This window comes from Colius striatus, chromosome 14, assembly GCF_028858725.1.
Source record: "Colius striatus isolate bColStr4 chromosome 14, bColStr4.1.hap1, whole genome shotgun sequence".
In the NCBI taxonomy this organism is placed as follows: Eukaryota; Metazoa; Chordata; class Aves; order Coliiformes; family Coliidae; genus Colius; species Colius striatus.
In genome coordinates, this window is record NC_084772.1 from 18071215 (window position 1) to 18213838 (window position 142624).

General features: G+C 41.9%; 6 protein-coding genes across 9 annotated transcripts; 5 read left to right on the plus strand and 1 right to left on the minus strand.

Moving 5' to 3' along the window:
- Nucleotides 1-4649: 4649 nt before the first annotated feature.
- Nucleotides 4650-63456, plus strand: PLCG2 (phospholipase C gamma 2). 3 transcript variants are annotated; one of them, XM_062007566.1, is made up of 33 exons: nt 4650-4699; nt 15894-16134; nt 23076-23216; nt 25621-25714; nt 27788-27835; nt 31214-31298; nt 32031-32114; nt 33541-33584; nt 34738-34810; nt 35778-35879; nt 36054-36172; nt 36907-36992; nt 37794-37914; nt 38283-38451; nt 39509-39613; nt 39827-39916; nt 40891-41069; nt 41794-41994; nt 43293-43412; nt 44713-44893; nt 45432-45500; nt 46629-46738; nt 47560-47656; nt 48070-48136; nt 48385-48542; nt 51023-51125; nt 52090-52299; nt 52909-53054; nt 54082-54196; nt 55386-55553; nt 56159-56247; nt 59650-59834; nt 60634-63456. In XM_062007566.1, the coding sequence occupies exons 2-33, from the start codon at nt 15939-15941 to the stop codon at nt 60674-60676; spliced, it is 3798 nt and encodes a 1265-aa protein (XP_061863550.1). In that variant the 5' UTR covers nt 4650-4699; nt 15894-15938; the 3' UTR covers nt 60677-63456. The 3 variants fall into 3 exon arrangements, with proteins under 3 accessions (XP_061863550.1, XP_061863549.1, XP_061863551.1); XM_062007565.1 differs by lacking the exon at nt 4650-4699 and adding an exon at nt 11433-11525; XM_062007567.1 differs by lacking the exon at nt 4650-4699 and adding an exon at nt 11897-11963.
- Nucleotides 63457-67684: 4228 nt separating this feature from the next.
- SDR42E1 (short chain dehydrogenase/reductase family 42E, member 1) lies at nt 67685-70675 on the minus strand. Its single transcript, XM_062007552.1, has 3 exons — nt 70628-70675; nt 70122-70219; nt 67685-69273 (listed from the first exon to the last, which is right to left on the minus strand). The coding sequence occupies exons 2-3, from the start codon at nt 70199-70201 to the stop codon at nt 68166-68168; spliced, it is 1188 nt and encodes a 395-aa protein (XP_061863536.1). The 5' UTR covers nt 70202-70219; nt 70628-70675; the 3' UTR covers nt 67685-68165.
- Nucleotides 70676-86448: 15773 nt separating this feature from the next.
- Nucleotides 86449-95996, plus strand: HSD17B2 (hydroxysteroid 17-beta dehydrogenase 2). Its single transcript, XM_010203807.2, has 5 exons — nt 86449-86725; nt 90951-91163; nt 91471-91656; nt 94036-94173; nt 95677-95996. The coding sequence occupies exons 1-5, from the start codon at nt 86449-86451 to the stop codon at nt 95994-95996; spliced, it is 1134 nt and encodes a 377-aa protein (XP_010202109.2).
- A 30256-nt stretch (nt 95997-126252) lies between these two features.
- Nucleotides 126253-129922, plus strand: LOC104559016 (arylamine N-acetyltransferase, pineal gland isozyme NAT-3). Its single transcript, XM_062007514.1, has 2 exons — nt 126253-126403; nt 127798-129922. The coding sequence occupies exon 2, from the start codon at nt 127805-127807 to the stop codon at nt 128675-128677; it is 873 nt and encodes a 290-aa protein (XP_061863498.1). The 5' UTR covers nt 126253-126403; nt 127798-127804; the 3' UTR covers nt 128678-129922.
- A 2159-nt stretch (nt 129923-132081) lies between these two features.
- LOC104559018 (arylamine N-acetyltransferase, liver isozyme) lies at nt 132082-135974 on the plus strand. 2 transcript variants are annotated; one of them, XM_062007702.1, is made up of 2 exons: nt 132082-132162; nt 134861-135974. In XM_062007702.1, the coding sequence occupies exon 2, from the start codon at nt 135054-135056 to the stop codon at nt 135972-135974; it is 921 nt and encodes a 306-aa protein (XP_061863686.1). In that variant the 5' UTR covers nt 132082-132162; nt 134861-135053. The 2 variants fall into 2 exon arrangements, with proteins under 2 accessions (XP_061863686.1, XP_010202110.2); XM_010203808.2 differs by having other exon boundaries at nt 135049-135974.
- Nucleotides 135975-137771: 1797 nt separating this feature from the next.
- Nucleotides 137772-142304, plus strand: LOC104559015 (arylamine N-acetyltransferase, pineal gland isozyme NAT-10). The gene is made up of 2 exons (XM_010203805.2): nt 137772-137861; nt 140206-142304. Exons 1-2 carry the CDS (start codon nt 137852-137854, stop codon nt 141081-141083), a joined length of 888 nt encoding a protein of 295 aa, XP_010202107.2. The 5' UTR covers nt 137772-137851; the 3' UTR covers nt 141084-142304.
- Nucleotides 142305-142624: the final 320 nt, after the last annotated feature.

Here is a 142624-nt window from a genome sequence, read left to right on the forward strand (position 1 = left end):
CTGGTGAGGTGTCTGGAGGTGACTGTGCTGATGCAGTTAGATACAGCTGCTCAATTACGTTTCCCCTTTGAAAGAGACCAGCCAAAAAGAACCAGTGTGCAGGATGGAGAAAGGTGCTTAGGAACCAAGCCAGGAACCTGTATGCTGTTGCTGAGGTAGTAGCACACTTACTAAACAAATCCTGAGCAGGGAGTCTGCTGATACAGGATGTAGGCAGTGAGTGGCATCATGGTATAACAGAAGCAGCAGCAGAGTAAAAAACAGAGATGATTAGACAGAGCAGAGAGACAGATGAGAGGCTGAGGAGGGGTTGCTCCCAGGATGGGGATCCTGCCTGTGCTTCAGCATCCTGTTCATGTGCCCAAGCATGATGAGCTGTATACACTGCAGCTTATGGAAATAAAGTAATTTGCCAGCAGAACTTGTGTTGCTGCTTCCTCTCTGCCCTGCAGTCCCCAGTGATAAGAAAAGCAGTCATGAGTCTCCCTCTGTGAACCAATGTGCCTTCTCATGACTTGTAGGAGCAGTGGGACCAGAGCTGGAGTAAGTTTTCTGACTGAGGCTTACAGTGCACACACCACAGCCTTCCAGCTTAAGGAAATGCAACAGAAGGGGTGTATAAATGTAATGTAATATGTATCAATAGGAATATTACTTTGGCATTCTCTTCCTGTGTTATATTCTCAGTGGCAGCACCGATAAATCATCTGCTCTGTTATGTTTCATTATCTGTAAGTACACGATAGGGCCAGTTTTGTTTTAAAATTCAATACATCATGCTAATTCCAAAGCTCAGTGCTGTAATATTGACTGTCTTTTTATTACACAATCCTTTGCCTTCAGGAAACCAGTACAGAAGATGTTAAAGTTGCTATAAACTTATGTTTTAAAATACATTTCTGCTTTTGCCAACATGACTCTATCATATGGAAATATGATAGAGAAATATAGATGTGTAGCTGGCATATTGGCCTCAGAACTACAAATTGTTTTTTCAGTGCTATGCTCACACATATTCAGTTTCTAGATACAGCAGCATTGTTTTCCTTAGCATGGAGTCCATTCCAGTAGAAATATAATAGCAATGGTAATTGCCATGTTAATGCTAGCATTAGCAGTGGTGTCTTGCTGATAAATGCTGTATTCACAAATCCTAGCCTCCTGTACTCCTGAAACCAGATGGTCTCAGAAAAGAGATTTGCTTCTCCATTTGGCAGCTGGGGAGACTGAGGCATGGGTCGTTTGCCCAAAGTCACTGAGGAGTGGCTGTAGAGCTGTGGCTGTGACCTCAGAGGGAAAGCTCCCCAATGTACAAAATCCCTACAGGGGCTCTGAGGAAGGGACTGGGAAGACCCACATTGCAGGTAGATGCTCTGAGTGGAAAGCCCTTAAAAAAGGCTCACAAGGCTTTCTGAGCATTGCTGTTGCCTCAGGATGCCTGTGCAGCACTTCCTGCAGAAAGCTGTCCCTGTGCTCTCTGCCATATCGACCTCCATTGTATTTGCTGTTGAAACAACTTGAGGGCAAATAAGCAAAGAAAAGCCAACTGCTTTCCACAGAGTTCACTGTTTTCTTCTGGATGCATTGCAAAGGTTTTGTTTAGCCCTGCTCTGACTTCCCCCCACAGTGGTCTGAACAGGCAAATGAGCCACCACCGCTCTCATGTGAATATAACTGGCCCAACAGCAGTCACACAACAGCAGCAGATCAGATGGTGGAGTTTGAAATGTGACCTGATGCTACAAAACCACAGCTCAGCCCTAGTTATGTCCTTTGCTTTATTAATAGTCTCTTTGTTCTCAAGGGCCTGTAGCCAATGCTACAGAAACAGTGTTTTAATCCCTGTGGTTGGAATTTCAAGGTATTGATTTTTTTAACAAGTTGTTGCAAATCAGCCACTAAAACTGTGTGTGGAATTTCCTCAGACAACCCATTTCCTGTAAAATCAACTGGGATTGTCACCCTTCCCTGGACTTTCCCTCTGCAGTAACCCAGCACTTCTGTACAAGTACAGCCATTTTTTTCTCAACTAAAACATATCCAGGAAGACTGCTGGTCTTCTCCACTTAAAAGGAAGACTCCTAATTAGAAAACATCTTCATTATGCTGTTAGAAGAAACCTATCCCCAAAACACTCCTCTCTGCTTTGCATAGGAAAAATGACAAATCACAAGAATCAGTTGTTTGCTGTCTGGGTGGATTTTTCATTAACAAATTTCAAAACACACAATGCTTTGCTTAATGAGGGAGTTGCTTTTTTCAGCAGCTGTAACTAACCATGTAACAGAGCAAATTCCAGGTATTTCAGCCCACTGTGCTGTTCAAGAACTATTGTTCTGAGCTTTGGAGTGGTTTTGTTGCATTTTCCATGAACATTTACAGCAGTAAAGGTTATTAGCTAGTTTTCTGCTAACAAGTAATGATCATGAAAGGCCAAATTAAAAGCAGTTTTAAAGAGACACACCACCAGACAATCCTTTCTTTTCTATTACTTGCAGTATTTACAAGGTCAGTTCTGGATTTGTGTTTTCAGATGCCTCAGCTCCCCCTCTCTCACTTACATGGGCCCAGTTGGGGTAGAGATGGTGAGAGGCAGACTGGGACAGCATGAGCAGAGATTGCCTTTTGGCATTGCAAGCGCTGGATGAAGATGTTGAAAGCTTCAGCTTTAAACCAATAAACGCCTCAGCTCTTCGCCTATGGGAACAGAATTAATAATCTCTCATTGTTTTTCTCTTTATGGATGACATCCATTGCTCACTGAGCTAACTACAGGTGAACTTTGCATTCTTTAGCTAAAAAAAGTTTTCTTGTATGCTTTTGTTCTCTGAGAGAACATGAAACAAAAATATGTCTTAAAAACCCAGCCTCACACTTCCTGACTGACCCAGGATGAGCCACTGCTGCTGCTCTGCACAAATTATTTCCTCTCTTTAAAAAAAAAAGGTATCTGAAAACCTAGCCACAGCCCAGCATTACCTTGCTTTCCCATTGACCTTATCTCTCATCTTCTAGGGGCAGCGAGTAGCGCTTCACAAGAAGGTGAGCTAAAGACAGAGCAGAGCATATGTGAGATGCAAAATGAGAAGGGTTTGAGACATGCTCTGGCCCTGTTGTTTTCTGAGTCTGTGGACTGGTCTCCTCCCTGACATAAAAGTACCTTGTTGGTGTCCACTGCAGGAGGAGGCTCCAAAACTTTCTGGTTTTCTCCTTCTGTATTAGCAAGGGTTTTCTTTTGCTCCTCCTTGTAAGTGAGGCCTTCCTCCCTGTGAGCAACCGAGGCCTCCTCATCCTGCTGAAGGCTTCTGTCACTGTCAGCAGCGCTGCCTGTCACCCCCATCTGTGCTGCCAGACCAGTGGTAACTGCTGCCTGCCATGTTCAGGGAGCAGGTTTTTCTCCCTTTTCTTTAGAGGTCCTACAAGAAACCACAGCTCCAGATATAACTCTGCATGGTTTGGGGTTTTTAAAGTGTTGTATGTTTTCTTTGTTGTATGTATGTATGTATATGTTGTATGTATGGTGTCATGTTTTGTTTTGTTTTCATTAAGTGCCTCAAAAAATTAACTTTGTTTTGCCATATTTGAACACTCTTTGGATATAAACAGTTTGATTTTCTTTTAATGTTAAAAATGATATTTATTTATAAATAGACTTATCTATATCTCTATTTATACATCATTGTTATTATTTGAATATAAATCAATATAAAACTGGTATTATTCAGCTTCAACATTTTCATTAGCTAAAAAAAGTGTTTAAAAGGTTCAAATTATCAAGTTGTTGACAAAAGAAATCTGCTTTTAATCTATTTCCCTCTGGGGTAATAAACCAGGAGTTGTCTTCTGGTCTTTCAAATCCTCATTTCCACATGTAAGCCAGTTTTGTCCTGTCAGCATGTGGCTCAACACAGGCTACATATATGTATTATAAATGCATATCTTGAAACAGAAATGAGGGCTGTCCATTTTCTTCTTTCTTTCTTTTCTTTTTAAATTTCTTTCTAAGGACATCAGAGGGCTTTTTTTCTAAAGACATCAGAGGTTTTTTCTTAAAGCCCAGCTGCTGGAATTGGCAGAGTCCGTGAGGGTCTTAGCGTTTGTTAAAAGAGTAAATTATGAACTCCCTCAGTTACAGAGAAAACTTAAAAACAGGAAGACAAGGCATCCCAAAGGTTTAGAAACCAGGAAGCAAAGGATTCAAAAATTTGCCTAAGAGAAACCAGAAACTGTTACAATTGTTGTATTGATCTCAGGTGGGGGCGATTATTAATGTGTTAGTGCATTATTAATGTGTGATGCAAATAACACAGCATGAAAAGAGCTGAGCCCATGAAGATGGCAGAAGAGGAGAGTGTCTCGCTGGTTGGAAGTGACATATTTCTGAATTAGTGTTCCACTTTCTTTCTTATGACTTCCTTTTTCTTTTCCCTCCCCCCATTAGCAAAAAGCATAACAAAATCTATCCTTGTGAAGGAGAAGAGAGTGTCATCAAAGGTGACAACTATTAAAAACAATTTTAAGTTCACTAAAAGGCCCAGGCTGCTGAAAACTTGATTAGAGATTTTGTATGCATAAGAGGTCTTAACAGTGTGCTTTTTTACCCAGGTGGAATCAGAGTACAAAGAGGAAGAAACCTCCGTTTGACACTGCCTCGCTAATTTCAGCAGTATATCCTTCGTTATTCTGCACAGGATTAAAGGTAAGCTCTGTATTTCTGCCTCTGAGACTCAGCAGGGCAGCTATCCTTAGCAGAAATAGTGTTAAATAATTCCTGATGTGTGGCAGAGAGGTTCTGGAGAGAAGACAATTTGTTTTAAATTGCCCAGCAGAGCCTTCTGTGTTCTTGCTTTTGTCTTCTCTCCTGGAAAATATTCTGTAGTTTAGCTCCAGAGTTAAAGGACTTTCTTAATCACACAGGAAATCTAAAAAGCATTTTCTTTGAAAGAGGAGATGGTATCTTAAAATTGCTAGTCCAGTCTAAGAAAAAAAAGTGGGGAAAACAATTTGTGTGAGTGTGTGTGTGAAGTGTGTGAAGTTTTTAGTATCATTACAAGCACACACAAATAAATCCTGGATGCTCAGCTGAAGATAATCGAGCCATTTTTAATTCATTGTAATTTGGAGATCAGGCTAAATAAGCACTTCCGATTGCTAGGTTCTTTATTCTAGAGATTGTCTCCTGTTAAATGAGAGACATTATAAATTTTCCACTGAAAGGAGGGTGGTTGCTTTTTCAGGTTTTTCTCTCTGTTGGTAAAGTTCAGATTTACTGTTTGTTTTTAAAACAAGTCATAGGGTGTGTAAGTTCAGATTTTCAGTCAAATGTTACTGACTGAGAATGTGTTCGTAGCTGCTTCAAACATTGTGAAGCTTCTGAGTTTTGTAGCACAAAATAAAACGTCTTGGAAGGTGTGAAAGTCTTTTTATAGATGGTGTTTAATATGATAAGGGAATTAAATTGACCCTACCTATATGTGAACACATATATTGAGAAATAGAGCATGTCATGTGGCAGTTGGTATCTGCCTGAATTTTGGAACAATGATCCTTTGAAGCTGCAAAGTTCAGTTTGCTCCACAGGGTACTCAGGCTGCTCTCACAGACCAGGGGCCTCCTCAGCGGATCCACATAGGTTGCGGTACTGTGTCTTCTCCAAACTCCTGCCCCAGAGCAGAGCACCCAACAGACTCACAGAGCAGAGCACCCAACAGACTCACAGAGCAGCTCTGCTTTGTTCTGCAAGCCACAAGGCACTTTGAGAGACTAGGAAACTTAAGCAGCCTATCCCAAAGATCTAATTTATGCAGGATTTTAGTCATAAGTAGAGATATTGCCTAATTTTTCTCCCCTTTAATATAGTCCTCCTTTTAAATTGTTAACCAATATGTTAAGGTTGGGTCCCTGTGGCAGGGTCTGTCGTAGCTCACTCAATACCAACTCCTACCTCGCTCTGTTGACGCACAGGATCTCTAACACTGTATGTTAAAAAGATGCTTATCGTAAAAAGTAGAACAGAAGGCTCTGACCCTTTAATGTGACTCATTCGGTTATGACTGCAGTGCATAAAGATAACAGCAGTTGCAATAACGATTTGCATTCTATACAAATATGCTGATCCTAGAGGTACACCAGATGGATGATCTTCCAAAGCACAGGCGTCTGCAATATGTATCCCAGAAGAGTTTCTCTCATTCTATTCCTATTCAGAAATTACTGCTCAAGTGCATCATTAGTTTCTCAACCATGTTTTGGTGTTAGTGAGATTTTTAACTTGTATTTGTACGTGATTACATGCTTGTCTGTGTTAAGGCCAGTGTACTCTCTCCATCTCCAGTTAGTTGTTGTACTTTGATTAGCTGGAGGGCTTTTCTAAACTTTTCTGATATAACACGTTGGATTAAAGCTGATCTTTGCATGAGTGAGCACAGATGGAAGGAACTTCTCCTCCCTTCCTGTGCACCCTGAGGGAAGGCCTCAGACAATAATAAATCCCTGCAATCAGCCATGAATAAAGCAGTCCAATGGTCCCACCAGTGGTAGTGAAGTCCATTTTAAGAAGACTGTAGCAGAACAGGAGGATAATGTGAAATGACCCGGGAGAGGAGGTTGCAGCAACACTGAGTGCGTGCTCCTCCTGTCAGTGCAGCACCGTCAGATCCCACATGGCTCCCTGGCACTGGTCGGGAGCAGTGCCTAAAGGCTCTGGTTCAGCCTGACTCCTCACTGTGCCCAGCCTGCCTCATCTTACCCTCCTTTATGCCTCTGAGAGCTCACAGGGATAATATGAGTAAGAGTGGAGGCTAAAGCAGATGACAACAGAGAGCTTTTCTCTCCTAAACTCACCCGTGGTGCTACTCTGTAGTGAGAAAGAAATGAAAAGCTGAAAGGTAACTGTGGGGAAAAGCTGAACCTTTTCTTGCTGAGTTGCAACTCCAGAACTATTGCCAAATGCTGGTTTTTCAGTACTTCCCACTTGCAATCGCATTGTTTTTATGAAAGATTTTCATTTTTACTGGCTTAAAACACACAAGAGAAAAGTTTTCCTAGTTCCCTGCAAAGCCTTCCACAGTTTTCCCCTTCTACTGAGGCCTTGGAAACGCTGAATGGTTGATAGTACCAGTAAGGAGATGCTGGCATTTTATCACTGTGGATTCAGTGGCTGTAGCACTTTACATTTCATCTGAAGATGTGGTTGCAGGCCCTTTCAATATACTGGTGCTCTATGCAGACAGCAAAACTTGTTCAAGGCACTGAGTGGTTAGTTAGTATGTGTATAAAAAAGCACGTTTTGACATGTAGTTCAACTGCTTTTATTGATCATCCAAAATCACACCAGCAGAGTCTGTGCTCAACTGAAACTTTAAAAAGAAATAATCCTGACAAATGAAAAGTTTTCTTCTGGCATAGCTAGCTCTGCTATGAGGAAATATCATTCCTGTCAGGACACTAATACAAAACCTGGAAGCCATGTTCAGCCCAAGGCATGCTACTGCTGTGAGATGTCTGGCAGAAGTCCTCACCCTCTGGGCCTGATGCCTTTGAAAATGTGAAATAATGATTTCCCTTCTTTTTTAAAATTGTTTTGACATCTACAAATGAAAATTGCTACAGAAATGCCACGGGATAGCACTGCATTTTGTGTATGAGGACAGAGGGCAGTAACTCCTCAGAAGTTGCTTTTAATGCAGTACTTGCAAATAACAAGAGACAGGGTGACTGAGCTGAGAAGTAGCTGAAGCTTTCATGTCTCAGACAAACGCTGGAGCAGGCAACAGGCCAGTACAAGCTCCCTTCCTTCTCATCAGCCTTTCTGCTAACGACTTCAGTGGTTTACTTAAGATCAATATTTACTTTAAATATTATGATCACATGACAATAATTTAGCAAGATTAAAATGAAACTCTGATAAGAATGGAGCCAAGTATACACTAGAACACTTTTTGCAAGAAATGGACTTCGCAAAGATCCTGAGCTCTGTTAGGCTGAGATGTGCTGAGGGGGTTGGACCTGACACACGGTATGATTGTGCATCCCTAAGTCTATGACTAGCCTTGCTTAGTGCATCCTTTACATAAGCAAAAAGTCTGACAAAACAAAAAAGCTTTTGAATAAAAGCTGAAAAACAAGCACCATGTCCTCTGCATTCACAGGCACCTAGAATCCCAACAGCCAAACAAGAGTTCATGTGGATGTTTGTGTGAGTGTCCTCTTATAAACTCATACAAGAAGCAGTAAACAGTTCTGCAGAGGTAATACTACTCCTGGGAACTGTCTTCACCTAGTCCTGGATGATCACAGACTTTTCCCTCAAAAATTGGCACTTGCTTTGTGATATGAACCTGGACTGACACCTAATCCTGAGATGGTGGCATGTAGGTTCTCTTGACGAGTGTAAAATCTGCTTCAGAGTCCTGCAGAAGAAAAATTCATAAAAGAAAAGCTTGGAAAATGAAGTTTTTCTGTATGAAACTTCTGCTTATAGACTTTGCAGCTCTAACTAGAAAATGATGGTGCATAAATGATAGTGCATAAATACTTAGGCTAGATAATCTGCCAGTGACAGTCTCTAAACTATTTGTTCCTCCTGCCTTAATGACTCGTTAACATTTCTTAGAACTGATAGGATGAAGCTATCCAACATGTTCCTTTTACAAAACAGCTATCTTTTCTTTGTAGCTCCTGTGAGGAATTGGCACCAGTTTTGTGACCATGATTTATTATATCCATGAATCCTGTGATTCTCTTTCACACTTGGCTTTATTCTTCAGGGGGAGTGATCAACATTTCATTCCCAAATACAACCAAAAGACAGAGCTGACGTTTTCAATGCTGTAATTAAAGAGTCAGTATCAACACCATAAATTCCCTTTTTGAGGGGTTTATGACTGAAGTGTAAAAATGTAATCCCCGCTGAAAAATGCTCTTTTCAGATCTTATAGTATGAATTGTGATTATATTTTTTTAACAATTTCAGGAGCCTTTTATGAGAAGAAAGTTAAACTTAAAAAGAATAAGGAAGATTTTATTCTAGTGGTTAACCTTCTTCTATTTAAACACAAAGTCGTTGCTGAGGCCAGATTCTTCAACTTGGAGAATTAATTTCCCACAGTTTTCCTCAGCACACCTACAGTGGGGTTTTTTTTTGCTGTAAAAAAGAAGGACTGAACGTGTCACCTGTTATCTGTGACTCTGAGGTCTCTACTCTTGATTTTCTCCCACATACATATTTTCTTTGGCTGTATAATGACTCTTCAGCTTTAAGAGAGAGAGCTTTATCAGGTAAGCCTAAGGATGTGCAAGAAATCTTGAGAGTTGGTAGGTTTTGATCTTGCTTTCAGGGCACAAGAGGCACAAACACTGAAGTATGTCTAAACCAAAGTCAGGTGTACTTTGCAGCAGCACTTAACTTCTGCAGCAAAGCCTCTGAATATCATGAAGCTGGTGCCTGTGTGGCTTGCAGGTTGTTCAAGGGTGGTTCCTGTGCAAAGGCTGTTGGTACCTGGCCTAGTGAAGCAGAACCAGGAGGGGCTGCTAAGGCTGGTATTTACTGGAACTTAGATGCACTGTCAACATACCCAGATGAATTCTGGATCTGACAGTTGGCATTTAGAGAATACTGTTATCTCCTGCCTTTAAAATGCCTGGGATCACCTGCACCCTTCAGCTCTCTGTGTTGTACCATGTGTGCCTTGTGGCTTTGTCCACAGGAATGGCTTGGGTTTAGCTTTAGCAGCTGAGGAAGCTGGTTGCTTGGCGCTAGTATTCTGTCACCACTCATAAAATTAAAAAGGCAGCTTCAACATGAAACATGGACTGTTTGAATGATGAAGAGCTAAAAATAAAGTATTGGGGAGAAATTTTGGTGTGACTGATACATGTTCTGCTATTCTCATTGTTTCGGTATCATGTCTCCTGTAGGATGTTGTTCTGTGAATTTGTAACTGCACCACACATGTTATAGAGGGAAACTTTTCCCAGGTTTGGTATTTGGAAACTTGAAACAGTGAACAATGATGAGATTATAATGCTCATATTTTTATTTTGCATTTAAAATGATCCTCACCTTTCACAGGTATTGGGTTTCAGGTTTTTTCCTGCTGCGGTAGTGTACTTTGAATGCACTCTTCAATTCTGTTCCTGATAGAGCGTGCTCATTTGAAACTCACAACTATGGTAAAGGCTTGTTAGTTTGCTTTGGTGAGGAGTTTCCCAAATTGCTCCCATAACTTTTGCTGGATACAATGGGTATTTTTGTCTCTTTCTGACCTAAGCATTCGGGTAGTCTTGCTGTTGGTGTTCGTTGCAGTACTTGTTACTTCTCCATCCCAGTTATCATTTTATTTCGGTAGTTTCTGCATCTGCAAGGTGAAAGTATTAACCAAAAACAATGTTTGACTACTGCAAACATTTATAAAGCTGACTGAAATTATGGACAATGTTTTTTCCTCTCAAAAGATGAGATCAGATTTTAGTCTGTTAAAAAGACACATCCTTTTCACTCTGTGCTAGCTACCAGCATTGGAAAGAGGGGTGATAAAGAATCTCAGTGTTTGAGAAGCAGCATTTAGAATATGTTTATGTTGTTGTAACATGGTGTGGCCCTTACAGAAGTGGCCAAGAGCTCTTTCTGCATGGGGAAATCCGTTCCTTGCACTGTACAATTCCTAGCTTTGGTTTCTAGGCATTCGATTTGTAGCCTTCTGAACTGGCATGACTTTTTCTTTGTGATGATATTGATATTATGGCTATGGATGTAGGGATTTTCCCCAGCTTAATCAAATAGGTCTGGGACGAGACCAAATACCTCAAATTTCATGGCAGTATTTGGGCTTGACCTGAAAGAAGCATGTCATGTCCTATCCAACTTGAATCTCAAAGTAGGAAATAGAGCATCGCCAGTCAAAAGCAGAGGTAGGTGTGATAAAACACACTGTAGCGGATCCCACAGGGCAAGTCAATTTCAACTTGAAAAAGTAACCCCGGTGATAGGAAAGTTTTAAAGGCTAAATTCGCTTCCTCAAGTTACTGTTCAATCAGTTAGCTATTCTGTGCCGAAGTAGTGAAATTTCCCCTCGAGATGAGCAGGAGAACGGCCGCAGAGCAGCCGGGCGGCCCGCCCTGACACGGGGCACACGGCGCCTGTTCTGCCCGCCTCGGGGACGGCTGACGGGGGCGCGGGAAGGCGGCCGCGCCCGGCGCTCTGAGGGAACCGTGGCAGCGGGTAGCTCGCCTCGAGCCAGCTCCGGGGCGGGGTGACGGGACAGGGGCGAGAAGTCCCGCGCGGTCCCGGCCCGACTTTCCCCGCTGAGGGCCCGCGGGCTGAGGGGCAGCCGCGCCGCCAACCCCCGCCCGTCCGGCCCCGCGCGCCACTAGGTGGCCACCGGGGGTCACGTGACACGGCCCTTTCCCGGTCACAGCAGAAGTGGGAACCCCGCGAGGCGCGGCGGGACGCGGAGACCCGGGACGGGCACGGACCGGGCACGGGTACGGCACGGAGCGGCACGGCAGCTCCCGCCGCTGCGCAGGTGAGCGCGGGACCGGGGTGGCGAGACGGTGGGCTCCCCACGGCAGCCCCGTCCCGCCGGCTCTGCTGCGGCTCCAGTGGGCAGCAGGTGCCGCGGTCCTGGGGCGGGGCAGGGCAGTGTGTTCTGCGCGCTGGGGTGGACGCGAGGGACGGGCTGGGGAGAGGAGGTGAGCGCTGTCGGCGTGAGGGTTGGGCAGCGGGTGCAGCATGGGGTACCAAGGCGTACAGGGCGCCAGGCTTGAAGGGGACAGAGGAGTCTGAGGTCTCCCCGAGAGGACCCTGACATCCCGCTCCTGGTGACTGGCCGCGCTCCGCTGCAGGCCAACCTGCCGAAGAAGGAAGGAAGCTCTCACGGTGTCGGTGTGTGCCTGACAGAAGCCCTGTGCTGTGCACAGTTCTGCCTAGGGCCAAGGCTTCAGTCCTGGCCAGACTGTGGCAGGTGGGTAACTGTCTTGCTGCGGTTCTTCTCCCCAGCCTTTTCATTAGACCGCAAGACCCTGAGGACAGCAGCTGCATCGTAAAGCTCTGCGCAAAGAGCTGCGCGTTGGTTGTTGTTAGTTATTAACGCTGGGGTACGGAACTAGCGTTGCTGGTGGATGTCTGTCCTGGCAGTGCCTGCTTGGATGAGGTGGTGTCCTAAAATCATCCAGAGGCAGAGCCAGGGGCAGAGGGTGCAACAACACTTTTGTGGTGCCCAGAGTACATGGGAAAACTTAAAAATTGACTGGACCCAGATTTTACTTTGCACTTCTTGATTGATATTGTGTATCTGGAGAACACCTTGTGTCATTTGGATGAAGTTCTAACAATATGGATTCATCAGCGCTTAGCAGAGATGTTCTTTGCTAGCCTGTACATTTATTGGCTTTACTACAGTTTTTCCTCTCTTTCTTTGTGTTACCACTCTCTGATAACAGAGTTAAGAGTTCTAGACTGATCTTCAGATAAAAAGAGGTTGTTTCTTAGACTCTAAAGTACTGTAATGAAGTAAAACTAACTCTACAGGTTTTTGGATAGTTTAATTAGGGTGGTTAGTTTTATTTTTCCCCAAGTCCATGTTTGCTTGGTTACTTGCAGTGAGTCTTTCTGACTCTTTTGTCCAAACCAGTCAGGCTTTTCAATTAAAAAAAACTCTCAAAAGAGTATAAAAAACTACTCTTAGAAAAACAGCAAAACATGGTCCCAATCCTGCATGTGGTACAGGACACCATCAAAGTTTAGCTTCTATAGTACCTACAATCAAAGTGAGAGAGTCATTTATTGGCGTCTGTGTCTAAACTAGAACTTACGTTTCTGTGATTATTACCTCACTTTTTGAATTGTGTAAGTGATGCTGGACTTTTCTCTTTTAGGCTTCAGTAAATGTCTGGTAGATAAACAGTTATGTTTCTACTTCACATAAGTGTCTTGCAGCTCATGCCCGAATATTTTAGAGTTGTCCAGATAATGGAGCAATGAGAATCATTTCAGAGTTCTGCTGCATGAATGAGTAGAAATATTGTTGACTCAGATAGTTGTGTAGTGGTGGGTGTAAGGAGGCTGAGTGACACCTGTGGGTGAATGTAACAAGAATTAAGGTTTGAAAGGTTAGGTCTAATATTAAGGGCTTCCATTTGTTCTTTCGGAAAGTCTCGTGTTTAACTGTTAGAAGCTGTGACGTTATTCTTAAACTGGAGTAGGTAGCCAGAACAGCATAGAAATGGTCAGTTAGGTTGATCAAAGATTGCAATATTCTTTTCACTTTTTCTGATGAATCCTCAGCTACGGTATTGTTTTGTATTAAGTAGAAAACTTGGCTTATGACTTAGCATTTGTTAGACTAAAACCACCCTTTGCTCTGTTTTTAGTAGAGCGAGCTGCTTCAAAAGGGGAAGTTCAGTATATTATATTCAGCGGAAACTGTTTAAGAAGGCACCTCTGAGAGGCAGTGCCTTTGTACTAAGGGACTAATCTCTCAAAACCCCTGCTGCATTGCCTTTTATTAAGTAGCTATATTTAGAAACTCCTTTTCTTGTTGATCTAAGTCATGTTTCATGCCTACAACTTGTGCTGGATAGGGCAGAGCAGATGTCTATTTTGTTATGCTCTTCTGAAAAACTATACTCATTGAGAAGTTGAGGGGCTCGTTATTGCAGTGAAGTGTTACTAAAATGGTTAAGCCGTGTTCCAAATCTCAGTATATTTGTTATATTACAATTCTTAATGAAATGAGCAAAGTGAGAAGACAAAGGTTCTTATTTTGTCAGAAAAACAGATGCTGTACAAAGATTTTAATTTATTTTTTAATATTTTCCACTCCTTTAATTTCTGTTGTTACAACCCATTGTAGCAGGACAAGATGATTATGGCTGTTGTGTTAGATGCAAGCCTGTGATAATTCAAGTGATTATCTGATTAGTTCCAGGGAGTCAAAATGGATCAGTGTCATTCTGGTTGAAATCCGCTACTGCTTACTACCCTTAAAAGTTGTCTGCTCTGTCTCTGTTGTAGGATTGGGAGATACATTGGTTTTTTTGGGTCATTATTATAAGGAAAGAGTACTCAATTTTTTATTATAATAAAAAACTTAGAGATATTAAACACCAAAACCCCTCTATCATGTTTTGCAAAATATGGAGTGAGATGTGATTCTTTCTGTAAAGTACTTCTGGTTCACTGTGGGCAAAGCAGAAGAGGCCACCTTGCAGGTAAGAGGGGACTGATATTTGCATCTGTGTTAGCTTACAAAAAACTCGAAACTACAACAACAAAAAACACCCAAATCCCCTGTTTATCAAAGTGGTAGCGTTTATAAAGGGGTTGGAAAGACTGCACCAGACAGCTTCAAGGTCAGACATATTGCTCTAAAAGCAGCCAGTGACATGATATTGGAAGACAGTTTTCTGGTATTAACGAGACAGCAGAAAAGAGTGCTCTTTAGTGAAGAACAGGTCAGGAGATAGTGACATGGGGTGAGGGGGAGGAGGATTGGAAGAAGTTACGAAGGGGAAGTAAGAAGTGACATGGCCGAATTAGCTATCAACACTGAAACTGAAACTGCTTGTGATGGAGAGTGGTGGACTGAGGAGAGAGGAAGAGACCCAGAGGAGATGGCTGTGGCTGTTGGCTGCATGTGCAGAGAGATTCTTTAAACCTACCCTGTTTGGGGATGTGGTTAAGGGGAATGGTTGGAAACTGTGTAGCAGCAGCTCCTTGGTACTTGTGTGAAAATTAAACACTTCCTTCTTTGTGCTTGGATGAAGGAGCGGGTTCCAGGGCATCCCAGTTGTAAAGACTCTTGCTGAGGAGTAATCAGGTTTATAATTAGCTATTTGTTTCAATGATGTATGAGACCAAGCCACAAAAAACTGATAATATTTATGAGAGATGTTGCTCTTTTGTGCCCAGATACGTCCCAAGTGTAATCCTGGGAGAGTAAAAGATTTTGAATAAGATTCAAATCTATTGCAAATATCTCTTTCCTTGTGTTCATACCTACATTGTCAATACTTAGGACAAAATGGATTTGCAGATATTTCTTACGGTAGTGGAAATTAAATTATCTTCAGTTTTGAGAATGAAAATTTAGAGAGATTTTTAACATAGTTCTGCTTTGGCTTGAATGCATCGGGTTTTTTTCCTCATTTCTCATGTATTCCTTAGTTTTATTTAGGCTTGAATTCTTTCTTTTTTATGACCTTGGTATTATTTTCTTTGACATTTCAATGGTTTGCATTCTGTGTTTGGCTCTTTTGTTAATATTACTCAGGTATACTTACATTTGGTATTTCTTCCAGGTTTCCTTCTTGGTTTTTTTTGGTCTTCTTTTTTTAATGCTTTTTGTCTGTCTTAATGCTGAGACTTCAGAGATGTAAATCTGTATTTGTAGTAGTGGGAGTGTACATACAGTTGAAGATATGTATGCATAAAGCATATTGGCACTTAATGTGATTTTTATGTCCTTGGGCTAAACAGAGCTTGGCTTACTTTATTTTGATGTGAAACCACCATGCTTCTGTGTTGGAAGTTTGAAGAAGCAGTGAGTGGTGTGGTGCGGGTGGAAAAGAGGCATGGGTCTCGCTGAGAAGTTTAGATCACAATTCATTGCATGCAGTAGCTGCTCCACCCAGCTCTTCATTTTTGATAGATTTTGCAGCAATATGTCTGCCAAACTGTCACTGGTACCACCCTCTATGAACAATGGCCTTACTTTTTCAGGATAAAACAGCAAGGATGCTGTTAATGTTAGCCATGTATTCGAATGGGCATGAGTCTCTATTAGGTAGCTTTAACTTACACCAATTTGATTTTGAAAAGAAATAAAAATACTCTTTGAAAAATATTTAAAAGATTTATTTGTCTCTCTTTTCTTCCTTTTTCTTTCTTTCAGATCACTGAAAACCAGAAAAGTTTGATTTTTAAAAAGGAAAACAAAATGCCAAGAAAGAGTATGGACTATGGAGTGCTACCGGAGTATGAGAAAAGCCAGATCAAAAGGACCTTGGAGTTAGGAACTGTTATGACAATATTCAGTCTTAAGAAGGGCAGTCCAGAAAGGAGGACTATTCAAGTCATAATGGAAACCAGGCAGGTAGCGTGGAGCAAGACAGCCGACAAGATTGAAGGTTTCTGTGAGTATTTGCAAAGTGGATGTAACTGTCAAATATTGATTTAATGAGCCTTTGTTAACATAATGAAGTTTTTGGATGAAAAGAGTCTGGTAAATTGCAAAGAATATTCTGAATTGTTGCAGTGTAGGTGGACAATCTTCTGAAGCTTTTTATTTAGGTATCTGATGTTACTTAAATATGATTAATGTGCTTTTGCCCTAAGCCCCATTATCAAAGTTTAGATGTGATATGTTTAAATATGATGGTGCTTATGTTCTCTGGTTTGAGTTACTGAATGACAACTATTTTCTGTCATTAGGCGTCAAGATGTCTTATAAATTCAAGTGACTGGTAATTCTTTACCCTTTCTCTCTCCAAAAAGGAAAAAAAAGTCTATACACAAAGAAACAGAATTCAAATTTCTATTTCCTTGGGAAATTTGCTGGTTTGGGGTAGAAATCATTGTTTAGGACCATTATTGGAAAGTAACAATGACTTAAAATGCCTTAGAATAAAGCTGTGAGGTTTAAGAAATGGTTTTGAGATGTTTTCAAGGTTGACGCTGTCTCTTTAGTTAATCTCTGAACTGACTAAACCCACTAATTCTGACAAGGTCAGGAAGTAAAAGGGGAATGTAAAGCTACACAAGACTGCAGAAGGTGTGGCAGAAGAATAAAGTGAGACTAATCTTCAGTTCTTGCAGAAGACAGCTGATGATGTCAGCCAAACTCAGCAGAGATGGGGATTTCAGTAGAAACATTTGAATTGGGGCCTGAGAGAAGAAAAAAAGAGTTTGTGAATGCAAGAAAGAGGCTGAGGCATGATTAAGGAGAGCAAAAGAAATTGAAAAAGCCATAGATATGGAAAATAAAGCAGATGTTTTTTCCTGTAACATCTTATTGTTTTGAGGACTTGACTACATGTATAAGAATTCCAATGGGGAAAAAAGGCTACGTGGTGTTTTTTCAGTGCTACCCCGTACGCAGAGTGACTGTGACTGCCAGCAGTTACTCCAGTAATGCAGCAGACAGGACCTGTGCTCCTGATACTCTCCTTGTGAATGTCAGTGAGTACACTAATGTGAGAGAAATTAGAAAAGGGAATGGAGTTTGAGTTGTGGAATTTTGTGAGTGGGGTTTTTTTTGGTAAATAAGTAAGTTAAAAAGCATGAGTCTGTAAGGTTGCAAAGGCAGGCACTGAGAAGTTGCAGGACTCTTGGATCATCTTTGTGCAGCTTCTCTTCTTGCTCCTTACTTGCAAGTGTTAAATCTCTATTTGCCACTGTTTCCATTGGTTGCTGCCTCACTCCTTGTATGGACTGGACCTCCAGGTACTCTGGATCATAATCTTGCAGTGCTCCAGTTTCTCATGTGGAAAATGAGGGTAATTATCCCTTCCTGTACTGAGACGTGTGAATGCAAGTACATTACTGGTTCTGAAATGCTCAAATCCCCAAGTGAAGTGTGCCAAAAAAACTCCAGTCCTGAGATGAGATGAATAATTCAGTTATGAGAGCATGGCTTGAATATGCTTAGCAAATAAAGCCTGGGGTTATGCACAGAGCAATGAGTAAAACAAAATAGAAAATGACTGCTTAGTGGTTGAAGGAGCATTAGAGTCTACTGGCAAAAACTGTGTGATTGCATGTAGCTGAAGACTTATTGTAGCCATTTGCACAGAGAGGTTGAATTTGAAGCTCTAGAGGGTCCAGATTTTGGGATGAACTTTTCCAGTGCTTGACTACTTATTTTACCAAAGCTTCCTGGACATGGTGTGTGTTTGTGGCATCCATTAAATAGATTGCTTTATGCATAGATTTCTAATACTTTTAAAAGCAGGTGGATATTGTAGTTTGGCTCTTGAATCTGGATAATCCAGCAGGGTTGTCCTGGGTTTGGCCAGGATAGGTTAACTCTCCACGGTGGCACTTCGGCTCCGCCATGGGGCTGTGCGTTGGGCAGCCGGCAGGGAGCGGTTACACTGGACATTGCTCGTTTTTCTGTGTCCTTTGGCCATCATTGTAACTGCCTGCTCTTTGTGGTGTTCTATTACATTGTCCTTATCTCAACCTACAAAGTTCTAGAACTCTCTCTTGATTTTCCTCCCCATCCAGCTGAGTTGGGGAGCAGTGAGTAACTGGGTGGTTTGGTTATTGTTCAGCTAGGGCTAAATCACCACAGTCTTTTTGGTGCCCAATGTGAGGCTCGAAGGGTTGAGATAAGGACAGAGCTGACAAAGAGTGGGTTGAGATTTGATATACAGTTTTCTTATATTGACCATACAACTGATCACAATGCTCACTTGGCTGTTTACATGGTGGTTTTAGGTGAACTCTTACCTTCTCCATGTGTTCCCTGCGGTGCTGTTTATCACCTCAGGGAAAGTAAAGAAGATCAGAATTTTGCTGTACTGGGTTCTTTTGGTTTATGATATATTATCGGTTATGGGGCTTAGCTGGTATTTATATACAGCATTGTGGCCACTCCCATACCTTGGGCTTTTCCTTTCAGAATGTATCAGGGGAAAGTGGGTGATGGGGGAATGTGTTTTTCATCAAGTGATGCCCTAGTGCAAGTGGAACCTGGCATGACTTGGCTGTGGATTATATTTGGCTATTGACCATTGTATGTTCCTGGGTTTGCAGTTTAAGAACTACAGATCTTGATAACTATAGTGGAGCTAAACTAACTTTTACTTTACCAACACATGAGAGAAGGAAGCTTCAATTTCCTTGTACAGATGGAATAGATTTGCTTGTTTAATTTGTAATAGGCCTTTTTTTTTCAGAAGCTAATTTATGCATGCTAGCTACATGACTGTGAAGCTGTGACTTGCTAGCATGAGTTATTGCAATGTGTGACTCGGTGTGTTCCTTCGTTTTGTTTCTGCTGTGGATTTTTATTGTATGTTTGCCCTTTACAGCTATGTGTGAGTCTGCATGGTGGCCCTTAGCTTACACACACCCTGTGTGCTTCTCCCTACTTCAGATTGTCACAGACTATCCACACAAGGGATGTCCACACAAGGGTCACTTCTGCCTCCATGACAACTACTCTACTGCGCTGTTACTTTGCTAGGATATCAAATAGCCCAAGAGCAAGTGTACTGTCATAGCTGAGTGGTGAAGGGAACTACTGGACAGCACTGAAAGGCAGAGGGAAAGGAAGGAGTGGCCAAGAGTGAGACATGCTTGTAAGCACTCTGCTGAGACATGTCTGTTTGACTGTCACCTGGGATTTGCTGAGTGAGAGTACATTTTGGTACTGTCTAGTAAGACCTCACAAATTTCCTCCCATTGTGCTACATTAATTTATATGCATGTGAATAGATTAGGCCCCAAAGTCATTATAGTGTTCAAGCTTGTAGAGCAAGTAGGTGGCAAGGTGTAAATCTCCAGGAAGCTGATCCATAAGGGATATTTAATTCTTTATCATATGCAAAGTGCTTTAAGGACAATCATTAAGGGAAAGTTTGTAGTGACTGGGGTTTGGTTAGTCACTGGAAAATACATAAGTTTCTGCAGACTCTGCTATGAGTCCTTATGTTAAGTGATGATTCACAGCAAGGAGAATTTATACTCCAAGAAATCTGTGGTGCCTTCCTTGAACTAGCAAGTGGGTGTTTCCTTGTAATACAAGAACACATGTTTCAGCAATGATTCTGTTGAAAACATAAGACAATTTCTCTTTCTCTTTATTACCTAGGAATTATTTTTTTCATATGAAGAAGTAACCTCTGTAAAATGATTTAAACTATATTTTAATCCCTTAATCTTTGGTATGGAAAGATCACCTGTCTGTTTTGATGTTGCAAAATAACCAAGGAAAAAAAAATCTGATGACCATTTAGTTGTGCAAGCACACAACAAGAAGTAAGTTTAAATTGCTGGAGAGCCATGTTTAGGAAAAGGTCATATAGTACATCAGCTGTTAAAATGCTCTTTCTGTATATGGGCCAAGAGGTTAGGATATAGGTAAGGCTGAGTGAGGATAAATGTCAGATACATTGGAAAACGTAGAGTAACACCTAGGAGGCTATTTATGCATCATGTGGAGAGTGCTGGGTGACTGCAGGCCACCTGGGGAGACAGCAGAGTTTAGTGAGAGACTAGAGTTCATGCTCGCCACGTGTATGTCTCTTTTGCCCCACTAATTTTCTAGCTTGGCTTTTCTTTCAGTACTATAGAATAATACATCCTAGACACTGAAAAATGCCATTACAATCTATGCAGGTAGTTTCTAGTAATTTTCAGAAACTATAACATGCATTATATCTTTCTGTAAAAATCTAAAGTATAGTAATTTCTTTTTCAAAGACCAGTCAGAGAATCAATGATGTGCTTACCTATGTGCAACCTGTGCATACAGAAATCCTTCTGCCTGTATGTATATGCACATATATTTGCGCAGGAGAATGAGGTGGTAGGGTTGAAAGGTTGTAAAGAGCTGTACTGAGTGCATGTAACTGAGAGGAGACCTTGAGTAAGTTTGTGTTTGCTTCAGAGGTCAGTATGAGGTAAGAGCCACTTGAAATGACAACAGCAATGCAGGTTGTGAAATCTGTCCTGTTGCTGCTTATAGTTTATGCTTTAGGGAGTCTTTGTTGTATTGTGTTCATGTGTGTGGATTTCTAGGAGTCTGAAGTGAAAGATGTGCTTCACTTTGAAGTTGAAACTATTTTTCATCCAGGATTTGTTGGATGAAGAGGAAGCAGAAGAGGTGCCTGGGGTTGCCCTTGCCCATGATTAGAATGAGCGGTGCAGTGTGCAGTTCCACGCTGTTTATTGCAGCCAAGCCATCTGCTTCCCTCTCTATTTGGGTGCTTTCTGTCTCTGCGTCCTGATTCTTCTCTGCTGGTATTAATGTGAGTTGATGGGTTTAGACCACCTTTTTCAGATGGTGGTGTTTTGGGACGGATATTTGAATGCAACGCCTGGGATCTAGCGTTACGGCATCCTGGCGTGTATTAGAAGAGCTGTGGGCAATAGGTCAAGAGAGATCTTCTCCCCCTCTGCTGTGCCCTCATGAGACTGCATCTGAAATATTGTGTCCAGTTCTGGGCCCCTCAGTTCCAGAAGGACAGGGAGCTGCTGGAGAGAGTTCAGTGCAGGGACACAAAGATGATGGAGTGGAGCATCTCCTTTCTGATGAAAGGCTGAGGAAGCTGGGGCTCTTCAGCTTGCAGAAGAGGAGACTGAGAGATGACTTCATTAATGTTTACAAATACATGAAGGGTGGGTGTCAGGAGGATGGAGCCAGGCTGATCTCAATGATGTCCAGTGATAGGACAAGGGGCAACAGGTACAAGCTGAAACATAAGAGGTTCCAAAGAAAGATAAGGAAAAACTTCAGTGTGAGGTTGAGGGAGCACTGGAAGGGGCTGCCCAGATGGGTTGTGGAGTTGCCTTCTCTGGAGACATTCAAACCCACCTAAACAAGTTCCCGTGTGACCTACTCTAGGTTGTCCTGCTCTGGCAGAGGGTTTAGACTGGATGATTTTTCAAGGTCCCTTCCAACCCTTCAGATTCTGTGATCTACGTGGATGATCATTTGTGGTCATGTCATGAATTTAATTTAGAAGTGTGCATCTAAGTTTCAGGGCCTTGGCCATTCAGATCTGCATATCTTAGGAGATGTCTTCTTGGCTTGAGAAGGTGACTGAGATACAGAGGTTGAGATGTTAGAGGCTCTGTCTTGAAGATAATTGGGAAAAAATGTAATTAAGATTTTATTATCAGGATTTTATTGATGATCATCCTTCCTTGTCTCTCCCTCCTTTCCATGTTGGCATCATAGAAACCCAGCATTACACATGCCAAAGCTTTAACCAGTGTTTAGCTTCCCCTCTGTTAGTGGGAGAGTTGCTTTTTAATTATGTTACTAATTGCTTTCTGTTACTGATGAGATGCTCATTTAAAACAGGGAGTTTATATCACAGCATTCTTACAGGCGTGGACAGAAACCTTCAGCTGTTTTCCTTGGATCTTGCTAGGTCTGATAAACACATTTCAAGAGCAACGATGAAATGTTTTTCTTCACTCTTCCTGTAGCTTGTAAGTCAAGACTGTCCAGAAGTGGGAAGAGCTGTCTGGTCCACAGGCAGAACAAAACCACTTCCTCAGTTTTCTAATAAGTATCTTATCTTGAGAGTGCACATATTTCTATTTCAGTGCTGCCTCACTACTCTTACACAGGCCATGTAGCAAGGGTTTGATAAAAATGGAGTTGACTTGAGAAAATGTGTGCTGGTGCAGTGTTCCCATTCTGCTATGCACTAATACGTACCTGTGTTCTGTAGAAAGCAGCAAGTTGAAGGTGATACAACAGATTATGTTAAATGACAGAAATCTCTTTGGAGGTGACCATGAAAAAACTCATAACCATTTTAGTTATACTGGATTTCCTCTTTATGTTCCTACTTGAAATAGTATTCTTACATGTAGCAGTGACTAGACAAACCAACAAGGTTAGCTGACTGTCTAAGAATGCATAATTTTTGGGTATAAGTTAGAAGCTGTATCTTTTCTTTGTCTCTGAACAGTTGTCATGGCAATTGGAAATTTCTTACTTAGAGTAAATGCCATTTATGAAACCATGTCTTCATGTAAGCCGAAGGGCCTATGTATGTACACTTTGTCCACAGAGAATCGGTGACAGTGGAATGATAAAAATATGACAAGTTATTTTTCTTTTGATCCTTCTGTACTGTTGTCTGTTAGTCAATTATATATGGATTTGTGGACTGCAAGTTGCATTTCTTTCCCAATAAAGATAAGTTCATTTATATACATATTTTATATATATCCATATATTTAATATAATATATATATTTTTTTTATATAGCTCTTTTATCAAAGGACAAAGCTTTCTATAATATATAAGCTTTGAGTTGTTCATCTTATTGTTTCAGGCTCTGCTGGAACCTAAGTGCAGTTGTACTGACTGAATGTTGTTTCCTTTCAGTGGATCTGATGGAAATAAAAGAAATTCGCCCAGGAAAGAATTCGAAGGACTTTGAGCGTTGCAAAGCAAAGCAAAGAGAAGAACACTGCTTTACTATTTTCTATGGTACACAGTTTGTTCTCAACACCTTAAGTTTAGCAGGTGCGTTCTTCATTTCTTCTTTAAACTTACCAATTGAACAAATCAAATATGTTAATGGAACAATAGTGCAAAGAGCTGTGGTTTTGACTTCTGCAGTTTAGGAGTGCACCAGATATTTAAAACTTGGAAATAAACCTTTTATTTGGTCCTTCATGTCTGGGAACTGCTGCATTTGTGATTTTTTTGCCTTCAAATAGTGTATCGTGTGAGTGTAGTTTCTGATTTGCTCAGTCGTCTCTAGCAAGGTAGATTTTTCTGGTTAAATACCTACAATAAGGTTTTCAACACTGAAGAGCAGAGTTGACCTTGTCCTCTTTTAAAGTCAGCAAAGGATTTTTCTTCAATGTGGCCACAATGTTGCCCTGGCATTTTTTGTCTAGCCAAAAATAATTTGGAAACAATAGCCATAAAGAGTTAAGCTACAGCTGTGCCACAGAGACTTTCCTATCACTTATGAGCAATTTCATTGGGAAAGTGAAGTTCTAGTTTGGGTTATGTGTGTGCCTGCCACCTGATACCTCTTGTAAAGAAGTGTTAGGTGACCATAAATAAAATTGGAAGGTGATAAAGTAAAAATGGAGAGGTCCGTGTGAAACGGAGGGAAGTTGTATCCTGCATCTCTGGAAAGGGCTGGGACACTTGTTATTTCTGGTGAGTTTATCCACTTCACAAACTCAAAGATTTTGAAATGAAAAGGGATATAGAGTCTTACAGTGCAGGCTGAGTAGTTTCTAACAAGTGGATTTTACGAAGAGTTTTTCCTTCTGAAGAGTTGGTGATGGATCCTTGGTTTAGAATCATCTAGATGATATATTTAGAGTGATAGTTCTCTCTGTGCTGTGCAGGAACACATATGTCCATTTAAATCACTACATTCATTGCAAAGTCTTAATGGGAGGAAAAAAAGGAGTGCTTTAAGCATTTTAGTGATAACAGTAGCTTTTTAAAAATGGAATTAATTGCTTGTAGATTGCAGTACTAGAAGATTTTTTTTTGCAGTGTGCATTAGAAGTTAAGGGCTGCTTGTGACTAATCCTGTTACAGGCTTTTAACTTTGGATAAGTTTTACCGTTGTTGGCTAAAGTCTATGAAAATTCTGAATAAGTTGTTCTTAAGCTCAGCTGTGCCAGATACTTCAAATTAATTTCCTCCAACAACTCCCCCAACCCTCTTCTATGGCAGTTCTCAAAACCAGGCCTCTACCAGTACTTTGAAAACACTCAGTACCATGAGATATGTTGCCATAATGCTGAACTGCAAAACAATATAACTTTCAATAAAAGGGGAAATCCTTTTCCTTGTTCCAGTGCTTTGTGGAGGTTTCTTAGAAAAATATAAAATAATTGTTACTTAAAGGGAACAGTAACTGTTATAAAGGGCAGAATTGTCTTGGGAGAAGAATTGGTTTGGCAGTGGTGGTGGGTGTTCTTTCTGAAATTGTAAGTGATTGAAAAACATTTCCAAGGGGAGCTGAGGCTGGGCTGTAGCTTCATCCTTGGGGGATAAAGCATTGTTTGAATAAAATGTAATCTTCATCTTTTTGAAAACTTCTTTTACTTTGAAGGCAGTTAAAAGAACTTGCACAGATTACAGCTCCTGTGTGAAAATAATTTTTCTGAACTGGTTTAATTGAAGAATGCCTTCATGAAATTTCAGAAGCAGCCTGTTAAAGCAAATGGACTTTGCACAACTGAAGGCTCTAATGGTCACATCTCATCCAAAGCCCCCCAAACTGGTTTCAGCATAACTGGTTTACCTAGGGAAGGCTGTGTTCAGCACACAGTTCAACATCTTGCTTCTGTTGAGTTGAGTTTTGTGTATTACTCTCTTCCTGTTCCCCTTGCTTAAGTCTAGTCTGGAACAATTTTGTGTTTAGAGGTATGGTTAGGACAGACAGGAGATGGTTATGTCCATCAAAAGCCAGTACTTTACAGTTTTCATGTCAGTTGCTTGTGAATACAATGAATTAGTTTTGTGCTGTAACACTGAGTTCTGTTGTTCATGCACTTTTAAGTTGCTCTAGTTGTAGGCTCCTGGGATTTTGCCACTTTAGAGACAGTAGGTAAGAAAATGAATTTTGATTGTGTTACTACAAGAGTTCATCAGTAGCTTCATAGTTTTTCTGCTGAGATACTGAAACTTGCTTACCCTGATAAACAGACTTTTAGAGGATGTATTTTTTGACAGAGCTTCCAGAGTGAACCCTCCCACTCCCAAATTTATGCTGTTTTACATTAGTTTTATTATTAGCAACGTGAAGCTGTACAGGGAGATTCATCAAAGGGAAAGGTTAGTCAGCAGCTTTATATGCTAGGGTTTATCTAGGGTTTTTCATCACAAATTATATCTTGTTTTTTTGATGATTTTGGTTTGATGTTTCTCATAGCATATTATTTTTTTCCAGCTGACTCTAAAGATGATGCTGATAAATGGTTGTGTGGCTTGAATATCTTGTATCAAGAGGTCATGAGTGCTCCCACACCTGCAATCACAGAGAGGTATGTGGACACAACTTTCACTTTGTGAGGCTCGATGTTTCTTTGGAATCTAAAGTATAAAATCTGAAAGAAATCTTTAAGGTGCAACAAGTGGTACCTGCCAGTTACCTTAAGAACAACTACTCTCTTCTTAGTATGTGATACAGAAAGCTCATGTGGTAATTCTCCTTGTCTGTTTTGCTTTATATATGTTCTGGAATTGCGATCTGCTGCATCCACCAAAGTGGACTTGCAATTTACCTTGTTCTGTATACCAAAATCAAAATAAGGCAAAATAAACCAAAAATCCCTTAGGGAGATAACTAGAACATCTAGTTAAGTGTAAGTGTGAGCTGACATCTGGGAAAATGCAAACGTCTTATGCAATCACAGTAGGTTTACTTGAGAGAAGTCCATGTGCCCTGTGGCTCAATGATTGAGGTGAGCTGCTGCAGTTTCTCTTTTTATTGGACCCATTGCATTGTGTGGCAATATGATCAGCTGACTCTGAGAGCCAGGCTGGAAAGGAACATTTTTAACGATGGCTTTTTAGCAGCTAGCAATATTGTCGTGGTTTAACTCCAGGCAGCAGCTAAGCACCACACAGCTGCTCGCTCACTTCTCCCTCTCTAAGTGGAAACTGGAAAAATACACCTCAAAACTTGTGGGTTAAGGTGAGAACAGTTTACTAACAAAACTAAAATATAACAACAACAGCAATAATAATAGTAGTAGTATTGAAAAGGAATGTATGAAAAAGAGAGAATAAAACTCAAGGGAAAAACTAACAACCCAATCAAATGATACCCAATGCAATTGCTCACCCCCTGCTGACCCACACTGGAGCAGTGATTCCTGCCTCCTTGCCAACTCCCCCCAGCTTCAATACTGGGCATGACATCCTATGGCACAGAATAGCTGTTTGGCTAGTTTGAGTCAGCTGTCCTGGCCATACTCCCTCCCAGCTTCTTGCGCACCTCCTCGCTGGCAAAACGTGGGAAACTGAAAAGTCTTTTCCTTAGGATAAGCACTACTTAGCAACAGCTAAAACATCAGTGTGTGGTCAACGTTATTCTCACACTAAATCCAAAACAGCACTGTATCACCTACTAGGGAGAATATTAACTCTATCCCAGCTGAAATCAGGACATGTGATGGTGAAATTGCTACCTTAGTGCTTCTGTGTATGTTGCACGTGAAACTGTTCATGCTCAGAGTGCCAGTTTTGCTGACAAGCTTTTAACACCATCTCTGCACTTGATTGCTGTGATTCTGTGATTGCTTTTTGTTGCTGCTGACATTTTTGTCTATGTTCACTGCTCTTACCTGTTGTGAGGATATACTCTGTCCTCACTATCTGCCTGGTCAATTGTGGCTTTGACGTTCATTTTGTCTTTACCTACTTACTGTTCCAACTGAGGGGAAAGTACTCTTATCTATTCTTAGCTGTTGTATGGTGTTGCATTGAGCTGCTATACAAAGTGCTACTGTTTGTGCAGCAGAGTGATTTCTGGAGAGACTGAGGATAAGCTTAATAATGATATGTGATGTTTGTCTTTTAGATCAAAAATGTGTGTATTTACTATTAATGTGGCTGATAGTCTCTTACTGTGCACCTAAAAGTGACCTGTATTCTAATAAGGATTTTCTTTAAAATTCTTCTAAACCCTTCTCTCTCCCCTCTATTTTTTTATGCATCTAACAAGTCTTTGAGCCAGCAGCCTCAGCAGGCATAAATTATTCACTTAATGGAGTTACTCTAGTTTAGATTAACTGAAGTTTTATCTCTCTTTATCCACTTACATTATTACAGCTTCTTTTCTGTTCTACCCACCCTTCCCCTTCCTGTGTTGTTTATGTGGCTTTAATATGCAATGCTGAGAAACAAAAAAGTGTATATCTACAAATACAAATATAAAACTGCCTGAATCCTTAGATGCTGCAGGGAATATTTTTGGTTTATTGAAAGAGAAGTATCTTAGGACTTTCTAAAGTATTTCTATTGAGTTTTGTCTATGGATTTTGATATTTGATTGGCTGTATTTTCTTTGTAGCTCTCAGATTAAATCTTTTTTTCCCCCTCTTTTCCACAAGCTGGCTGAGAAAGCAGATCTATTCTGTTGATCAGACTAGAAGAAATAGGTAAGAAGCTCTCTCTTTGTTCAGTTTTGGTTTAGTGAACTTCTCTTGCAGATTCTAATATGGAATGAAAAGAAATAAAGATTTCTTTGTCAAGATGGTAAATATGAGACCCATGAGAATAGCATTTGTTCCTGCTTTGACAACTTGACTTTTACCTTTAGCTAAGCACAATGTGTTCGTAAACCTCGCTTGTGTTCATGTACATGGTATAACGAGGAAAGTAAATGATGAAAAAGATGGTTTTAGTCTGGCATTACTCAGAATCAGGGAGTCTTCCAGTCTTACTGTAGAGATCCAGCTCAGCTGTGCAGGTATGTTAGCTTGCTTGCTTTAGAGAGGTCTTTGCCCTTTCACAGCCAAGTTGGAGCTCAGCAGCTTGGACTACATAACTCCCTGTGAGCTTTCCTGTGCAGCTGTGTCATCAGTTCTTCTTTCATTGCTGAAGCATGTTTGCATTGGAGTGACTACATTAATGCAGACAGATCAGAACCAGCTTTTAAAAGCTTGTTTGGGCATTCATAACAATGAAGCTGTGTAAGCAGAGGTCAACATGGGCTACTAAAGATCCAGGGCAGATGTTTAAGTGATTAGCCTTCCCTTGTTCCAGTCCTGATGGTGGCTGAACGTGGCTAGTATGTGTGGTAGCTAGTTTGAAACTAGTCACAGCAGCAGTGTCAGATATATCCAGAGATAGACTTGTCCCAGCAATAACATGGATTCTTTACTGCAGGAGTCAGAGCTCTGAGGAGAACAGAATATTAGGAGGAACAGGAGGTAACAGAGATATCTGAGATTATTAGGAGAGAGGAGAAAGAGTGATACTAGGACTGAGTTGTAATGTGAAAGAGTTTTTTTAGCAGTGGCAAATAGAAGGTGCCCTTGAGGATAGGTATAGAAGGAAGCCAAGTTAATGATTTGGAATAAGGGCAAAATCCGTTTTTCTAGGTTTTTTTAGGTGGGTTTTCTTTGTTTTTTTCATTTGTTTTTTCCTTTAGCAATTGGCCTGACTTGTCCCTTTGCCACATATTCGAATACATCAAAGGCAAAGAGCTACCTCTGGCCTGGTGCCTCTTGTGTGAAATAAGTCCCGTGGTTGTAGCTCCCAGTGTGCTGTGTAGCTTCAGTTCGTTTTGAGTTTCAGTAGTTTGTTTCAGGTCTATGTGTGATGTGGGTTTGTAGCTTTTACACAGCAAAGGAGGCCTCTTTTTTTTTTTTTCAATAATGAATTCAGCAGCACAACTCTCCTTTAGAGTTGCCAGAAACCATGTAACACTAAGAATGTTAACCCTTCCTCCCTCATGTCTATTACTTGACTATGATTTTGCTCTTTGTCTGGAGCATGCATTTTATTCTAAGGAATAATTCAGTGTAGAAAAGTACATGTGTTTCCTCTCATTTAGGCCTTTTCCTAAAAGAAAAATAAAGTGTGATGTTTCATTGTGTGAAATTTCATTGCAGGAAATAACACCGTCCTGAAGACAGCCTGTAGCATTCTGCAGCTGCCTTCAGTGTGAGCTGAAATGCCATTCTAAACAGTGTTAAGCTGACCAAAGTGATGAAGGGAAAAGTAGCATCCTTCACTGGTTATTGGCTTATACTCTCTGATGTATTTTGAAAACCCAGCCTTGCAATGGGTGTTTGTTGGTGGGGATCACAAAGCAAATGCAAATGTTAGGATAAACAGTGTATGTCTGCTGAAGACCTTTTGTTTATTGCTATAGGATTGTTTCATCACTCCAAGGCAGTCTGGTTGGGATCAAGGAGACTAACACTGTGGAGAGGGCAGTTTTTCGTTCTCTTGATAGATGATTCATGCTTTTAGAAAAATTCAGGAAAGGAGTTTGGACTGAGATTCTTTGTGTTTAATGTTGCAGTTTCTAGGGAGGTTAATTGTCAAGGTTAGGCTTCCAGGCTAGTCCTGTTTCACATGTTGAGGTTTTTTTCCAGTGGTAATAAAGTCCCTGCTCTTTGTTTTGGCTTTCTCTTGTCTGGCCAGAGGAAATCACTGTGCTTGGTGTTTGGGGTACAAACAAAGTGCTTGTTCTTGCTCCTGAAAGTAGTGTTTTTTCCAGAGGTCTGGCGACAAGGCGGAAAGCCGGGAATTTCCTGAGTTCTAATCTGGCTTTGGCATGGGCTTTGGCTAAGTTCCTTCTTGCTTTGCCTCTTTCCCTCTTTACACAATGGAAGTGAGAGTATCTTCCAGGGTAGCTGCTTATATGGACACTGTAGAATAGAAGTGTTACTTTTGTCTAGATGCTAATTGGTTTTGATGCTTTCAAGTGATCTGTTCTGACCCTCTTTTTGTAGAGAGTTAGTGGGTTATGAGCTGTGCTATAGGTCAAGACAGAGTACCTTGGCCTTGTTTTCTTGGGTACTATTGGTATTGCATTAATGTTTTGTGAGCATCATCACTAGGACCCACAAATGTTGTGCTGTGTTCTTTTGACTCTTCTTGACTTTTGTTTTCTGTTATGGATCCCCTTACTCTTCCGCTCTAGCACTTGTTCCTGTGCCCTTCAAATGTTCCTCTGTGTTGGAACTGTGTCTTTCTCATTGAGGCCTTATCTACCTACCCCGAATAGCCAGTCTGACCTAGAACATGCAGCCTAATTTCTACTCTTTGCTATCCAAAGACAAGTTAAAGAGCAGGTGACTGAGATAGGGCTATGTGAAACTGCTGAATTGGTGTACCAGCTTGGTGCTGCTGAATGCTCTTTCCTTCTCCTTTACCATCTTTATATGCTGCTAGTCAAGCACTCCTGCCCTTTTTCTTATGTGGCTACGATGCTGATGACCTTATGAAGCCTGTGGAAAACTTGTTCTATCTCTCAGACACATATCTTTCTGCTGGCCTAGCAAGTGAAATCAGGCTGGCAGAAGGTCTGATGAGCATCACAGCTGGCCTATGAAAGTGGGGCCAGAGCAACAGAACAGAGTGGGACACTGTCATGGTTTAAACCCTGGTAGCAAGTAAGCACCACGCAGCCACTCACTCACTCCTGTCCCTCTCGTGGGGAATCAGCACAAAAAGTAAAACTCATGGGTTGAGATGAGAGCAGTTTAATAATGAAAAGGAAGTAAAATATACTGATAACAATAACTATGCAAGTCATCTAGATCTGATTAATTGATGATGGAGAGAAATGAGTGTCTCTAACACCCTTCTTTTCATCCTAATATGGATGCTCAAATTAACTGAAGTGCCTGTATCTCCCCACTAGCTAGAAAACATGCCTAGCTTGCTTACATGTAGGTGTTATGTTTATAGAATGTTTCAATAGTCATATCTTTGTATTAGTAGAAAATGTGTTGGTAGCTGACTAGATAATGCAGAACTGTGGAGTTTTTGCTATGTTTTTTTTTCTTTTTTTTTCCCAGCATCAGTCTTAGAGAGCTGAAAACCGTCCTTCCCCAAGTAAACTTCAAAGTAAACAGCATGAAATTCTTGAGGGACAAATTTGTGGTAATTACCTGATACCTTATATCTGTTTGTATTATCTGGTAGGTGTTATTTCTTTTCAGGATACTGCCTATATTTTTGCTTCTTACCATGTACAGTTAAATAAATTATATTGGTTAGTATCTCAGCTTGGCTTTGCCTATATCTAATGCTGTAAGAAAATATCAATGTTTCTTCTTTCTGTTGTACAGCGGAACAAAGCCAACAGTGGGTTTTGAGCTTTGGTGCAGGTGCATAGGAAACTCTTTTATGTTTGAGATTAAATTAATATATAAGAAAAGGTAATTTTTTTCAATATGATCAAGGAATAGCCTCTTTACTCCAGCTGATGCTAATATTAATAACTTACTGAAGTTGTTTCCAGTCCTACAGGAATTTATCCCCACCTTTTCCTGCTTTCCAATTCCCCACCCTTAAAGCATACGTTCTTGCCTCTGTTGCTCCAGCTAACAATGACTAAATGAGGCACTTCTTTGCTCTCAGTAACAGTGGAGATGAAGTCAGAATGCAAGGCCAAAGATGTGGGCTAGGACCACTGTGTCACAAACCAGTAATGTGTTTACTGGTTTGTATTCTTAAAAATAGACAAATTAAAAACATCCCAAGTGGTTAAAACAAATGAAGCTGGAGAGAATAGAACAGAATGCGTGAGAGGGTGGCAGCTGGAGTAAGAGTAATTTTCTTGCCGTGCAAATGCCATTCAGGGAATTCACTTTGTGCTGCTTTCTGTTGTAGGAAATAGGTGCTCACAAGGAAGAGCTTAGTTTTGAACAATTTCATTTGTTCTACAAGAAAATGATGTTTGAACAACAGAAATCGGTAAGCTTTTCCATGAGTAGGCTTCAAACTGTTCAACTACTTGATCAAAATGAAGAGTGAATGCTGGTTTATTTTTGTTTGTCTGTTACTAATTTTCTTTTAACAGAAAAGGGATATAGTACTGTACTTGATATGTAGATAAGTCACCATCAGCAGTTGGCTTAAGAAGATGAATAAGTCATGTTGCTTGCTGTGTGTTAGGAGCAGAGATATGCACAGATACAGTGGGGTTTCTAGGAAGAACTTGTGACTTTATTCAGGATGTAGAATGTCTTTTCATTAGGCTTGGCAGATCTTTTTACTGATAGGAGCAAGGTTTTTCCATACTTGTATTAACCATTCATTGCTCAGAACATTCTGTAAATCATGGGGATGTATCCTGAGCATCAAATAACAGCTGTTGTTCTCCTTGTCTCTCATGCTTGGAGATTACTGGTCTGACAGGCATCAGGCAGTCCTTGGGAGGACTTGGCATGAATGCAGTGGAGTTACATTTTAGCTAATTTATATGGGCAACTGCCTGACTGCTCTTTCCATGTGTTTGTTGTGGAGATTCATGGGCTGGTGGAAACTGCACAGAATTAGTGCCTTTGAAAGTTAGGAACCCTTTAAAACTGTGTGAAAACAGATCTTTTGAAATTACTTATATAAATGCCTTTGTTGACAACATGTGCTTACTGCTGATTCAACCTGTAGTTGCTAAAATAGAAACTTTGATAGTCAAAGCCAGTGATATTTCCTTTGGCAATAGAACTTTCTTGCGCTGTTTAAAAGTGATACTGAAATTACTGTGAAGTAATAAAGAATCTCCATTTACTGACAGGGTTTTACTTTTGGCCGTGAAAATCTAGTTAATTATCTTAAGCAGAAAGTTGAAGTGTAAAATACAGAATAAGGAGGATACCCGACTTCCTTAAACTCTTGTTACCACCCTTGATGAATTGCTTCAAAGCAGCTCCTCAGTTTGCTCACCAAGTGCTTTGGATCACTTGATAAGTTTCCTGCTATCTGAAACTATGTTGTGCCATGCTTGAAACAATTTAGGTTTTGTATTCACACGAATCAATGAGATGGAAGTCAAATAATTCCAGGTTTCCTGGGGTATCAAACAATAAAAGCTCCCCTGAAACTTGACTGATAGTGTGTAATAAAGTGCTTTATCAATAGCAGATTTTTTGACCAAGAATTATGTGTGTGTGTCACCCTGAAAGGGCTGAAGTGCAGTTGCCAGCCTTGGCAGCATGTTTTTTCTTCTGTGTTTAGTTCAAAACTTGTCTTGCCAAGTTGCATGCAGCCTCTGTAGAGCAGATATATATTTCCTCTTCCCAAACCAATGGATATTGTTAGTTGGAATTAGACAGAAAATTGCATGTTTATCTTTTCCCCCTTTTTATATGTTATTTTTCGGTGTTTTCTTTGTTTTAAGATTCTTGATGAATTCAAGAAGGATTCTTCTGTGTTCATTCTTGGGTGAGACTCTTGATTTGTATTATTTTTCCACTTTCCACATGACTGTAGTGCTGCAGGATTATTTTTTATTTATATCACTGTTCTGTAATTCTGATGCTTTAGTAAGTGAAATGAGACCTCTTCTTGCATTCAGAAAGGTGAACTTACTGTGGAAATAAATCATGAATGTAATTGATAAATGTGTTTTACTTTCTGACTACAAGAAAGACATGGACTTGAACAAGCAAAATTGCCCATCCTCTGATTTTTTTACTGAGCTGAACCTCAGTAAAGAAGGACTGAACCTGTCCTATGGAAGGACAATTTGATTAGAAATGTTGACTTCAGTCTGAGAGTGGTGTGGTGCATAGGCTTTGCCTAGACTTGGGTGGAATGCTGATACTAACCATTTCTGCATCTCTCACTTGGTGGACTTGAAATTTAAGATGTGTATAGCCTGAAAAAGGAGGTCACAGACATTACTAACATTTTAACTGTGAATTAAATCAGTTTATCTTGGTTTTGAATATTACACTAACGGATTAAAGAAGTTACTTTAAAGTTTACTCTGAGTGTACTGCCTGTTTCCTTAGCCCTTGGTCGTGTCATATGAATTATGCTATGTGAGACTGCTTAAAGGCACAGATTTGTCAAGGATGAGTAGGTTATAATACTTTATTGGTACCAGCATTTATGTCCTACAAAAGGGAAAGCAATTTTGTTCCTTTTCCTAGTGCAACTGCATCTTTGCTTCCTTTTTCAGGAGTATTGAATAATACACAGAGGGAGTTATTTGTGGAAGTGTGGCTGTGTGATCATTTAAAAGAACAGTGTCTCCACATGTCTCCAACTCAACAACACCCTTGTCAAGTCAATGTTACTCATATGCTACAAAGCAATGAGCACAGATTTGTTAGTTTTCCCAACGTGTCACTATCAAAAGTACGTCAGGAATCTCTGAGGCTTTATTTAAAGACTCAAAATACAGTAATGAGATATTACAATATTACAAGCCAATCTAAATTCCATTGAACTTATAAAGAAGTTACTTGGTGGTAGCAACACGTTTGTAATGTAAATCCAAGACACAAACCCATGTCATTTTCTGCTCTGACATCTGATGCTACTTGATCTCTTATTTCTTCAGTTTCACTTTCCTTTTCTTTTTTTAAAGAAATACTGACCGTCCAGATGCTTCAGCAGTTCATCTCCATGACTTTCAGAGATTCCTGCTACATGAGCAGCAGGTGGGAAGGTTGCAGAAATTCTGAGCTCTTTTTCTTGAAGTTGTCTCACAGAATCTTCTGCTCATTAAAAAGAAATGCGATGTGTCACCGGATATGGTTGATGTCAGCTGTGATACTAGGCTTGGAAAGATTTTTCCTTTGTTATCATTCATGTTCACAAGAACTATTATTTTTCATCTATATAAAGACTCTGGAGCTGCACCAGAGGACGAGAGGGAGGATATAGTAAATAAGGTTTTAACAGGCCTCCATTTAGTCCTGTAGATAAACAGACAAGACTAGAAACAAACACTGGATATATGTAAAAGATGGCAGCCTGGCCTAGGTACAGCTGTCACCATAGGTACATCTAGGGTAATGCCTTGGCCATGGCCTCCTTTTAGCAACTCTAGATAAAAAACTGAGCTTACTGCCTGTATTCAAATGAAGGGTAATATTCTATTGAAGGGAGCCAGTTCAGTGTCCAATACCAGCAGTCAGATAAGGATGGAGGCAGGGATCTACCATGGGGAAAAAAATTGCTACATGCTGCAAAGCTCCAGGTTTGCAAATATGATTAACACAAGACCTGCACCTCCTATATAAGCTTGCCACTTGCTTTTTCTACCTATTTCATTGTGTTAAAAGGATGTTCAGATAGCACTTAGATGATAGTGAAGGCACATCTTTCAAGGAGGCCAGCCTTTTTCTGTGTGTGTGCATGTGGATGTGTACGTATGTAGTGTGTATCTTGTGGGCCTCCAATCTATAGAAAAGTACGTAGATGATCTTCTTTCCCCCCCTTTAGACATAGTAGGGAAAACTCTTTAAGATATGTGGGTACTATAAAATATATTGGCAGTAAACAAGCTGGATGGCAGAGAGGTGTATCACAGCTGTAGGTCTCTGTTTGTTATTTGATTTTGTGTAGAACCACACCATTTCTAAAGAGTTTTTTCTCCTGTATTATAATTATTGCTATCTGAAGGAATCTTGGGCACAAGATCTCAATAAAGTCCGAGAACGAATGACAAAGTTTATTGATGACACTATGAGAGAAACTGCTGAACCCTTCCTCTTTGTTGATGAGGTAAGATAATGATACTTTCTAATAGTTCCTTGTGGACTTCTTGTCTTGCACTGTGGCTTCCGAGTTTGATAATTGGATGGCAGTTTCTCTGGGCTTGTCTTGCCACGTTGCTGAGTTTCTTTTGGTCTTGTATAGTAAAACCATTTAAATTCATTCTCTCTCTTTGTATTGTAGTTTCTCACTTACCTTTTTGCAAAAGAAAATAGTATTTGGGATGAGAAGTATGATTCAATAGATGCACAGGACATGAATAATCCTTTGTCCCACTACTGGATTTCTTCTTCTCATAACACGTAAGTTACCAAAAGCCCCACTATCTCTTCTGGTTCAAACAGACTTAGCACATGTTAGGAGAAAGTAATACTTGAAAATGATGCCAGAAATATACTGCTTGAATGTGTGAAACCTTCCTAAAGCATGATGTGAATGTAGCAAATACATTTTATGGGTCTCCTTTACCCCTTTTCTTGAGATCTTAGAGATTTTGTGATATAACCAAGCTCAGTTGCCAGAAAAACTAGTTCCTGAGTCTTGTTACAAAAATAAAGTCTTGATTTGAAACTGTTTTTGTCCTGAGCAGGAAAGGAAAGTTGCTATCCATGCTCCTCTTTGTTGTTTTCAGTTTATTTTACAGTCAGACCTTTGAAGACCTGGAATTTTTATTGCTACTGTTTTTTGACTTTTATGCTTAGCAATTTAGCTGCTAATTTCTGTAGGTTGTGCCTAAGGTATCCAACCCTTTTCCTTGACAGTCTGTGGTATGCAAGCTCTTTAGCCCAAGTACAAACCTATTTGATGATAAGTTTGAACTGTCTTCAAATGAAGGGGATTTGCTCATCTAGCATTGTAATGAAAAGAAATCTTGTAGTATCAAGTTCAGTAGAGTCCAGTTATTTCATCACAAATAAAAACCCATTTAACAAAAATCAACTTACATTCTCCAAGACAGGAGACAATATGTCACTGAGTGAGTGGGAAAGGGTTGAAATCAACTGTACTTGTCTTACAATTTCCTCTGACTTCTTAGGTATCTGACAGGAGATCAGCTTCGTAGTGAATCCTCCACAGAAGCTTACATCAGGTGCCTTAGAATGGGATGTCGATGTATTGAGTGTGAGTAAAGAGTCTGTGGAGTGCTTTGTAACGTACTGTCTGTATAAGTAGTTTCCCCGCTTTACCAAGAAAGAAAAAAGAACTGAAATCAAGAACTAGTTTGTTTTCTGAAGTTGAAGTTAGTCATATAAAAAACACTGATTCCCTAAATTGTTTTTCTTATGCTTCACTATTGCCTCTTTCACTTGCTTAGATTCTTGTTCCCCTGGAATTTTAAGAAAGTTTTCCTAAAGCCTCACTGTCCACTATAAATGCAATATTGGATCTGCTATATGAAAGCATAGGATTTGAACTGCAACTGCTTGTGTAGCACAGGTAGATAACGTATCTTCATTGTAATACAGACAAGCCCAAGGCATACAGATTTTTATAATCTGGTGCCATTTGTCAACTTGTTTGACATGCTTGTAAATCAGTTGGTATCTTTGTGCATTTGTTTTCCAGTAACTGTGTATATGTCTTCATTCCTGTGCTTGTGCACTGTGTTGGAAAGTTTGACTTTCACCAGTTATTTCATAAAGCTAGTTCCTACTGCCTAAATTCCATATTTCCAAGTTCCCACATGATAGTGACTTGGAAAAAATGTATATATATGTATATATTTTATTGGTATTGTTGTTACGTAAGTGAACTTAACTTGTATCTTTCACAGAGCCAATTCATCTAATAGAGTATTTTCTTAGAACATTAAAGTTCTATTTTTCAGAATGTGGAGTAATGAAGATTTGACTGTATTCTTTCTACTGGAGTTATTTAAGTAACTGATTGATATCTTCTCTTCCCACTGCTTATCTCTCCTAGTGGATTGCTGGGATGGTCCTGATGGGAAACCCATCATTTACCACGGATGGACACGGACAACAAAGATCAAATTTGATGATGTAGTACAGGCGATCAAAGATCATGCCTTTGTTGCATCTAAGTAAGCTTTGATTTGTTTTTCTGAAGTCAGTTTTCATATGCTTAGACCTTTCTCAACTTATTTCTCTGTAATCTAGAGCAAAAAGCAAAGTCCTGAGCAACCTGATCTAGAAACCTGGGAATTGGGCCTTCCCAAAAGAAGGGGTTTGGACTAGATGGCTTGTAGAAGGCCCCTCTGACCTTAACGATTCTGTGACTGCACCATCTGTTGTTCTTTGTTATGTGTCTATCTCCATTCCTTTTGTCTCCTTGTTTGCTTTCAATATTTCTGTTGATCTAGACGGGTAAGAGAGGGTGCTGTTTGCCTTACCTTGCCAGTTGTGGCAAAAAGAAATTGTCTTCACTCAACTTCCTTTTTCTCTATCAAAGATACCCAGTCATTCTGTCGATTGAAGAGCACTGTAGTGTGGAGCAGCAGCGACACATGGCCAAGGTGTTCAAGGAGGTATTTGGGGATCAGCTTTTAATGAAGCCTATTGAAGCCAGTGCAGATCAGCTACCATCACCAACCCAGCTGAAAGAAAAAATCATCATCAAGGTAGGCTTGCTTTGTGTGCTGGTAGATAAAGTAGGAAAACAAGAGCAGGAGCCAAAAAGACTATTTCTGGCTTCCCAGCCTAGCTGTTAGTTTCTGTTGTGACAGGTCTTCCAGCTCCTGAAATGCCACTACAAAACTTCAGCAAGGGTTCGCTGCTGCAGATGCTCATCACAGACTTCTTATGCAATGTAGCCTGCTTAAAAATGATAACAATGTGTTCTTGAATAGAAAGTTAGATTAGTGTTATTAACTTTCCTGAAAGATTACTATGAGTCTGCACAAGAGAATGTCCATAGCACTCTGTCCTGCCTTAAAGAGTCTTTAAATGGATCAGCACCTGCCAGTGTGCTACTTGTGTTATGTGGCTTTTGTTTGGAAGATGTTTTCAGTAAACAGAGGTAACTCCTATGTTAGAGGCCTGTGGGATGTTTCAGACAAGCCTGTCAAATTGAAATTTACCTACAGTAGGTTATGCAAAACTGAGTGTAGTTGAGAACTACTGGATATGAGATGAATAATCCCACAATTAACTGCAATTAAATATTTGATGTTCCCTGAGCCACCTTTTTTTGTGAGCACTCTCAAGAAAGTAGAACTTAGCCCCTCTTTAATAAAGGATTTCCCTTCTGTTCATTTTTCTTGAAGAAGAATGAATTCCACATTCATTTTAAACACCTTATCTTTTTTATTTGGTTTGGTTTTTGTTCCTTATGTCTTGCTCTCTGCAGAGGGATTCTTGTTTTATCTTCTTGGTATGTGTAATTTCATGTTTTCTGTCCTCTAAAGAATGGGGAGCTCTTATCAATTTAGTGTTTTCTTCACTGCTTGAATGATACCTCTACTACATTTTTAACCTTTATTATGAAATTTAAAGAAAGAAATCCAGCTCTGTTTCCTAAGGCCTTGTGGAACAGCTGTTGTTATGATAATGACAGAAGGAGTTTGTGCAATAGAGGCAAATATTTTGAGTAATACTGAGTGTGCTGAAATATTGCAGCCATTTTTTTATATATGATTCCATGTGACTGTGTGAATGTGATCTGTTGTTATTTTCAAGCACAAAAAGTTGGGGCCAAAGGGAGACATTGATGTGAACTTGGAAGACAAAAAAGAAGAAAAGACACAACAAGGAGAGCTTTACATGTGGGACACAATAGAACAGGTATCGGTTATGTGACATTTTCTACGGTTTGTTATTAGATTGTGTAATACAGAGAACTTACATGAATTGTCTCAATATTTGTGTAAATAATATTGTCACTTGAACAGATGTGAATTGGGGGAAAGAATGTACTTTGTTATACCTTGTTTTGAGATTGTGGTTAGTGAGTTTCCCTCTGTCTTGTTAATGGCTTTGATATCTCTTAACTTTTAGAAATGGACTCGGCACTACTGTGCTATTGCTGATGAAAAGCTTTCATTCAGTGATGATATAGAACAGAATGCTGATGAAGATTCCTCGAAGGTGATGGCTATGTTTTGTTGCTTAAGCATGTTCTTTTTATTCTCTCAGATTATTTCACTATCTACAGATGTGTATTTTTTATTCTGATGTGGAAATTGTAGAGGATCTGTGTCAGATAACAAGGGTATTTGGGGATCAATGCCAAGTGACTTCAGTTAGCTTGGGTTTTAAAAGAAAAGATTTCTCCCTTGGATAATTGAGAGCTTGCAAAGAAGAGGACAAAGACAATGAAATGTCATTTTGGTACTTAATTGCTGATGTGTGCACTGATGTGTGCCTTTATATGCCTTTGGCTAAGTATTATTACTGTTCACAAAGTAGACAGTAGGATGAACTAAGGTTTGTTGTGTTGTTAATACAGCACACCCCTTAATGCATGTTGTTCATTCCACATTTGCAAGGTGGTTTTCACAGGTGAGCATGTGTTACTTGGCTGCTGTGCACAGTAAGGCAGAAACGTGAGGCTCAGTAAGGGTTGCAATAGCAGTGATGTTCAGCATGGTTTCCTGTTCTGACCTTTTGTGTTTCCATACATGCTCTTGTTGCTAAGGCATATGTGTGTGGTTCAGAGATCAATCTGCACATGCAGAATGTTTAACCCACTCACCTGGGCATTAATGTCAATATAATGATCAAATGGGTAAGGGAGAACACAGATAAAGCCTGGAGAAAGCTCATTACAAACTCTGAACTAGCAGTTGGGTGTTTAGAAATTGGTGTTTGCTGTATTCTTTTACTTCCTGTTGATTAACATGTTTGAATGAGGCTGGGAGCTGATCACTGCTCCAAAGCAATGGCTTGACTGGGGACTAGAGTCAAGGTAGACTCTAAAGGACTATTGGCTCCTGAAAGAGAGCTCGGCGCTAGGAAAAGCTGAAGTCCTGCACTAGCGGATTGTTGTATCAGTAACAAGTGCTTTGGATCAAAATAATAAAGTAGAAATGCACTCTAACAATTCCTGTTTTCTGATCTAGGAGGTGAAACGTACTGAGCTGCATTTAAAAGAGAAATGGTTCCATGGGAAAATGAAAGAAGGGAGAACAACTGCTGAGAAACTGCTGCAGGAATATTGTGCTGAAGTGGGCGGCAAGGATGGGACATTCCTAGTTAGGGAAAGTGAGGCTTTCCCTAATGATTGCACCTTGTCATTCTGGTATGGTGATTGCTGTAAAAACTTTGGGAGTTTTGTTTGTTTCATGGCAGTGCACAAAAATGAGTGTTATAGCTGAGAGGAAATAGGAGTCAGGGATTGTTGTAATTACTAGACCATTACTGATGGGATTGTGAAAGGCTCCTTTGGTGTGGCATAGTGCATTTTGGCACAGTGGGCTTTAATTGAAGTGTTACAGTTGTCAAGAGAAGATTGGCTGGTTGCTGGTTTGATTTTTTTTTCCACCCAGCCCCTACCTTTTCTAGTGCTCTGGCAGGATACAGAATTTATTATGTGTGGGCCAAAATTTGATCTTTTAATTTAGGGATAATTTACCGGTTTCTGTACTGAAAAGGTAGTTCTCCGAGAGAGAAAATAGTGACAAGTTTTCAGGAGAGTTTTGTTTGCTTGGGGTTTTTTTGGCAGTCTAGGGTTTGTTTTTTTGATTCTAGTTGGAACATTATGAAGAACAGTGTATTAGGTGGATTTCTAACCCAAAGAGCTGTCAGAGCAGATTTTAAACCATTGTGGGTTCAAAGTTGTTATTTTTGCTCTTGTAGTCTTGTCAGGAATTTCGTTGCTGTTCTCACTTCTGGTTGTTTTCTGGAGTGATGCAGATTTCTTGCCTCTTTGTGAGCTCCCCAAGGAACTGATGAAGAAACACTTCAAAAGAAGAAAACCTGTTATAAAACCTTTCTTTCCCTTATGCCTCTCTTTATTTCTTCAGGAGGTCAGGTAGAGTCCAGCACTGCCGGATCCGTTCTTCGAGTGATGGGGACACTGTGAAGTATTACCTGACAGACAACCTCACTTTTGACAGCATCTATGATCTCATTCAACACTACAAGGAGGCCCACTTGCGATGTGCTGAGTTTGAGCTGCGTCTGACTGATGCTGTGCCTAATCCCAGCCCTCATGAGACTAAAGAGTACGTACAGCAGAAGGCAAGCACCAGGCTTGTTATGTCAGTGTCCTTCTCATTGTTGTAGAAGGTCTTGGATTTTTGCATAGAAAATGCCCTGGGTTCAGGAGCACAACTTAGTGTTGCTGGTCTGTGGATGTCATAGGAGTAAGGCTTCCCTGAAAGGTGCTGAGTCAGATCACTGGCTTTGTGAGAACCTGGTAAAACAGAGAACAGTCTTGGGAAAGCAAATTACTAGCAGCAATTAGGAAAATCAGTGACAACTGCAGTGCTGTGGAAGTGTGCCAATTCTGCCTTTTTCTGCTCAGGGTTTTACAACACCCAGTTGGTTGGATTAGGTATTTAGTAGTTGGCTGTGATCTGGCAACAAAGTAGTCATGGTGTCTGCCATCTGGAAACTCTATTACTGGGGTAGTGAGTCCAAACATAACTGTTTTCCTATCCTGCCCTCCACCTCACCCCTGTCAGAGTTGGTTAGGCAGACTTTGTCCCAGGCTGGTAGGAAGTAGTGTGGTTTGATATTTACTTCCAGCTGGTGTTTGCCTGATGCAGCTCCTGGGCAGAACTTGCTCTTGATTGCTGGCAGAACACTGTAATTACTGCCCTTTGTTCTGCTTGCTTTGCAGTGAGAAAAAGTAAATCTCATTTACACGTGAAATATTATTCCGTGACTTTAAACTTCTTCTTTTGGCCCATCCCTGGGATGTGGGAGTTGCTGACCACCCCTAGATGATTTTGGAAGCCAGTGAGAGGGGAAGTAGAGTTTAAGGGTAAGGCTTTGCTGCCTTTCAGTTTAAGGTGGAGATGTACTACCAGTCAAAGTGGACGCAGCTTCACTGAAAGCATTATTAGATCTAAGATAGGTCCATCCCTACAATGAAAGCTAAAAAGCTGTGAATAAACAAGTTTGAATGCCTGTTTTTTCTTTTGTCTGTGGTTGGGCATTTCCTTCGATCTGTTCTGTCAAAACTGAGTAAGAGACTAAACTACTGAAAAATGAATGGCAGATGAAAAGCAAGATCTAGTGCCTTTGTTGCAGAAAGAAATGCAGACTTATGTTTTGTGATTTCAGACAGACAAGATGTTCTGGTGTGTTCTTGAGGCTTTCGTCTGAAATAAGCTGTTGTATTACAATGTTTTGTAATAAGCTGCTGTCATAGGTGGCAAGATGGGGAAAATCTAATGTATAATTTCTCTGGTAGTGTTTGAAACGCTGTTGTTAATGCTGTTGCCTGTTATTCTTCCTGAGTGACATTTGACAAGCTTTGTAATCCTTTGTCCATTTTGATTTTTAACTGTTATAGTTGGTACTATAGCAACTTGAGTCGGGGGGAGGCAGAAGACATGCTGATGCGAATCCCTCGAGATGGAGCCTTTCTTATTAGAAAGAGAGATGAGCCTGATTCGTTTGCCATGACTTTCAGGTAAGAGAAGACAGATGCGACTGCATTACCTGGTATCCCAACAATGCTCTGTTTTTTTCTTATTTACAAAATACCGTGGCCTTTTTAGAGCCATAAATTTCTTGCTTTCAGACTTTGAGTAATTAGCGTGGTTGATCTGTGCAGCAGGTGCATGCATGAGAATGTGTACAAGAGTTCATTTGTGACTGGAGTAAACCTTTGTGCTTTTATAAAGAATATTTGGGCACTGTCTGTCTCTTTTTTCACATACAGAACTGTTCATAGCCCTTCCTTGACACTCCTCACTACGGGGTGTTATTTTGAAGTTTTCTTTGGTGCTGGTTCAGCAGTAATTCTAGCTCCTTCAAATCCTGCCCTGTCATATAGTCAACCAAAATCAATTGGCAAAATGAAATTGTTGGCTTCTCTTGCCAGAGAAAATGTTTTTGAAACTGTTGCATTAGTAAAATGTAAAGAATTCTTGTGTTCTCCATTGTGCCTTCAAATCACATTGCTTTTCTAAGAAAAGGGATCTTTCTGCAACATATGAAACTGCTTTGGAAAAACAAATACTTGTTTTCCTCTTATTTATATGTCTCACCGTGTATTGAAGATGTCCATAATTCCCTAGTCCCCTGTATACTTTGGTTTGAAGCTTTCTGTTATTACAAGGTGGATATTGAAGGGACTTGAGCTGCAGCATCTCAATAAAACCATCTCACAGTAGAGAACAAGCAGTACCAAAAGTTCATCAGCTTGAAAAGGATTCAAGAATCTTCTGAGGGTGGGATGGTTGTCAGTGTGATAGTTTTACATTATCACTGCAAGCACAAAACTTTTGTTCAAGCACAAGAGGTTTTTGTTGTTGCTTTTTTTTCCTGTTTTTTTTCCTTTCAAAATCAGTTTCTCTGGTTCTCAAAATGCTTATAGGGAAGAGACAGCTGTGCTGTTTTGAGGGGAGTGTGTCTATTGCTTAGGGAAGGTGGTAGATCAACAACAACAGATTCTAGAGGGACCCTCAGTCTGATCAGGGCTGTTTATGATACTGTGAAGGTGACAGAATACCTATCTGTAGGAGAGAAAAACAGAGACATTTAATCTAAGCAAAACCGTGGATTTGTCCCGAAAAGTGAGAATGTCTTTTTTATGAATGGAATTGGGCAACTGGAATGCAATTTGAACAAAAGAGGCTTTGGAAGGGAAGAGGGAGGAATCATTTCACAAGATTAAGATGCACAAAGCAGTTTTGGTCCAGCTTACAGCACTGGTGCTCTCAGTGCAAGTGCCCATACCTCTGACAGCGCCCGTGCTTGTTTCCCAGGGCGGAGGGGAAGGTGAAGCACTTCCGAATCCAGCAGGAAGGACGTCATTTTGTGCTGGGAACCTCGGCCTATTTTGAGAGTTTAGTGGAGCTGGTCACATACTATGAGAAGCACCCACTGTACAGGAAAATGAAGCTGCGTTACCCAGTGACCGAAGAGCTGCTGGAGCGCTACAGCACAGTGAGTGGGGGCCTTTCAACACCTGCCAGGCGCTGTGGCTGGACCTGGTGGGGCTGGATTTGGGTCTGGCTGGGGTGGGTGACCTTTGGGGGAGGTTAAGCAGGTAATTTTCTTATCTGAAATTGAGATGGTTATACTGGCTTCTCTCACAAAGGTTCTGATAAATGTGAAGGGAGTCATCTTTGATTAGAAGTTGACTCGTGCCTGCTTTGTGTTTTGGTTAGAAGAGCTGCTCTGTGAAGCAGGGGATTGTTGCTCTGCTAAAACAAGTTTGTGTTAATAGCCTCGCCTGCAGTTGGCCCTGTCTCCTATTGCTGGAGTGGGCAGAGATCTTAAAATGATGGTGTAGTTGTGATAAGCATTTCAGATATGTTCAACTGGAGAAATGAGAGTAACATAGGTGCCTGGCTTCTCTCCTCTTCTCTTTGCCTATGTGTTGGTCAGAAAGGTGGCTCTAGCAACGAATATTCAATGAAGTGCTTTTAGATTTTTCTTTTATCCCTATAACTTCATGGTTTTTCCTTCTTCCTGTTTTTAGGAGAAAGATATTAACTCCCTCTATGATGTCAAGATGTATGTGGAACCCAGTGAAATCACCCCCACAGTGGTATGCTTAAAAAGAGATATTCTGAGAGACTTGTGTGTTGATTTCCTGTTAGTAGGAATGAAAAGGGTAATTAGGCAGCAGAAATGTAAAGTGTGTGACTTTTTTCCTAGTAATTTGTGCCCACCCTTTCTTGTGTGCAAATCCTGTATTGATTCATCCACACTGGGAATTTGGGCACTTTTTGCTGTTGAGTTTGTGGAGGTGATTTGATTTAGCATGCATGCTTATGCAGATTTGCCCCCAAATTAAATAACCTATGAGAAGATTCAATTTGAAAAGGCCAGATCTTCGTGGAAAGAAAGTACAACACGTAAACCCCAAGTGTGTGAGCCTCTGTGTTTATGAGCACTGCTGTTTGTGCACAAAATGATCACAGTTCCATTAGCAAACGTGGCCTGCATGCACAAATAGAGGTTCAGAGTTTATTGATGTGTTTTCCATATAAAAATACTGTCTGTGGTTTACTGATGAGTTATTAAACTTTGTCTTAAGGTGTGTATATATAATGTTTTAAAAACAAGTGGCACAGCAAACATCTACTTACCTCTCATTGTTGTTAGGGCCTGCCTCCTTGTAAATTCTTGTGAAAGTTTACCTGCTTGTAAATTTTGTGGCTCTAATTCTTTTTTAGTCTTTTTGGCCAATGAATTTGCACTGCTGCTGAAGAATGTGGGTAGCAGTAAATTCAAGATAAAGACATTGCTTGTCCTGCTAAAACTGGATGCCTTCTTAAAGGAAATGTGATAGCTGATGTGGTTTTGAAGTGGAGGCTTTGTAGACATCTAAGCCTACAAACTCTAACTGCATATGAATATGTGCAATGAAAACAGAGGACTGATATTTCACTGTGTGGTTTTTTTCTTTTCCTAGACTAATTGTTGCAGCATCCATAAAAGAAAGATTCTTTTGTCTTTTTCTCTTTTTCAAGCTGCTTCTTGAGGAGCATTTCAGTAGCATCACTTGCTTCCACCAATAGATGTCACTCTGGAACTTTAGTATTATGTTTTTGAAGCTTCATATAAAAAAAAAAAGGATCCAATACTCCCAGCTTTTTAATTTAAGATTGCATTATTGATTATGTTATGACCTGTCCCCATAGATGACCTCTTCACTCTGTTTCTCTTAAAGCCTCAGAGAACAGTGAAAGCCTTGTATGACTACAGAGCCAAAAGAAGTGATGAATTGAGCTTCTGTCGAGGAGCTTTAATTCATAATGTCACAAAGGAAACTGGAGGCTGGTAAGGACAAAGATTCTTCGTAGGAGAACTTTGGGTGACAGTAAATGGAGGAAAAAAATGAACATTGGGTAGTAGTTTTTTTAAACTGTGCGAGTTGCCTGATTGATACTTGTTAATTGTGGCCTTATAAATCTTAACACTACTGTATTTAAAAAAAAAAACACAAACCCACAACCAACCCATCCTCAAGTCTCTTTTCTTGTCTTCTTCACTTTTCTATCCTACAGCAATAATCTCAGCCTGCAGAACCTTCATAGCTCAGTGTATCCAGTATTTTTTCCTTTACTACATTCGTCCTAAAGGATGAAGCTAAAGGCTAGTGTGTTCGGGGAAGTCACGTCTCTACTACCATTGTCATCACTGCCCTGTTTCTTTCCTTGCTCTGATAAGTACTTCTCAGGAATCAAGCACATCTCTTTTTGTTATCTATACAGTCTCCTTTCATGAAAGATTTTCTTTCTTAGCTGACTTGTACATTGCTTGGAAAGCTGGGGAATGTAATGTTTCCCTGTAGTTTCTGCAGGGTAATCAACCAGATAATAGTATTTTTAGTACTGAAGGGGGAAAAAGCCTCTTAAGTCATTAATTGCAGTTTACAGAAACTGTAATCCCTCTGAAATCATCTGTTGCTACAGTTAATGATCACTTTGTTGGAGTCTTTAGCTACTTCATCACTTATATTTTGGTGATAGCCAGCCAGACCTGGTAGTATGAGGGTACTAATGACCAGTTTCTTGAGGATTATTGCTTCATTAATGGCCTATTGAAGTTCTTTAACTAAAATTTTTTTATATACCTATACTTCTCTTTTTTGAATTCAGGTGGAAAGGGGATTATGGAGAAAAAGTCCAACACTATTTTCCATCTAATTATGTTGAAGATCTGTCATCTGATAACTCTTCTGAGCTTGAAAGCCAGGTGAGAGTTAAGTTTTGTCCACTAGATTTCCCTGGAAGATGCTACCTACTGGAAGACTGGTTTATAGAATTACAACTCTGCGTGCTGTGTTTGAGAGAACACAGAACAGAGAAATGAATGCATTCTTCACTGTTCTCTACTGCTGAATATTTTTGTCAGGACATCCATTGTAGAAAACTCTATAAGGAAATGGCTGATCTGGTGGGGTTCTAGGAGAATGTAACGATTTTGTTTCACATATTTCATAAAATAGAGACATTCCTGATATGGAAACAAGCTTTTAAACATTGCAGTGAGCATGCTTTCAGTGCAACTGAGGCTATATTTGATGGTGCATGTTTATTATTTGTTAATGTCCTCTATATATTTGCTCAAGAGAAGATTTAGGGTCAGATTTAACTCGTATCTTTCAGATTATCGAGGACAATCCATTAGGTGCCCTGTGTCGTGGCATACTGGTACTCAACACGTACAACGTGGGTATGTATTTTCTGATGCTTGAACATGGACTCTTGAACTTTCTGTATTGGGTAGACTCTTATGTTTAGCAGGAAAGATTATTTTTTAAAAAGAACAACCAACCAAAACACCTCCTTGTGTTAAAATAGCCAATATTCCTAATATTGTGAAATTTGTGATACTAAGTGTTGAAATAAAAACAACTGACATCTTAGAATAAGAACTGTTGGTTTTTATTATAAATTTTTTGCTACTGTGTTGCCTAACAGTGAAAATGCCACAAGGGAAACACAAAAAGCCCTTTGTCTTCATTCTGGAACCTAAGAATCCAGAAGATCCTTGCGTTGAGTTTGCAACTGATAAAGTAGAAGAACTGTTTGAATGGTACCAAAGTATCCGTGAAATCACTTGGAAAACTGCAGAAGAGGTATTGATAAAAATCTCTCTTGTTGTTTTTGTTTGTAATGTACTGCTATAAATTCACAATCAGATTTGTCTTCAGCTGCCATACAGTGCTCAGTCTTGCTCACATGCTCTCTTGCTCTGTTTGTTTGTTCATTTTATTGATGCTGTGAATCTTGTTCCCTAAACTGTTCTGGGAATAGTATATAAATTAGCCTTTAATGTAAATCTATGTTGAGTGGTTTTTCAGAAGAGCACTGTCTGTGTTGCACCCTGCACCTCAGTGAAGTGTGCATAGTGGTACAGAATAGATACCATTACAGTTTTACATCTGGCCTTGTGTTACACAGTACAAACTTGGGTATCAGATTGTTCTGCTCAGAGTTGTGAATCCATGAGTGAGTACATGTGAAATCTGAGTTGCCTCTGCCTAAACTCTTCTTAGTTTTGTTTACTAGCTCTGCTTTCCAGTGAGTGCTGTGGCACTGATTTGGAACTGTCTGGCTAATGCTTGATTTATCTGTAACTAATAGGCACATTCTGGATCTACCAGATGTTCAGTAGTAGTGTTTCCAAATCTTTGCCTACAGATTTAAGGATTCTGCCTAAGTTTATCTTCTACGAGTACTGCTGCTTAAAGACATTCTTCAGGACTTGTTCTTCCTGCTCTGATATATCAAGTTACCTTCCTGTCATCTTTTCTAGTATTTAAGAAGTGTTTGACATGAAAAAGCCCTTACAATGACTATGCTTAAGTTTACTCTTTCCTTTGTTGCTTTTATTCACTTTTTATTGTTAAGTGTTTGATATGAGTGATGGAAAATGTGTTTCAATATCATGTTAGCTCATGCAATTTATCTGTGGTAATGCTCTGAGGGTCATCATAATCCTATTTATAGCAGGCAAGTTGGTATCTCAAGCAGAGGACTGCAGATTCAACAAAAGGGAGAAGCAACAGGAGCTGTTGACCTGTTGTTAGGGGAGGAGAGATATGATTCCTACGCAAGGCTTTCTAAGGAAGTAAAAACAAGAAAGAGAGAAACATGACATAGAAGAAGAGCCTTTAAATGGATCTTTTTCTTTTATGGTATGTCAGTGGCTCTTCAGGAGCTTGGCAGCTTCTTCTCTCTCTTTACAGTGGAGAAGTATTAAACACTCTGTGTTCAAAGATGCTTTAAAACTCATTTCTGTCAGTTGGGAGGCTTTTCTCCCGGTGTGGCCTCTAGAAAGTTCACATGATAGACTGCTGCATGGGGAAGGGAAAAGGATGAAGGCAGGCCCTTTTTGGCAGTGCAGTTAACAGGTTGAATTTTGGGGAAGGAAAAAAATCATCACTGTGTTACAATACAATACAAAACTAAACTAAACTTCATGTGTCTTGTCATCTGTTTAATACCGATGCTCACCGTGCTCCTGGAAATGGTTGTTCATTGCTAGCTCTGCTCTTTGGTTGTCACTAGAGAGTTATGTCTAAAGACGAGCTCATGACATCTTGAAGTGATCCTTTGCTATTTGAAGCTTTGATGACTATTGTATGGAAATCTGTGGTGGATCACTGAGTACAATGCAGTGTGTACAGCTTGTGCCCAAGTCTAAACACAGTATTTCTCCGTATTTCCTACTGTTTTTAGACTTCAATGCATAGTCTGTGGTTCAGTGAAACATTCTGGAAAACCATGACTCCCTATCCCTGACTTTCATTCCTCTTCTGTTTGTCTTGTTGAGGGAATTCTTTTGAAAGACTTCCTGGTTGCTGCTGCTTTATAACCTCTCTTTCCAAAGCTAATGGCTGTTCAGTATGGGACTCTTCTAATTGCTTCGTATGTCTGAAGAGTCTCCAGCTCAAACATCTCAGAACAAGTCTTGCTGATTTCTGTAGTTCCCAATCTTTGCTTACAAGGACTGTTGTTCAGCTTTCCCAAAGCAAGTGCTTGTAAACATGGGAGCAGATAGTGGGTTTATTATTGATGATGATGATAAGATTGAATGTGATTTTCCTTGCGTTACGTTGTTGGTTTGGCGCACAAATAGGAAGCCACAGGAATGATGCTCCTAGGATCTGAATTTAGCTGTTTGGGAGTTACTAACAGGACTTAAGTCCTACTCAAGATTGTAAATAAGTAGACAGTTCACCACTCTGTGCATTTTTTCTATATACCTTTTTATTTATTTGACATACAGAGTTGAGAATGCAACTGAATTGAACGGAGCTACACTAAACAAACAAAAGTGCTGCTAAGATTCTGAGGATCAGGGAAGCACTGAAACATTTGCTTAAAAAAAGAAACACTCTCCAAATGTTAGCCCAATGAAAACCCAAACCCACTTGGTTCTCTGAATTGGGTCTTAAAGTACATTGCATCTATGCAAGCGTCTGAAGTGTCAGCTAGAAATCTAGGCACCAAAGAATTTATCAACTTTGTCATTTCATTAGAGAACGTGCTGGAATTACTCTACCATAATTCTCATTGTGTCTCTAATCTACAACATTGTTACATTTTACAGGAGAACAGGAGGAAATACTGGGAAAAGAATCAATTGATAGCTATTGAATTATCTGATCTGGTAATATACTGTAAGCCAACAAGCAAAACCAAGGACAATTTAGGTATTTCCTTTAATATTACATCTGAATTTTACCCTTTCTAGTGTCTGTGTAGATGTTAGTTGGAATTTTAGAACTGAAGATAAAATCTACTCCTCTACTGGAAAACAAAGTTCTGCCTCATCAATGTAATTTTCAGTGACATTTTGAAATTGTACACTAGGGAACTTGATGCTATTCAACTGTCACCAAAAAAACTGTCAGAAATTTCTAACTAGTTAACTAGAAACACCCTCTCGTAGGTGTCTTTCATGGGGAAACTCATTAGTTATATGTCAAATGACTTTTGAGATTAAAGACTCTGGTTGAACACTTCTGATTTGTTTGGAAAACCTTAAAAATGGGTTTGCTGAGCCATATGTAATTTTACTGTAAGAACTTGTTTGCCATTTAGGTAAGCTGTTGGAATGGTGTGTGGTTTCACAATATAAATGAGAACTGGGGTCCGTGTAAGTGCAGGTGTAGAATCTGACACTGAAAAATGTATTTCTCATTCCAGTTTTCTGTCATTGCTGCTGGAGAAGCCAGCAAATATGCCCTTTTTCTTTAAGTTTCTTTGCAAACGTTTTTAATAAGCTGTCAGTGTGGTTAAGACATTATAATTACAGTCATTGTTTGAGGCATTGGCTAACCCTGACTCACCCTTTCTTCTCCCCATTTAAACCTAGGAAGAGATGTCTCATTTAAATATGTGTTATAGTAGTCAGAAGTACATTATTAGCAATGATGAGATGAGAACATGACTGTAGACTCTTATCTGCCCTACTGCAAAGCACGTGGCAAGCAGGCAGTTTTAACTTTCAGACATGATGAGACCAATTTGCAATGTCTGCATGAAAACTCTGCCAGTTACTGCATTACAGAACAAAGAAAACAAAGTAAAACAAAGTGTTAGTAGAAATGCAGTATAAATGCCAACTTCTTTCTTCCTTTAGTAACCACTCTTTTTCCTTCCTACCCTGTGTAGAAAATCCTGATTTCAAAGAAATCCGTTCTTTTGTGGAAACCAAGGCAGAGAGCATTGTTAAACAGAAGCCAGTTGAGTTGTTGAAGTACAACCTGAAGGGACTGACACGTGTCTATCCTAAAGGACAGAGGGTCGACTCGTCCAACTATGACCCGTTTCGCCTCTGGCTTTGTGGCTCCCAGATGGTGGCTCTGAACTTCCAAACTCCAGGTAATATTCCCTCTGTAAGTGGATCTAATCCACCTTCCATTTCACCATAAACAAGCCCCTTTCTGGCCCCTCTGCCCTGCTAGTCATAGTGGCTGTTCTATTTATTTGTGCTTCCCTGCAAGAAGGGATGTACAAACAGTAAAATTTGATTTTGAATGTGTGGATCATCTGATAGAGCTGGTCCCCAGAAACCAGTCCCCAAAAGCCCTCTCTGAGTCTAACTAGCCTCAAACTCTAAAAGATATATTTCACCTTGATCTCTTTGTGATATAAGCAAGCAGAAATATTTACAGTAAGTTTCAGGTGGATGAACAGTTGTTCAACCACGGTAGAGACTGTACTCCGCTTTCTGGTAAGGGCCAGCTAGCTTGTGACACAGTGACAGGATGCTAATTATAGTGGAGATGTGTTTATTTAGATTAAAATGGATGAGAAATGGCCTATCAGATCCAGTTACTGAAGGGAACCGAGTCTTCCCACTTACCTTTCTATCTCTTTTTGATAAAATGGCGACCAGAAGGAATTACAGAGAGGAGCCATTAGTCTGATGCTTCTTTAGCTACATTGAAATGCAGATCTTCTGTTATGACTGTTTAACTCTCTCCCTAGATAAATACATGCAATTGAACCATGCCTTGTTTTCACTTAATGGACGCACTGGCTATGTTCTGCAGCCAGAAAGCATGCGAAATGAGGAATATGACCCGATGCCAAATGACTCAAGAAGGAAATTGCAGATGATTATGACAGTGAGGGTAAATCTCTTTTTGTAAATCATGTTTTTTTACAAGTCATAAATATCTATAAAACTAAAAATAAAGCTATTATGTTTCAGAGCAAGATCTGACAGATTGTCAAAATAGTGTTTTCAAATGTCAGTGTGTTTGCGAATGAAACTAATTTCACTGGTTCCTGAAAAAAGATATATATCTTTATCATACTAATGAAGCACATGCTATAGGACTGAAAACACAATCCTGGGATAATTTTATGTAATTGCTAATAAAAATTTCAAATGAACTAACTTGCATTTCCAATCTAATGACTTCTCAATAGAAAGGTCCTGTTGGAGACTGGTTAGGAGCAGACTATCTAGTTCAGAGATTTCTGCTGTGGAAGAAAGATGTTTATCATGAAATGCAGAAACTAAGCAGAAAAAAAATAAGCTGATTTCCCCACTCTCCTGCCATCATATTTGTGCACTGTGACTTGATCAGAATGTCATTCTCATTTTTTTTTCATGGAGAGATGGGTTTCTCATTTGAAATTTATGCCATGTTGTCTTCTGGTGCCAAACAGGAATTTAACTTGTTTCTGTTCTCAGTTCCTATACAGTAAGAGATATCCTTTAAAAAATAGGTTTTCTGAGAAAGAAGAAATACATTAACTGCTTTCCACTGCAGTTTAGAGAAGAGCTAAGCAGAGGCTGTGAATGTAAAGCAGGAATGTCTTAAAATAGATATGTAATAAAGACTGAGGAAAGGTAACAAACTGTATGTTACAGGCCTGGTCTGGAACTGCATATTATGTGTAATAAATGTCAGCTGCAGTATCTTACAATGACAATCATGGGGTTACCCAAACAATGGAAAACATTATTATCAGTGGTAGATAGTATGTTTAATACATGCAAACATATTCAAGAGAGGAAGTATGTGGTCTTTTTGCTTATTCTTGTGGATTTTTTCTTTTCCCCTCTAGTTTTGTACACTACCTTCTGTAGAGAAATAATGGTGCCAAATTTCCTTTGGAGGTGGTCATAATTTACAGTTGCTTTTGCAGGTTTTAGGTGCTCGTCATCTCCCTAAACTTGGTAGAAGCATTGCTTGTCCCTTCGTAGAGGTAGAAATTTGTGGGGCTGAATACGATAACAACAAATTCAAGACAACAGTTGTGAGTGAGTATCTGGTTTTCTGTGTTGTAGGGATGTGTTATACTTACAGTGCACTTCAGTGTAGAGTGACCATGAATTTATGTTGCATGTAATTGTCCAGCAACCTATATAGGGAGCAATATGTTAACTGTTGCTCTGGACTGATGAGTCATACAACATTATTCTCTTGCTTGCCTCGGGGCCACTTAATATGGAAAACTTCAATGTATATCAAACTTAGGCAAAAATAGGACTGTTGCAGTTGGGAAGTCACAATTCTGGTTTTGCCTGTGCATAGGTTTGTGTATTTGCATATTTTGTTAGAATTGCTCTCTTGAAAATACCTCCAACAGTGCTAGTCAGTTCCCAAAAGTCTGACTAGCCCAAATGAGGAGTTAGTTCTGTGACATGCGCACTGTGTCTATTTAAACTTGGGATCTAAGACTGGCATCCCCTTGGAGACAACTTGGGTACATAGTGCTTTAAAGTAACTTGCAACACAATAGATGTTTAATCAAAGCTCACTCCTGGTGAGCTCTGGGTAGGAGATATGTGTTTATGTGTGTGTGTGTGTGTGTATAGATGAGCTTCATTTAAGTGCACTGAAATGGGGCAATATCTCAGCCAGTTAATATTTTAGTAGTTAATATTTCTGGATGCAGCAGTGTTCCTCTAGTAGACAGGAGACTTTGGTTCTAATTATCCAAACCACTGATACCAGAACACAGAAGCAGAATATGCATTGTGGCTCTTCAGTACTTCAGAGAAGAGGATGATGGTTTTAGCTTTCTATGAGAAATGACCAAGACTTTAGAGAGCAAACTTCCTGGCTGTGTCACACATACCAAATTACTTGGTGTTCTATAAATGACTGTAAGAGTTGGGCCATTAGTCTTGCCAGTTCATTTCATGCTCTTACTCTGATACAGAGGCTCATGAATATGTGCAATGAATTTGCTTTATTTACAAATACATGTTCAAGGAGGTTTTGTATGTTTAAATGTAGGTAATAGCTTTTCTTTGTGGATTTCCATCCCTGCCAAATTTCCTCCTGTCTTCCCCTCAAATAAACAAATACAAGCCTTCTGAAGCAAGGTTACACCAGATGGTAAATAGGGGATTTGGGCTCTTGTATCCCTAGCAAACGTCATGGGATATATACCCATAAGTGAAATTATTGCTTCATACTGCATATGTTTCCTTTTCATTTTAGATGACAATGGCCTTAATCCAGTTTGGGCACCCTGTCCAGAGCAAGTGAAGTTTGAAATTTATGATCCCAATCTAGCATTTCTGCGCTTTGTTGTTTATGAGGAGGATATGTTCAGTGATCCCAATTTCTTAGCACATGCCACTTTTCCCATCAAAGGAATCAAATCAGGTAAGATCAGTGGGTATAGTATGGGCCTAAGTCAGGAAGCTGCTGCTGAGCATTGTTGTACTGTGACTTTGCTCTCAGTTGCAGCTACAACATGTGAAAGGACGAGTGCTGTTTAATTGGAGTTCCTTTAATCCGTTGTTTATTATGATACTGGGTGTGTAGTGTTTCAATTCAAAATAATCCTCTCACCCTCTTGACATTCCTTTTTTACACTGAAATAGGAAGGCACTGTCTTTACCACACACTCTGTTTCAGCAACAGGGTTATGTGCTCTGAGTAAGATCTGGGAAGATTCTTTTTCCGTTTGGGTGTCGCTGCATTTGTTTGGTTAATTATATTGGATGTGGATGTATCTGGAGTAAGTTTCCTGCTTTCTTCTGCTTCTGGCTTTAGTCTTCAAGAGCATGTGAAATAACGTGTGTCTCAATTTTGCCATTCTTGCCTTTGTTTCCCTGTAATTGTAGTAGCAAATCCTGCTCTCAGCAGTGGAGCATTTGGGCAATGAAGAATCTGTTATCCCTTGGGGCTGTGTGTACCCTTTTTGGGACTGCAGATAACCCTGTGCCTTGACTGTAATTGTTCTTTGTCTATGTTCCCCTGCCCAGGTTTTAGAGCGGTTCCTCTCAAAAACGGCTACAGCGAAGATATAGAGCTGGCTTCACTTCTGGTTCACTGTGAAATGCGACAAGTTCTGGTGAGAACCACTGGGGTTTCTGTGCCTTTAGAATGTATGTTATCATCAGTTCTTTGTGGAAACCAAGACATGAGGATTTGTTTTTCTGTCCTGTGCCTGATATTCCACTTAAACATAAGAAAAAACTATTTCACTGTTCAGGTGAGGGAGCCCTGGCACAGGCTGCCCAGAGGGGTTGTGGAGGCTCCTTCCTTGGAGATCTTCAAGACCTGCCTGGACATGTTCCCATGCGACCTGATCTAGGTGACCCTGCTTCTGCAGGGGGGTTGGACTAGGTGACCTCTAAAGGTCCCTTCCAACCCCTACCATTCTATGATTCTATGATTCTATATGCTATTGTCAGGCATTTCTTCTGCAGGTACTGGGGGAGGCCAATAAAACAAATTGAGTTACTCTCCCCCTGGGTGGACAGATTATGTAGTTGTTAAAAAAAATAGTGCATTAGCAAAGCCTCATTGCCTCCACTAGTTTTTGCTGTAACAGCATTGTTTTTTCCTGTTATCTGACTGATGCCATACAAAGCTAGCTAAATTCAGCTTTGACTTTGTAGAGTAATCCTTTTTTAAAGGTCTTTTATAAACATAAATCACTTTTGGAAGAGAAGATAGTAATTTCTCCCAGTGTTTCATTAAAATAAACAACCTGTCTGGTGGAAGACCTATTCTGGTTCTTACAGGAGTGCTAATGTGCCTCTTTTAAACCTCTCTAAAACACCTAATCAAAGTACTAGTATTTTTAAACATACAGGGGAAAAAATAATGATGCCTCCTTACGCACTGAGCCAGGCATTCAAGTGGCTGATCCATGAACAGCATTTGCTGGTGTTCCAAAGTTTCTGCTGTATATGTTGATTTGAAGCAGAATTATTCTCAGACTCTCTCTCTCTCAAGAACATTTGATGTAATTTAAATACACTGGTGTAGAGGCCATGGGATTAAACTTTAAAGATGCTCCTGGGAAGTGGGTATTTCAAGGTGCTTTCCAGTACCCTTCAGATTCAGAGGGGGAAAAAAAAAGTCCAACTTCTTATTTATAATCTTTGACAACCATTCAGGCTTACACTACAGTTCACACCAGTGTACATTATTTTTCCTGATTAAAACACCAACTTCTGCTAACTGTAAGTCATTATGTCTCTGGAGGGATTTGTGCCTGCAATTGTGTACACTGAAATGGAAATTACTGAATTCAGTCACATTCTTCTTCACAAAGGAGTCGCAGCTTTTTGCAGACAGATATCCTTTGTCAAGGTTTTCACAAAGCCACATGATGTAAAATGACTGTGTGTAATGACAGTGCTTGGCAGCCATGGTCTGTTCCTTCTGTTGGCTAGCAAAGAGTCACAAGAGCAGGAGAGGCCTAGGAGCCAAGACCCAAGTGTGTGTGTGTCTGTGTGTGTAAACAAGAGAGACTTAAATCCTTTGATGGTAAAGTTTAAAATGTTCATATTTCCATGGTCACAGGTCTGATGGAGGAGGCTGATAAACTGCTTTTTAGCTTTCCACCTTTGAGAAAACTGGCAGCAGCTCAACGTTGCCTAATAAGTTGAACATGGACATCACTTGTAGATGTATTGTGAATTCCTCCTGCCGTGGTTTCTCTTCAGAAATTCAGATCATTACTTGCCTGGGGCAGGAGTAGCTCTTAAAGTGTTGTTCATAGCAGCAGTATGTCTCCCAATCTGTCAGCACCGAGTCCTTTGACAGCAGCACATTTTGCACTCTTGAAACCCCTTCTGCTTGTTAAGCCAAATGAAGATGCAGCTCAGCTCCGTATTTTCACACTGTCTGCTGGCTCTGGGTGGTAATGCAGTGGCAGGAGAACTTTCAAAAATGTTCCCTTTTGTTTGGCAGTCTGCAACAAACCAAGACTTGCCATAGTTAATCAGCTCCTAGAACTTTTGCCAGATCATTCAAGAAGCATCAGAAAAGATCAGGCTGTCTCCCATCTGTTCCTCTGCCCTTTTTATAACAAATGATGACCCTCCGTAAAGTGATGTAATTTAATAACAGGCCTGTTTATATACAGAGCCCATCTGCATGCTCTTGGAGATGAAATACAAAATTATAAAGGGGAATTGCAGATGGCTGTGGAATTTCTCAGGAACAGAGAAGCAAGAATATTGCAGATGTAAACACACACATTTGTGGATGACTATATGGGGCCGTACGCAGTTTCTGTTGAAGTTAACCAGCTTTCTTGATATTGTAGAAGTTGTACTATGCTGAGCTGGTTGTTACATTTAGAAAGGTGTCTTATTTGCTTGAAAATATATTTACTTTGTTTCAGAAAGTGTGCATATCTCTGTCATCAGAAAATGCTGAAGTCGGCCTCGATGGTGTATATGTTCTTAACATAACCATTGAAGTGGACATTCTTCAATGGGATTTTAAAGTCTAGTGTTGTAGATTCATTTATTTACCAGAACAAACAGTAGTACATATGCTATACCTGGGTAGGAATGTGTTTCAGGAGCAAAAAGAAGGTTTAGGAAAGGATCTTGTCCTTAAGTGAAGCTAATTGGGTATGTTGCTGGCCGCTCAGTTTTCCTAGATCTGGACTGAGTGCAGAAAGAGGCATTGTTATTAGTATGCCTTCTCTGAAGATGTTTGGATTTATTACATTTATTGATTGCATGTTATTTCTTGTAGGAAGAGTATCTTGTTTTTGCCACTGATGTGAAAATTAAGACTTCAGTCCTGCCAGTACAATTTCCAATAGTAACTCTATAAAGGAGGCAGCTTTTTCATCCAAAGTTTTGAAGTATTAAAATAATTCAAAGTCATGAAGGGAATCATTATGATTATTTTATGCTCGTGGAATATTTTTAGACCTTCTGCTGTGGGCATCATACAACAACAGTTACTCAAACTGCTGCAAACTATTCTTCAAATACTTAGTTCCTCTGCAAGTATCGAATCTCCACAGAAACACATCACCCATCCTTTCTTGATCATCTGAGTACTTGCTGCTATTAGGGGTCCTATTTACTAGTCAGATTTTAGTCCAGATTTCAATAGCAAAGCACCAGGATTTGTAGTATGTTGAGTAATGCACAAATATGAAGAAATGGTCAAAAGTTTAACTTTTTAAAAACTGTTTTATCTGATAACCTGAAAACTCTTTTAATCTGTTAGTGATGCACCATTTGGTGGAAAATGTTCCAATACCCATTTCATGACTTGTGCTGGGAGGATGGGCTGGTTATACTGTGGGGCTGAGGGGTTTTTCTTAGTTTCTTTCTCTGAACATTCCAGAAACACCTTATGAAACTGATTTTATAAAACTTTCCATAAAGCTGAGGGAATGTGTATAGGAAAAACAAAATAATACCTCAAACTGTGTTGATTCTCTGTTGTTTTAAGTGTGTATCTTATGTTGATTATTAATGTTCTTTTGAAGGAAAGTGAAGAAGAACTTTATTCCTCATGTCGGCAGCTTCGGAAGCGCCAGGAGGAGCTGAATAACCAGCTGTTCCTTTATGACACCCATATGAATTTAAGGAATCCTAACAGAGATGCTATTTTAAAAGAATTCAATGTGAATGAGCACAAACTACAGATATATCAAGATACATGCAACCGCAGGTGGGTTGATTATCATTCTCCTTTCTGAGGCAGCTCTGTCTAGATGTGATTTATGGTAAGGAAATCTCTAGGTTGATCAAAACGAGTGTTTGAAGAGGTAAAATGAGCATATGAACCAAGAACGGGCTGCGGTGAAGCAAGGTTGGACTACAGGCCACTAGAGGCCAGCAGATGCTGTGAAATGTCTTCTCGGTGCACTCTCAGTTTCAGTGGTCAGAGTGAAACGTGCAATGCTGTGAGTTTCTATTCCTCTCTTCTCCTGCTTTCCAGGAGGAAAGCCTGGAAATAGACAAATAAATAAACTGCCTCATTCCTTCTATGCTATCAAAGTTATGTCCCTGGAAGTGTCATTAGAGTATTAGATATGTGGGAACAGAAGACACCTCCAGATACACAAACCACAAAAGATGAAGATAGTATTGAGTTGTAACACCACAGAATTGTCAGTTAAGTGTCAGTATGTTATCCAGACCTTAGGGGAAGAACCTTTCTCCTTTGATGCCACCCTTGGGCTGGGTGTGATACAGAGGCTTCATATACCAGGTGGAAGTCTTGAGTAGATCTCAAGATGGGATGGAGAAAGACTTTTCTTTAGATATTTTTACCCTTTTTGTATATTTGCTGAGCAGGTGCGTGAATCACTGCTTTACTCCCATTTATTGAGGAAAGAAATTGCAATGGTTGTTACTGTTCCATAACTCTCCATTTGTATCTAAGTAAATTGAACTTGGTAGACTGGTTTCCTGAGAAATTCCTCATAGACTTGACTTTTTCTTATTTTTTTCTTTTTCTCCTCAAGATTAAAGGAGAAGAAAGTCAGTAACAGCAAATTCTACTCTTAAAGCAATCATTCTTTGATACATGCTTTATGGTGCAATTCAGGAAGAGAGATAAATTCACCCTGGTCATCCTACTCAACGATGGTCTCATCAGACTGAATGACTGGAAGAAGAGGAGGAGGAGGGAAGATGGGCTTCCGTTGTAATTTCTTGTCATAAGAAAAACTGGTTTAACTCCTAATAATTTATATTCTGTACAAAGCTCTGTGCAAGCCAGACCTTTGGTGTATTCAAGATATTTAAAATTTGAGGGCATGGAGTTGGCTAGACCTCACTTCTCATTATCAATAGCTGAAGTACAAGCATGAATCTACTCTATTTGTGTACACAGGCTATAGATAAGACATGCACAACAATTTGCATGCACAGAATCACTCCACCTTAACAACTTGGCTCCTTAAGATGAACTGGTAGTGAGTTTTTAATTTATTAAATGCTGTAAAAGCACTTCTACATCAGCATTGTAATGTCATGTATGTTACTGTGCCCAAGGCAGCAGATTGTACTTCTGATACTGTAGAAAGTATTTTGGGTAGCTGATAGCTCCTACTCTATTGTCTCTTGTTAAAAGTCTTCTGTTACACTTTTGATAACCAGATAATATGTTTATTGTGTCGAAAGCAAACATCCTCTGGGACTGTAGTTGTGTTTTTCCTGTTGAATTCTCTCTAAAGGTTTCAGAAAGGAATGATGTGTGAACCTGCATTCATAGTCCCTGTGAACCCATGTTCACAACCTCAAGGCACTGGAAGGAAGGATTTTAAGATATGCAGTAGGAAGTGTCTGTCTGTTTGTGGAAAGGTATTTCAAATTCTGAGAAGCATTTACTTTGGTATACTATCATTTTGCAAGTACTTTCAGCTGCTGATGTGCTTAGAAACTATTTTTTTAATGAACTGTCCATTTTTAATTGTGCAGTCCTACTTGGACAATAGCATCAAATGATAGTGGTCTGTAAATGTAGACTGTTTTCCCCAAATGTGTGTAATCCAGGAATGAGAGTGTGCACAAATACAGAGGTGCATGTTTCTTATGGCTTTTATCAAATGAAGAGCATGGAGCGACAGATGAGAAAACTTGTTAGACTGGCAAGCATCTTTTCCTGCCAGAGCACAACTGAAGTTATTTGATGGCACATTTAACACCAGATATCATACTTTGTGTCTATATTTGTTCTTTGTGCTGGCACTAGGTTATTACTACCAAATTTCTAGTTGCTTTATCTCTACACGGGTGGAGTTTTGCTATCTATATGCTTCACTTTGACTTTCAGATGTGTGCAGAGGGGTTAAGTTTTCCTGTTGAAGTAACTGCCTGAGGCATAAAGTGCTGCACATGTAGTGCTGTATTTCTGATCACACAAAACTTGCATGGATTTGGGATTCATGGCCTGATGAAGCTGCCTCAGCATTTTCAGTCTCTCTTGCTTTCCACGCTATGACTTCTGTTGTTTTGAGAGGCACTTAATTGATGTCATTGTGCATTCACAGATGGTGGTTTGAGGAACCCCCTTGAGGTTTTAGTAAAGATAGTCCTGTCTTGAAGATGAAAGTGCTGTAATAGTGTGTCCCTCAATGGGGTGGCTTCTGTAAATTTTTGATTATAGAGAAATGAATCACTAATCACCCAGCTGAAGAAGAAAAGAGAACAAAGTTAAAGGCAATTCTCTGCTTTTCTTCCTTCTGGCTGAAATCTCTTCAGTACCCACTTGTGATTGACCTGTTCAAGGATTAGGTGTCTGCAAACCCCCCTCAAACAAAGGAAAAAAATCACATCCAACTGTGGATTTGGCAGGCAGACCTGTAACCTAGACTGCTGTATGAAGCTGGGCTTATCTGCAGTACCCAGGTGTAGTGGGATGATCCAGCTGCTGTCCCTTGAGGAGGGAACCTTTGGCATGCATGCATTTTGTAGCATGTTCCAGGATGTGGTTAGTTTGCCATATGATCAGTCCCTGTGCTATCTGTTTCATTCACCAGCCTCCATGATCTCCATTTAATGTTGTGAGAACACTGTCCTGTCAGTGTTCAGATCAGACAAGGTGGCCCAAAGTTGTGTCTGGAAAGTCCTGAGGTTGTTGCTACAGGTGTGACAGGATTTGTATGCAGCTGAGCACCACCTGGGTTTGCACTGATCACAAAAAAATAGGAGACTACAAGATACTATGGCTCAGGGAGATCAAACCTTAGAGCTTGAGGCTGTTGCTGTGGTGAGTTTTTTTTTGTTCTGTTTTGTGGGGACTTTTAAGCTCAATTCCAGAGCAGACATAACCAAATTGTCCATTCATCTTGGCATCTTTCGGTGGTGTGTACATTCCTGACACAGGACAGCCATTGTGTGATGAATACAGGACGTCCTTGTGCTGCTGCTGGGCAGATATTTAAGAATTAACACGTTTTATAGTGCTTTGAAAAGTCCTGTGCACATTCTTCACACATACATGGTGTCAAAAGTTATGAGGTACTCCCTCAGTATTTATGAAAATGCATTTCATGTCATGGTCTTTTCCCCTGAGTATGATTTTACACTGTATTCAGAAGGAAAATACTGCACTGAGTGTTTTGTCAACTTGCAAGTGATGGGCAAAGCTATGTACAAACTCTTGTTATTGCATTCTGTGTTTTAACTCCAAAACCTCACCTCTCAATTCCTTGTCAGAGCAGACTCTGTAGCAACTTTTTCACAGTTGCAACTGTTTTGATATGAAAGTAGCTTTGGATATGTATGCCAATTGTATCATCTAGGAGGAAAACTGTAGGTCTTTTCAATGTTAAGGATATGTTAAATTTGTTACAGAAACTGTTTTAAATCCTTAAAATAACTTATTTTTAATAAATAATTTTTGATATCTCAGCAGTGATGTGTATCATGCCACATGCTTCTTTTGTTTAAGCATTGCTCATTGAATGTCATGAATTTCACCAGCTGTTTGAGGCAGTAGGAGTGAGGCCCTACTGGATAGGGGTCTGGTGGTGTGTTATGGTGTGTTCTGCTGGAGGCTGGAGGAAAGGGCATGTCTGTGCTTTGAAGATGAACTGACTTATTGACTGTTTCCATAGACATGGTTATCATTGCACTTCATCTGGCTGCAAACAAGCAGGGCAGAAGGAAAAGGTCAAAGATCATGTTTATCTTGCAACTCCAAACCAGCCTTTTTCAGTGATAGGTAGATCTGAACTTCAGCCCTAGCGAGCATCATATTTGTATCAACTCAATAAAGTCTGAAGAAGGTAATGATGTAGTAATTTGGAAGCACAGCAATCTTGATGTTCACTATAAAATTGTTTCAGCATTAATTTTGCCCAGAAGGTTGCCTTAACTGCATGAGCAGAAGTGCTGTGGGATGAGGGTGAGGGAGCACTGGAATAGGCTGCCCAGATGGGCTGTGGAGTCTCCTTCTGTGGAGACATTCCAAACCCACCTGGACCAGTTCCTGTGTGACCTACTCTAGGTGGTCCTTCTCTGGCAGGGGGGTTAGACTGGATGATCTTTTGAGGTCCCTTCCAGCCCTTGAGAGTCTGTGATTTTGTGATTGTGATGAATGCACACTGTCTGTATCTTGTCATTTGTTTCATTGTTGAGAGCGTTGGGAACAAAGTTTTTCTTGGTGTTACGCTAAAAATGATGTACTGAGTAGAAATCAGTATGAGGTATCTGCAGCCTAGGTCTTCTAGGAGCTCAATACATGAGCCAAATGGTCATTATCACCTTTTAATTTGTCAATATTGGAATGCGTGAGTTCTGAAGTCCCCAAAATTGTGTCATTTGGGTGCTTTGTTGCGTATTTTCTTGCTTTTTGCCATCTCTATCTACAAATTTCTCTGTTGCAAATATTTTGTTGGTTCTGCAGTTCTCAAACCGACCTTCTGGATGGTAAGATGGTGTTAGATATGTACCAGAGTTTATCCTTGGATTCTCCAAACGAGCCGTTAAAATCTGGATGTGTGGAAGCTGAAGTCTCCTTGTTGGCTTCTCCCATAGTCGTGGATCAGCATTTCCAAGTGCAGTCCAACTAGTTGACTTTGTTCCAGATGGTAGTTCTGTTTGTGTCATCCAAAATAGAAGTTACATATAATGAGAATAACTTTCAGAATCAGTTGGCAGCCAAATTTATCTTCTGATCCATAACAGTCTTTCTGAACATGCCCAGCTACTAGTTGCAGAAGAATTTCAAGTGCTGTTTCATTCGTTGCTGCATCCTTAGGTGTTATTCCATCAGAATGGAATCGTGAGCTTGACTGAAATGCTGCAGACGTAGCTCCCAGCACTTGTGTACATGAGCATTGCAATTTAATCCTCAGATCTTTTACAATATGTGTAAATTCTTAACGTTGAGGACACTTTTCTGTGAAGATCATGTCACACATTATTAAGTGTGCAACTATATTGTTGAAAAGATGTGGAATTTAGGAATGTAGAGTAAAGAAAGAAAATTCTGGTTGGGCCACTTAGGGGAAGACACTATAACAACCTGATCTACTTTAAGGATGATTGGCGTTTAAACTTCTAAACTAAATACATTTTATAAGTATTAGAAGTACAAGTTGTTTGTGTGCCTTGATGTATGCAAAGTGAAGCAGCTGACTCAAGGTTTTTAAGCTAGTCACTTAAAACACGAGCATCATTCTTTATAGTGAGGCACCTATCAATTGCTTAAAGAATTTTGAGGACTAGGAAAAAATGAAGCTGTGTTCTATTTTTAGTTTCTGCTTTTTCAGTTTTTAAGATGCATTTCTGGTAATTCACTGCCAAGAAAACAGGTAATAGGTTAACATTTCGAAACAGACACAACATTTAATTAATTACCTTAACTTACCTGGCTGTTCATGCAGAAGTAGTAATAACAAATAAAAAGCAGGAAGGAGGAGAGAGAATTCTAATTGTAAAGCCATTGAAAATAGTACAGCTGTCACTGGCTTTATATGTACTTTAAAAATTACTTGAAAATATCTGTTTTAAGTCACGGATATCCTGTTTTCATTTTGGGAAGAGGAAAGTATCCTTCTCTAGTCGAGACTTGGCTTTTCCTCTGCGTTAGGGCTGAATGACAGGGAGTTAGTGACTCTATGGACATACTGTTGATATGTGCTAGGGAAGCCTTTGCCAGACTGCTGCCTGTTTGGCCTAAGGAGTACCTGATTTAGTGCCCAGTGCTCGGGACTGCTAGGACAAAATAATGCCTCCTATTCTGTTATCAGTGGAAAGTTCTGTCCTTGACTCCAGACAAATGGAAAGGTTCATGTGTTGAGCTCAGCTTCTGCAGCAGTTCTGGTATTTGTGGAGGGTTTTTTTGTCTTCTCAGGAGCTTCTTTTTCTGCTGTACCTAAAAAGCTGCCCAGGGCTTTACCTTCAGCCAGTGTAACAGTGTGAGTTTAGCTTCCTGGCTTTAGGGCACTCTCATTGATTTTTCCACCAGCCTCACCATTGAGATAATCATGAATGGCAGCAGCTGAGTTTTTCTAATAAAAAAGATCACAAGTAGCAGAAGGAATCTCTCTGGGGTACAGGAGTTACGTTCCGTATCTTAAGCAGTTCTTTTCACAAGACTTAGCGTGAAATACCGATGCTATGGTTCTGTGCAACCGGCTTGTGCCATTTCTTGAACATTTTGCTTTTGTCTATTGATTCTGCTGGCAGGAAAATGCCTTAGTCTGTTTCTGATAACACTGTGTCAAACCCAGAGAAATCATAGGGAAAAATAACCACGTGGTTTTCACTTGAAGAAACGGCCTGTTGGAAAGAGAACAGCAGTCTCGTGTTTTCATGAGGTCACAGCTGTCTTTTTTCTCTTTTCTTGAAAAGCAAGTTTCTTCTTTCTGCAGACTGTGGTGATGGATATTAATGACTTCTGGAAAGCACCCCTTCTGCCATCAGCACGCTGTTGGAGGCACATGAGCTCTTTAGAGAGGAGTGCAACACTCCTACTCCACAAACACCTCTGCCCAGGCCCCCTCCATGTGTTTGCTATTAAAGGAAAACAAAACGTTTGAGTTCCTTCTTGAGCTGTCCCATGAGCCAGGTATGAAACTTATTTTCTCTGATGGTGTATGTACTGGAAGGGGAATGGAAGAGGGGAAAAGTCAGATTTCAAGCAAACCAACAATCTAGTTATCAATAGTGCTATATATACATAGTTTTTAAAAAGGTAAACTTCTCAGGGAAAGAAGACAGTATTCCCAACAGAGTGCTGTCTTCAGGCAGCATTCACTACAAAATCTCCATCTCCTAAACACTGGTGCCAGTGGGCTCCTAGCTTGCTTTCTCTATTTAGCCATTTTTGTTCTCTGAGAATCCTTCAGCAATGCGACTACATCACTTCTCCATTCAAATCACAGTAGAGCTCAACAGAGCTGAAGCAGCTGGAACTTACACAAAACTAATTTAAGATCAGTCTAGTTTCAGCTATTACAATGGAATGACCAAAGTTCAAAGAAGTGTGAACTTGTAGGACTGTCCTCTTACCAAGAAGTACTGGAATTGCAATGCTGCTGGGTTGAAGGAAAACAACTGTGATTTAATATTTTAATGTGAAGTTTCTCAGTAGGTCTCCCTATATCAAAGTGACAGAGATGAGAGAGATGCTGGAGACAGGAGTGATCTGTCCTTAGCAAGGTCTTATTTTCTATTCTTAAAACTCCACAAAGTTCTGAGTTTCACTGTATTAAGTGTTTATCATCCTACTGCAAAAGTGAAGTTTATTCAAATGGTGTCAGGTATTAAAGAAATATTATTAAAGGCTAAAAATGTTTTATAAACAGTGTGACATGAATGTAATCACTTACCAAATGCCTTTGATGGATTATTTGTTTAACCATTCAATAATGCCGGGAAAAATCATAGGTCTTATTTATGGATGCACTGTTGCTAGCTCATTCATTTTAAACAGGCATATTTTACTGTTAGAAAAAAAATCTACTAATCTGTGCTGCTTCAAGCACTTTGCTGTAACTTACATTCACTCAGAAAAGCACACCAGAATGGAGTCATTTTTTTAAAAGCATTTATTGTCTACAAGTTTATCAGTTAATCTTGGTCAGGCATATATATATCCAAGCTGGTGAGCAGAATTTGGTTTTGGAATGGGATCAAAGAGTAAGTTTATTTTACTCTGGATCATGTAGCACAAACTCTTTAGGAATAAAAGGCAGAGAAGAGTATAATCCCATCAGAGAGGGAGAAGGGTCAGTCTAAGGACATTTGTTCCATTCACCTTAGCGTGCTGTTGTACCTGAAAATAAAATGCTCTTTGCAGTAATATTGACCTTTTATCTGTTAGTGATTTGATCAGTTTTACTTTGAAGAGGCACTATGTATAAAATTCACCCCTTTTTACTCTGTTCCTCAGGGATAAAACTGTTAAAAGATCTTTGCCCGAATGACACAAATGTGTATTTTGTTAGGTTTTCTTTTCCTCTTGTTACCTGTCTATCATAACCAGGAGAATTCAGGGAATGTAACTAAATCCTGTTCTCCGTCCTCAGTGTTTGATCTTTCAGAGTGAAAATGTAACTGCAGACGGAAACCATGAGAACACCACGGCAATCAGCAGCAAGAGCAATCCTCCATCCCTAAGAAGATGCATCATGGTATACTTTCTTGGCTTTAGTCCACAGCCCTGAGATTTAAACCACTCAACCACTTCATTCAGGCTGTATTGCTGAGGCTCGTAGCCCAGCTCCCTCCTGGCCTTCTCCATACTAAAATAATGTGTGACACCAGTTTTGTAAACCTCTGTGCGAGTGAGGAGAGGCTGGAAATTATAAACGTGTCCTACAAGAAAATGAACCATTTCAGTAAGGAATGCAAAAAAATAGACCAGGGAGAGAGGAAGGCGACAAGTCGGGAACTTGTAACCCAAACCTTCCACTAACGGCCGGAAGAACTCAAAGTTATTTACAGGCCTGCCATCTGAAATAAAATAGGCTTGGCCTGCAGCTATGTGTTGTTTGTTGGCTTTGAGGGCCTCAGAGGCAAGGATATGAGCCTGAACTAGATTGTCAACATGCACAAATTCCACTAAACTCAGAGGATCTCCATATACAAATTTGAACAGTCCCCTTTCAATGTAACTAACTATTCTTGGAAGATGTCTTTGTTCTCCAGGCCCATAGATACCTGCTGGCCGGAGAGCACAAGTCCTTAATACACCTTTTCCATGTCCAAGCTCAGCACCATTTGCCTCCAGCACCTTCATTTCAGCTAAAGATTTGGTCCGGGAGTAGTGATCAGGGTGAAGGTGGAGAGGTAGATAAGGCAGAGATTCGTCCCCATTTTCTATAATCTGGCCTCCAAATATCACATTATATGTACTTGTATAAACCAGACTTGACACTCCTGTGCTCTTGCAGGCTCGGATGACATTTTCTGTTCCTTTCACATTAACGTCTTCTATAAGTTTTCGGTTCAGTTGCTCCCTGCCAGACATTCCATAGGAAGCGATATGGAATACGCAGATTACATCTCTAAGAGCTTCTTCCACATCAGACAGGCAACAGACATCCCCTTGCGTGAACTTTATTCCCTCTGGCACGGTTTGAAGTGGTTTCATGACATCAAAGAGAATCACATCAACTCCCTTTTGATACATGGCACAACCTAAACTAAAACATGATAGAAACTGTGTGTTAGTAATACATAGCATAATGATGGATGAGACACTTCACCTGGAGGTAAGAAAAGTCTATTAACTATTTCAATACTCTGTTTTTTCTGGTGGGAGTCTTTTAAATATTCAGCCATCTATGAGAAAGATTCAAGTGTCAGGTACTGAACTAATTTCTTAGGCTCCATCAGTACTTGGGAGAAAATAAACCAGGAAAAAGAAAGAGGCAGGACTGCTGTAAAGGAAAATACCAATCAGGGATAACTGAAGTGCTCTCAGCAGCTTTTTGGGAAACAACAGCTATTTCTCTGCTTCTGTCCCCTGGAGCTCAGCCATGCCAAACCTTTCAGATGTAAGCCTGTAGCCAGATTTACTTATTTTAAAGAACTCTTAATGGTTTTACCTTATTGTGCCATCTCAGTTCTGTCAAGACAACAGCTGCTTCTTTGCCATTGTGTTTGAAATGTATGCGGAAGAGGAATGAGTGAGATGTCTCTAAGCTGAGTACTTTGCCTATGTGTCACAGGTATAAAAACAGGCATCCACACAAAGCATAAATCTGGTATTCCTCTCCACCTTTGTGTCTGTAAGTGCTTAAAGGGGGAGTCAGTGGAGGAGTAAACCAAACACAAGTCAGCTATGTATCTGCTGAGACAGAGTACTCTATTTGCTTAAAACACTTAAAAATGGAATAATGTATTTGTGTGAAACCTAAGATGAATCAGGAGATGGGTAGGGATGGGTCTCAGGCCCAGGTTTTTCTCTTTCTCAGACAGATCTTGTTGCCTCATCATCAGCAATCTATTACATTTATTCTTGTATGTAGTAACTATTCTCTGTACTAACCGGAAGCCAAAATAACCACCTCCTCCAGTAACAAGGACTGTTTGCTTGGCAGGATTTTCTGGTTCCATCGTCTTTGGCATTATTTTAAGGCAACTGACCTATAAAACACATTGTAAAAACGCACATTATAAACCAATCTGAGTTTTTAGTATCACTACACACTCAGATATTCACAGCCCTCTTTCATGTTTGAAGTGAAGCCCGCCCTTCCACAACCTGCTAGGCAAGGCAGAGCCCCTTTCTGCCTTCGTGTTCCTCAAAGGAGAGCGTGCAGTCAGAGAAATTATAATTGCTAAGAATAAAAAGCAAACGTCTAGCTGTCGTTAAGAAAACCGGGGCAAGTCTTCGGCCCCCTCGGTCTGCGGCTCCTCCCTGGACACCGACCGGCAGCATCGGGCCCTCTCAGCCCGGCCCCATCGCTCGGGCTGAGGTGCGGGGTGCTCGGGCCGCGCTGCGGAGCCGCCGTGGGCGGGAAGGGGCCGTGGCTCGGCGCTGCCCGGCCGTACCTGCTCCGCCGCCGCCTGTGCCGGCCGCCGCTCCGTGCCGCCGCCGCGGCGCCTCACGGGAAATGAGCGTGTGGGGCGGAGGCGCGCCAAGATGGCGGCGGCGGGCGTGGGGAGGGAGAGGAGGAGCTGGGCAGAGGTGGAACTCTGCCCGGGTAGCGTTGGTTCGCTGGAGTTTGGTGTCTTATGTCCATTTGTGTGCTCGGAAGATGCTGCTTGTCCCTTTTCCAGCCACGCTCGATCGCTTGGCTTACAGCATGAGGCACTTAAAAGTGGTGAACCACCTGTGGTCCTCCAGATCTGAGCCCTTTCCAGCGGTGCAATGTCTTTGTACTTTCTCCCCTCAGTGTGTATCAGCCATGGGGCGTGAGGCTTTGCAGAGAGCTAGGGTGCTACAAATTTTGATGTGCAATCTCTGAGCAGGTGCCATCTCCAAGAGGACGTGAGATGGGAGAACACTGGAGCCTCAGAACTGCTTGGTGAGAGATGAGTCGAAAAAGAGGAAAGCACTTGGGACTGTGTGCCCTTCCCGTTGGTGTGGCTGTGGTTCAGTGCAGTGTACTGGTGGAATCCGAAAGGGAAATACACTAGGGGTTAGTTCCTGTTTCCAAAAGGGAAATGACAGCAGAGGTTCTGCAGTAGAAATTGACGAAACTTTGGTTAAACAAGCAGATTAGTCTGATTGGACTTGGCAGCATTAGGGTCACAGTTGGACTCCATGATCTTAAAGTTCTTTTCCCATCTAAATGATTCTGTGATTGACGTTTGAGAGAGTGGCCCAGTGGCTAAAGAGCACTTTAGACTCAAGTTTCAGGTGGACAAGGGAGTTTCTGCCCTCACTGCTGAACAGTATGAAAAGACCACGGCTACCTTTCAATAACCCACCATGTCTGGGAGAGCTGTGCACTGGCAGCATCTCGAGCATGGCTGTCCCACATCCTGGTGCATCTATCACAAGTCTGTACCATGGAACATGCTAACAGAAGTCTGCTGTGACTATGTAGAGGATGAAATGTCCTGGGCAGTGGGCAAACAGACAGAGTGCTGACTGACTGCAGCAATTTGCTCCTGAGTTAAGCATCAACCATCCATTGCAAACTGTCTGGGAGAGAGCACTGTAAGAAGAAAACAATGAAGAATTAACATACCAAAGTCTATTTTGTGTTATTTTCCCTTTTTCTTTTGCAGAAGTGTGAGTCACTTGGGGAATGTTTGAAAGAACACAAAATGTGGACTCAGTGTTGAAACTACTTAAAACCCACAAGTCTGTGTTTTGTAAAACCTTGACAGAAGTCAATGCAGTATGCTGTGTTTTATTTTGATTGCTACTTGGCAAAAACTAAAATGAAGCAGATTCTAAAAAGAACTCTGTGAACATTAAAGGATTTTTTTTTTTAGCCATGATTTCATGCTGGTGGACCTCTGTGACTCTTAAATAGCAATCTCAAGCAAGGAGCTTGTGCTGTACTATGCCAAACTACTGCATCCATGTAGATGTGCAGACATTTGGAGGCCATCCAGGCCAATTTTCCTTTCTCTAGTCTGTATGAGCAGAAGACTGGGTTTGAGGCAACCTTGAAGCAGCCCTTTAAATGCCATGCAGATATACAATCGCTGGTGTGTTCACAGAAATATGAGAAATCTATCTCAGAAGCAAACAAATCCCTTATGTATTCCTAAATGCTAAATATAACAATTCTGTAGCACTCTAGATGCCTTTTGGATTGATACATAATACCTCAACCTCATTTGACTTTAAGAAAAATTTCCCAAGTATTTAATCATTTGGAAAGTATGAAACAGTCCTGAATTTTCCTTGACATCTGTTAACACCAAATGTTTGATCTCTGAGGTCTCACAGTAGACTATGACTGTTAATGTCTGCCTTCTGATCAGATTGTGTTTGAATGAAATATCTTAGAACTGTAGAATAGTTGAGGATGGAAGGAAATGCTGGATGTTGCCCACTGGAATCCCCAGCACAAAGCAGTTTCAGCCTAAGGAGCGTTTTGGTATTTAATATCTCCAAGACGGGAATGTTTGACCATTTTCTCCTTATAAGTTACAGAGCTTTGTACTATCTGAATGTTACTGACTTTGCATTTATGTGGTTGTGTGGGTAAATCTTTGTATTTGGATAGGCAGTTGTTAACCTCAGGGTGACTTTTTGTCCTCTGGCCTTTGTGATATATCCATGCAGGACAGTTTAGGGTCTGAGACCCTTCTCCATTCTGCCTTTTCTTGCTTTCTACCTGATGATTGTTTCAGATTATCTCATAATTTGAGTAAATATTATGAATGTAATAAAGCTGTAGTTAAGATACTGTAAAGTATCTGCTCTTAAGCTACCATCAATCTTATCACTCATTATAGTAAATAGTCATTTTTGGCTTCAAAGACTAGTAAGGAAGATTTATTCCTTCAAAATGGTGACATCTGTCAAAGATGTGGGTAAATATTGTCCTCATTTTCCATTGACAGATTTGAGGTTAAAACACTCTCAGATCTCTCATGGTTTTGCACAACCCTTTCGCTCACGTTCGTTTGTTTCCTACAAAATCCTCCTTTTCCTAAGACTTTATGGACTTTCTGAAAGCATCGTAATTTCTGCATTGCCATCAAATAAAGGGACTTCCATTTCACTTTATATGTAATGGAATGTTTGTCCTGGGATTATTTCTTTTTTAAAAAAAATCATGTAAAGCTGGGCTCTGCTACCAATTTTCTCTTGAAAGAACCAGGTATTGCAGAGCACTCCTTGCATATATCCCAACATGCAGAAAATCAGACTATGCTACAGTCACTTGAAGAGAACTCATTGTGTTGTGCAATTGCTCACTAGGGCAATATGTTTCAGAACAGAAGCATTTGCAGTGTAAGTGGGGAGTTATCTCTCACAACCTAAGTTGCAATGAACTTGAAATAGGCTGCAAAGAAATCCTTAAATCAGCAACTAAACAGAGCTAAATAAGCAGCTGTAGTGAACAATGCAAGTTAGGAAGAATGAGCGATGAAATCATTAATTATTCTTTCTTAGTGTGTTAGTTCATCTGGTTCCCTTTGCAAGTTAAAATACTTAGCTAGTAATATTATTTTTGTTGTCAAAATACAAAGCGTGCCAACGGTACTATCTGAGGAAGCAGGGCAATATTTCATCTGGGGAAATAAGCCTTAGTCTACTGTTTTTCTATTGCTTGATGGATTTCTTTTTGTTATTACTTTGCTGTGCATTTTTTTCGTTGAACAATGGGAGAAGAGAACAAGACTTTATTCTTGACTTTGTTCAAGACAAAACCCAACCACATTAATGGTCTCACCAAAGCATATAAACCTAATTGTTTAGAGCAGTACTAAAAAGGTGAAAATAGCATCTATGTTGTGAATGGAAACAGAGAGAATGGTAATGTTGAAAATTAGAAGCGGTGATAATTTTCTGTCTGTAGGAAGTCTGCAGGTACTAGTAGTGAGGATGAGGAGAGGTGTGTCAGCGAGAACACTAAAGACCCTGAGTTTGTTGTAGCATATCTGTGAGTTCCTCAGTGGAAGCTGTATTTGCTGAGGGGGAAATGAAAGTTATCCATCTTCACATTGCTGCTGCTTTCATATTAATGATACTGTGTTCAAGGTCTAGGCAGTGGTCTTCCATTTTCAGGCACTTAAAACAGCAAGAAAATGGAACAGACACTGGCTTAAAACTGGTACTATCCATTTTAGTTCTGTAATTACCTTGAAAACGTTGCCAAAAGTACATAATTTTGCAGAGGTAAGAGTTTGAACATGTAAGTAGAGGAAAACAGCCTCAAAAAAAGATGCAACCTCTATAAGGTTCACATGACGGCATCTCGGTATTTCCAATAACACGGTGTTTTTAGGTGTCTGTCCTGCTATTAATTCTGTTCCACAAAACTAATGATGGTAGAATTCAGAAGCATTTTATCATGGCCTGATGTGTGACTTAATTCTCAGCTATTTCAGGTCACGTGTTTCTGACAGAAACCTGAGTTTTCCTTTGAAATGGATTGGCTTGGAACCCAAAATTCTGAAGGCTGAAGAAACGGACAAAACAAAATAAATCTCCCAACTCTACAAGAGGGCAAAATTACAAAGCTGAGATAGTTACATGTGCTACTTTTGGTTGGGATGGTTATTTTTCTTCCTAGTAGCTAGCATGAGGTTATGTTGTGGATTTGTACTGAGGTTAGTTGCTGTCTGGGGTTCTACCGTGACATTATAACGTGCATTTATCTTCCAGTCAAAAGCCTTATTTGGACACATTTTGTCCTGCACTGATAACACAAAGAACATACTCAAAGCAAGGAGTACTCAGCTGGGACTGTGAGTGTGCTGAAACTTCAGGTAATTTACTACCAGCTGTTCTTGCTCCTAATTTTTGTTCCACTTACCAGAATTTGTGGGCACAGCATCTGGTTATAACTACTTTTGAGTTTTTGCGACTTTTGAGGAAGAACCAAGATCTGAATAACTGAGGGATTCAAGTATATGATCTTTGTTCAATTCTTGCAATGAAAGAATTCTGACTGAGCTTTACATTTGAAGTGCTGCTTCTTTATCTTTCAGAGAGTGTCTATCCCATGGAAACAGAATTTGTGCCATTGAAAATGCTGGATTAATTCCAGGACATACACCAACTTAATTCTTCCTTCATCCTAGGAACATGGAAGAATCAAACATCAAATGCATTATGGACAAGCTGTATAAACGGAAGTGTTTTTCTAAATGGCTTAGAAGAACGACATGTTCTAGTAACTGAATTTCTTGTATAATGAAAGTTTCACAAGTCCAATACGTAATCTTCAAGTTACATAAAAAGGCAGAATTTATACCTAAGGCATTCTTTATACACCAGCTCAATAAAATGATACAGAGGAAAATGACTTGCTTAATCAATTCACTCATCAATAGTAGTTGAACTGTACTGTTGCATGTAAGGTACCAAATACAAACCTTTAAAGTCTTCATGTTCCTGTACTGCAAGTACTGATTTTATAAAAGTTTTACATGTTCTCTGGCATTTTAGGGACTTTAGAGATTACAAAGAATCCCTTTTATAACATCACAACATTCAAGTATGTAGAAGTGTTCAAAAGAACAGATGAAAATAAATGCTGCCACTTCTCACCTTTTCATTACAAATCTTTGTATTCTCCACTTAATATCCTGTCTTGAGTTACTGTAAACTTGGACTTTAATGGATCATTTGTTGAATGTGTCCCCATTTGTACAGGTCGATACAGTTTGTGCCTGAGTCTGGCACAAACCTCAAATCTGGGATTTGAGACTTGTTCTAATGGCAAGTTGATTCAAGTCCAAACACATTGTGCCTTCAAAACCAAAAGAGTAAGTAGGGAGAGCTTCACATTTTGAATTTTTAGACTCCTGCAGTTTTAAAAATTTAATTAACTTATTTTGAGTAGTCATGCATGGATTTATCAACTCTGAAATTTGGTTTACAATAGCAGATGTCAACCAAGTGGGGATGATAACGTTACAAAAAGTAAACAGGCAAAGAGGGATGTCTTGTGTGCAGAAAACCCTTCTGTGACTCACACCAGTGAGGGCAGGTGTGTCATCGTTGGCAATTGCCCATGGGCAGTATCTTTGTACAATAACAATTTTTATTTGGGCCTTTGGCATAATTCCCTTGGCTCAGTAATAACTTTTTCCCTTGGCCTTCTTTGTAAAAGCAATTGGATTTTTTGCTTGTTTCTATCTGTTTACATACGTATATCTCTATCTCTGCACTTATCTCTGATTCAGCAGAGAGATACTAACACCTTATTCTGATGAACCTGCAATTCGGTCTCTCCTGGCCACTTATTTTTTTCATCTAGACATCTTCCTACTTTCTCTCTCATGTTTCTCTGCAGAGGAATTCTGTGTAAGCCTTTACAGCATAATTCTCTTCTGTCCTTTGAACTGTGTTACCGTGTCTATAAAATGTTATTTGATGGTCTTTAGCTTACTTGTACTTAAAGAGCACTTCCTATCAAGTTGATTGCTGCTAACAGCATATTCAAGCAGCAGGATCCAGGACTGAGGGCCCTGATACAAGAGATTTCCTCTATGATTCTTTGACTAATCAGAAGATAGCCTCTCTTTACCTCAGTTCATTTCTGTGTACAGTGAGAACAATACTTTTACCTTACCTCTTCAAGCATTTGAGTGCTCAAATATTCCTGAGGGAAAGGAGTGAGATCATGCCAGCATAGTTTTTCTTCAAAATACTTCTTCCCTTTCTATTTTTTGCTGTCGAGTCCTAGATTGAGAGATACTAAGGCTATTTAATTCTTGTTCGCTTTTCCAGGTATAGTTGGGTGTCTGGTTTCCATTTGCCATTTTGAATGTAACTGTGGGGACAGAAGACTGATAGACAAACCAGTTATCAGCAATTAACCACATGCAGCTAAGCATATACAGCTAAGTGTTCAAACAAGTTGCATGGTTTAGACTTGTCTAATTTTTTAAATATCTTTTGAATTCGAGTCATGAAGTTTGGCCAATTTCCGCTGGTTTCTGTCTGTGCTTCCTGTGGTCCATATTTTCGTGACTACTTTGAAAGCTCACTGTCTGTCTCGTTTCCAGAGTCACTGAATGGTTTTCTCTGGGACAGTCTCACCGTATTTTGTTCAACTCACTTTCAAACTGCATTGTTTAACCAAAAGTAATAGTGATCAACTCCTCTTTATGGACAGTTATAGAGGTAAGAACTTTTAAACTTTTATATGACATTGAAAAACTACTTTTAACATCACAAAGATAGATTTGACATAAGCTTTTACTTTATTTAAACATAAAATAAAAACCCAGTTTAAAGGAAGCAAAAATTGCTCGTAGTCTCTTACTCTTAAATCCTGGTTTCAGTCCATAAATTTGATTGTAGAGTTAAATTGAAAAACTGGAATATTTAACAAGTAATATAAAATCCTTAAGAAGTAGAGATGCCTTCAGATTTAAAATGTTAGAACTCAGAAAAAGAGAAATTGAAAACACATGTGAACTCATTATTAATAGTAATCGGGACCTAAGAGCCACCTTGGATTCTCATGTGTATCCTTTTGAAGTCAAGACAAGCTATATCATTTATCTGAGAACTTTCCTAAAAGCCTGTGTCTGGAATAGTTGTTAGGCATGAACTGTCTAATTATATTCCATTTCATTACTCCTGTAACTTGGAACATCTTTAGGTTGATGCAGAACGCTGTCAATGAGTTTATAAAAATGTTTGCCCTTCAGTTACTGATCAAAATGTGGTTCTGCAGTGAGCGAGAGTAGCTGCCTTCTGGTGGCCATTTGCATCTCGTGTTTCAGTACGATTCCCAGAGACATTTGCTCACTGTGGAGGTGGTATCCTGACTTGCATCTCAGAGAGAGAAAAATACACCTTTTCCTAGAGAATAAGTGCTCCTAACACTGCTGTCATTGTGATGAGTTAAAAGCATAGGCTGTAGATAGCTGTTACCTTTAATAATTGTGCCCTGAATCAGCCCATATACATAAAAAATATAAATAAATATAAAAAGCCCAGAAACCCCAGAGACAAGACACAGAACCTGTATGCCATCTGACATTTTTGACAATCTCTCCAGAATTAATCTGTCTGAGAGCTACTGTGCTCAGCTTAATTATGGAAGGGCTGCATCTGTGTTCAAAGCTGTTGAGAGAGAAAGAAGAAAGTAAAAATGTCCACTAGGTTTGATTAACTGCTTTCAGCCTGATGAATAAAGACAGATGGTTACTAGTTATTTTTCCTTAATGGATTTTGGAGCTCCATTTGGTGGATGAATTAAAGTTATAGGTCCCAAATCTGCCTTTGAAGCTATGCCTGCATAGCCCGTAGTGATTCTAGCAAAGTTTGTGTGCATCCAAGAGAGAGGTTTGCCCTAAGGCTGTCGTATATGTTGTTAAAAAGCAGTTTTGTAATGAAAACTAAAAGTCAAGTGGTAGTTTACAGTATTAATAAGTTACAAACTTTACATGGCTCCAGAAAGAATCCCCTGCAAGGGATGATGAGTGTGAAGTGCCTGTGCAGGCTTATCCCCAGAGAATCTGCGCCTGTTTAGTGATGACATCCACCTGGGGCTTGACAGTATTTTAATACTAAACTTGGATAAGTTCATTAAAGTGGCACTTGACAGTTGTGTTACCTGGAAAGATAAATAAATAGCTTTATGGAGTAGGTTTGTTTGCATGAATCTGTTAGCGTGTCTCAAATGCAGGTGGAGGAGGTCTTGAAGATGGGGTCTGATTCTGCAGGGGTGCAGCTGTTTACATGGGCATGGATGTTTCTGTCCTTTACTTGTGTATTAATAGCTGTGTTTATTTTAGAACATACACTGAAGTGTCTGGGGGTTTGGGCTCTCAGGGAACATTTAGACCTGATGGGTATTGGGATAGTCATTCAGCAACTTACTAAATCATCTATCTGGTTTTATGTGTGGCTATTCACAGTGATTTTAATGATGGAATTAGATATGCTCACATCTAACCAGTTTTTGAGTCAGAGGTCAGGGTTACTGCGTGATAGAAAATGTCTGAGATGGACAATATAATACAGGGAAACAGAACAACAAAAATGACACTTAGTGAGTATACAGATTTTTCCATAGGTGATAGTTTGCCTAAAGAAAAAAAAATACCATTTAACTAAAATGCAGCCTGCCATAGAACCATCAAATCCCCCCCACAGATCCTGAAAGGGAGACCTTGAGAGGTCATCCCCGGTTTGTTCCTCCGCTCCATGGGACATCTATCACTAAGTCATTCCTGACAGAGAGCTGCTCTCGCTGGCGACATTCAAACACGACTGCAGCAGTTTAGAGGCAGCACAGACATGGCTGGAAAGGGGCAGGAATGCCCTTCAGATCAGCAGCATTAAAAGGAGAAATTGGTGACATTTGGTATGTAGCAAACACACGCTCAATCAGAATAATAATAACGTAAGTCATTGGTTGCACACAGACTGAGGTCACAATTCCTCAACAGGGAAAATACATGGCTTCACGACTCGGAAACGAGAGCCTTGTCCTTCAGGTGACAGAAAATAGAATGCATTTAGGGCAGGTGACACTTTGTCATGGTTGATCACTTAATGCTTTTTGAATCATCACTCATTTTTCATCTCATTTTGCTTTGGCTTTCATTTCAAAGACTAGCTGATGTAACTGTGAGGAACTTCTAAAAATAAGTGAATTCTGTTTATGAGAGGCAGAGATGTTTTCAAGAGCTTGCAGATGGAGAGAAGTCATGTCACAGATGTGCACAGTTAATATCCCCAGTGACGATGGGGAGATGCTACCACCCATTTCCTTTCATCCGCTTTGCAGAATCAGTGCTCAAAACTGAGACACATGTTCTGGGACTCCAAGTTGTGTGTTGTTTATTTGAAGTGTTGTCACTATCTACCATGAATGACAAGTCGTGTTGGTGATGTAGTAAATCCCCCCACTTTGCAGGGGCTCTTTTCTGGGGGCTGAAGAGAGAAATGCAGATATACTTGTAGTTGAGGGTTTGTTTTTGGCCAAATCTTACTTTGGGTGACATTAGTCCATGTCTAGATTGTACATACAGGTCTGGTTAAAGGGATGTGTTTATGCTAGCTGTAAGTTAGCACTACTTGGTTAAGAGTTTATAAGGGCCCTATAGGGCCTGGATTTTTCTGGGAATTAATAACCTACCATGTGTAGCTGGAGTCCCAGGTGATCTGGGATTGCTGAACTTCATGTCTCCATCACTACTGTTACCTGTCTTAGCTACTCAGTTTGCCTACCCATGCTTTAATCTGACTTTTGATTACCACGTGTGCCTTGTTTTCTGTTTGTCTCCATATTCACATTGCTACTAATGAAGTTAACTACAATAACAATTATCTGACTTTTGCATAGAAAATACCTAAATAATTGAACTTTTTTTGTAGTCTACTGTCAACTTGTATGGCAAAGGTTGGACATAAAACAGATGTTTCTCCAACCTGCTGTTGGTTGGAGACATGCGAGAGGAAAAGTAACAGAAAGGAGATGCAGAAGTGTATTTTTTTTTCTGATGTAGACTGTCTGTATGATTTGTGGTCAGGAGAAACCATCTAGAAGTAAGACAGGCAAAACTGCAGTTGCATTTCAGGAAGCACCTGCAAAGAAACGAGCACATTGTGGACTAGGAAGGTGTGGAAATCCTTTGTGTTCTAGGCACATAGATGCTTTCAGATGCTTTGAGAGGTAAAGCTGTAGGAAAAGGAAGGAAATACAGAGATAAATAAAAATCTAATTGGAAAAACAAACTAATCTTCCAGTGCAGAGTATAGCTTAGGTCTTTATTTCTCATTAATTGAGCACCACTATGCTGTTCTCTGCCCTAGGCACGGCTGGAATTTTACTCTGAACGTACCATAGGAAATTTGAGGGAAGAGTCTGTTGCTGTCAGAGAAGGAGACTAAGATAAACTGCTATCTTTTCTTCTCTAACACTAATGGTTCTGTGAAAGCTGTTTCATGTTATCTGATGACAGAAGAAAGGCAGGCAAGTGTAATTTCTCATGAGGATAACCTAGGGATGATTCCTGGCTACCTTTCTAAAGGGGTACCTAATTGCCTTTAGGTTTTCTGATTCTATCCTCTTTTTGGAAAGTAATGACAATTGGGTTGATAAAAAAAGACTTATTTTGGAAAGAGTGCAATCCACTTTTGGCTGTTCCTGAAAGCCTAGAGACCCATAGCTGTCTGGAGCGTTGGAGAAGAAAACCTCCCTTGCAAATACAAAGGAGTGCTCATAATCTTAATGATTTCTCTGATTTAAGATGTTTTGTCTGTTGCAGAAAATTTATAAAGGATGATTAGAGTTCCTGTAAATACCAAGGCAGAACTTACAGCCCGTGTCCTCGTTTCATATGGCATGTTATTACAAGACCTACTGCTTCAAAGTAAAGATAGAGCTGCCGCAGGCAGTGAATTCACATAGCAAATGCAGGCTGCAATTATTTCTTTTGAAGCTTGTATAATGCTGTGGTGTGTGTTGCATGGGTACCTGCCAGTTTGGCCATCAGTACAGAAGTCTCTCACTCTGAGGTTGTAACACTTGAGAAAGTAATGGGAGATTGAGCTGAGGAAGTAGTTATTGTTGTTATCATTATTAGCTTTTGTTAGAATTGAATATGGAGAAATGGTGAGCTACAGCTGTTTCTTCACTGCCAAGTGATCTTCAGGAATTACTGTCTAGCTCTGAATTTAATGTCTTTGCAATTACTATATTTCTGAAAACCAAATCTCTGGTAACTTAGAAGCAAAAGATATTTCTTACTTTTCTTTAATGGGTATCTACTTTATTTGACAGGACTTATTTTCCCTAAGGGTCTATCAAAGAAATAGTCTGAAGACAAAGGAGAGGTTACACAGCTTTATTTTCAATTGCACATGATCTTTATCTTTTTGCCTTTATTCAGTACATGCCTGTGAGTTTGGAGATCTTAGTTCACAGAGGTACCTGGCTACATTCCTGGCTGTAGGCTGACTTAATAGTTTTGTTGTCTTTACTGGGACAACTCATGTGCTTCAAGTCGAGTGCCTGAATAGATAACTGGCTGAGATTATCTCAACCTTTGTATAGGAGTTCAGTAGTATTTGTAAGAGCAAAGTCTGTTTGCCCAAATGAGTTTTTTGTGTGCAAGTTCAATAGCAACTCCATCCAGGACTTAGAGACTGAGAAGTGCTTGTGTAGCCATTAAGTCCACCAAAATCCAGATGTATCAAGGTGTTTATGTGCTCTCAGAAGCTGCAATCAATCAAAGTAAATGTCATATTTTTTTCTGCTCATATATGTATTTACTCATGAGAATCAGTTTTCTGTCGTGGTTAATGACTCATTTGGTGAGACAGATTCCAACCTATTTTCTGCTGAAATTATTTTCCAAGAAAAGCCTTGTAGCCAAGGACCTCCCTGCAAAGCTTGAAATGCAGATCCCCTACCCAAACCACAAAAGCACACGAAGCACAGGAGCACAGGTTCTGAGGAGCAACAGTCATTGCATGGCACAGCTGAAGCAGCCTGACCCAGAAAAAAAATGGATCAAAGTGGAAAACTGGAGAGTTCTGTGAGAAATTCTAGCCTGAACTGAAAAACAGACATGTGACTGGCAAAGGCAGAGGAAGCTGAGATTGGGCATGCAGGAAAAAATGGCTCATGCTTCTAGACAATGTAATTCATATTGCAGCTGGGACAGAAGACTAACAACAGACAGCAACTGTTGGATGTGGCACACGGTACTTCTGGAAGAAGGGAAGGTGTCAAAAAGAAAAATGTTGACAAGTAAATTACTGGAAAGTACAAAGAAAGCACATGAGAAGTGTGGCCAAAGAAGTGAAAAATCACGCAGGGAGATGTAACAGAGCCATCCCGAAAGCCTTGTAGTTGAACTGGAAGCTTCTACTATGCTGGAAAGGCTTTAGAAAAATAAACAGTAGGAAAACTTCTGAACCAGAAACAGTGCCATGAGAAAGCAAAGACAGAAGAGTGCTCATTACCAAGGTAGAACAGAAAAAGAGCTTGGAGGTGCATTTCAGAGCAGTTTTGAACAGGCTCAGCTTCACCACATTTCAAAGGAATGGGGGAACGTTTTGACCTTTTTTGTGTTAAGAACAGAAATCAAAAGCACAGGCTGCAGCCATCTTGATGAAAAACAGAGCTAGCAAAGGATGACAGGAGAGAAGCTTAAAGAAATGGGAAGGAAGTAAATTAGTATCTGGGAAGAAGTGATCATGCCTAAAGAGTGAGAATGTGGAGTCAATGAGTGGACGTCGATGATAAAGATCCCACACATCGGAGAGGTGTCCTTGCTTTGTCCTGGGGAAGGTCTTCTGCAGTGATACTACACAGTGTGAAAGGTGCTGCAACTGTAGACTTCAGGGAAAATACAGCTGAATTTGGACTCAAGAGATTCTGTAGGGACTGATTGTTCATGTTACAGATAACAATGGAAGGACTGTTCTCCATGAAAGGCATCTTCCTTTGCCATTGCTTTAATTGACCTCTGGAAGTTATCACTTAGCATGAAGAGAGCTATATGGTGGGGCACGCTTGAGATCTGCAAAGTCCCAGTTAGAAACATCAGAAATACGCACAGAGATGAAAGTGATCAGTGAGGGTAAGTAATTGCACAACAGAATGGTTCATCTGGGAGGCTGGTCTGAATCGTTTCTCTGCTGCTGGTTGGCATTGGGCTAACTATGGAAGCAGTGTTCAAGCTTCAGTGTAGAATATGCAGATTGCCAGGGCATAAAAAGACAGGGCACTGAGTTATAGTGTGATGGCACTAGAAATCTGTGAAGAAAGACAAATGTCCTGGCAGAGGTAGGGCAAGTTAAGCTCAAAATCAATTAGCTCAAATCCATCCTCCTTGTATCGCAGATGTCATGTTGGTGCAACATCCTGATAGATTGGAGGAGCCACATCTTTAAAAAAACTATCAAGGAGGAGGTGACATAAAGGTGTGTATTCACAGCATGAGTGGGCATGGCAGAGCGAAACAGGAAATCATGCAAAGTCAGTTGCAGCCTTGTGTTGATGTACAGCTGTGGGAACTGGACATGTACCAAAGTGGTAGTGAGGAAAGTAGATGCTTTCTTGAGATGGATGGTGGGCATGAAATGATAAAATTTGTTTCAGAACTGTGCTGAAAAATCCTCAAGTAGCAATCTATCCCTGCTTATGTCAGAGAAAGTGCAGAGGGTTGGTGAGGTGGATGCTCCAAGTTAGCATTTCTCAGCTGGTTTTAGATCATAGCCTCCTTTCTGATAGCAACCTGTCTCATGGTGTGTGGCATCTATGCACTTACATATAATCTTGTTCACACACCAAGGTGAACACGTGGTCACCTTCTCATTAAAAAGAACCTCCAGTGGTGCCATTTTGTGTTAAAAATGTAGATTTTAACATTAATTCAGACACCAGCTGTTCCCATAGTCCTCTGCAGTGCTGTGGATGCAGATGGGTGTTGGGTCAGTGCACAACAGCAGGTCTGTGTACAGTGCCTGCATGTGGCATTCCCAGCAATCCATGCATCTCTCATCCTTGTATCTGGTCTGTGAGGGAGTGTGCACATCTTCATTTCACTGGGAGATGTGGCTGGGGAGCATGGAGCAGAGGGAAAGACTCAAATGCAGATTGCTCTGCAGGGACCATGGTGGCCACCATAGCTTGGCCCCTTGCCCACCTCTGTCCCCTCCCCATGGGCTGAGAGGAGCCAGGGCAGGTGTCAGGCTGGAGGAGATCACTTCTGTCCCTCACCTCACTGTGCAAAAACTCCAGCTCGCTGTATCCTGAAGTGTGAGAGTGGAGGCTTTAAATGCTGGCCCGTTTGTGATCATCTCAATCACATGATGAAGACAAATTAGTGACACAAAGCAAAATTCTCCTAGGAAGTCTTTAAGGACAAGTATAATTGACCTCAAGACCAGTGTGCTCCCAAAAGCAGAAACAGCAAATGGCATAGAGATATGAAAATAGTTTACACTTGTGCACTAGTAGGAGGATGGATGGATGAGAGTCACAATAGTACTGAATGACAAGCACACCTCAGGGGTGATGTTCCTTTAAGAAAGTGACTTCTCCTTAATATAAACTACCTATAAAGGTATGTAAACATTTTCATGGGCTGTAAAAACTTACATTCAACAGATCTGTCATCTCATAAAACTCAAAGGAATGGTGGAATGGAAATGTGCTTGTGCCTCGTTTTAGGTTTGCTCTCTGCACTTCAGCCTTCAGTATCTGTCTAAAAGAAATTAGGTCAGCACTACACTTTCTTTCAGAAAACCAGTTACATCATGGTACTTGGCTGGGTGATAATTTAAACTCATCTCTCAAAACATCTGGCAGGGGTTTTTAAACAGGGTTAGCTAAGCCCAAGTTGTATTTCAATCCTTTTAGCTGAAAGGATTTTAAAACATTCTGATTGTTTATATAACTCTTAGAGTCCACCACAGTAGGTGTTAAATCTCTCAAATATATTCACTTGATTACATTTTCCCCCTTGTTTTCTGTGGCTATTGAACCAATGATTTGTGTCAAAACTAAGGTGAACATTGTCACTGGAGGTTGGCTGAAGACTCATTCTCAAGTGAGTTACATGTGTTCACCTAACAAAGTTCACCTTAATGACAAACCCAGCAATCACCCCTTCCCAGTTTTCCAGACCTTTGAATGTCAATTAAGTGTAGGTATTTGCTGAATGTGGAGTAGGTAACTAGATAAAGGTGTGCACTAAAGCAGAGAAGGGCATTTTGTTGGCAGTGAAGGGTAACACACAGGTGAAGCCTGACACTAACCACACTGTTTGCACTACAGAGAGTAAACAATCCTGTCTTGACTCATTTTTGTCATTGCCCATCAAAAATCAGTTCCACTAAAACTGCACTTCAAGTTTTCAGGCAGGCAGTTCCAAATGTTTCCCATAAAGGAAACTGTTCCTTTTTTTCACTGTCTAGGAAAATATACTTTAAAAACATATAGCAGTGATTTTTTCCGGAAGCCAGCCCTTGCTACATCATGTCCATTCCCAGTGCTGTCAATCATTATCCAGCCAGCATATTGTTCAGAAGGTGGAGCTGTCAGGCAGAAGGAATAAAAGGTAAGAAAAGGAAGGCTCCTGCTTCTTGCTGATGCCAAGAGTAAATGAGATTATGTCAAACCTTTAAAGAGAGTCCCCTTTCTCTGCCCCACCCCCTGCTCCTATATAACACATGCTGCATGGAGCACTACCTGCATTTACCCAGCCGGTGGTGGGGGGGTGTGTGTGTGTGCCTGCTGCTCACCCTGATGATGGATGCTGTGGCAGGCAGCCCCCTGGGATGGCTCTGTGCGGGTGTCACTGTGCTTTTTGGGGTGACCCTACTCTGCACAGCCAAGAGGAACCTGATGGAGAAAGCAAACGTGCTGGTCTGGAGCCTCCTGCCCGCCTCCCTGGGGCTGCTGTGCGTGGCCCCGCTGGGCGCTGGTGGGGGGCTGGGGGTGTTCTGTGCCACATACCTGCTCTCCTCCCTGTACCTGGGGGGCCGGGTGCTGCTGCCCGTGGGTGACAAAGCTGTGCTCATCACAGGTAAGGTGCTGCAGACATGTTCCAGGAAGCAAAAACTGGCTTTTCTTACAAGTGGGCTTGAAAACTTTGTGTCCTCAGGTTAGGTATCTGTGAAGTGCATGCTCCTAAGGTTTCCTTTTATTTTTCTCATTTTATTTGCTTTGCCAGAGATGTTTTTGGTTTGTTTGGGTTTTTTCCAGGTAAATAAGTATTCTGAAATCAAGTAGAAAAGCATCTTAATAGATGCTATTAGTTTTTAGTGTCTCATTTAATCTTTACAAGTAGCTTTTTAGACATGCTTGTGAAATGAACTGGTGCAAAAAGCATAAAAATACTTACAGTGGTCTAAGGGGTTTTTAAATGGACATTAATTTCTGGAAGCTCTCAGAACACTGAAATCATACATTACTTTTGCTTACTTGAATTCCTTGTATTGGTTTTGGATGCAAAGTTGTGTTTTGGGGTGTGCATTCACACAGTGTATAGCATGCAGGGATTTCAAGACACTGCTTTGGTGCTGTTTCTTTGAAATAATGTATGAAATGATTCAGGAGCAATTTCTTTCACTAACAGTGAAAGTTTAGAGCTAATGAATTATCTCTCTAGCACTCTGATCACCTCAACACCCATTTTTAGTTTGCAGGGATGGCATTGTAGGTTTATGGCTTTTCTCCTCTTTCTTCTAAAACTTTGAGTGGTGTTTGAGTTAATCAAACCCTTACAGCAGAGTTCCTGCCAACTGCTTCTTGTACTCTTAACTTGTTTTTTTCTGGGTTTATTTTCTACTTTTCCCCTCTGGAAATCTGAACTGAGTTGCTTTGGTTTATGTAGGTATTTCTTGCAGAATCTCATTTTGGTTTATAGGAACACCTGGGAATGATTTAGATTTGCCTAGCAAGCCTTGACATGGGGGTTAAATACAAAAGTTGAGAGCACAGGATGAACAGCAAGTTTTCCCCTCGGTATTTCTCTCCCAGCTGGGTTTCTCCCTGCAGGTGTGTGGATTGAAGGTGGATATCAGGCAGGAGGGAACAGGGAACACTTCTTTCCCACCCCTGCAGACACAAGGGTTGTGCTTGCACTTGGGCATCTCCTTGCTTTTTCTAAGACTGCAGTTCATCAAGGAAAAAAAAAAGCACTCTCAGAGCTTACCTGCTCTGGAGAATATGAGTTAGAGCAATAGGGGAGTGAAGAGTATCTAGGTGAGTCAGGAAGGGAATATGCTTTTTTTATACCTGTGCTTCAACTGTCCTGAAGAGATACAGCTTTGGACACCTCTGACAGTTAATGCAGATGAGGAGGTTCTTCTCGGTCTTTATTGAATCCAGACTGGTATCCAATCAATCACACCTTCCAGCTGAAACTGAAGTTTTACTCAATGTATTCTTGCTTCAGTTGCTCTGATTGTGGTACTCTTCCCCATATCAACTGCAGGATGTGTGTCTGCCTGCACATGCAGGTGCAAGGTGCCTTTAAATCACTTTTCAGTGTCCTTTTCTCCAATTTGGTCAGGACCTGAGGCAGGAACTTCATGGGTAATAGTGATTCTAATTTTTCTTTTCCTTCTTCCCCCTCCCCTTTCATCCCTCCAGGACTGAAGAATGCTGCTGTGCTCTGGGCAGCTGCCACATCTTGCTTGTGAGACAGTTGCCTTTGGCTTCTCTCCCTGGGTGTTATCAAATATTGTTCAGCTTCTCTTTGGGTGTCCCTTGTATGGGTGCTGCTGTGTATTATTTATTGAGGTGCCAGTTCACTGGAGTATCACAACAAGGAAAAATTGTGCCCAGTTGTCAAAATGATTTGACATTTTTAAGTAACCAGGCATGTGAGCAGTAAAGTCATGGGTGAAATGTTTCTACCCATCCTTTTGCTGCAGTGGGTGCCTCGCTGTCCTTAAGGAGAAGCTCCTGGGCATGCAAGGACTTCAGTGTAGCTTGGTAGACCTGACAGAGAGCTTCCCTAGAAATTAAATCACCACAGACATCAGAAGTGGTAGGAATTGTTAAATTCCTGCCTTGGTTATTCTGTGTGCTTGTGGGATGAATTTCTCCAGTGAACTTGGTCTTTTCATTCTTGATGTGTATTGGCCTTGAAAGGTATTTCTGATGCTTGATGTGAATTGATGACAAATCCTCAGTAGGGATTCAGTAATGGTCAGTAGTGACTGCCTTTCTTGTAATAAATCTTCTAATCATTCAAATTGGGGTGTTTTCTGACATAGAAGCAAGGGAGGGGAATTACCTATTTCTTTCCTATGAAGACCTAACTATTGCTTGAATTGTACGAGTTGAAGGGTAAAGTTTCTCTGGACTTCAGTAACGGGTCTGAAACTCAAATCAGACTAGTCTTGATAAAAGATGTGGAGAAACAAGTAGCAGGCACAGATAAAACTGCTTTATTTTTCATTCTTGGGGCTGCTGCACTCATCCCTAGTTGGTGAGCACTCTGCCTCTTCCCAAGTAGAAGCTGTGTAGTAAAACTTCGGTAATATGCTGAATGTAGCTATGCACTTGTTGGGAAGGATTTGATCCTCAAATAAGATTTTTCATGGAGAGAAAAAGACACCCCACCCCCAAACCCAGAAATCAGTCTTGTCTTTGGCATATTTGCAGCCCTCTTTGGGGAATTCCAGGAATGCAGGTTTGTTCTCTTTCAGGTCATGGCAGTGAGAAATGAACTTGATATATATGATGCTCTGGTGCATCTTCAACAGACTGCAGAAAAAAACACTGGCTTTTTAGCAGAGAATTAAGTAGAACACGAGTAATCTTTTCAACACCTCACATTGATCCAGGCATTTAGTACCTGTCTCTTTCAAGTCACCTGGAGTTAACTTTGTTTTTACCTTTCAGGACTAAAGCCCCAGTTGAAAGACAAAACCCAGAAATTAAGATCTGGTGTGATTGAGTCTGTTTGGCAGTCAGATACTATTGACTGTGGATTTTGAGTGCAGGAGCACACCTGATAGTATCTGCCTTGGTTTACTGAAATCAACCCTTATAAGTTTTGGGAAGAGTTAAGTCAGGTGTGTCACAGCTCTTTCACCAATGAGGAAATAGATTCCTGCCAGCTTTTCACTTTGTCCCACATTCAGGGTTCCAGACACACAGGGAGGTTTGGAAGCTGACCACTTAGATAATAAATGGCTATTGCAGGAGACAGCCAAGCCCTGGGGTTGCTCCATGGATCTCAGTCCCTACAAACTCCTTTCCTGGCTTTAGCGGGGCCCTGTGTTTTTTCGTTGGGAGTCTTGGGCAGATGGATGAGAAGTTTCCTCCCTTGTGAAGTTGTTGCTCTGTAAATGGGAAGAATGGAAACTGGAATTAGACACTGGGGGAGATGACTCTTAAAAGTATCTTAAGGTACTGGCAGCAAAATAATGTGTCAAAGGGGAAGACTTGTGAATCAATGGAATTCCTTGTTAAATATTCATCGCTTTTACTTGGTGGGAGGAAATGCCCAGTTCTGATGGAAGAGGTCACTGTGCCTTTGCTTTAGTGATACTTCCTACACTTGGTAGCTTGTTGTTCTAGATGTACAAAGTTTGAGACTAAGTTTCTAGGAGGACAGAGAGAATAAGAGAAGTACTGATGGAAATTTGCATGAATTAAATAGCTGGTGTTATTTGACTTAGCCTAAAAATGCCATTCTGAAGCAGTCTTAGTGTTTGAAAGCATTGAACTCCTTTGCAGGTAGAGAAACAGTTACTTAGTTTGGGCTTGATGGCAGCCTGTGAGCAAAATGTATTTTTCAGAAGGATATAGAGGTAGATGTTTACATGAAATACTGCAGTTTCTTTGAGTTAAGAAACAGAACCCCCAAAATATTTTAATCCCAATGCCCTGTAAGTGCTTTGTCCACATGACATTTCAAATTATAGTGTTTATGTGGGATTTTTTTGTCTCCCTCAGATATTTGTCATGAGGTTTCAGTCCAAATATTTGTATAAAACCAATCTGGGGTTTTATTTCTGTAAACTTTAGGGTGTCTCAGTGGGACAACATGAGTTCATGCCACCAGCTCTGAGCCAAGAGGGCATAGTCTTTCAATCTTTGTGGAACATGCAAAGATCCAGCTCCTCAAACCTTCAGATCTGCGCCTTTCTTCCTACTATCATATGCATTTCAGTGACTTTATTGTCTTGTTCATCATCTTGTTGGTTCTATTTGCATGTATTTCCTTTATTTGTGTGTTTTAGATGATGGTTTACGATAGACTTACTTGTCAAGTGTCTCTTTGCTTTCAGGAAGCGACACTGGGATTGGACATGCGTTGGCTAAATACCTGGACAAGTTAGGTTTTGTTGTGTTCGCTGGGGTTTTGAATGTGAATGGGCCTGGAGCTGAGGAACTCAAACAGACCTGTTCTCAGAGACTCTCCCTGCTGCAGCTGGATATAACCAGTGCCACCCAAGTCAAGGAGGCCTATGTGAAAGTCTCAGAGAAGGTGAAAAATACAGGTATGATGCTTTTGCTGTTCTAATGGGGGATTCAGTTGTACCTGCTTACAAGATGTGTCTCTTCCTTGTCAACTGCATCATGAATCGTGTGTGTAGGTCATTTCCACTCCTCAGTCTGTGAACAGATTGACTTCTGATTGCTGGGACATACAAAAAATGGTGATGACTGTTCACGGAGTGAGTACTGTGTATATTTAGCTGCAGATCATCTCTGCCCTCATCTGGAGGCATCACACAGCTCATCAGTTAAACTTGATGGAGTTATTTCCTGCTGTGTAGCAGCCCTGTGCTTTCTTCTCTTCCACAGGACTCTGGGGAGTCGTGAACAACGCAGGCATCCTGGGCTTCCCAGCTGATGGTGAGCTGCTTCCCCTCAGCATGTACAGGCAGTGCATGGAGGTCAACTTCTTTGGGGCTGTAACTGTGTCCAAGACTTTCCTACCATTACTTCGGAAGTCTCAGGGGAGGCTGGTTAACATGTCCAGCATGGCAGGTGAGCTGAACTAAAGCATCACATGCATGTCTGAAAAAAAACTACTGACTTCTTTGGCAAAAACACTGAGGAAGGTGCTGGTCAGTCTTGCTTGTCAGCACACCTAGGGAATTAGCATCTAGGGTAATGAGTGCAGGTTTTTCTTTTGTTTTGGAGACTGTTCCCTGAAACCAGCCACTAATCCAAAGGTGATATTTTTTTCCTGAATAAAATAACTTAAACATTGCTAACAGTATATAATGTGCTCTCTAGTTTTGCCCCATAAATTGGATTCTGTGCTTACTGTATATATGTGCCATTATAAGATGACCTTCTAGTGTAGGAGGCAGCTGAAATGCTGAGATGTAGGAACTGAAGTAGCCAGCAGCTGAGGAGCAAGGGTGCTTCTTTGAAAAAGATACCTGCCAGAAGCAGGATGTTATGATGCTGGAAAGTAATTTGGTTTAAGACCTCCTAAGGATTTACCATATCATCTGCTTCCCACGTTTTTCCTTTGCCTTCTCTTCTTGGACTCTTATTTCTGTGTAATTGATATGCCCTCAAATCCTGTTGTATTGCCTGGGTGGCTTGTGAAGGTGTTACCTCAGCTTATGTTGAGGATGTGGCCTCAGCCTAGCTCTGACACAGTCTTCTGTTTCCTCTTGATAATCCCAAGTATGCTTTGTATCTGTGTACCTGTGTTTATAGCTTGTTGCTGACACTTCAAGAAATCAGGACTGAATTACTGAAAGACGCTTCTGGTGCTGCTCTGCCCACAAGCCCTTGCAAGCACAGAGACAGAGGACAGACCTCTATTTTCTCTGAGCAGCCAAGTGAAGGTTGTGTTTTGGGGCAGATGTCTTAATTCTTGTCATGACTCCCGGAGCTGCCTTGCAGGGATAAATGGATTGCTTCCCTGGGCTGAGTAATTTGCCCTTACAGGAGTTGGTAATGACCTTGCTTAAACTATAGCTGTTTGCACAGATGTTCTTGCACACAGGGCTGGTTTGGCTGAATAGCTTCCTCTCAATGCAGGGTCGGTGGGTCCTTTGGTAAAACATTAGCAGAAAAGTTAGTGAGGTCTCATTGTGCCGAATCTATTTCTGTCAGTGTAGAGCTAATTTAACTGAACTCAGGGTTAGCCTGACCTCAGAGGGAAAAAGTATGTAATTCAATTGGTTCAAACCAATTGAAACTCAAACTTATTCAGATGCATACAGAAGAATAATTAACACATAATTGGCCTGACTTCTTCAAAGGAATGACTGTCTGCAGGATACTCCTGTGACACCTTGGTCCTTGCAGTACAAAACCCAACAGATAGCACCAGTGACTTGAAAACTCCCCTATATCAAAGCATTTTCTTTTAAAAGATTCAAGTATATCAAGATATATTCAAGATATCAAGAGATAAATGTGTAATGTTTCAAATAGAAGCTGTGGCAGAGAATGTACCCAACTGCCCATGCAGACAGGAGTGACATGCCTCAAGGAGAAGGGTTGCCTGTTGTGTTCCCTCTTCCCCTCTGTGCCAACACAGCTCATGTTGACTGGAGTGACCCCTAAATCTCAGTGATACTTTTACAGGGGTAACAGCAACCTTATGGAGAAAGTGGAGGCACTGGAGAAGGGGAAGATGCCCAAATGGAAGTGTTTGGATTAGCCTGAAGTGGAGGAAATCTCAGTATTTGAAATATATTGTTTTCTGGAAGCTTTTGTTCTGCAAACATATGGGTTTATTTTAAAGTCACCTAAGATATTGGCTGTTTTCTATCTCTTCCATTAGAACAAATGCTTCTGGGATTGGAAAGCATGAGGTATGACTAGGCAGGGGAATCTACTCCTATGATGAGTCTCAGTGAGTCCTGTTGCCCAGAGGAATGTGATTCCAGCTTTGGTTTCCCCACTCTTACACTGTTGTCCCTGGTCTTTCTGAAACTATATTGAAACAACTGAAGATCAGTTGGCTCTTTAGAATTGAGATCCCTTATCTTCTTGTAACTGAGTAGGAGCTTGCAATTCATGTTACAGTGACAGGAACAGCAACATTAAACTATTGCTTCACTATTTATATGTAGTGAAACATTCTCTGTGTTTCTGAAACCAACAGTCATTCTTTTCTGTAGTTTTTACCCTTAAATGCACTACTATTTGGTATTTTTTCTGCCATACAAGGTATCTTCTCAGGTGTTACTGAGCCTGATTCCTACAAGCATCTGCTAACTTCCAACTTTTACTTTTTTTAACCTCTAGAAAGAAATGATTCCCTTGCTGACTTGCCTCGAACCTCAGTGAGAGCCACATCATTTTGGTTGTGCTATAATCTTCCTTCTAAATCACAAAGATAAAGGCTGGCAAGAGCCACCATTGAGCTTTATCATGTTGATATTGCTCCTGCAGGAGGCATTCCGCTGCCGAGGTACGCTGCCTACGGAGCATCCAAAGCGGCTCTCTCCATGTTTTCCGGAGTAATGAGGCAAGAGCTTTCCAAATGGGGAATTAAAGTTGCTGCAATTCATCCCTCAGGCTTCCGAACAGGTTGGTGTTTGACATTTCTGGTAGTTGTTTCTGCCTTGCCTCTTTCCCTGTAGCTCAGCATCCTCAAACACATCCCAGAGGGATTCTCAGCACTTGGACTTTTTTTCCCTGTTCTTCATGTTGGTTCTGGAAATGAAGAATCTGCTTTTCTGTTTTTGCAAGAGATGTTCTCTCCAGTTCTGCACACAGCCTGCCTCTGTGAGTGGAGCCTTTCCCCTGGGCAAAGCTCGCTTTGCTTTGAGACAGGGCAGGGTTCAGGCAATTGGTGCCTACCCTTTGCTCCAGCTTTGTTGAAGTTAACAGCCCGACCATTGGTGTGTTTGATTTGAGTGTTATGGCTTGCTTGTCCTGCATGACAGCTTCAGGACTCACTCTTCCTCCTACTTTTCTCAATATCAGAGCTCTGTTGAGCTGCTCGGTCTTATGTTGAAATATCTGCAGCAATACCTGTCATCCTGCTCACTTGCTGTCAATATTGCTCTATGTAGTCTCTGATCTTTCCACTCCTTTCCTCTGCTGTGTTCCTGCTGCCTTCTGTTCCAAATCCTCCTCTTCCCACTGCTCTGAGTACTTTTTGCAGAGCCTGTCCAAGTTTGAGACACATCTCCTGCTGTACCCCATGGCCACTTGGGAGCAGGGTGGGAGTTACACAGGTCTCTGCTCTATGGACATACCCAGCAGCTACCTGAGGACAACATCACACACCTCTGCCACCTACTCAGCAAGTCCTGATGACTTAATGGAGACAGATTTTTATGCTGATGAAAAGCAAAATGGTCTTTTTCATAAAACCCTTGAATGCCTCCCCTCCTGGGGAAGGGCCCTGTGGGGCCCTGGGCTCTGGCAGTGCCTGTGTGCTCAGCAGTATTTGAGATTGAAATACTTATGTAAAGATTTTTTTCCTTATTTGCAATGCTTAATTCATGATAGTTAGGCATAAATGCATTGGGAAAGCCACTGCTTTCATTCCTACACAAATGGGGTGAAAAGATTGATTAATTATATTTAAATGTAGCCTAATACACTTCTTATGCTTCATGGAACTAGTTACTGAAATACCAATGTCAGTTGTGGAAGGGGAGCTTAGCACTTGGCCAGCCTGTGTGAATCCTGTTCATCTTAGCTTGGCAGTTTTCCTGTCTCAGTGACTCACACCTGTTAATAAATACTTATTAAAAACACCCACAAAAAGGACAGAACAGCAAAGGAGGGGAGGGGTGGTGGTGGTGGAAATGCTGACTTGGCTGTGAAAAAGCCTTTTTTAGGTAGAGCTGGTAACCAAATGGTGCATTAACCCCATGCTCTTTGTGTTGTCTGTGCTTCCTGCTTTCCATTCTTCTGTGTGAAACCAGCCACAGCTAACCAGCTGCTTTGGCTGTCCTTCACTTACCCCAGTTTGGACCAGAAGTCAGGGTGGTGGGGAGAACCCTTGCGGACTGGTAGTTATAGATGAACTTCTTTCCTTTGGCTCTACACTCACTTGCTGTCCTGTGATGTTGCTAGGTATACAAGGCACATCTGACCTGTGGGATAAGCATGAAAAGGAGCTGATGGAGAAGCTCCCAGCAGACACGAGGCAAGCCTATGGTGAGGATTACCTCCTGGGGCTGAGGAGCTACCTGCTGCGCATTCCCACGTACTGTGACGCCGACCTCTCCCCTGTGCTGGCTGCTGTCCTGCACGCTCTGCTGGCCAAGAGGCCACGGGCCTTGTACACACCAGGCAAAGGGGCTTGTGTGCTCCTCTGCATCTTCTGCTACTTCCCTCTCTGGTTCTATGACTTCTTCATTAGTAAGCTGATGAATCTGTCCCAAGGGCGCTGAGAACATGGGAAGCTGAAAGCAAGAATCTCCAAAGGTTTCTCTCTCTAAACTCTGAAGTGTTTGTCTTACTCTTGATAACTGGGGAAAAAACCCTCTCTATTTTAAGACACTGCTGTTTATTGTACTGTCTTTGTTAAATTGCATTTACGCTGCCTTGCAAACAGAGGTAAATCTTTGTGTTAAAAGTAATGTTCGGGAAAAACAGGGGATAAACAGAAATAGAAAGCTGTCCTCAGATGGTGTGTGTTTTGGAGGAAGTTCAATGTTTTCCTGGTGTCTTTTGTATCCTGCCCTCTGTGCAGGGTATCTCATGAGGTTATGTAGTTCCTATCTGCTTCAGAAGGTTCCACCGATGCACAAACAGATGGGCAACTTGTTTTTTAAAGCAAACAAACAAATCCTTGAGAGTTAACGACCTTCTTAAACATTGTAAGGAGTTACATATACCCCATCATCATATATCCCAATGGAGAGATTTGGAAATGTCTAATGCAAGTCTTTCTCCCTGCAGCTTCAGCTTGCTAGGTGGGGTTTGTTTGGTTCTGGTGCTGTTGGACCTGAGAAGAGACAGACCTTTTTCCCCTCGGGTTTTGTATAGTTGTGATGTTTATCCTGTGTTCTCTTTGTTAGCCTAAGCAAGACAAGTTATTTGTGGGGAAAAATGAGCAAAGACAGCTTGACCTTCGTGAGGAAGCAAACAATCTGCTTCCTACAGCATTAGAAAAAGTAATTGTAAATATATCAGCTGCTAATTGGATATGGCCATGATTCTTTACTCATTAGCAAACTCTGATCTCACTTCTACTTTCTGTACAACTCCTTATTTGGTTCTGGGTTTATAAAGAACTCATGTTTTTGCCTGTTTCTCCTGATACCTTCCCCTGTCTCCTTTGGGTAGAGTGTGTGCTCACTCCTCTAAGGTCAGTCTTAAAGCTGGCTTTACTGGAGTCCAGTATATATCTGCTGGTAGATTTTGGAAGCTCATCTTTCCTAAATTCATTCTAGGACCATCAATTCCCTCCCTGCTGCTGGTTATTCCTGTACCCTGTACCATAAACCCCTCACTAGTGCCACGAAATCAGGCAGCTTGCCTATAGTTTTCTTACTCCACTCCTCGTTTGCCTTGTCCATCACACCCTCAGGCTTTGATAGGTTGTGGTATTTTGAAAGAAAGCCTCATGCCTGTGTGTTCCTTGCTCTGGCTATCTGTGCTGTGCATCACTTGCACAAGATGCCTTTCTTTTCTGGTGATGAAATATTAAAAGTCACTACATACTGGGCTTCAAATGTAGGTGCATTTTTTCCCTTCCTTTCTAAGCAACTTCTGTCACAATCCAGCTCATGGGAGGTACTTTTGCAGCCAACTGAACCAAATCACAATTCAATTTGCATCTGTAGGATTTCTTCCATCTCCTTCCTGCATCTCTTACATAGCATTGCAAGACTCCTGTAACTGCACAGAAGATGCTCTGTAGATGTGGTCCAACATTTTAATTTGTGGCCCGGTGTGGAAATCCTCCTGTCCTGCACATTTTGTCATGATTACTGCATTTGCTGCTAAGGCTTATGTTCTGGGTTTATATCAATCCCCTGATGACAGACTTTTGTTTTCCTTTGAGGAAATGTGACCGAAAATGTGTTTCACTCAGAAAACCTGGGACTCTGACTATGTCTCTATCCCTTTCTTCCTTTATCTATTTCCCTTTTTTTATTTGCTAGCAAAAGTGCATAGTAATAATAAAAAAACCTGAGTACCTGGATTGTTGTGACTCTTTCTGTCTCATCTGACCCTTTGTGCTTTTGGGGACCAGTGCTGCAGCTCCTCCCTTCCCGAACTGGACTTATTCCCATAGTAAGAGAGCACCAAAGAAGAAGTTGATGGGGGACCTTCCCCAGGGAAAAGGGATGAGATGACAGTCAGTGCCTTCTTTCCAGCAGGACATGGAGAATGGTTCATGGGCAGTTTGTGAGCTGCAAGAAAAGTCAGCTGCAATGGAGTGCAGAGTTGGGAGGGTGCTGGGAGGCAGCCTCTGACTTTTGTGTGCCTTCACAGTGAGGTAACTCGCTGCCAGTCAGCCCAGCTTGGACCTTCCAACCCTCAAGATTCTGTGATTCTGTGACTGATGTGGTTGTTTTAACATCCAATTACTATCACTGAAGTGAGCTGGAATTTTGCCCTTAGGTACGTTACACAACCCAAATTGCTCCTAGCAGCCAGTCATCTGGTTTCTGTAGCAATCTTCGTAACAGTCTTTAATTGTTACTTTATTTGGCTGTGGTTATACAATGTAATTATTTTTCCTCCCTTCACTTTCTCAGTAGGAGTATTTTATTGCATGTTGCAGACATATTAAACTAGGCATCCACATGGAAGATTTTTCTCTTTTTATCACTTTTATTTCCCAGGAAACTTTTGTTCTAAATAGTTCTTTTGCATCTCTTTAACAGCCAAGATGTTTTAGCAAGTCTCAAGTAAGTGTTTTATCAAAAATTGTTGTTTTGTTCCTACAGGGATCTTTGTGTTTTAAAGGTAATTCTATTGTAACACATTACTGGATCACATGTCATTTACTGGGATGCAGCATTAGAGGTGAAATTCTTGTCCTAAGAGCACACATTGCAAATAATCCAAACTGGGGGGCTGGGAGAAGAACTTGTGAGTGTCTGTGGCCAATGTGGAGCTGCTCATGTCCACAAGGACTAGTGTCTATGTGTTCTCCTTTGGTTACTGAAAAGGTTCATCTGATACTAAGCTCTTTTAGGGGTGGGAGGAGAGGGTGCTTAGTTCTAGCAGTGGAACAGTTAACCCAAACTAACCACTGTGGTTTGGGCCTATTCTCAAAGATAACATTTCTAACAAAGAGCATATGGCCTGAAGAAAAGCATCTGAGAAACTGAAGAATGTGGCAGTAGCCCTAGGAAAGGGCTGATGAATAATAGTCTCTAATGTCACTTAATGTCCCACAGTAATCAAATGTGTATTTATTAAAAACATACACACACAAAAAAGGGTTATATGCTGCAGAAATCATGGTTAAAGAGTATGTTTTTTGCACAGCCCTCTGATCCAGCCTCTGGAAAGCAGGTTGGGAACAAGAAGTAAATGCTGTCTGCTGCTTTTTTACCAAGCAAATCCCTGGCTGGCGTCCTGAGGCTCCCACTCTCCTGCTCTGGGTTTATTATTCTGGCTGACATCTGTTCTTACATGTGAACCACTGATTTTAAGATGTGTAGCTCTAGTGAGAGAAAAGATGAGTTATAAAGTCATTTGGTTTTATAACTTTTTTTTTAATCCTGGATCCATTTGCTCTCTTTATGGGGCCCCTGGTGCCAACCATATCTAATGCATGCTTCTAGCACTGTAGACTGGGGGACAGGCACTATCTCAGCTGCTTTTGGAGTGATGTCATTGACTGGCCATGGCACAAAGCTGTGGTGAGGAAGTTTTGGTGGCCACCTGCCAAAGGACCATCTCTGCTGTTCAAGAAGTGCCAATGAATGGGGCTGTCCATGTGGCTGGAGGCAAGGAAAGATCTGTGGAAGCTTCAAGTGTGTTCAAATGAGAGCTTTGACAGTGAGTTTTATGTTGGATAAAACTGATGGTGTAGGAGAGCAGGGAGCTCTGGGTCACTGGGGGTTATGGACTCACATGGGGACAGGGATTAATCCTGCAGCTGGTTTTGAGCTGCATGGGAGGCTGAGCAGCCCCTCCTGCACCAGACCATTTGATGCTGTCTGCCTTGGTAATATTTGTACAATATATCATTGTTCAAGCCAAAGCCATCACTATAGCATCAAATGCATTGAGTAACCTTAAAGCCTGTTTTTCACCAGGAGAGCCCAAACCCAGGGGTGGGCAGGAAAGGATTGGTCTCTTTCTTATGTAATGAGCATGAGCAGGAGTTCAGTTATTTCTAGAGTATTTACAATTTGCCTATGTGACCATTCAAATGGCTTCTTACTAGTAAGATACACATGAAAGCTGGAGAATCTCCAGATTTTGCCATTCTGAGTGCACACTGTGTTTAGAAGAGAGGAAATCACTTCCCTGTTTCCATGAGTGTGCACCCTGGCAGGTATGAGAAGGGATTTTTTAGTTTACAGTTGTGTGAGAAAAGTCATTATGACTTCTGTATTTTTTGTATCAAGAGGATGCTTCCAGGGAACTTTCACATCTTGGTGGTGTCAAAACATGCTGGTTTCACTATAAATAAACTAGTCTGGGCACAGCATCATGCTGATACAACTAAAATGGGTCACATTTCATTCCTTTGAACTGGAGAGTCCACTTCTAACTGTCAGCACCCATCTGTACACCAATAGTATTTACAGCACATTTGGCACAGGAATATTTAAGTTTGATTATTTTTCCTGAAGAAGCTGGTTCTGGGATCCTTCTGGGACAAAATATGGTCTGGCTTAACCTTCTCACAGCTGTTTTGGAAGCCAGCTGGAATCTTAAAATGATGCAACAGCCAAGTGGTTGGTGCTTTGTGGAGTCAAGTTTCTAAGAACATTCCCTTGAAATAAAATTCATACACTCTTCAAAGGAAAAGCACTCAAACAAAAGATCTTGGCTCTTGCAAAGAAATTAACAGGAGAGTGGGGTTTTGATTCATTTCTTACAAGTGTTGGGATACTGAAATGGAAATTGTTGCCACTGCCAGGAAACACCCAGCATATTGGATCCTGAGATGCCTGAGGTGCAATGGTTCCTGCTGAGACTTGTCAGCTGATGCAGTGCTCCCTGGTGTGCAGACACCATGGTAGGCAGTATTTCACTAGCAATGCTTTTGCCATCCAAGCTGAATGTTAGAGCTGTTGCTGCTCAATTATAGATGCATTGTGGCAACCTTGAGGCAGTGGGCTTTCAGCACCCTAAGAAGGTAATTGCTTTTATTTTTAAAGCATGACCAAATCATAAATCAAGGATCAGCAACACTTCGTGAAAGGAGGTGAGTTTTAAATCTCTTTAATAGGATAAATGGATTTTAAGCATGTTGTATAGGTCACTGTAACCTAAGCTAATGAATCTGGCTTTAACAACCTGTATGAAAGTAATTACTGTGATATAAGCAGTCTCCACAGGTTTAATGCCTGGAATATGTAGGTTAAACAATCCAAGTTTATAACCCTGTTCATCTTGTTGCCTTTTGCTTTGGAAAGAGCACTCGAACAAGCTGGAAACTAATCCCGTGACCTAAGAATCTGGATCTTGCCAGAGAAGTAAGAATGGCTCAGTGGTTAAAAGGATGGCTCTCAAATCCCAGGGGAGCCAGCTCAGCCTTTGCTACTAGTCTCAGAAATCAGGAGAGCTTTGGGAGGTGCAGTGTGTGTAACTCTTCCTATGGGGCCTGGCAGAGGTGACCTCTTAGTTAGACTGGTTTTCTTCCAAGCATTTCCCATTCCAGTCAGGTTGCCACCCATCTGGATTTGGGACTTTCCCCTTGTGGTAAAAAAGGACATGTTTCAAATTTCAAAATAAGGGCTGAAAGATGAAGAGGTGTGAGAATGAAAGATCTAAAGAAAGCAAAATGTCAGTGATGGGTGTAAATGGCAGACAGTGCTGGAGGTGGAGGAAGGAAGGGAGTGTGGTAGTGCTCAGGAAATGGGTTGGGCAGTTTCAGCTCCGTTGGCTATTTAACCCACCCGCTGTCTTCCACACCTGCTCCACTATCTCCTCCACCAACTGACTTTAAAAAGCACCATTTATGAGGCTGTGAACTGTGATATGTACTTTGAAGCCTTGCTTGTGTTACTTGACTTTGCAGCATCCCATCCCACAGAACCCTGGGGTTGGGGCGATGTGTTTTGACATGGGGTGTTGAGTGAGGACAGGGGTGGATGCTCCAAGCTTGACTTGTTCTCAGTGGCTTTGGGTAGTAGTGAAAGAAGCAAGTGTGACCTACTCTAAGTGGCCCTGCTCTGGCAGAAGGGTTTGACTGGATGAGCTTTCGAGGTCCCTTCCAAGCCCTTAAGATTCTGTCATTTCCACATCCCTGGGGACGGGAAGAAGTTGCTGGTGGTGGGACAATGCACGTCAGTTCTCTCACACTAAACCTACACCAGTCTGGCAGTGATGAATTCTGTGGGGGACAGAAGTGCTGTACTTTGCTCTGTAATGGAGCAGTGTGTGAGAGCAGGTGTCCTTGTCTGCCCTGAGTTTCCTGTGGGCATGCACTGTCAGCACACACTGACACCGACCCACCGCCTATGGGGAGAGCTCTGATGCGTGTATGACACGGAGAACAAAGCAAACAAGATAAAGATGTGCATCTGAGAAGGGCCTGAGGCTGATTTATTCCCCTGCTGTGTGGCTGAACCTACCTTTTCAGAAGAAGGGTTAGAAATCACTGTTATGGCTTCTGCATATCTCAGAAAGCATCTTAACGCCTTTAATTTCTGAAGCAAACTCAATTTGCTGCCTGAAGGACAAAATCCTAAAGGGCTGATTTAATTAAAAAGACAAATGGAGGAAAACAAAGCAAACATGATACAATTGTTATGTTTTAATGTATATACACCAATGTAATCATGTTGCATGCTTGGCATAGATGAATTAAGGGAATAAGAGGCTTAATTTGGCAATTTAAAAAATGTTTTATCATGTGGAATTGTGTTAAAAGTTCATGTCAGGAGCTGTGTGTTTCACAGCCTCCTTTAAATTACATGCTCATGCACTAATATGGTGTTGTTTATATCCCTTCACCCCAAATGTTACCACTATGACTGCAGATGTGTTGCCTTAGATGTCAGAGTGGGAAGCACTGTTCCTAAACTAACAAAAACCCACAAACATAAAACCACCTCCCCCTAAAGGTACCCACTCCCCACAGTGACCCAAACCCACGGCACTGGGCCATGCCATTCCTCTAGCCACATCTTTCAAGTGTTCTTAAGGGTAGGAAAAGGCTAGTAGTGATAAATAAAAAGGATGGATAGATAAATGATTCAGCTCAGCCTACTGGTTTAACATAAGGTGGGGAGAAACAAATGGGATGTAGTGCCACTGTAAGGATGGCTGTGTCCAAGGGGTAGTGACACAGCAGCCCAACTCCTGTGGTGACAGCTGAATTGGAGTGTCAGTCAGCAAAGGGTGCTTGGGCACGGCAGGGGGAAATGAGATGGATGTACCAGGGAGAGCTTAAAGCTAAACTCCATCAAACTAGCTTTGTGCAATGGAGAGAAAGAGAGATCCTGGTCTGGGAGGGGTTGTGGCCTTCCTGGTGCTGAGGTGCAGCAGTGAGGAGATTTCCTCCAAGAGGAAAGGAAGAATTGTGAGTCTTCATCCTACAGTTATCTGAGACTTTAAATTGCAACGTGTTGTCTGCACACCACGGGCTGTGCTTTGGGGATTAGTGACTGAAGAGGTGCCAGGGCAGTGGGTGGTGAGTGCCTGCATTGGGCATCATTTAGGTTGTCTTTCTTAGGTCTATTTATCTCTCTTTTTTTGGTATATTCCTTTCCATCAAAACTATTGCATATTTATTATATTTGATTTTCATTTTAGTTTGGAACTGTCCTAATCTCAACCCATCAGTTTTCCCTTTTTTCACCCAATTTCCCTCCTCCTCCAGTGGGAGGGAGAGGAGGCAACGAGGGGCTGTGTGGTGCTTAGTTGCTGCCTTGGGGTTAAACCACAACATATACCTACACAGACCTTTTTCTTTCCAGAGTGACATTATTGCTGTTTGCTCAAGCAGGACAAGGCTTGCACATCAGAGCTGTGTTGCAGCTGCCTCCATCTGACAGTTTCCAAGTTTATTTATCTCTAGGAGTGAACTCACTGGAAGTGAGGATCAATGTTGGGTTTCCAGCTCTCCAGGCTTGATTTCTTTAACCACTTGAAGCCCTTTTGTAACTTGGGTTGTTCCTGACTCTTAATGGATGTTTCTACATGTAACAGATTTCTGGTGCAGTAATTAGGTTTTCAATACTGAAGCATTTAAAGTCAAGTGTCTTGACACTAATGAATTGGGATTCCCCATAGGTTGGCACACAAGCTGTTTCAGAATCACACACATGTCTCTGTGCCAAATATCACTGACACCTTTTGGGAAGCAGTAGTGACAGCAGTTTGTTTCTCCTGTGACCCCTCCATGCCATTGAACTCTTTGCCCTCCCCTTGTGTCAGAGATGACTTGGATAGTCCAATTCCCTTTAAGCAGCAGAGCTAGTTGCTAATTTTCCCCATGAGCAGCTACCTACTTCCAACCTAAACCAGTGGAAACTCTTTTTCTCCATGAGCTGATTTATTCAGAGGCTGCAGTGTGACTTGGGACCAATGGTAAAAGTGAGAAGTAGGTGTTACTGGGGCACCAAAGGGGACTCTATGGAGGAGCTGGTACCTCTGTGCTGGTGCTTACAGGGACCTGGGGGTTGGACCTTACTGACCAACCCTCATAGGTAAAACTCCCACAGCCGAGTGGGAGTTCTTTAGACAGCAGAACACCCTCCTGCTCTCAGCTCTTTGCCAGCATGTTAACTACACAATTTACTACACTTTGCAAAATATTTACATCTAATTTACACCTGAATTTTATCAACAAATCCTCTCACAGAAATGCTTTGGGCTGTGAGGAAAGATGCAACACAGTGAAAAAAATAATACCAAGAATCCCTAAAAAAGTCTCATTACTTGTACCCAACATAAACATCTCTGCAGTTCAGCCATGGTCTCTTTAACTGCAATAGTCTCACTGTTTTAAGGTCTGACAGGGAGATAAGCAGATGATTTAACAGTTTTTCTGTTGTGGTGGTAAATGAAGAGGAAAATCAGACTGGGGTGGAGTGGAGGTAAGGAGGTAGCCACGTGGGGAACAGGAAGAAAAGCTGGGATTTCCATGGCTATGCTGCATCTGGGGAGAGCAGTGTTTTGGGCATGTGTCACCTCCATGTGTGCTGCCATGAGGGACAGGCAACATGGTTCCTGTCTCTGAGTGATAGAGGTGAAAATGCTGAGAAGCAAGAGAAATCAGCCTGGCATGTTGGGAGGAGCTGCAGGAGCTAGAAGCATCCCCAACACCAGGCACAGAACATTCAGCTTTGGCTGTGGGACATCTCCCATCAGACCTCACACAGCCTTTGAGGGGATGTGGGATGGCCTTGGCCAGGTGAGCATGACCCACACAGGCAAAGGGATCAAAGGCTTCATTTGGTAACACTGACCTGCACACAGCCCCCAGCCCTGTTCTTACTGGTGCAATAATCCTCCAGCTGGAGGAAGCAGAGGAATGTCTGTGACTTGGCAGCTTTGAGGTGATGTGTTTTGTAGAAAGGTTTCTCAGCTTTTCAAAACCCCAGCATGATTGTCCTCCTGCATTTCTGGGGCTTGTTGCTGAAGTTGCAGCATTAGACTTGCAGCAGGTAATTCTCCCAGGGCATGGCTCTGTAGGAAGATGCAATGAGCAAATCTGAGTTTGTGCACTCCATGAAGGTAAATCTAGTGACAAAACCAATGGGAGCCAACCCTAGTGAGCTATGGAGGAGGTTTCTGCAGAGAATCTGTTTGAGCAGAAATTAACTCTGCAGATTTTCTTTGTGGGCTGAAGCAAGCCACACAGCCTCCCCTCCCTCAGCTCAACTCACTGAGCTGTGGCAACTCATATTCTTGTCCTGAGCAAACGCTTACAGCCAGAAACAGTTAGAATGGGATTCACAGGATGGTCTGGATCCTTGCAAACAACAACAGCCAAGGGGGAAAAAAAAAAAGAGAGAGAGAGCGAGCCTGAGTTTGCAATTGAAATTGTATTTTATGCACAATTCAGAAGAAACTGTGGTCTTTCCAGGCATGAGAAGCACTGCAGTCCCATGCACATGCAGCTGCCTGGCCAGAGGCTGGCCAGGGCTCTTCCTTTCTCTATTCTAAGCAAAACACCATTTTCAGGGGAGGAAGCCAAAGCCCCCAAAGCAGCTGCCTCATTTCTTGTGATCATCTAATGTTCCCCCTGGAAAGAACAAAAGGTTTGAGGGCTGTCAGCTCCTGATCAGGACTTAACTCTATGTTCCTAACCTCTGAATAGATGACATGATGTGAATTAACCAAAACAAAACAGGAAGAAATGGGGAAAACTGCCTCAGTTTACTGACACTAAGGTTAAACTGGAGAGAGCTCTCCCCTTCTTCTCACCTAATCCTTTCCTGACAGGGCTCCCTCCTGGTTTCTCTCTTTGTGCCCATAATATCCCTCAGGCTGTATTGGGGTAGAAGTCCCCACCAGACAGCATTAATTAGAGCATGTCCCTTCCCCCAGAGCCCTCTCATCCTTCTCTTGGGTCCCTCTAGGCAGAGTCAATTTTTCACCTTGAAACTTCTTGTGCTGTTTCTTTATCTGCAGAATTGCCTGCCCCTGCTTCTTAATTAGATGACTGACTTTCTAGTCTTTCAAATCTTATCCAGAAATACAATTTTTATCAATTCTGCAGAGATCCAGAGAAATATGAATGACAGCTTCTTAATATTCCATGGTTTTACAGCAGCTGGCACCGAGGGCTGGTACAATGATGGAGTTTATGCAGCCAGAAGGGCAAGTTGTTCTGCAGTTAAGCAGGAGAGGCTGTAGTTGTGTCACAATCTGCCATCTGTCATGAAAATACAGCTGAAAAGGCAGAAAGGGTGGAATTTACAGCATGGTTGCATCCTTGCAGTGCCTGATATCCTCTTCATCCTGCAGCAATATCCTTTGGCTTCAATGAGGTAAAAGTGTGCTTGGCCAAGAGCGCTGGATGTGTGTGAAGGTGGCCATATGGTGGTCAGTGATGGATGGATGGATGGGTGGGCCATCTGTGTGCTAATGAGTGATATGGGCTCTTCCTGAAGTCACTCCCCAGATGGCAGGGGGAGAGGCTCAGCCTCTCTGAGTCTGGATGAACAACGATCCTGTCAATGGGCAGGGTAAGAAGGGAAGGGAGAAGTGAAGACAGCACCAAGATAACTGTATCAGGCATTCCTGCAGGTATTCCTGCAAAGCCAGCCTAGTCACCAGTGTGAGGGAGTGTCTTGGACTTCAGAACAAAGTAATCTTTGCTTTATCTCATGCAGAGACCCTCAACTGGATCAGGTGAGTGAACATGTGAACTTTGGGTGACAATAGACACATCTGAAGCACCTATTTAGAAAAAGCAGGGTCAGAAAAGCTCCTAGAAGTCCTGGCAGAGCTGGGCTATGTGCCCTATCCTGGCTGTGAGATTCAGAGCAGTGAAAAGCAGCTCCAGTGTTTCCCCTCCAAGGTGCTAAGAGTGGGATGTATTTTCTTCCTGAGACTCCCAATCCCAGGCAGCTGGAGGGATGATCTGACCATGCCACAGACATTACATCTTTGTGGTGTGCACTACTGAGGCACACTGGGCTCTTTTCTAGCTGATCTTCCAAAGTGGCCTTCTAATTCAGTTTAATGTCTAATTAATGTACAGATCTGAGCATGCCAAAAGTTTGAAACAGGTTAATGTGGTTTGGGAACCTGCATTTCAGCACCTCAGAGCAATAAATGCCCAGTTCCTGGTCAGAAGTCCCACGGGTGCTGCTCTGTATTGTCAGGCACGTGTCTGCTTCTAAAAGTTTGTCTGTAGGGGATGTACCTGAGCTCACATAACATACCTGTCATGAGAGCTGGAACCAAGGGCCCTTCTTTAAAGTCCTGTGCTAATGTCTTTACCACCAGTATGTTCTCACCTCCAGCATAGCAGTAGCACTGTTCTTTTAGTAATTGGGCTTCCCTGAATTTTCAAGCATGAAGCCAGAAGGAAGCTGGGTAATGCAGTCAATTTAAATGGGCTGGCTCACTTAAAAAAACCCCTCTGCTAGTTCCTGCTGTTTTCCAAGCTGGTAAAAAAATTAAAAAGACAATAATTTATGCCCTTGCAGACAAGGAAAATACCACAATTAATTGCATTTTAATTTTTTTAACCTCGTTGTGCAAACTAGATGAAGAGACATGAAAGAGAATACAAAAGAATAATAAGAGGTAGAATTTGCTCAGAACAGGTTTGTTGTCTTAGTGGGACCTATCAGACATCTCCATGTAGGAACATAGATACCATTTTCTTTTTGCTTGTCTCTGACCTGTTGAAGGGGAGGGCCACTTGGGAAAAAAGGAGTAAGAAAGCAAAGCTATTCTCAGATGCACAATTTCCTCTGCTCAGGGCTGTAACAGTTTTTGCCAGCTGGGAATTGAGTTTACTATCCCAGGAAGGAGTGAGAAGTTCCTCCTGCTGCTGCAAACTGTGACACAGGCCCCAGGAAATGAGATGGCACCTTCTCAAAGGAGTGCACTTGCCATCCCCATTCTTTTGGTAAGGTGTTCTCCAAATGGGCAGCATTGCCTGCTTGTGGTCATGCAGGCTGCAGCACCAGCGGAAGGCAGCTGGAGAAGAGGGATGTATGTTTCCTCTGTTTTCACTCTTTCTCACCTCCAGCTGTGGAGATGTTTGTATGAAATGCAAACGGTCCTACCTCAGGACAGGAGCCACCTCACAGAAACCTGGTTTGCTGCTGGGATGAGACAGGGTTTGTACAACGGTGTATTCAGCCATCTCTCTCCAGTACACTCCAGTGCTCTGTTTGTACCAGACATGCATGAGTCACTGACATTCTGTCATTTTTTGCAGTTTCCTATAGATCCACAGATAAGCTGGCCATAGATCACTAAATAATGTCACGTGTCCTGCTGGCAGCAGCATTCAGCACTTCCTTTTGGTTGAGCCAAAGGATTCGTGTGTGACTGAAACATATGCATTGCCCCTCATGTGGAGATTGTCCCAAAGATGGAGCCCAACCTGCCACAGGCCACAACCCAAGTTGTCTCAGCCCATGGCCCCTCTGCCCCCTACCACCTCCAGGCCCAGCACTAGGGTAGGACCCATGTTATCTACAAGCCAGCCCTAGCCATGATGAGCAGGGCAAAGGAAAATAGTTTCACCATGGCTACCCCAGTAAATCTGCCTGTGGGGTGTAATTGGAAATCTTGATAATGCACTTTAATTATTCACATAATTGGCAGATGAGTGAATTTTGGTGTCAAACAAACCGGTCAATGGGTTTAAAGTCATCCAAGCCCAGTAGCAGCCTGTTTGATGTGCTTCTGAGAGCCTTTTCCTTTTCATTCTTCCTCTGCACTAACAGAGAGGTTAACATTATTTATTCTTTCCAGAAAGAAAAAATGATATCAAGTGTTCTAAAAGCTGTGACCTGAAGGCTTTCATTGTGCTGTGCAGTCAAGGGCAAGGCTGGCATTCAGCAGTGTGCAGAGGCAGACGACAACGTGGATCAACAGCATAAAAATGATTCTGCTGGAAGGAAGGAAGGAGAGAGGAAAAAAAGCAACAAAAACCTGGAGACCAAATATTTGCTGGTAAATGCAGCGAAACAGGTATAAAGAGATGGTTGTGTTCAGGGTTGTAAAGACCAAATTACCTTCCCAGCAATAGGGTCGCTGAGTGAGGTTTCCATCCCACCAGCAGCTGCTTCCTGCTGACGTCTGGCTTTTCTGTGAGATAATGGGGCAATTACACCTTGTTGACCTTGGGAGTATTTGTAGGGAACAAGAGGAGAAGTGGAAGTTGGTCAGAGCACACTGCCATGGTGGCAGAGCATCACCAGCCAGTAGCAGCTCCAGGATGTCTCTAGGACAGGGAACCTGAATTTTATTGTTACTTTTTCCTTGTAAATAACCCCCCGGCTGCTCTGGCTCTGGCTGTGGGAACACGCTCAGTCCCACACAATAGCTTTGACCTGGTCCTCGGGCTGAACCGAGGTGGATGCAGGCTGTTGTTGTCCCCTCCCTGTGCCTCAGAGCTGGTGCTGCCCAACCTCCCCATCCCAGGAGTGAAGGGCAGTGTGACGCAGCGGCAGCGCAGATGGGCTGAGCTGCAGAAGGTAACACAGCGCTTCCCCACATTTTCTCTCCAGTGCCTCAGCTTCTGAGGCTAATGAAGCTTTGAGGGATAATGTGAATTGCTGTGTAAACTGATATCCTTTGCTAATTGCATCAGCACTCTGCTTTGATGAAAGCCTAGTATAAGGTGCCAAGAAACTAATAACATGCAGCATCAATAGCTGCTTTACAAAAAACAAAAGTCGAGGATTGATTGAAGGCCTGATGATTCATGGAGCCATGAGTCAGCTCACCAGGAGATGGTTTTTAAGGGTTCAGTGGAAGATTATTTCAACATAGTAAAGGATCATCCCTTAAAAAAAACCCCAACCAAACCCAAACATTGCCAGAACATCATTCAGGCTACGAAGATGAAGGTCACCTTGTTCTGCTTGCTGAGATGAGACTCATTACCGCTCACAAGTTCCTTCAATGCTCTCTGGTTTATTTCCCCTCCTTGACTGCCAGCCAGTCATCTTATCCCAACTGCAGAAAATCAGGTGGCCAAAGGCACTATTGAAGGTCTTCAGAGCCAAATCACTTGCAGGCCAGGGCTGCTGTGAATGCCTCACAAGTGTTTCAGTGGCCAAATAAGACTGAGGCAGATAATCTCTTTTTAGCTTGAGGTCTGACAGAAGGAAAAGCCCTGGTATTCTTGTATGGTGCTGCCAAGTACCTCTGGGTCAGATGGTTGGTAGTAAACAAATTGTTATTACCTGGCAGTTGGTTGAAAATGGAAACTCATTCACTTATGTTTTCTAAGGATATAAACCAGCCTCGTGGAGCGGTGCTGCTCACACAGAGCTGGGGCTGCATCCTGCAAGGCCACAACTGTTCCTGCCAGGGGCTGCTGGGGCCTCTCTTGTTGCCTGCTGCCAGCTTGTCACACCTAATTTGAACACTTTTCTCTTGACCTTGTGGCAACCTCCTGTTACTGCTGCTGTGTTGACAAAGGCATTTCACATCTGTGACTCTGTGCTCCTGTGACATCGCTCTCCATCACTGCCACACGAACCAGAGATGGGCAGCAGGGTCACACAGGGCTGCAATGCAGCCATGAAAGCCAAGATCAGCTTTTGCTTTCCCCACTCAGGGGAAGCCCAGTGAGGATTCAACACTTATTTTCTTTGGTGTAACTTGTTATAAAACCTGCTTGTGATGGCCAGGAGGAAACGGTTGGTTCTCCACCAGCACAAGAGGCAGTGTGGGTGCTCAGTCAGGCAGCAGTGCAGGAACAAAACCAAACCAAACCATTCTTGATGCCCCAGGATGCCATTGGCCTTCTTGGCCACGAGGGCACATTGCTGGCTCATAGTTAGTTTACTATCAACCAGGACTCCCAGGTCTGTCTCTGCAGAGCTACCCTCCAGCAGGTCAGCCCCAGCCTGTCCTGGTGCATGGGGTTGTTCCTCGCCAGATGCAGGACTCTACACTTGTCCTTGTTGAACTTCATGAGGTTCCCCTCTGCCCAACTCCCAGGCCTGTCAAGATCTCATTGAGATTCCTTCTATCTTTTTTTCTCATTGGTACCAAGTGTGTTACTGGAAAACTTCAGTGAACAATATGTAAATGTCTACAGGAAAACATATTGCTAAACAGATTTCTGAGAACAAATAATTTCAAGCCAATCTATTTCTAAGGTGGAGCTGCAGTATGTGACAGGAGTTTTGACACTATGCCTGTGACACTCTTTTAAACCAGTAGAGGAAATACAAGCTAAAAATATTTGCAACCAAATGGGTGTATTAAAACTCAAAGTCTATTTACAGAGAGCAGCAAGTAGTGGTTCAAGTGATTTAGAGGCAAAAATGTGTCTGTTGTTGCACATCATGAAGAAGGGAGTGTACTGGGCAGGAGAAAGGAGCCCAGAGGAAAGCCAACAAAAACAATTCAAGCTTTCTTTAAAAAAACACCCTTATGTGAGTAGATCAGGGCTTGTTTAGTCAATGAGGGAAGCAACTGAGGAGGGATAACAAACTTTTTTGTCTGAGATATGGCTGGAGGCAAGAGGTGACCTGGAGAGGAGCATGAGGGAGCTGGCATGGCAGCAGCTGAGGCTGGTGGGGTGGGAGGCACAGGACAGAGGCAGCTCAGTGGCCTCTTGTGCCAAACCTGGGCTTTGGTTTGGGGATACAAAAGATTTAATACTTCTGCACAATGCAACTGTGGTCTGCTTGAACCTGCCCTAATGCAGGGGGTGGGAGTGATGCAGCTCCTGCTATCCCATCCCCTCCTGATCCCTGGGACTCTCATAACGTCAGAGCTGAATCTCTGAAAACCATCCAAGGCAAATGATGGATGTTTTGTCCAGGTGCTCAGGCCATGGTTATACTGGAAGAAGTCACTTTGTGCTCACAGAAAGTGTAAGCTGATTAAACTATTTGCAGTTTCTGTGATCCTGGGAAGCAGTGTCTAAATCACACTGAGAATTGCCTTTATGTCCTGTCAGCATGAAGCATCAGCACTTGTTTAACCTGACTCCACTTTTCACATTAATTTAGTTAAATGGATGCAAGTTGCAGAGCATTGAAAGAATGGCTTATTTTAATTAATCTTAAACCAATTCCAGATCCAATGCAATAACTAGGTGCAAGTCACCAACACTGCTACATCTGTGTCTGTAGAGGGATTTCCCTGTTTAACTCAATGGGTTTGAAGTCGTGCATGGGCTTGGCACTGTGAGGTTAGTGGTTGGACTTGATGATCTTAAAGGTCTTTTCCAAACATAATGATTCTATGATTCCATGAACTTTCACAGGCAAAGGCTTGGATCACTGAAGCAATCTTAAAACTTTGACTCTGAAACTCTACATATTAAACAAATAATCATAGAAGCCAGCAGAAAAAGCCTATGAGAGAGATCCAGGATGCCATTTGCATTATTCACTTGTGTCAGTTGGTGAGTTTCTCTGTCCCTGTCAGCCCTGAATGCTGGGACACTTCAGAATTGTGCAAAGGAGCTGAAATGTGCTCTACAGCTGCTCTTTTCTTCTAATAGGTCTGAAACATAATGGATTTCTTTTTGTTTTTCAGAGCAGAGTGGTGAAAGCAGTGGCAGTGGGTGCACTTGCACGGCCTGAGTTAAATCCAACTGAGGAGATGATACCAATGTAAGTACATGGATGGATGTGCCATTTGCTGATAGAGTGTGGGTGCTTTGTTACACAATGTTGCAATTCCCAAGTGTGTGGATTGTGGATCCCAGCCCTGTCTCCCCATAGCTCTGACTAATTTTAGGTGGTTTTGTTCAGCTCTTATTTAAGAGCTGAAGAGGAACAGGCAGGCATCAGGGCTTGTCCTAGTACTAGACCAGTGGGGTAGGACTATGAAAATATCCATGTTAAAAACCCCCAGCTGTTGGAGACTGGGAATGTTTTCAAATAAAGCAAAGTATTCTGCTCAATTCAGTAAGTATCTTGAAAGTTAGACCTAAAGTTCAATGTCTAATGCACAGACACGTGAACTGGCACCAAGTCCCTTGTGTCAGAGAGAGGATCACCAAAGGCGAAGGTCAGTTTTTAGGCTTCAGCATGGCTATGACATGGGCTGTGTCACCACCATGGGAGGCTTCAGCATGCACCTGGTAGGATCTGCAGGTACAGCTTGCTTTGTGCATCACATGTTTGAGCACACATCTGGGGAGGTTTCCTGCATTTTATGCTGATATGGGTGTAGAAGTCAGGACAGTGCAACCAGGCGCCAGCACTCACCCAGCTGTGACTGGCTGCCAGAATCCTCCCTCTGCCTGGGGCTGGTTTATACCTGGGAGGTGAGAGATAAAGTTGGATTATGAACACAAGTCTTGTAGAATTATGAACACAATTTCTAATCTTCATCCTCTAGATTATGAGTGGTGTGGTTACAATTAACCAGTGAAGGTTAATGAAAAAGAGTAAGGCAGCTGCATTGACCACTGGAGCCTTTTGTTTTCCTGTGGCTTCACACAGTTTGGAGGTATTCCCAGGAATGATGTTGCTGATTCGTTTGCCTGTGGAACCATTTGGTTCATCTCACCCCCAGATCTCCTTGTTTTCTTCACTGCCCAGGTAATGCTGTGCTCCCTTAGCTGCTTCTCTCTGAGCAGGAATATCAGATGGGAGGGATAACTCTAAAGCTAGTAAGGTGGGAGTATTAAATAGTGGCTTGATAAATGCATTAGCAAAAGTTTTAGTCTGATGCCTATCTGTAGAAACTCAATCATTAAAATATCAAACCATCCTCCTGACATCAACAGACAAACCAAAAGTCACATCTATGTGCACAGGTGCTCTGTCTAAATACTCTCAGAGCTGGCACACACACAAGCAGGAGGCTGGGTCACTCTTCTCCTTTCTCTGAGCTCTGTGTTCATCGGAATAGGTGAATAATTGTTTTATAACTAATGGTTAATTGTTTTCCTGTGTTCTGACAGTCCCTGTTGGGTCCAGACTGGGTTGGATGTAAAATCCTGGTGACATCTAGTGGCAGTCGGGAGTTTGCAGGGATGCTGGAGGCAGGAGCACCTTTGCAATACTTCCAGAGGTGGAAATATCGAGCTTTTCAACACCAACAGACACAGTCTGAATTTAGCCACTTTGGACTGCACAGCTGTCAAGCAGCCCTGTCATGCTTCCCTACTCTCCTCATTTTCCTGATCACACCCAGCACCTGGGATGCTTTGGAGAGACCAAGAAACAGGTAACATCACAAAGCAGACTTTTGTCCCCCCAGTCCTCCTTTCCTTTTTCTCTCATGCCCCACCACCCTGCTCTGTGTGGACAATGCACTCACCAGCACCCATGGACTGGCTGGTTGCTGAAATGGAACAGGAAGATTAGTTTGGTGAGAGAAATTTGGGCCAATTACAGGAATATTTTGAAAAGCCAGTTGCAAGGAGAGTGATGTGGCCTTGTGGGTTAGTTAGAAAATACTACAGGAATTGTTCTGTGAAACTGGAAGTTTTGGCGTGAGGTGACAGAGTGAAGGCTGGTTTTGTGCAAGTAGAGCTGGTCCTTAGATAAGAAACAATGACCTGAGTGGAGTTTAAATGCATAGATTGTGCAGCCTGCTCTTGCCAATGTATATCAGAGGTACAGATGAGGAAATGTTTGAAAAGCCACAAATGCAGAAAGGGAGCAACATCTGTGTATTGGAGGGCTCCTGGCAGCTGTTCCTCCCAGGGCAGGCCTGGAGGGGGGGGTTACCCACACCCTAAGGCTGAGCACAGATGCCAAGTTGGGCTTTTCCCATTGCTCTCTGCCTTGAATGGGGAAACATGCTTTGATTTTTGTAGTGATGAACAAGTGAATTTGCATTTGGGTTCTGCTCAAACGAGTCAGCAAGAATTTCAGTGAGTCCTCTAAGGACAAAGCTGGCACATATAGCAACAACTGCAACGCTGGGGCTGTGCTCTGCACACCTCAGCAAACCACAGCCTTGCCTTAACTGGACACTGCCTCACCCAGCCAGGGTTTCCCAGATGAAAAGGCAGAGTCAGCACACACACAGAAGCACTAGCATCAATCAAATGTGGTGAAATAACAAATATCAGAGGTGTATCTACACATCTCCCCATGCTCCCATGAGCATTCGGCTGGCTGGGCTGCAGGTTGCAGGCTGCTGGTCAGGAGCTTGTACTCAGGATTTGCAAGAACATTTGTGGAATTATAAGGGAAACTGAGGCTTCTGATGGTGTGGTTTCCAGGTTTTGGCATGGCCAGTCATACAACTTGTTCCAGCTACTAATGTGGGTGGCCCATCACACATAATTCATACAAAAGTAAGAGCTACATTAATTAGGTGATTGCACAGGGATATGTCTGTAATTAGTGGGTATATTTACACCCATTACATCTCACAGTACAGAGAGAAGAGAACCTCTTCCTTTCTAGATGGGGCACAGCACTCACAGTCCCTGCACACAACCTCTGGCAAGTCAACTCAGACCACCAGCACCTTTCTAGGAGGAAAAAGCAAGTTACTTTCTTTTTAAGAAGAACCCAGGTTAAAAGTGATGATTAGGCAGCATCCAGGTAGCAGCTGGGCTGTGTGGGAATGCAAGAAGCCTACAACTAAAGAGGAAGGACAACTCCTGCAGGGAGGCAAGCTGCAGAAGTGGGAATGCAGCATGGGCTACTTGCATAAAGTGCTAGTCAGGGTGAATTCAGGAGGCAGGATCTGACCATGGGCACAGGTTTCATTTATAAGCACTTAATGTTATCCTTTGCATTTAAGGCAAATTTTCAAAATAGAGTTTAGAGGAAGGAAACCAGCAGCTGCCTGAAAGCCCAAACCTCAGGGCTTGTCTGCATGAGGAACTTTACCAGCATTTCTCCTGTAGTCAAAGTAAAAGTGAATTAAACTAAATCCAATTACGGCCACATTTGCTCTGACAGAGCGCATCCACGCAGGCTCACCATCTGTTTCAACTCATCTCTGCTATGAATTCATAGCCCTGTATTGTTCAAGTTAGTCTTCTGGGGTACTTCTGGGTAAACAAAGATTAGATCTGTTTAAAAGTATGATTTACAGTAAAGTTTATGTCTCATTTTGAATGGTTTTCTGTGTAATATTAATCTGGCTTTCGACTGGTGAAATGAGCTGTGTGCTAACACTTAACATGCAATCCCTCACTTTGGCTTCACAATGCTTTATGTTGGGTTTTGTTGAAAGGGTTCCTGATTGAGTTCAATTATGTTGAAATAAGTCAATGACCCAAAGAGAGATCCTATCTATAGGCAGTTGCTCCTGCTTAGATGGGGCTTAAAGTTGTCACACCTGTAAGTGAACTGTTTCAGCTGGGTTTATGTGTGCACAACCAGGCTCCCAGGTCAGCTACAGCACTTCAGAACAAATTAGAAAATTCATGCCATTCCTTAAGAGGAATCTGCTCCATGTACAGAAATAGATCCAGGATGTCATTGTCATTTGTTAGTTGCTTTAGTCCTGTGGTTTCTCTGTCCCCTCTTACCTTTTTACCAGTTGATGAAAGACTTTTCAGTGTTTTTCCTGGCAGAAGAGTCCAACAAGAGAACTGGTGTGACTGCAAGTCTCCCTCACAGGCCTTGGCCCCCATGGCCCCAAGCTTGACAAGTGTGCTCAAGCAAAGCTGGAGTCCTGCACCCAGCACACCCCAAACCAACTCCTTCTGCCCCAGGCAAAACACCAGTGACTCTGAAATAGCTTTAACCCAGGACTAATGTGTCTCCAAATAACAAAGAGTTAGTTTCCTGGGTCATTGTTCCTGCCCTTTTTGCAGACTGGCATGACATTGGCCTTTCTCCAGTCCTCAGGCACCTCACCTGTCCTCCACGATAGTTCAAAAATGATAGAGAGAGGCTTAGCAATCACATCAGCCAGCTCTCAGCACTCTAGGCTGCATCCCATCAGGACCCATTGCCTTATGAGCCTTAAGCTTGGCCAACAAGTCTTTAACCTCTTCCTCTTCCACCCAATTAGATGTTGCACTAGCAAGGTCCCCAGTCATTGTTTTAGCATTAGCATCATAGCCCTGATGTTTAAATTCAGGGGCAAGACTTTAAAAAGTCTTTTTATCTTCTAACTTGTGTGTTGCTGTTACTCATGAACCAACATATGTCCTCTCCTGTTGGGTGAGATGTTGAGGAGAGGTTCTAAAGAAGAGGAGGGGCTGCTTCAACTAATCAGCAGAATTCAAAGGAAATTTAGGATGTTTTAGGCCACGGCTGACACAGAAAGGTCTTTGACCCCATGGGAAACAACAAAGCTGCTCTGATGGCTCCTCAGACAAACAAAATGCTTGTCCAGAAGCATTATTGTTCATTTAGGCTCTTTTTTAATGAATCCTGAATCAAATGGCTCATCAAAAGCACGATGCTGTTGCTACCAGAATGTAATGTATTAGAGCAGCTGAGATGTTTGGATCAATAGAGGTGGACAGGCTGTGTAATTTGGGTGAAAGTCATAAGCCAGAAGGCACCTTTCATTTCTGGTGTTGCCCCCTGCCCAGACAGCCCATGAGCCTTCAAAAACCTGCTGCCACCAGACTCGACTGCTACAAAGTCAATGTGGACTAGTTCAAAGGGAAATATGTTGCTGCAGACATTGCAATTAGTTTCCATCCCACACATGAGCCCAGCATCTCTCCTTACCGTTGTGGCTCTGTGTCACTGCCCAATAGCAGATGTTATTTTCCCCAGCTGTGAAACTCCCTTGGAGATGGCCAGGCTCTGCCATCCATCCCTTGTCACTGCAGGGACGTGAAGACAGCCAGGGCCCTCATTCCTTTCTTGTTGATCACCAAAAGATGCCAGTAAAGAGCTTTGGTTCCTTGGGCTCAGCTGCCAGCGCTGCCTGAGGAGCCTCTGTGCTGCACACCCTTTAAATGATTTTTCTTGAAAGACCTGCTTTTGGCATATTCCCCAGTGGGACCTGCAGTACAGAGTGAAGACATATTCTGCTGATCTGGGTAATGTCGTTGGATAGAGACAAATGATATTTAAGCAGGCGTTTCCACTCATTTCACTGCTGAATTTTTTTCCAATTAAAAAAGTATAAATCAGTCCCTTGTGTGCCTCTGCAGGAGTGTGGTCTGTCATATTTAAATTGGCATGTCCCAAAGGCTGAATACAACAGAGAAATCAACAATTTAGGAAACAGGGAGTGTGAGTTGGAGTTGGCCTTGAAGAAATACGCTCTATAAAATCTTTTAAGGTAAGTAAAAGAGGCAAGATACTTCTACAGAGATTTCTGAGTCCTAAAGCCTGTGTGAGTAACTGCAGTTGTAGTAGGAGTGGGATGACTGGAGGAGAAGGAAGGAGAGGAGAATGCTCAGATGATGATGAAGGAATTTGGGCTGTGTGTTTGGAAGGGAAGTGGGGGCATTAATAAAGGACAACAACATTTTAAGGGCTTAGGTCATTAAAACTACACGGGAATCTGCAAACAGTGGCCTCACAGACATGCCACCCCAGTGAGCTGCACACAGCCTGAGGTGATGTGTCTGCAGGCACTGGAGGGGTTTAATAACTCAGCATATAACTCACAGGGCTTTCATGTCTTGAGCAGAAACCTGTGTTTGCAGCCACTCATGGTACACACACACACACACACAGAGTGCTTGGCTCCAAAGTGGCACGGTTTTGCATTATTCACACCACCACAGCCTAACAACTACCCATAAAAACCCAGCCAAAGCCTGGAGTGAAGCTGATTCTCCCTTACCACCCCAGGAAACCCTCCATCAGGATAGCAGCTGGATATTTTTTTGATCACTAATAAATTCTTCAAAAGGACTTTAAAACGAGCTCACTGGAGCCCAGGAATCATGTTGGTTCTGTCAGGCTGGAGACAGAGTAAAATTACAGTGACATCTAGTGATCATCAATATTTCACAAAGGTGCTACCAGCTAAAAAATAAAACATTTATTGTTAGACAGCATTTTAAAACACATAACACACAAAAACCCCAATCATTAACTGAGGCCTGGGAATGAGCTGGGTTACAAATGAGAGTAGATTAAGTGAATTGAAGTGCTGTGAGGATGATCCAGAGCAAAGGCTGGCGCTGGGGAAGGGCTGTGGGTGGGTTTCTGCAGGGATCTTTGCTTGCTCTGTATTTCTCCCTGTTTCATCAGAGTTTGCTGATGGTACTAAATTGCAGCATATCCATATAAAAGCAGTTGGACATTTTGGAGACTGGGAATAGAAGTAATAAAACGATGCTCAGCTTCGAGGAGTGTGTGCCAGTCCCCAGGGACAGGAAAGCAAAATGAGCCCTAGTCCATGGTAAGGAACCTGTGGTGCTGAGCAGCTCTGCCTGACTGTTGGACCCACACTGAAGGAAAACAGGAGTAAAGAGAGAATACCAACTGTGCCTTAAGATTGCAGTTCAGGTCTGTGTCTTGAATCAAAGCAGGATTTGGGGTTACATTTGGCAGCAGTAGGAGCATACTGGCGGTGTGATGTTTAGGTTGAATGTTTCCTGTTCCATCTTACTGATTGACTGATGACTTAGGGTTTGCTTTTTTTTAAAAAAAGGATTTTTCTTCTGGTTTTGAGTATCAGATGGGCAGTCTGACCACAGCCAGGGCCCCTTGGTCAGGCTGGCCTTCAACTCTGCTGCAGCACCCTAGCGTAGCCAAAGCCTTAGGTCAGAGCAAACCGTATGCTACTGAGCAAATGACTAAGAGAAACCCTTCTTCTGGTGAGCACGGGGCAGGGCATTGCCTATGCATGGCTTCATTGTGCAAAGTGATGAAAACTGCATCAGCTGAGTTAGCTGGAGTAAAACAAAGCGAGATAACCGATGCGGTCGGTGAATTGATGTTGCGGTTTTAACCCGGCTATCTCTGTGGCCACATAAATATGCAGTGAAATTTTCTTATGATGAAACATTCAGGAACTGCTTCGATAAAAGTTGAGAAGGAAGCTCCCAGCCAATTTCTGAGCCCTTCCCTTGAGTCCCTAGCAGCCAGGCAGGTTTAGTCTCTCAATTATTAGCTGAAAGCAGAATATGTATTTCCAGCGTCTGATTTCAGATGCCGCTGGAGAATATGCCTCAGATGGTACATGCCTAAGGGAGAGACAGATTGGGGCACATCAGATGAGATGGCTGCCTCTGACTGTTGTGAGAAACAACAACAGAGTGGGAGTTTATTAAAAATGGTCCCTCAAATTAACCACTGGGCTTTTACTATTAGTCCAGAAGAAAGAAATGCAAAGTGGGACCTCAGGTGCTGCATTTCAGTAAAGCTTTCGGTACAGCACTGTTTGGAAAATGATTAGCTACGCTGCCTTAGGCACTAATTAAAAGAGAACTGCCAAGTAGGTAAGGACCTGGCAAAAGGCAGCTGAGAGAGGGCTGCCTGTTGCTTTTGGTAGGGCTGCTTACTGCTTTCATGGCTGATGGAGGTGGCAGGGTTCATGCTCCAAAGGGTTTACCAGATCTGCTCAGCCCGTGTTCCCTGTAGGGCTAGGGAGCACCTGGTGCTTTCCTGGAAGCTGGAAATCAGAAGAAAAAGGGCATTGCAGCCCCTTTGCTTACCTGGCTGGCCCTTGAGTCTGAAGTTTCCCAGCTCTGATATTTTAGCAGAGTGCTATCCTGACCTGAAGGCACGTTCCTGCACCACTTGCCCAGGTTGAGAGTCCTGATCTCTAGCCCCACTAACAACACTCTATTTGTCAATATTCTATTTGTCTCTGCTTGCTCTGGCCTGGGGGATGGTGAGCTGTGCTGGGTGGGCTCTGAGCACGACTGCCAAGAAAGCAATTAAAAATAACATTAGTGTGAATCAACAAATTGAGCACAGGGTTTGGTCTCGGTGGGACTTCACGGTGTGCAGCTCACCCAGAGGCTTTTCTACCTGACAGGTCTATTTATTTTAAATAAGGGAGCAGCAGAGATATGCCTCCAGCCACTTAAAAAAGCAGGTGGTTACTTTTCAAGGACTATTTCACCAGAATTTCATACCACAGCTCCTATTAAATAAAGGTTTGGGAAGGTGGGTGACAAGCTTCCAGCATGACAACATCCTCAGCCTTTGCCTGAGAGGAAACACTGACCTGAATGTTGCATCGATTTGCAACGGTGTGACAAGGAAAAGAAACCCTCGCTGTTACATGGAAATTTGTTGCCTTTTACCTTAAAGGATGAAAATGCACAGGGTTGGTGTCACTTTAATCTGGTTCTTCATCCCACAGCACAGACCCTTCACTGCTTCAGATGCTCAAGGATCAAATTGGTTGTTGATGGGAAGAAGATGATAACACCATGAGTATCAGCCCTGGGACAGCACAGCAGGCGTGGAGCTGGTTTTTGGGACAGGGCTGCTCCTTGCCATAGCTGGGCTCCTGGAAGACAATTGCATTCAATAACTTGAATTGGTTTATTTACAAGAGTTACTCAGCTCCCACCCAGGCAGTGCAGAAGTGGATGTGACTTTAGATCACACCATCTATGACAATTTATCTTGTCAGTAGTGCATTTTTTCCCCTACTCTGCTCTCCAGAACATGAGTCCTTGCACTGACTCTATCTAAAATCCTCCCAGCTTTCAGTCCCTCCCAAAGCCCCCAGCAGGCTGCCTTCCTCCTCCCATCCCTCCTTGGGTGCAGCAGTGTGCAGAGTGCCAGCTGCCAAAACCACTGCTGATTTCTCCCAGCTCCATTTGCTGCCCTCCTGCTCCAGGTGTGAATACATTCTCTTCTTTTCCATATGCCTGTACGTGGTGCACATTACTTTGTGTTGCATATACCAGCTGTAGGTGCACAGGGAGGTGCAAAAACACATGCAAAGGATCTTTACATGTCCACAGGTCCCTGCAGTGCCACTGAGAAGTTGCACCCGTGTTCCCCATGAGTGTGTAGGAGGGAGGGAAGCCAAGAGCTCTGGAGCCTGGGTTGCCACAGTAACCCTTGCTCTACTGCCTTTGGCTTCAACACTGGAAAAAACCTTTCACTCTGTGAACACCCAGCTCCATGGGCATGCCTGACACTGATAATATTTGTAGTGGGGCTATTGATTGCCAAGGATCAATGATTCTATGAAGAGCCCTGCACAACCATCTCCTTGCTTCTGAATCTCCCCACAACGTCCAGCCTCTCCTCAACACAGCCAAAAATCCCCAATCAAGGTAAGTCTGGGGGAGCATTTTGCATCCTGAACATCGATCTTTTCTTTTCCCCAACTGCACTCCTGATTCATCGATGGGGTGGAGGGAATATATTGTCATCTATTATTTCTGTGATGTGTTAGTGCACTGTAATGCATATGTGTTCTGAAGTCATAGCTGAGATTGCTTTTCCTTTTTTCCCTTTGCTGCCACTGTAACTCACTGATTCTTGCTCCTCACTGAGACAAAAGGTTTCTCTCCCACCTGCCTCCAAGAAAATACCATCTTGTAAGTAATGGAAATGACAGAACTCATGTCATTGTTCCCACTTTGTTTCCATGTTGCCTGAATCAGAGCTGATCCAAATACTCACTGAAGTCCATGAGAGCCTTTTCATTTAAACAAGAGTTTGCGTTTGGAGGAGCTTCTCCTCCAGCCCCTTCTCCAGCTACCAGGAAAAGTAGTATTTGTGGATACACACCATCTCACTCTCCTTGTCTTCTTCATCCTCCCCATCAGTGCTCTCCACTACTCCTCATCTCCAGATGCTTGCAAAGCCTCTGCTACCATGGCTCAGAGGCTACCCAGCTGCTTGCCAGCCCTCACAGACCCAGCTACTGGCAGATTCAGGGAAAACAGACCGTCTCCAGTCTGCAGGACTTTCTCCTCAACATTTTCATAGTTTAACAACACTGCCAGCATCTCCAGGAGAGGTGGCCCATGAGATGGAAGCAGTAACAGCACATTGAGGGTGTGATTATTGCTTGTGAAATAAAAGACAACTTCTTAATATGCACCTCAGAGCCTCATGCTGAGGTGGCACAAGCAGCTATAGGGTCTCTCCACGATGCTGTCACCACACTTCAGTAAGGATCCCACCCTGATGTGTCTCACTGCAGCTGACACAATTCATGTGAAAGTAACAGTCAGATGTATGGGCATGTTTTTCATCAAAGCAGTTATTAAAATGGCTTTTTTTTTTTCCTGCAAACCCTCTATGAGATAAACCCATTCATGTAGAAAAGCTGATTGTTCCCCCTGTAATGGAATTTAACTGAATTATGACCACTTACATGTAAGAGATTTATGCTGGAAGGCCTTACAGACCAATGTGGCATTAACATCCATGGAGTCGGCTTGTATGGAAAACCTCATTTTGGCAGGGTAAAGATAAGCAAAAGACATAATTTTTGACACTCACCAGCCCTCAGAGAGGTATCTCAGATAATGGAAACACTGAAACTGAGATCTGGTCTCTTCCTCAGCAAGAAAAAGCCAAGAAATGTCCAGCATAGCTGCTCCCCTCTGTAGTCCCATGGGCAAAAGTTGCTGCTGAAGCTGCAGACTCATCCCTTGGCTGGTGGGCTGGACACCACCAAAACTGCATGTGATGCACACTGCAGATACAAATCCAGAGAGATATGTAGCCACAGCAATTTGATATCTATAATTACATAAGGAAGGCAATGAATATAAAGCATGAGGGACTTCTGCCATTATGAGTATGTTTATAGGCCCTGAATTTATTTACCAGTCTTGTATTAGGGCAGCCTACATCTATTACATTCCCTTTGGAAATGAAAGGCTACAGCCAACCCCTCAGCTCAGGGTGTGCAGTGTTTACTTTTCCAGCCACTCAGAGCTCAGCAAGGTGGCAGAATCTGACCTTGTGTAAGAATGTGTGATTTTATACAAATTCCTTTTAAAGTACCTGGATTTTTTACTTGAAAAGTTTATCTTCTCCCCTCCCCACCAAAACAGGACAGTTCAGTAGAATACCATATAGTTTGTATAATAACTGTCCAGTTGACAGTATAATATAACATATCTTGTTCTACAGCCCATCACAGAGGCCATTATAGGGGAGAGAGTTTAAGAGTGAGCAGACTCTTGACTATGACCCCAAACAGGGCACCCTATGCTTTTATTTCTCCTTGTAAATCCTGCAGCATACAATAGTCTGTTAAAGCAGGGAGAGAGGGATATTTCATGCAGACTCTCAGGAGAGTTAGAATGGGAGAAGGATTTCAGTAATACATTAGACACTTTGGCAGTATATAAATAAATGAAAGTGAGCATAATTACACTGAGGGGCTTGTGGAAAAAAAACTCAACCAGCTTATCCCTTGCCATGGCTGAGAAACTGCATCACAGTGTCCAGGTGGACATAGTCCTTTCCAAGGACATTCCCTTTTGCAGGTTCACTCCCAAGCCAGCATGAGCTGAACCTTGACCTTAGCGGCTTCTGGGGATGGGTGCAGGCACATCAAGGCCACATTACAAATTGCAGTTTATTGCCTCACCAAAGTACCAGGAGTACCTACTTGATCAGAAAGCACTTGTGTCTTCGTGCGCCCCCACAGTTAGCTGGAGCAGATCTCCAACCATTATTGTGTTTGCCCAAGAGAGCACAGCAAGTGCCCACTCCTGCATCCTCTGTGGTCCCACGTGACTCTGGCCAAGGGGCACAGTAGGTCTGCTCACTGTGATGTGTCCAGGGGATGCTTCTCAGTATGGCTCCCACTGGCACTGTGGGGCTGCCTGCTCAGCTTTTGGCTTCTCTTTGCCAAAATGAAGGGCTCTCAGCCTGTGGGAAGAGAAGGGATTATTGCACATACAGCAAGATTCATCCAGGAATATGAACTTCTCTCTGTCACTAATTGGATCTGCCCAGAGGAGCCCAGTGAGGGCAGGTAATCCTTTCCCTTCAGCACCTCTCAGCTTGTGGAGGCCAACACCAGCCGCTGATGGAAAATTTGGATGTGGAGTTGTGTAATGGGCTACTGCAGACATCTCTGGTCTGAATTATTATCTCTGATAATTATTCCAATAAATGTTAGAATGAAACTTGCCATTGATACCAAATGTGAAGGACTGGAACTGCTCTTGGGGAACTAACAGGAAAAAACCACAGCTCTGTGTGTGTATAGATATATATATACATATGAGAGAATTAATAAGACTAAGCTTGGTAAAATGAAAGCAAAAATTGTAGATATAAAAGCAGTATGAAACATACCAAAAGGCTGGAGCTCCTAATGTGTTAGCACCCCACAGCCATCACTTTGCCAACAGCATCTTCACCACCACCACATCCTCAGGTGTGTGGACAAAGAACAAAGAAGACACACTGTTGACCATGTGCTTCCTTAGATTCTATGAAATCTACCATAATATAAAATTGCATATAAATCAGAGAGAGCAAATGAAGCAAAGGCTGTGCTGAAGTTCTTGTGTGTGCTGGCTGGGGAGAGGGGGTTGAGGTGTCAGTGACTGTGCTGAAATCTTGCTGAGTTTCAAAAACTGTGCAGACATTCTCATGTTGAATGCATGCAAGATTTCCAAATAGATAGTAACCTAAACACAGAATCACAGAACAGTAGGGGCTGGAAAGGACCTTTAGAGATCACCTAGTCCAATCCCCCTGCCAAAGCAGGTCCTACCTAGATCAGGTCACACAGGAACGTGTCCAGGTGGGTTTTGAAGACCTCCAGAGAAGGTGCCTCCACACCCTCCCTGGGCAGCCTGGGCCAGGGCTCCCTCACTTCTACAGCGAAAAACACCTAGGAAAAAAAACAATACTACCCAAGTGCATTCAGCTAGCTACAAGGAAATCCCCTTTTCACACAGCCCAAGCTGGCTTCTGCAGAAAGCAGGCAACAAGTGCGAGTGCGAAGCTGCTGTCCCAGCAGCAGGTTTGCAGGGCTGTGCAGTGCAGTGGCTGCTGTTGCCTCACTGCAGCTCTCATGCTCCACCCTGCTGGCATTTTTTTTTTCCTCTCTCTTTTTTTTTTCCTTCCCAGCTTTTGCTGACCGAGGCAGTTGAAAGCAAGTTGAAGAAAAAGACACTCCCCTGACAGGAGCTGGAGACGAGTCCTGCAGCCCTGTCTGCCAGCCACACCTCTTGCTTTAGCTTAAAACCACCCCCTCAAGCCCCGGAGACAGATTGGCAGCTGAACTGATTTTCCAGGTAAGCCTGTTTCTTTAAACCCCGAGTCTTGGTAGCTGAGTGCTTCCTAACCAGGAAGTTAAATCTGAAGACAAAACACAGCAGAAAATGGTGTAACAGCAGAGCAGCGAGTGCTCAGCTGCTCAGTCTAATAGATAGGCTGGTTTATTTACTCAGTCTCAAGCAGATCTGGCATTCCTGCCTTTCAGATACCACAGTTGAAAGGCCTTTATAAACACCTGCAAGAGACTGAGAGAGCTTGAAAAACCCCACACTCACTTTTTCCCTTTAAGTGAAAGTTACTAGACGTGTTTCTCCTGCTGTGGCAAAGCAAAAGGGAAAACCAGCTCATTGCTGGTGCTGCTGGGTTAAAGTTCAGACAGCAAGAACTAAGTCTCTGACAAGTTTTTTAAAAATTAACAGAGTTGTAGTTCTGGGGCTTTGGGGGAAAGCCTGAGATTCAGCCAACAGCTGAACAAAGAGAATGCTCCAAATAATCAGCCGATGTTCTTACTTAACTGCATCAAAATCCATTTCTTGTTTCCTTACCATTAAGAGCTTGGAGGGCTTGAGCTGCTTTCCACCCCTGTGCTGCTGAAACAGCTTCCTCCTGAGCCCTTCTGCCGTGCTGGGGAGGCAGATGCATAGTCCCTTACCCATGGGTAGCCACTTGCAAGACACTGTGAGCTGAAGAAGCAAATGCATCCCCACAGAAATGATGTCAGCAAATCGAAGACCACCCTAAAACTTGTAGTTTTGGCCCAAACCTTGGCTTTTCTCCTGCTGCTGGTGTAGGGCTGTGCTTAGCAGAGCTGGGGAGCTAAGATGTGCAGTGGGGACACAGCTCACAGCAGATGCAGCAAAAACCTCTCTGCAGCCTTTTCTGCCCTAAAACCCCTTCTGCAGGTGAGAAGCTCATGCCAGGATGCCTAAACAGTGAAGGAAACACCACAGCAGGGTGGATTTATTTCAATTTTGGTTGCAGGGGAGGCTCTGGATTGCTCTGCTTCGCTGAGTCAAATCATGAGTAAAGCAGTTCAGATCTGGAAAGTCCAAGTTCCTATAATTTCTAGTGGGGAAACAATGCTGCCACTGTTTTTGTTCCTTCCTACAGAGATTTGTAGCTTTGCTGGGCAGGAACTCTCTGCTGAAATGTGCTTAGCACAGCTGGAGCCTCTCACTGCAGCTGTAAAAGAAACAATTAAAAATAACATTTGTGCTCATCAGCAGTGTCCCATTGGCTTCCCTCCGTGCTAATGCTCACACTCAGCTGCCTTTCATAGGGCCATTAGTCAAATCCCGCTCCTCTTCCCAGCAGCCTGTCCATACTGATGAGGGCCCCATTATGAGGGATGGGGAAGATCCTTCTGTCACTTCTGACACAACCTATTGTTTTCTCCCCACCCTTCTCTCAGAGGCAGCATGGACATCAAGGAGTATTTCATCAGAATCTCTTACCAGGGCTCCTACGACAAGCCAGACCTGGCTACCTTGACAGATATTTTCCAGCACCACATCCGAGCGGTCCCGTTTGAAAACCTCAGCATCCACTGCGGGGAAAGCATTGAGCTGAACCTGGAGGCGACTTACAACAAGATAGTGAGGAAGAAACGTGGGGGCTGGTGCATGGAAAACAACCACCTTTTATTTTGGGTCCTGGAAACGCTCGGCTACAACGTCACCCTTCTGGGAGCAAAAGTTTACATCCCGGAGTACGAGGCGTATGCAGATGACATCGATCATCTGCTGCTAAAGGTGGTGCTTGGGGACAAATCCTACATCGTGGATGGTGGGTTTGGGATGGCCTACCAGATGTGGCAGCCAATGGAGCTGATTTCAGGGACAGACCAGCCACAGACTCCTGGGGTCTTTCGCTTCGTGGAGGAGAGCGGGGTCTGGTACCTCGAGAAGGTGAAAAGGAAGCAGTGGGTTCCCAACCAAAGCCTTTCCATTCCCCGTAAAGTTGAAGAAGAAGTTTGCCGCCGGGTTTATCTCTTTACCCTTCAGCCACGAGACATCGAAGAGTTCAGAGCCCGCAACACCCACCTGCAGACAGCTCCAGACTCGCTCTTTGTGACAAAGTCAATCTGCAGCCTGCAGACCTCCGATGGCATCCGGGCTCTGGTGGGGTGGAAGCTCACCGAAATGAAGTACAATTATAAGGATAATATGGATCTGGTGGAAATCAGAATCCTTGCAGATGAAGAAATGGAGAAAACGCTGAAAGAGAAATTCAATATAACACTAGACAAGAAATTTGTACCCATCAATGTGAGCAGATTGTCTCTGTTTTAACTCACTGCCTGAATTATAATTCAATCCAGTGGCATTACGTGCAATCCCTCCCCCTCTTTCTGACAAAGATCTAAAGGTTGAGCTTTCTCTTTCTGTCTGTACCAGCGTAAGGCAGAACATATTAGCATGAATCTGGAAAAGAAATTGATTTTTCACAACTGCTCCTGCATCTCTTTTTGGTTTGAGTACAAATAATTTCTTCATAGCTCAATCAAATGACTGCCCTTCTGTTTGTGCTTAGCTGGAAGCAGGCTCTGCCCATCCCCTACTCCTTTCATCTCTTAAAAGCTTTTCCAAACACATCCAAAGTGGCAGGGCAGAGCGATGGAGCTGTATATCTCTTTATTACTTTCCTCTACCACCTGGGGAAAATCATACACACTTCTTAAATTAATAGCATATTATTTCTGGAATTTAATAGCTAGAAAAACAAAGTCATCCAGTGCCAAGTTTGCAACAGTTAAGCCATAAGCCCACCCTTTCTACTCCAGCAGTCACACCTCCTTCTCTCGCGGCAGTCTGACGGTCTCATGCCTGTGCTGCACTTTGTGAATACTTATGGACTGGCTATTTATGGCCTAAAACTGATGATGAGAAGAGCAGACAATGCTGCCTTGTTTCAGACTTTACATGAATCCTGTTCTCTCAGTAACATAAACCAAACCCACTATTTCTTTGAATTAAAAGCATCCCTTGCACTTGTTAGCTCCTGCCCGGCAGCAGACGGCTGGGAATACACTCATCTCACGAGTGCCACGACTCTCTGAGTACCACTGCACACGAATTACTGTGCCTAAACTCAAACACATGCACAGGATTATTTTTTCTTAAGTGTATCTCTTCTACTGAGGATGTGTTTGCAGTGTTCCTAATTATATTGATATAAGGAGAAACAATGAATCTTAATCAGATACCTAAAGGCTACGATTTTTAGTGTGAGAAATTACTCAGAGGTAACGGTTTTGCCCTTTGAGATGATGCTTGGTGTTTCTTTATGTACAAACCATGAAAGCATTACAACTCTGCACTTAGAACTAAGTAAATTATATAAATGAATTACAATTAAATTAAAAAAATCAAGAATTGTGCAGTACCAGTATTCAGCTGTTTGTTTGCTTCCCCCCCCTCCAAAATTAGTACATGCAGTGCCAGAGTAAAAAATTTAATGAATCCCTGCAGTTGTCCTGATTATTTGTATGTGCTAACATTCTGCAGCTAAGGCTTTTAAAATTACAGTAACTCACTGATCCTTTATTTGTTGTGCAGTGTGTGCAGCTTTTTAGCACATTTATAGTTAATTTTCTTTCTAGCAATTTATAGTTAATAAAAGCTGCTGCTATTCTGCATGTTCAAGGTGTATTTCATAGAGACTCAGTGAGTTCCCCAAATGCCTGACTTCCCAGGGTCAAATGCATCTATATGTGCTCGGCTGCAGAGGTGCAATAGTCCCTTAGAGCGCACAAGGTTCACCCATCCTATAGGGAAAGGAAATGTTACAGACCTTGTAGTGGATTGCAGAAGAAAAAGGGGCTTCTTACAGTGTGGACCAGCATCTTGCAACACAAATGGTCAAAAGAAACTGCCCCAGGACCTGGCTTGTTTGCAAGCCATGTCCTTCTTTCATCCCCATGTCAGTGTAAGAGCTAAAGGAGCTGAACTCAGTGGGTTCATCCTTGCTGCAGCCTGGCACAGAATATCAGGACAGAAGGAAAAGCACAGCCAGGTCTCACAAGAGGTGTGGGACTGGACATGGATGCAGAGCCAAGAAGCTCCATCATTTGTGGGAATAGACATGAGGAACACCAGGAAAGGGCTGTGCCAGTTCCTCTCCCCATGTCTTGGTGTTCCTTGTGCTTTGGGCTGTTTCATAGGCTCAGGGGAAGGAGCAGGGCATTATGTTTGTGGCTCCAGAGACACTATGTAAAGGGAAAAGGAAAATTTCCTTTCCATGAGCCAACTCCTCTCCTTCAGTGTGTGCCCTATCCACTGCTGCACTTTCTGTGGCACTCTGGGCCCCCTGCTCAGCACACCCACGGAAGCAGATTTTATTGCTGAGCAATCAAATGAAGGAGGGAAAAAAGAAGAGGATCTTATCTCAGATTGCACTAATGTGTTTTTCTTATCACTAACATTGGAGGCAAATCCTTAAAGGCACAGCAGCCTCAGGGAGCACAGTGCTCTCCAGGAGCAGCATCATTGACAGGGCTTCCCTTTGACCCCAGGAGGATTTAGACAGCTAAATGACTTGGCAAACCTGATCTTGTTGTTTCAGGGGTCTGGCATCAACCACAAATACCTCAGTAGAATGTGACTTCTTGGCTTGTGTGTCAGGCAGTGCAGGCAGGACACGGGAACAGCTACAAAACCACAGATAAAATGCAGAGAGTAAATTTATTTCTGTTACCTCCTCAGGTGGGGGATCCCCAAAGCAGAGCCCAGGCAGAGGCACGTGAGTGGGGCTGCAGCACCACAGAGCTTACTCCATGACCAAGGCTCACTGGACAGGCTGGTTTTGCCCATATATGAGGGATTTGCTCAGGTGGTACTTTACCACCATGCCTTGATCTCTCCCACAGCAAGGCAGGAAGCTCAGGATGTTTGACAGGTGCCTCAAAAATCTATCACAAGCCTTTGTTATCAAGGCACAGATGTTCCACTTATCCAACACACAAGGCTAAATAACGATGAGGATGATATAAGTGTTTTTCAACATCCCAGCTGCAAGTCACCTCACTGTGTTTACAGTTCTCAATCTTCCACAGTTTGGATAACTATCTCTCTACCATAAGTTGTTTCCTACAGGCATCCAGCTCACATGAGCCTTAAGGTAAAATCCATATCAAAATTTGCACTACTACTTTGCTGCTTCAGCACAGGTAAAGACATCACAGAGGTGTCTCAGAGGCTGAAGCCCCTGGGTGACCTGCAGGGCTGAGGATGGGGTTAGAACCATCTGCAAAAGTTACTTGCAATACCCATACTGTATTTCTCCTTTGCACTCCTGGAAGGCTTCAGTTCTCAGTCAGGAATGTAAAGGTTAATATCTACTAAATATTGCATGTAATCTGGGAGCTGGATCACTTTCAGGCTCTCTGTACAACAGCTAACACAATGAATTACATGACAGGGCTTTCTATGCATGTCACTTTAAAAAAAAAACCACTATAAACCCATCAGAATATCAAATGTTATCAAAGAAGAAACTCTCCCCCCTCTTTTCCTGTTCTGCTGGAGGACAACACTGTCTCTGCCAGGCAGTAAAGGCAGCCTGCACCTTTAAGAGCAGAAGTTCCCAGCACAACTTGTCCTGGGAACTCTGGAGCAATAAAAGCAGTCTGTAACTTTAAGAGGAAAAGTTCCCGGGACTGCCTCTGGAGCAGTAAAGGCAGCCTGCACCTTTAAGAGAAAAAGTTCAACTCAGTACAGCTCTTCCTGGGAACTCTGCAGCAAACCAGGGCAGAAAGCTTGAGGTCACTGGCTGAGAGGTAAGTGCCTGAGTGTCTGATCTTTTAACTTCATCCTGCAGCTGCAGGTCAGCCTGTTTGGAATACCCCAGCCCTGTGAGTCTGCACACGGTGTGCTTTGCACTGCAGGCATATTGTCAAAGTATTAATTGCAGCAACCCCAGGGCTGAGAGTGTGCGTTGCACTGCAAGGGTGTTGTCCAAATACAAACATAAGTACTGGAGACTTAAACTAACCCTTTTATGTGGAGCCACAGTGTACGAAAAACCCAGCTACTCACTTGCAGTGCAGCTTAAAACCAAACAAACAGTATGGCTGTGTGCAAGAGGATCTAACCTTGGCAGCCTATCGTGAATTTTAGCAGAGAAAAACTGTTTCTAATTTTCAGCCTAGTTATGAAAGGACACAGGGATCCTGAGGGATGTTTGCAGACAGGCAGAACTAATGTCTGCATCTCACTACCCAGCAAGCTGCACGAATGCTGAATGATGTGGATGAGGGGATCGAGTGCACCCTCATTTTGCTGACAACACCAAGCTGGGCAGATGTTTAGATCTGGTTGAGGACAAGAAGGATCTTCATAGACAGGGTAGATAGATGGGCCGAGGCCAGTTGTATGAGGTTCAACAAGGCCAAGTGGTAGGTTCTGCACTTGGGCCACATCAGCCTCAGGCAGCACTAAGGGCTTGGGGATGGGTGGTTGGAGAGCTGTCCAGAGGAAAAAGATGTGGGACAGTTGATCAACAGTGGCTGAATATGAGCCAGCAGTGTCCTCAGGTGGCCAAGAAGGCCAATGGCATCCTGGCTTGTATCAGAAATAGTATGAGTAGTAGGACAAGGGAAGTGGTTGTCCCCTTGTACTCAGCACTGGTGAGGCTGCAGCTCAAGTAATGTGTTCGATTTTGGGTCCCTCACTACAAGAAGGACACTGAGGTGCTGGAGCGTGTCCAGAGACAGACAAGAAAGCTGGTGAAGAATAAGTCTACTGAGGAGTGGCTGAGGGAGCTGGGGGTGTTTGGTTTGGAGAAGAGGAGTCTGAGGGGAGATGTGAGCACTCTCTACATCTACCTGAAAGTACATTGTAGCAAGGTGGGAGTCAGTCTCTCCTCCCCAGTCATGAATTACAGGACAAGAGGAAATGGCCTCAAGTTACACCAGGGAAGGTTTAGATTGGAGAACAGGAAGAATTTTTCTCTGAGAGAGTTGTTAAGCACTGGCATAGACTGCCCAGGGAGGTGTAGGAGACCTCACACCTGGAAATATTGAAAAGATGCATAGCTGAGGTGCTGAGGGATGTGGTTTAGTGGTGGGCTTGGGAATGTGAGGTGAGTGGTTAGACTCCATCATCTTAAAGGTCTTCTCCAATCAAAATGATTCTATGATTCTAAGTAAACAAGGCTGAGATCTAGATTGAGGCTTTAAATATTTGGCAACCTGGTTTTAGACTGTAAACTGTCCCCAGGGAAGTGCTTGCTTGCTTCTGCAGCTCATTGCTAAAGTGGAGGAACAGTTGTGCCAAGAAGAAATGCTGCCTCTGGAAAGGTGAGGGGGTAAACACTGGGTTACATGAATGCTCCCCAATACCAAGGATTGGTATTATACTAGTATTGGGAATAAAAGTGTAGAGATTAGGTCATCTGATGTGCTCAGCTGCTGGGGCTGGGGGTATTTACACCTATATAGCTGAAGTGGGATGTTCAAAAGCTCCCGGTACTCACATGAGCGCTGGTGTGGACACTGGGTTGAACTGCTGGTCGCTCCTTGGGGAGCTGTTGGACCAAAGCTGCCAGTTATCACCAGAAGGAAATCTCTCCCATCTCATCTACATCAAATGATTTTTGGAAAATCCTGCTCCCAGGGAACGTGCAACCAATGTCAAGGAACAAGAAATCCTCAGACCTTTTGGAAATCAATATAGCCCTTAGCAGATTGTGAATCATTCTGGAAAACAAATATCCTTGCATGGAAAAAAGCCAAATTAAATCTAAATTAAAGGCAAGAGAAATCCTTGCAGATACCAGATGAGTCAGTGGATTAGAAGCGTGATAGGGAATGTTTTGCATCATGGTCACGCAGCCAGTACCAATGAGTAATGAAAGGAATAGGGATCAGAGACATGAAGACATAAACATCTAAACAATAATTGAGCTCAAACCAAGGCCTTTGGTTTGTAAAACAGGTTAAATGAAACCAAAAGCTGGTGAATACGCCCTGAATGTATTCTTAGTAATTATCAATTCCTCTGACCCTTAGGTTAGAAAAACTACCGGTTCCTTCCTTTCAACAGCCAGGGTCAAAGCTGTGTCTGAACTCCACAGGGAAAGTAAAGAGATTAAGAAAACAACAATCTACTTCACATGGATGCTTGTCTAAAATGGTGACATGCTGAGATGTTAATCCCAGTTAGCTGAAGCTGTGAATGTAAAACCTTCCAGTTAAATTACCTGTGGGCTAAATAAAGAATTGCTTACCTGTTACAGTAAAAGAAACAGTGGGGAATTGCTGTGAATTTTATGCTGGTATGGTCTAGCAGCTTTTCTGAAAACCTGCTGTTTGTCAGCTTTATAAATGCTTTGTCATGTGGAACCCTCATCTGGCGACAGAGATTCTGTTGTGTCACATCTTTCTTCCCATAGGAAAAGTGTCCACCTGGGTTGAAAGCAACTCCTGAGGGAGAGGAAGCATTATTGTCACCTGTTCCTATCCTCATCTTTTTTAGGAATCACAGATGACACAGGCAGGTCTAGCCTGCATCCATCAAGTGCACAGGTTTCTTTCAAATCCTCAGTAAAACAGCCCAGGCTGCATTTGCAGGCTGATTAACCTCTCCTCTTTCTGCAATAAAGAAGTAGGAGTGAAGCCCTTGCCATCTGCACACAGTAACTGGCTACTTTTCTGCTCACACAGGCAAAATGAACATTCAAGAGTATTTCACAAGAATTTCTTACAACGAGACCCCTAACAATACAGACTTGCAAACCTTAACAGCCATCTTCCAGCATCACATCCGGGCCATTCCTTTTGAAAACCTCAGCATGCACTGCGGGGAGAGCATCGAACTGAACTTACAGTCAACTTACGATAAGATCGTGAGAAAGAATCGTGGTGGATGGTGCATGGAGAGCAATCACCTTCTGTTTTGGGCCTTGCAAGAATTAGGGTATGATGTCTGTATTCTTGGAGGAAATAGTTATGAACCAGCTGATGGGGCATACACTGCTGAGATAAATCACATCCTCCTAAAGGTGGTAATCAAGGGAAGTCCCTACATAGTGGATGCTGGCTTTGGTGGTGCTTACCAGACATGGCAGCCCTTGATGTTGATTTCTGGGAAGGATCAGCCCCAGACCCCTGGCATCTTTCGCTTCATGGAAGACAATGGCATCTGGTACTTTGAGAAAGTCAAAAGGAAGCATTATATTCCTGAGGAGAATCTCCCTGCCACTATTCCTGAGCAAAATGTCCCTGCCACTGATACTCCAGAACAGGGGAATATCAGAAAAATATATACATTTACTCTTGAACCACGAGATATCAATGACTTTCAGGAGATAAATACATACCTACAAGTGTCTCCAGATAATATACTTCAGAAGAAGTCAATCTGCTGTCTCCAAACCACTGAAGGGCTTTATGCCTTAGTTGGATTGACCTTCACTGAGATGAAGTATGACTACAAAGACAACATGGACTTGGTGAAAATCACAACTCTTACAGATGAAGATGTCGAGAAGATACTGAAAGAGAAATTCAGTATAGTGCTGGAGAACAAACTTGTACCAATAAACATTCGTGGCTTGCCACCCAATTTAGTAGACAAAATGTCATACTAACACTGTGCTAGATGGATCTTTAAATATCCAATACAAAAAGTTCTAAAGTTAACATTAATCTGCCTCTGAAGTTGAGCTACCCAGACTAACGTGAAGCTTGGTAAATTCAAGTAATATTGCTTATTAACTGCATGTATCAGTTGCATATTTTTTTCTTCAGCTTCTCATTCTTTAGGAACTGAGACATCCTACTGCCTCTCATTTGCTCACATGGAAGTTGCTTTTTGACTCCCTAACATTTTGTTCCACCTCTCTGGATCTCATTTTATTTCAGATATATTTTGTAGCAAAGGAGACCCAAACGATACAGAAGGTGAAGCTATGTTACCATTTTACACAAAAGACCTCTAACCCTTTTTGGTATTATTTCTAATCTGCTTCTCAGCAGAGTTTTACAACTTTCACTTCCTTTAACAGTCTAAAATAGCAAATTGAGCTGAATTTGACTGTCAAAGACTTCATAAAAAGAAGAAAGGTTAAGACTTTCTCAAAACAAGCTACTAATACTACTACTACTGATTTGCTTATGATGAAAGAAGTTGTTGAAAGACTTGAGTCCTATTCCCTTACCAGAAATTGACTTAAAGGGAGCTATTTATGCAAGGTCACTTGAAAAAAAACCCAAAGCTCTCTAATTTTGACCTTACAGTTTTTATGATCCTGAGTTTTCTGTGTCTCTGAAATGGAAACAAAACTGAGAAGCTGAGATGATTCAACAGTTCTTAAAAACCAGGCTTTTGGTATAAAGAAATGGAAAAAAATAAAGTTAGATTGACTTTTTCAAACTGCAATCTAAACTTGCATGGCCTAACCTTCCTGTGATGACAAGTGGGCATGACAGTACTGGTTAATACAAACAGTATTCTGTGCAAAAGCGACCTTAGATAAGTAACACTGCCAAGGCAAAAGAAAATACTGGGAAGTCAGGACATGCCACTGATGTGGTTTCACAACATGGGACATGTAAATGCAAAAGCCTTTTACCTTTATGATACCTGTGGTAGATACTGTACAGAATGTGTCATGAAAAAAGAAAGAACAGAAGAGCAACAGTCCTTAGCCAAGGAAAGGACAGATGCTTGTTTTGGTTAACCACACAGACTCACCTGACGTGCCTAAAACTTAGATGCTTTCCCAGCTGCAGCCTCACGTGCTCTTTGCCTTCCCAAGCAAGACCTCCAGCTTTCTGCTTCCATCAAATGAAGAGGAGTCATGCTTGACAGGAGAGAATGTCAAACAGCCCTGCAACACTTTGAAGATGCAGAAGGCCAAGTTTAAGAGAAAATGCATTACTTTGTGCAAATAAATATTTGTCACGGTGTTTGTTAGGTGTGGCAGCTCCAAAATATCTACCTGCTGCAGCTGAAACTTTGAACAGAGAGAAGCAGCTCCTTTGTGGGTAAAGAAGAGTCATTTTGTGCATCCCTGGGGCACAGGAACACGCAGCCTGCAATACCATGGCAATTCAGTGCACTCACAAGGAAGCAAATGACTATCTCCCACTGCAAAGTGCTGGCTTACAAAAGAATGATAATTTAATTTAAAAGAACATTACAGAAGCATTTGCAACAGTCTACTGTAATTATTTTACACAGAAAACAAGTTCAATCTGGTCTTAACCAGGGAAAAAAATAAACATCTACTACTAAGAGAACAAACAAAGTTTAATTTGCTTATGGATCAGTGAAGTCCAAAAATGTGCACTCATTTTGGGTGGACTCTGCCCTTACTCAGCATTTAAGGCTCAAGAGCCAGGGCCAGTGGAGCTTAAAGAAGACAGCCCTCACAATTTGTATCCAACTGCTGGCTTTGCTGACTGTTGCCCCAGTACTAAACAACTCAGAAGCTGAATACATCATCAATAAATAAATAAGGCTATGTTAAGAGGTAAGTTTATTTTCTTTAAGAATAACTCTCCAGACACAGAAACAGCCCCTCTGGTTTCTGTGATAGTAAAGGTCTTGGATAATAACATAAGCAACAATGTTATACAGATGTGTGATATAAAACATTGCCTGCTAAACACAGGCTCTTAAAGAGGGCAAAACAGTGATAATGCAATTTCACTTCTGTCTTCTGCTCTTCAGGAAGAGATTCAGTTGACCATGAGAGAAATCCATTTAGATCCCACAGTAGATATAATTTTGATTTTCCTCTTGTTGGAATTCACTCCTTTAGATTTTCAACTTTTAAAATATTGCACATGCAAAAGAAGAGGAAAAAGCAAGCTATTAATCAATAGATTTATGGGAACATAACTACAGTCCTGTAAAACCAAAATGCCAGAAATTACAAACTGGGGTTTGTGTACCCCAGAAAGTCCATGTGATGATGTAGAAGGATCAAGGTAGACAGATAATGTATTTGAACAGTGGAATTTCTGTTAGTGTGCATAGTCCTGGTAAGGAATATTTTTGTGTGAGTGCCTTTGTCTGCACATTTAGAAACAGTTCTTTAAAGTCCTTCTGCTGATGTTTTTCTCTGCATAAATCATAGCCACATTTATGGGACTACCTTTTCAGTATCTATCTTTTCATCTGATCTGCTCACAATTCAGAAGAGCGGTAGCTTTCATCTCCTACAGTTGAGATCTAACGCTGATCAATCATATTATGGAGCTTCAGAGAGAAATTACAGATAATACAATCTGGAGAAGCAGCTTTACGCTGGTGTGATCCATTTAGCACTCACAATTTGAGCGAGTGGGATTGTACAGACTCGGACTCTACAAATCAAAAGCAAAAAAATGCCATAAATCTTATACTTAACAAACAATACGTTGAGAATATCCTCCAACAATGCACTTAAATATCACTGGAAGCTAAATTCTGCTCTGTAGAAGAGAATGTGGTTTTTGATGGGGCTCTCCATTCACTTTGGACAGCTGCTTCTATACTGTGCACATGCACATCATGAATCTGTCACTGAAAATCATCTTGAGAAATTCTAGTTTGCAGTAAACATTCAACAGTTCTCCACTAAATTTATCTGAATACAATAGTCTTCCTGAGTCACTAATATCAAGTGTCTAAACCTCAGTCTACTGTATGCACAAAAGATTTCCAAGTAGCTTTGTGAGTTGTCAAGAAGCTAAATATTTGCAGTAACTCTAGACTGCTGAAACGCTTAGTGCTTTCTTTGTGAAGGTTTAAGCCTCCCAAACATTTTGTGCCAGGCTCCATACCCAAATGATCTACTGTGTATTTTACAAACAGTATCTATCAGATACCACCCAGTTTGTAATGGTGGCCAACAGACTGTGACAGGCCATTGTGAAAGCCAGATGACTGTGTGTGACTTCCCTTACTATTAGAAGGCAGAAAATGAGTAGTTCCTAATCCAGCAATCCTGTTCAGGAGACAGGCACTGCTGGAGATAGAACAGGGCAGGGATGCACTGTACAAGGCTCTGGTAATTCAGTTATACCTACTCTGGAAGGAATAAAAGGAGTTTTGGGAAAGGCCAGGACTAGATAGACATAAAGCAACCCTTGCTACTTTCAGGGCACCCTGTAAGACATGAGGCACAGTTGGGAAGAGAGACATGCTCTTTGTGTTTTAGGTCATTTGCCTCCATTCAGATTCATTATTTCAACACCACAATGTCTGTGCAATAGTCAGAGCAGACCAGAGACTCGGTGGTCTGCGACTCTTGCAAAGATCAGAGGTTTTTTTTCAGTTGCAATTATCTGAATAAAACTTGACACTTTACCAAATGTGCAGGGAGTGTCATTTTCACTTATTGTAAGTGGTGAAAGCGATGTGTACCGAGCAATTAATTTACTGCCACATACAACATGGGCCGACTTATCAGAACCTGTGAATTCTGGCTCAAATGATCCTCCCTCCCCCACCAATACTCTTTTCACTTAGACAGGTTTTCATGAACCCTTGTGAACACTCCCTGGAGTGATCTTACATTTCTCTTTAACCCTGCTGTTATGATGCAAATACAGCAAATCCCTGTTCGGAAGCCACTGTTTATCAAGCTGAAACTGCATCAGCTGTTTGCGATAGGGATGACTCTAAGACAAAAAGCAAACCCTCACATGCAGTTCTCTTCTTTGCTTGGGGAACCATTTGTTATGAGTACTTGTTACCTTTTAAAACTGCTCTGATGAGTTTCAGTAGATGAAAGCATCTTTGCTGGCAGCAGCCTGGGCAGTTTTTCACAGCGTCATAAATCACTGATGTAAAGAAACAAAACCAAAATGCAATTCCTTCCTTTACAGGTGACATGAACCTTGAAGAGTATTTTGCAAGAACTGGCTATAAAGGCTCCCTTGAAAAACAAGATTTGGAAACCTTAACTGCCATCTTCCAGCACCACATCCGTGCTGTTCCCTTTGAAAACCTCAGCATCCATTGCGGGGAGAAAATTACTTTGGACTTGGAGCACGTTTATAACAAAATTGTGCGGAAGAAGCGCGGTGGCTGGTGCATGGAAAACAACCAGCTGCTGGGCTGGGTCCTAAGAGGCTTGGGCTATGACACCAGCTTCCTGGGAGCATATGTGTACAATCCCCATCAAAACACCTATGCCACCATCATGACCCATCTCATCGTAAAGGTGGTGATCGATGACAAAGCCTATATTGTCGATGGGGGCTTTGGTGTATCCTATCAGATGTGGCAACCGATGGAGCTTGTGTCAGGGAAAGACCAGCCCCAGGCTCCTGGGGTCTTTCGCTTCACAGAAAAAAATGACACCTGGTACCTTGAGAAAGAGAGACGGAAACAACATATCCCCAATCAAAACTTCTCTAATTCTGACCTTCTGGAGAAAAAAGAGTGTCGGAAAGTTTATATGTTCAGCCTTGAGCCACGGACAGTAGAAGACTTCAGTTTCCAGTGCACGTACCTTCAGACATCTCCAGATTCCCTCTTCACAAAGAAATCCATCTGTGCCCTCCAGACCACCCATGGCTTCCGAGCACTAATCGGGTGGACACTCACTGAGACCACATACAACTACAAGGAAAATATGGATCTGGTGGAATTTGTAACTCTGGAGGATGAAGAGGTGGAAAAAACACTCAAGGAGAAATTCAACATAACTCTAGGTGGAAAACTTGTCCCAATTAATGTCAAAGGACCTTACACAATCTAGATGACCAGAAAACCCCACAATAATGCTACAGGTGTACAGTGCCTTCTGCAGTTCCCTGCAATCACCACTGTAAGATTATGGGATTCTTTCTTTTGTAGGAAAGATCAAAGGAAAAATACATTAATACCAGATTAAAGTGAATTTCACTCTGTGAAAAATCAGGAATTTAAGACTCTTCTGTTGGGCAGATAGAATTATTTGCTGTGAGATAACTGCAGTTCAATTTTTGGCACAAATGTAGGATCTGATTTGAATCTGGTTATAAACCTGGGTAATAAATATCTCTGGGGGATTTTGGAGTGCCTATAGCACACAAATAGGAGTGTGGATTATTAATTGTGATATGCTGCCAACACATTTTCTATGGTTATTATAGGGAGAAAAGTCATCTATGAGCATTGAAGCACACATTTAAAACTTCATTCTTCACAAGATCTAACCACTCACAGCTCATCTCATTTCTCTACCTTTCATGTAAGTAAAACCATGTCATCTTTGGAAGGGGCATTAAGTGGGATAATTCTTTCCCCATCATCCTTACACAAAAGATAGTACAAAATGAAAAGTCTCCTCATGTGCATCCCTTTTGCCATTAACTGCCTCAAGTAACTTTGAGTATGTATGTATTTTTTGGTGATACAAATCGGTGTAGATTGCAGCATTACTGTGGCTGATAGGCTTTAAGGAGATATTTACATGCTTTGCTTCTGATAAATAACCATCCTATAAGGGGGAATGGTATTTAAACATCACAACTGTCTTTGATACACTTCTGTCTCAAAAGGGGTGGAAAATTTGTATGTTTAGTGTTGCAAATGATTTGTCTAACAAAGGGAGAATAACATCTTTAACCTCACCATACCCTTCATTTTGCCCTCTCTGTGTGAATACGGGAGTGCATATGGCTATCCTGAACGAGTACTGCATTTAGTCTCAGAAGTGAGTTATTTCAGAATCACTTTTCTGCTCTTTGTATTTTTTTTTCCAAAAGCCCAAACAAGGCAACCACTGAGAAAGGGGAAACATTCTCAAGCACATCAAGAAACTAGCAATAACACTGAAACATACCCTTTCTCCCCAGTCTGTGACCAATGAGCACTGGTCACATGTTGATTTCTCCCATTTGACAGTGTATCTTTTTGCTCAAAAACACAATCTGATAGTAAATCTCACAAATGCTGTAAGTGTATATCTGAAAATAAAGGAAAATAAAGACATGAAGAGTTTCTGTAAATACAGCTTTCTCCCTTCACCTGTACGACTCCTGTACACACTATGTCTATTCAAGTCTGTCGTCAATCTGCCTGCCAGTCCTCCACACCACAGACTTTTTGAACGAAACAGACCAATTTGAACAAATACTGGTCCTTCTGAAGGCTCCTCTGAAGAGGGTGGCCCAGTATTCAGCTCCTCTGCTGGGCTCAGTAGCCAATAGCTCAGGGTGCACATGTGCCTGCAAGGGGATGAGGGACCAAGGGCCAAGCAGGAGGTGACAGGGGACACAAAGATCTTACAGAGATGGGAACACAAGTTCTCCATAA

Bases quoted from the DNA above. Each gene is read 5' to 3' on its own strand.
- LOC104559018 (XM_062007702.1), top strand. From the start codon at position 135,054: ATGAACATTCAAGAGTATTTCACAAGAATTTCTTACAACGAGACCCCT.
- PLCG2 (XM_062007566.1), top strand. From the start codon at position 15,939: ATGCCAAGAAAGAGTATGGACTATGGAGTGCTACCGGAGTATGAGAAA. The intron at 27,836-31,213 runs GTAAGAAGCTCT...TTTTTTTCCCAG, and splicing joins GATCAGACTAGAAGAAATAG to CATCAGTCTTAGAGAGCTGA. The intron at 48,137-48,384 runs GTATGTATTTTC...GTTGCCTAACAG, and splicing joins ACTCAACACGTACAACGTGG to TGAAAATGCCACAAGGGAAA.
- HSD17B2 (XM_010203807.2), top strand. From the start codon at position 86,449: ATGGATGCTGTGGCAGGCAGCCCCCTGGGATGGCTCTGTGCGGGTGTC. The intron at 86,726-90,950 runs GTAAGGTGCTGC...CTTTGCTTTCAG, and splicing joins CAAAGCTGTGCTCATCACAG to GAAGCGACACTGGGATTGGA. The intron at 91,164-91,470 runs GTATGATGCTTT...TCTCTTCCACAG, and splicing joins AGAGAAGGTGAAAAATACAG to GACTCTGGGGAGTCGTGAAC.
- LOC104559016 (XM_062007514.1), top strand. From the start codon at position 127,805: ATGGACATCAAGGAGTATTTCATCAGAATCTCTTACCAGGGCTCCTAC.
- SDR42E1 (XM_062007552.1), bottom strand. From the start codon at position 70,201: ATGCCAAAGACGATGGAACCAGAAAATCCTGCCAAGCAAACAGTCCTT. The intron at 69,274-70,121 runs GTTAGTACAGAG...ATCATGTTTTAG, and splicing joins GGTGGTTATTTTGGCTTCCG to TTTAGGTTGTGCCATGTATC.